Genomic DNA, 143,430 nt, shown 5'->3' on the forward strand with positions numbered 1-143,430 from the left:
GCCTTCTCCCAGGTGGTCACAAACCTCAAATTAAGTCAGAACTCATTCTTTTTCAACAGGAAAGCAGGAAATCCTGCAGTAAATAAGTCTGAATTCAACAATCCCCTCAGTCACACACTGGTTCAGGTTGGCAGTGACCTCTGGCCATCACCATGTGTGACTCCCTGCCTGACCAGGGTCAGGGCAGACTGCTCAGGACCATGTGCAGATGTGTGGGGATCCCCCAGCCCCTCTGGGAGTGCCCTGGGCACCACAGCTGGCTCCTGGCTCCACCCTCACTGCCTCCTTGCCAATATTTCAATATACCCCTGAGATCCCCCTGAGCCTTTCAGGCTGAGCACTCCCAGCTCTCTCAGCCTTCCCTGGCACTCTGCAGCTGCTCTGTGTCTCACACTGGGAAGGCAGAGCTGTTCAGGTTTCCTGTTGGCAGCCCAGGGTCAGGGCAGTGACCAGCAAGGCACACCACAAAATGCCCATTCTGCAGCAGCCCGGGAGGCAAAGGGGGTGGGGAAGCAACCCCAGCAAGGTGAAAATGTGCAGTGTCCATCAATTTATGCTTTTTTCCCCCTTAACTTCCCAAGTCCAAGAACAAGAAGTGGCCTTAGCAGTGCTGAGGGAGAGGAGAGATCCCCTCTTCCCTCCTGCAGGCAGCACTGCTCCCAGCTCAGCCAGGACAGCCTGCCCTGCTGGGAGGAGCAGCTCTGCCTCACAGTCCATTTGTTACCCTCCAGATTTCAGGGAGATCATTCTGTTCCTGGAAGCTAGAAAGGTGTGACCTGATAGTCAAGAAAAGCAGGATAATGGCTTCTAATTCAATTGCACAGATTTCTGTTTCATTAATCTATTTCATTAAGATTCCAGCACCAGCTGAAGAGTTGTCCCTGAGTCCTTTCCCAGAAAGCTGCTCAGCTCCCAGCCAGTGTCCAGCCCACACCCCTGGCTGCTCACCCTGCTTCCCTGCAAGAATTTCTAGGAAATTACTTATTTTAGTGCCAAGAATTTCTGAAATCAAGGCGGAAAACATCTCCTGCTCTCCCCTCTTAGAGAGATGAGGCTCTCTCTCTCTTCTGAACAGATTCCTGGAGAAGTCAAAGTCTGCTCATCAACTTCAGGGCTGTGATCTTGCTGTTATTATAACAATAAATAAAGTCAATACACTTTTTTATTATTGCAAGTGCATAAATACTGTAAACTTTAAAGTCAGCCCCACTTCCACACACACTGCACTCAGGAGCTGGCTGCAGCAATTCTGTTCTAGCTTAAAATGTTTGCTTCATGAAAAGCTGCTTTACTTTTTACTTGCCCTAAATGTGGTCTGTGCCTCTCCTTTGGCTTTTTAACCCCCCAAATGCCCAGAGCTGTTTGTGGAGATGCCAGAGCTGGTTTTTGGGGCAGTTCATGCCCTGCCTGTGAGCCCAGAGAGGACACAACCCAGGGATGATCTCAGGCAGTGCCCAACACTCAGAGTAGCACTGACACACCTAGAGATCCACACTCCCTCATTAATTAATGCTCATTATTAATGCCCCAGGCTCCTCACAAGCCTTTCCTCACACACAGTTACCCAAAAGGTTGGAGATCGATTTCCTCTCCTGTTCACCTCTAATAAATTGTTATTTTCAGGTGAGAACACAGGGTGCTCTCTCACCAAGCTGGCAGCTCTTTGAAGAGGCACTGAGAGGTGAAACTTCCAGAAATTCCCTCCTAAATGGCAAATCAACACAGACAGAGGGGAAAGTGAGTGTTTGGAAGGAACTTCTACATCTTTTTTCCTTTTTTTTTTTTTTTAATGAAACATCAGTGAGGAAATATTCTTTTGTGTAAAAAGCCGAGTATCAGCCAGGTTTGCAATTAAGAGAATCCTTGCACTTGCTTTTGCACTTTTGTCAGTTTTTCCTTTTTGTGAACATTAGCAGGGAAGCCTTTAAAGTTATTTCTTCAAAAGCTTTTCTCCAATGTTGAGCTCATGTGCACACTTGCAGAAAATGGGCTAAAACCTGGGAATATCTGTCATTTCCAGGATGAAATCCGTGCTGTCTCTAGATACTTCAACCCAGACACTTCCTATGCTCAGTTTTTCATTACCAACTTGTTGCAGGAACAGACTTTGTAGGAAAAAAAGGACTCAAGCAGCCACTCCATGCTGGGCTGGTCCTTCACTCACTGCCCATCTGCCCAAATAAACCTCACAGCAAACGAGGGAAAGACATTCCCCACAGGTTTCCAATTGCAGCTCTTTCCCAAGAACAAGTGCACTTGGAGGTTACAGAATTCAATGTATTCCAGTTCTGCAGGTTTCAGAGGAGTTCTTTATTTGACTCAAACCAGCAGTGGAAACCACAATTCTGGGTTTGTTGATATTGCTGACAGCCCATTATTTCCCTTTAATACCAAAACTCTGGTTTGTTTGCTTTAAAAACCAAACAGACCTGGGCTGTTTCTTCTGAACTTGAAATACAGTCTTCAGCCACTCTTCCTTTTGGATTTATCTCCTCATTGAAGCTGCTGGTTGCAGAGACTAATTATAATATGAGTAATATATTATTCTATTTCTATTTCTTGATGATTCCTGTAATTTCCTTTCATTCCATTCCCTCTGTTTTCCCAGAATTCTTCCTTCCTGTAATGTCTTCATTTCATTATGACAAGGCAAATGGAGAAGGAAAGAAATTAGGTTCGTTTAAAAAAAACAAAACTGCTTCCACACAGTCCTGACCAGGATGATGACATTATTTAAGCTCTTCCTGATTTATTCCATGATGTTGGTCCAAATCAATCCATTTGCACAGATATATTTATTATGTAAATCTTTCAAACAAATCATTTGCTTCTGTAAATTCCACATAGTCTTAATCCAGACAGAGCGTTACCAAACAATTCCTTCTCATGGAAAAAGTGAAAAATCCTCCTCTGACATGAAGTTGCTTCCTCAGTCCCAAGGAACCAGCTAAAAGGAAATGATACACCTTATTTAATTCTATTCTAAGATATTCACATGTGGTATTCCTTAGTTACAATTTAAAATGGCCAGTATTTTCTGGTGATGCCTGCATTACCCAGGGTAGGATATTTTAAAGAAGAAAGGAGAGCAGCATGCTGTGGGGCAGAGAGTGCTGCACTGTAATGGCATTTAATAGGGCCTGATGGAATTAGTGACTGTTGTTCAAAGGCACTTCCAGTGCACTCCTGGACAAATGAAAAGATTCTAAAATTAGTTACCTAAATTGATGCAGAGAATACATTTCCACATTTGCTGTGAGCTGCCATGTGTGAGGCACTGGAATGAGGAGATCACTTCTGACCAGAGGATCCCAATGATTTTCCTTGGTTTCCTGTCCCGTTTGGATTCCCAGCCCCAGGAACAGAATGGCACTGGGGAGATCCAAGGGAGGAAAGAGCTGAGCTTGATGGGGGAGCCTAAAGCTTTGTGGCTGGAAAAGTGAGGTGATTTATCCTGTTCATTTGCAGGGGGAAAGCAAGGACAACAGTCATCAACAGTTTTAGTTTATAAAAAGTCTGGATTGAGAGGGATAGCTGTGAAGTGGAATGGTGACACAAGTCCCAGGAGGGGCTGGGGGAGCTGGGAAAGAGCTCAGCCTGGAGAAAAGGGGATCAGGGGAACCTTGTGGCTCTGCACAACTCCCAGGGAACAGGGACAGCAGGAGAGGGAACAGCCTCAGGCTGGGCAGGGGAGGCTCAGGGTGGACAGCAGCAGGAATTTCTCCATGGAAAGGGTGCTCAGCCTTGGCAGGAGCTGCCCAGGGAGGTTTGCAGTCCCCATCCCTGTAGGTGTGCAAGGAATGCCTGGCTGTGGTACTGAGTGCTCTGGGCTGGGGACAAGGTGGGCATTGGGCACAGCTGGGACTCAGTGGCCTCAGAGGGCTTTTCCCACCTCAATAATTCTGTGTGGAGAAAAGCAGCTTTGGGGATGTTTCACCCTTCATTCCTCAGCACTCCTTAACCTGTCAGAGCACAAACCCACATCAAACAGATTCCCAATGTCACTGCAGCTCTTGGCTCACCTGGTTCCCACCAGGAGCTGCACAGAGGTTCCTGCCCTGCTCTGGAGTGAAGTCCCCAGGAAGCTCAGAGCAGCTAGGAGAGTTTGCTTGTGCATAAACCAAATCCCTTTGTTCTGCTCTTGTGAGGAACACTAACATCATATCAGCCCTTCCCTTCAAACACCCTTTACAACACAAAACATTTACACAAAACCAGTCCTGCTGCCACAAAACACACACATGAAGCTTCACAGGGAGGCAGAAGAGCTGAGGAATATTGGATTTTGCTCCCCACACCCCTTGGTGCTGGTTTTTACATTTTTCAAGAGTGTAAGGTGTTTGTCAGTGATGTTTTTCCCCTCCCAAGTACAGTTCATGTTGTTCAGCACAGATTCTCCTGGGTGGCCTGATTGCTCTTCTTCATAGCCCAGGAAAAGAAAATCAGGCTGATTAATGAGGAGAACAACTCCCACATGGAGTCAAGACACTCCATTTACATAATACATGGATTCTACCATACATTATCCTAGGTTATTTTACATTATCCTGAAGTTCATTCTTTACTGGAAAGAGCCCTAAATCACCTAGAAAAGTGAATTTCTGTGTCTGTAGCACAAAGACCTGTGAGAAATTTTCTGCCCAGCAGCAAACCTTTCAAGAAACTCTGTAAGAACCAGCAAGGATGTTAAACACAAACCATCACCAGCTTTTTAGTGTCACCTCTGGTCATATTCACCACAGCTGAGCTCAGATAATTTGGATAGGAACCACTTTGGAGTGTTTCAGCATTCATCACCTTTCATCCCTGAACAGCTGTTGAGGAGCAGCCACAAGGAGACTCTCCCTGATGTGAGGAGACTATTACCAGAGACAATCCTTGCACAAGAAATATGCAAAATGCTGCCAAAGCCAAGCCTTAAAGTGACTCATATTCCTTTCTAAGGCTGCTGCAAAAACAAAGGGGAAAACAATCTCTGCCTTCAAGGTTTCCAAAATAACCTTCATGGTGAGGACAGTTGGAACCAGGCTTCCCTTTGTAGTTTAATCCCATTAAAAAGGGATTTGGCATTTTTATGGGTTTTTGCCTCAGTATTCCATAATACATTTGCTAGAAAGGATACGGAAATTGCAAACAAAAGTATTTTCCAGCTCCACATCCCCTGAAGTGCTGGTGCAGCTCATGCCAACCTCACTGAGGTTCCTGAGCTGCTTTTTGCACCATCACCACCCTCCAGAAGCATTAAGGAACCATTTCAACCCCCACCAGGAGCACCCCTGGGTGGGTTTTCCTCTCTCCCTAGAGCATCTGTAAGACACAAATGTGTGATTATGGAATGATTCAGGTTGGAAAAGACCTCTCAGATCACCAAGTGCCACCCAGAAGTGCCAAGTCCACCACTAAATCATGTCCCTAAATGCACCTTTCCACTTTTTAAGTGGAAAAACACATTTATTCTTCTGTCACAAACTGCATAATGGAAAATGAAAAGACAAATATTTCATTCTGACTGCCAGGTTTGCTCCCTTTGCTTCTTCAGAGCCACGTTAAGAATTAGGGGAAAAAAAGAATTTTAAGGGGGGAAAGAAATCCCAAATGAAGTGGTTCGAGGTGTAGACCCTGCACTTGTGACAGTTCTGAAACTCCAGTGATGTGACAGGATCCACAGTGCTTCCTTTAATCCATCCTGTTCCTGCTGCAGCACCTTTTTCTGCAAGTGATCATCCTCAGAGGTTGTATAAAATAATCTTCCTCATAAAAATTGTTGGCTTGGTTGAGAACGCATCTTGGATTTAACCTTAATTCTTAGTGAGGACTAAGAATTTCACTTTCTCACTAAAAATATCTGCAAGCTCTTTGAACAAAACCAAGAAAAACAAAAAAATATTAAGTTGTTCTGATCAGTCCAGGCAAATTTGAATTTGAGTACTTTTGGAAGATAATCAGGTTGAATCAAGTCACGTGTTACAAATATTAAAGTTCCCATCAATTTGCAAACAAATCCAATTTATTTTTTTTTTTGTTATGAGGACAAAGATCTCATGCTCTTTCCTCTGTCAGATATAATTAATAAAATCATTTGCAAGGAAGGCAGCTTGATTTGAGCTGAGTCCCCTGGGTCACATATTTTTGAGGCTTGATTTACGGAAAACTAATTACCAATGTGAAAAAAATAATTCCCAGCACTAAAAACCTGACACAACAACACACATCCAGCAGGCAAAGAAAACTGCATTCAGACTCTTAATAATATTTTTGGAATAATATTCTCTGCACTTTCCAGATAAATTAAAACCAACTAAGGTTTCAATTCTTGTAAGTGCAGCATTTTCAGTGCATTTGCTACTTTGAAATTGATTCACCACTCAAAGAACAAATGTAGCTCTGGATAGCAATTAGTGCCGTTGAAGCTCATTAAGATACCTGAGATGTTCCACATTCAAGAGTGTGAAAAATGAGTGAAGTCAGTATGGGAAAATTACTAAATATTCTGTACATTATCTGTGATCACTGGCTAGCTACTGTAAGTTCATAGGTGCAATATTTGCTTCTTCCCCTGCATGCTGAGTTTAAAAGAAACTTAAATATGAAAATTTGGGTGCCCTGAGGGAAAAAAGTAATGGAAGAAGGAGTACATTTATTTATGTAGTGGGGAAAAAACCATGCTCATGTTCTTCTAACATATATAAAGCCACACTTAGGAATAGTCACAATAAAACATTTATAAATAAATACATTCACTGGGCATTATTTACCCAATGACAATTACATATTTCAACTTCACAGGGTGTTTGTCAGCATCAACAAAATGAGCATCACTAATTATTTTCCATCAGAGACCAGAGGAAGCCTTCACTGATCTCAGCACAACTTCTCCAGGTGCTCAGGTAAGAAATCCAGAGCACAGCTCAGGAGCAGCCCAATTAAGAATCACCTTAATTAAGTGACAAAACCAATCAAAGAAGCAGAAGCTGTGAACTCTTCCCTGCACTGCTCCTCCTGCAAGGCAATATTCCCATAAACACAGAGGAGAGTGGCACCTCAGCAAGTGAAACTTTCCCTGGTGGATTTCCCTTGGAACACTGAGCTCCAGAATTCCCTGAACTCGAGATTTGTGGCACAGGAAATGCAATCAGCCTCTGTTCCTTCCTGCTGAACCCATCTCAGAGCAGCCTGGAATGTGTCAGGAATAACTGAGCTCTCTCATAGCAGTCCCCAAGTGGTTATTTCTGAATAGATCATCCAGAAATCACCTGTATGTTTATATATATATATATATCTATATATATATATCTCCTGTATATTGCACACTTACACACACACATATATCCAGGATGAACTTCCTGAGGTAAAGATTATCTCACAATTTTCAGGATGAAAACTTTTTCCAAAACTTCTTGGTGAAGGAAAGCAGGGAGGGGGAAGAAGCAACTTTTTCATCCCTAAAACCTGAAACATGTTTGTGAAAACAGCTCAGTTTCTCCTTGCTGAATTCAGTCAAGACCAAATTCAGGTTTCAGCTCCTCCAAGTGTCCTCAGGATCTGCAATAATTTCCTTTCCCCTTGCCCCTGGCCCCCTGCCAGTGCAAACCAATTGAATTCCCTCATTTCCACCTCCTTCCTTCAACACAGAGAGGCAAAATGTAATTTTGTTTCCCTTATCTTGAAAATAAAAATCTTTCTTCTTCCTTTGCAAAACATGGTTACCAAGCATCAATAACTTCCCTAAGTATCTAAAACTTGGGATTTTTGACCAGGGAAAGTGAAGTTTCTCCAGATCACACATTCCCCGAGATTTTCAGGGCAACAAGTATTTTCTAGTACCAATAAGAAACAGATCGGAATTAATTTTTAAAAAGTGTAAGCACCAGATGGTGGCCTGTGAGCACTTTCCTGTGGTTTTGTGGGTGGATTGATGGCTAAAAAGAGCTCTGGGGTTCACTAAAAAAGCACTTGTGTGTTTTTTTTAAAAAAGCACTTCTGCCTCAGTGCCTGTTGTGGAATGAGCCTCACCTTGCAGCTCCAGCTAAAAACAGATCTGATGGGATTAGAAAAGAACAGAATCCTCTTCCTGGGCAGTTTATTTTCACCCACTGTGAATCAGCCACTATTGTTTAAAATTCACAGGGAATTACCCACCTGAGCAGTCCCAGTGTGGAGGAGAGAATAGAAATAATATTTATGGTGCCAATTACAGCAGAGTAAAGCCAACATTCACTGCTTTATCAGAAATAAAGAAATGCAGTGGGAAACAGCAAGCAAAGTCCAGCTCAGCATTTCTGGAATCTCCAGCAGATCCGAATCTTCAAAGCTCAAAAGAAGAGATGCTAGGATAACCCTCAGCAGAAATATTAATAAGAATAATCTATTTGGATGATGGCTGAACTCTAAAAAGCACAAACAAACCAAAGAAACCCCAAAAAAATTCCCCTCCAAGCTGCTCCCATTTTATACAAAAGCTAAAAAAAGAAAAAAATTGTGTAGTCACAGGTTTAAAAATAAAACAATGTTATTTTAGTCTTTTCCTTTCAGGAGTTTCCACAATGCTTCCACATTTCGGAAACTGATTTTTCTTGTCTCTTGGCTCAGTCTGAAAAAAACCTAAGCTCATCTCCATTGGAGAAAACTCTGCATGTCAACATTCATGCACGGAAAAATGGAAATATTTTCATTAGGAAATACTGGCTTTAATTGCATTAGAAAATTGAGTCTGGTTCATTTATTTGTCATTAATCAGGGATGTGAGTTTTTAGTTCTGAATTATGTTCTGTTCACAACAGAGAAGCTGGAGGGTCTGGAAGGAGGATTATTTGCTTTTTGCACCAGCAATTCAGTCTGTACCCTTTATATCTCTCAGCATTCCACGTGGGAAAGCTCAGACTGAACTGAAAGACAGCAAAGAAATGAATGAAAATGGAATTTTGTCCAACCTTCCCGAACTGGCTTGTTCTGTGACTCAACCCCAAGTCAAGGAAGCACCATGGTTTGTAAGCTGTTAGGATCCCCTGACCCACAGCTGCCCCACACCATGCACAGATTCAAACCCCAGCTGGAAACAGTGAGTTCACCATGAAAGGATGATTTCCCACACCAAAAATTCATCGTTTCCTATTCAAACTTAACAAATAAAATAACCTTTATAAATGGCATTTCTGATGGAATTTAGCCTTATTCACATGGTTAAAATGTGCAAGTTTTGCTAAGTGTGTACACTGTCAGAATATATTTATTGTATGGTATTTAAAAATGTTCAAACTATTCCTACCTCATTCCTGCCTCCACCTCCATTCCCAAAAAGGTTGATTAAAGAAGATCACAACCATTTTCATGTCTTACCCCACGGCTGCCTTTTGGCTGGTCTTACAATGATGAGGCAGACATGGCTAAAGGGATAAAAGGGTATTTTATAGGATTTTAATAGGATTTTAGGTGCAGTTTTTCAAGGTGGAGTACACTGAGATGTACCTTTTGTATAGTGCATAAAAAATTTTTATAGACCTTCTAAATTAGAATATCTGTTTAGAATCTTCTAATGAGAAACCTAATAAATGAAGTAATGCCTCTCCATTTTAAAGAGTTCTCTCCCCTGAATGAGGCTAGAGCCCAGTTTACCAAATATATTTTAGAGAAAAAGTTTCTACCTCAGTTGAAACCTCAGGTTTTGAGATAGCGTAGAGCTCTCTGGCTTTTTACTGTGAATATTTAGTTTTTCTGCCTAGCAGAACCCCAAAACTAAGCCAGAATATCAGGCTATAAAAATAACAAGCAATTAAGGGTGCAAAGAGTGTATAAAGGGTACATGAAATACAGAAAAGGGTATATGAAATATATAAAAGGGTGTTTAAAAAGGCAAAAATCACCGGGTATCTCAGCCAAGCACTCTGCTTCCTTCCCTATTCCAGAACCAAGGAGCTTTAAAGCAGCAACTCTCCTTTTTTATTCTATTTTCCCCCTGCTCATGGTGAATATCTGTTCAGCCCTCCTGAGCCAAGGGAGCCCTTTGAAGGAGTGCAAAGCTGTTTGTTATCTCAGCTGGTTTATCTTGACTGCGCAGTTGCTCTGACAGCAGTGTTTTATCCTGTTCCAGAATAAATCACCCTCTGCAAGCACAAAGCAACGCTGAACGTATTGATGAAACAGAGTAAATCTCCTTGTTTAGCAGGAGAAGCTTTGTCACCAGCTGTGGGACAAAATCAGGCCATTTCAGCCACAGAAGCCAAGTTCTCAAGTGTTTTCTGGAGATGACTATTTTAGGATTTCTGGGGAAATTTTCCCACATCACAGACCCCTCGGAGTGTCATTTGTGTTAAATTCTCAGCAACTTGGTGTTAACCTTCCCACGTGAATCTGCTTGACCTACAGCTGGAAAACTCCACCCAAATGGACAGGTAGGACACTCAGGCACACTGGAAAGATTTCCCAGAGGTATCTAGGATGTTGAAAGTGTAATGGGAATTTTATATGGCCATCCCAGGGCTCTGTTTCTCAAAACCTAGCATTGTCCAAAAAAACCCAAACAAACAGAAAAAATTGTTCAAGCCTGATCAGCAAAGATACTATAATATCCATATCTATCTATCTATCAAATAAATATAATTATAATAATTATGAAGAGAAACAACCAAAAGAGATAGAGAGGGATAAAGCCAATTCAATAAGCAGCTTTTCAATCAGAAAAAAAAAAATTGCTAAGTGACTTTAATGACATTAAGTGGTCTTCCAAAATGGCAAGTTATGCACAAAAACTTAATAGTTTGTGTGCATTGGAAGCAGCAAGTCATGGCATATCATTAAATTCATAAAACTTACAGTTATTTCAAATATGTGCTGCAACAGAAGATTGCTTGCATCCAAAAGAATAAAACTGGTAAGAAAACACAGAAAAACAAGCCCAGCACAAATCTTAGCTCTCCATCACGTACCACTTCTTTTGACATAATGGGCACCAAAAAGAACTCACAAAGATTCACTTATCTTCATGGATGGATTAGTTTATCACTTATTATAAAGATGAATCTGCAAATTAAGTTAAAAATCTGCTTTAATAATTGCTTGCAGTACTCTGAAGTCGAATATGCAGAATTAAAACCAAGAATAGTGGCCATGCAGACATTAATGAACATTTAAACCAAGTGAAAGAAACACTGACAAACACTTAGACTTTTACTATTATTAGCCTGTGGCTCAGTTTTCCCGAATAAGAAGTAATGGTGGTATAAATCAAGAGCGTTTCATGTCACAAACCATGAGCCACTGGCTTTGTTTGAAATTCCATCAGAGACTGTTTGAAAAAGAAGTTCTTCAGAATTCTCCAGCAAGAGTAATCTGGGTTGGAAGTTTTTAACAGGAGGCTTGAAAAGCCTGCTGGATTTGTAGAGTATTCTGTGAAAATCTTATTTATAGGCTCTGGGAACTTGTTGGCAGACACATGTTATGGCAACTTTTGTGACTTTGCCTGGCAATATAAATTCTAATTTCAAAATAGAGAGCTCTGAACAGAGGCCAGAGAGGGTGGGGTGTCCTCCCTGGGATATTCCAGAACTGCCTGGACACACTGCTGTGCCCTGAGCTCTGGATGGCCCTGCAGGAGCAGGGAGGTGACACCAGTGACCCTCTGTGGTCACTTCCAGCCTGAGCCACCCTGGGATTCTGGGATTTACTGGGATCTACATTCTGGAAGTGCCAGTTCTACCTTCAGCAGCACAAAGCCCCTGACATCCTAAAGGAGGTTCAATCCTGTTTGGAGAAAACATAGGTTTTTTGGGAGACAGGAACATCTCAGCAACACTTAGCATGGGTTTAAGGCTTCCAGCTTAAACTCACAGAAAACATTGTCTGGGTGGAAGAGGTCCAAAGGAGAATGAACACACAGAGCAGTTGCAAATTGATGTTCTGTGAAAAGTTATAAACATCCCTTTTTCACAGGGCTTTTGCAGAGAAGCCAACCTACAACCTGTTAGCACACAACACAAAGATCACACAGCAGCAAAGGAGACTGAGCAGGAAACTGCTGCAGAAGGGAAGCTACACATCACGGGGTGGGCTGTGGGCAGGAGGAACTGGGAGCACAGGAGCTGTTCTCCAAATTGCTGTGGATCAGACATGAGCAAGGAAAGACTTTCTCTTGCAGAATTTTCAAGAGCAAAGCCTCTCAGCACAGAATCACAGAGTGGTCAGGCTGGAAGGGACCACAGAGGGTCACTGATGTCGCCTCCCTGCTCATCTGGTGTCACCTCCCTGCTCATCTGGTGCCACTTCCCTGCCCCAGCAGGGCCATCCAGAGCTCAGGGCACAGCAATGTGTCCAGGCAGTTCTGGAATATCCCAGGGAGGACACTCCACCCCTCTCTGGTCTCTGTTCCAGCTCAGGCTCTGCCTAGGGCAGAACTTGTGCCTCCTGTGCAGGGGGAGCTCCCTGGACATCAATTCCTGCCATTCCTCTGGTGCCACTGCTGGGCAGCACCAAGAAGAGCCTGAGCCCTGCTCTGACACCCAGAGACAAGACCCAAGCAAATATCTGGTAAAAAATTGGTTTTATCATAATTGCAATGGGACAGGTAGCGATTCAAGAGCAGAAAGATTGCCTTAGCAACACCAAAAAATTAGTTAATTGCTATAACACAGACAGAGTTTCACTTTTTGGCAATGGATATCATCCTCTTAGACCGAGGGCAGGAACATGGCTAGTTCCTGTATTTTCCTGTTTGCTCACGGTGGAGAGGAATTGTGCAAAGCTAACGATTGCTCTTCACCAGTTTCAGAGACCATGAAGTTACTAAGTGCCCAACAATACTGTTTGCACAAACATCATTGCACAAATTCTTCATGACTTACTTCATCAAATGACCACTTTGGATCCACGGAGAGCTTTGTGCAACGCATTTCTAAACATTGTTAAAAGTGAGGGAAAAATAAGCATGATCTTAAAGAAAGGAACGAATACTGGTAAGTTAGTTGCAAAAAAAAACCAAACCCAAAAACCTGAATGTTGTGTGTATGTTTAACGCAGAGCAGATGTACTGGACCTACGTGAATCACAGAAACACCAGTTTAGCTAAGCTATGCAATAGTGTGTTACACACTAGGGATTTTCCAGGTCTGAGAGCAGTTGTGTATAGGCAGCTCCCCTGAAAGAAGCTCCCCTGAAAGAAACTCCACGAGCTGCTACTTCAGGGCTGGTGATCTGAGCAAAGTGCCAGTGCTGTGAGTGATGAGGTCGGGCTGATGCAGAGCGGGATGTGGTGTGTGATGCTCCGCAGCCCGCAGGGTCACCTCAGGTAAGCAGCACGTCACCCCGGCCCTGGGGCGGCTCCAGCTGCCATCGCCACAGGTCTGCAGCCACACCCGGCGCTCTCCGCCCGGGAGGAGGGAGGGCAGAGCGGCGGGGAGCGGAGCGGCACAGCCCGGCTCTTCTCCGGCACAGAGAGGGGTCTGTCCCGGAGCCACGGGGCGGCACGGGGCTGCCCATCCCATCCTATCCTATCCATCGCCTCCCATCCCATCTCACTCCATCCCATCAGATCCATCGCCTCCCATCGCATCCCACCCCATTCCGGAACATCCACAGCCTCCCATCGCATCCATCGCCTCCTATCGCATCCACCGCCTCCCATCGCACTGCACCCCATCCCACTGCATGCCACCCCACCCCATCCCATCTCATCCACTGCCTCCCATTCCATCGCATCCATCCCATTCCATCGCATCCATCCCATCCTATCCCACCCCATCCTATCCCATCCCACCCCACCGCATCCCTCGCCCCCCATCGCGCCCCGGGAGGAGCGGCTCTGCCCGAGCTGCCGGGGTCTCTCCGCGCTCTCCTGCTCTCCTCGGTGAGTGAAGAGCGGCGCGGGAAGGAGGAGGGAGCTGGCGAGGGGCGGCGGGAGGGATTGGATGGATTTGGGGCTGGAGGAGAGCTGAAGGCTCCTAGGAGCTCTCTCGTCCCGGCCGAGACTGCTGTGATAGAGGAGCATAGCGAGAGGGGGAAAGCAGGAGCAGAACTCCCCAATACCCTCGACTTTGGATAACTCTCCCTCGGCATTCACTCAAATCACTCAGCAGGAATTCCCCGCTGCTTACCGCCGCATCCCAGCACAGAGGTGCGCTGAGCTATCCCGTAGGGGCAAATAAATCTGAATAAAAACCCCCAAAATGCCCCAAAACACTGCGGGAAGCTCAGGCAGCTTTTCTCCCGAGGACACTAGTCCAAGCTGCAGATCAGCAGCACCGAAGGGAGCTCCAGGCTCAGGTTTTCCCTGCCCCAGGAGCAGAGAGGAGCGCTGAGGGTTAGCACAGCCAGGGGATGCTCCGATGGAAATGGGAAGGAAGGGAAACAGATGGAGAAAGTCCCGAGTCTGCATTGTACTTAATGGCCACACTTGAATTGAAATGGTTCGGGTGAGTTCCTGTCTGCCTGCAAAATATTGATTGTTTTCAGCATCTTGCTTGTGACTAATGTGAGTTTCCAGGGAAGGGTAGGGCTGGGAAAGCAGGCGGGGGGGGTTGGAGCCTTGGCTGAAGGAGAACAGCGGCTTGGCTGAAGAAAAGGGAAGATAATGCCTGAATTCAACCCTCATCCCCTTCTGGAGATGTGCTCTTCTGAGAAAAAAATCACAAATGCATTGTTTTCATGCAGATATTGTGGCGTTGCTCAGAGACAAGCCCAGCACATGCTGAGGGGACTGACCCTGCATTGGGACATAACCTATTCTGAACCTCACCCCATTCCTGGTGCAGCCTTCCCAGGCTTTCCTCCCAGACAGGAATGGTGGAGAGCAATCAGGGCTCCTGGATAAGCTGCTTTTAAACTGTTCCCAGCTGTAAGACACCCTGTGCTCCAGCAGTGCCCCTTTGCCTTCTGCTTAATTCAACAAGAAACACTAAAGCTGCCTGGAGAAAGACAGGAGCTTGTTTCAGTCAGATGTGCATTTCTAGAATGGAAAAACTTTGTATATTCAATGAGTTACTGCTAAAATATGAAGGGACTCATCATTTTACTACAGTAAATTCACCAGATGTTTGAAGAGACTGATAATATGTGTTCCAAATTAAAGATGAACAAAAAAATAAGTGAGCCAAAGCAAATCTTTCAGTAAGAGGGTTTACTTTTATTATACTTTTATTAGCAGTTCAAGGAGGCAGCAAGTCCTCACAGCCACTAGGATTTTAAAATCTATGCATTTTTGGGATGAAGATTTTCATAAAGCTTCAAAACACCAAAAGTTCACTTGAGGTAAATTCAAGTTTTGGTAAATTGCCAAAGAATTTTCATAGTGATCAACTTAAAGAACTAACAACTCTTATTTGCATATATTATTTTTTACTTTTGTGAGTAGTGATTTAGCAAGTCATCTGGAAATAATCAAATCTTGATGTTTGAATGACAGGCTCAGTGACATTTCTAAAAGTTAATCATATTTCTGCTGCAGAAGAATTAAACCCACCTAGTTTTACAGTTGTCGAGGCTTGGAGTCAGTACTAGCACAAGGTGGAATCCAAAAAACTTCCAAGATTTTTTGCTGTTCCTGTATGAAAGTTGGGACAGTATGAATCCCTGTTTTAGTGAGTTGGGATAATGGATTTCAAGGACTTCTCCAGCACAGCACTACTTTAAAGAAAATAATATTTAAATACTGTTTTGCTATGAGATCACATCGGTGACCAATTAGTTGATACTGATAATGTTCAGACTAGCAAGGAAAATTAATACCATATCTGGAAGCTTTAGGATTCCAGTAAAGATGAGGTTTTCCCCCAAACTCTGGGCAAAAATAATCCATATTTGGGATATACTATCCCAAGAGCAAGACTGGATTTTGTCATGGAAAAACTGACATTTAGCACAACTTAAACTAGAAAATTGAGTCACTGAAAGAGGAGTTTCATGGAAGTCTGAGCTTACATTTTGAAGGCCAAAACATTTTTGGAATGTGTCCACCTTCTGGTAGCTCTTTTTAACATTCCTGGAATACAGGTCAAGTGTTAGACAGTTGTTAAAAATTGCCAGCCAGAGTCAAAAAAGTAGATATCTATCTCCTGATAACTTATAGATACACCAGCTTGGGAGTGGCTGGAACTAAACAACTTTGTTGAGGATTCTCCAGATGGAGTTCATTTAAAATTTTTATATATAAAAGAGAACAAGTTTAGCTGCTTTCTTAGGGCGAGCAGATTGCAGCAATGACCTGGCTGCACACAGGTATTGACTGCTACCTGCTTCAAAGAGATTTTTAGGCTGTTTGTTGGATGTTGCTGAGGTTTACTCACTGATTCAGAGGACACGGATCTACAATGATCCACAAACTAGAAGAAATTCAAGTTGATGACAATATTCAATGTAACTTGATTGTTTTTATTTGTATGTTATGCTCCTGGAATTCACTCTGCCATTTGTGGGCTTCTGCCTTCTTTTCAGTTAAGCACCTGCAGTTTCCCTGGGTTTTTTTCCCCCTTTCCCAAGGTGTTTGTTTTCCCCTTTCCCAAGTTGTTCCCAATATTCCTGAACAACCAGCATGGAAGCTGCTGCATTCCCTGGCTCTGCTGAGAAGTTACTGCATTCTTGTAGATTAAGGCTTTCTGGATCTCTCTGCTTCCAGACTGTTTTTTTTCTTCTTCCTAAATAATAAGTGGTGTTTCCCCAGCCAAGATCCTGTCAGTAGTTGGATGTCAGGGCATGTTTAAGGACTTTTCCTGAGAATATTCCTGTGGTCTCCTATTAATCATGCAGCTCTGAAGTCATCCTGACCCACAGGAAAGGGAATATCAGGGAAATATCATGGCAAAGCTCAGAGGAGGTGAAGCAGAGGACTGAGAAAGGAGACACAAAGCAGAGATAAATACATTACTGGATTCATTACTGGAAAGCAGCTAAACTTGTTATCTTTTATATATAAAAACTTTAAATTAACTCCATCTGGAGAATCCTCTGCAAAATTGTTAATTCCAGCCCCTCCCAAGCTGTGTGGATGTATGGAAATGCACAGAAAATCCACTTGCTCACACCCTTCTTTGCCTCCCATGCTTCCCACTGCTGATTTATTCTCCAGGAGTTGCAGAGCAGTTGAACATCCACCAGCATGACAATTCAAAGGAGCAGAATGGCTTTTGGAGCACACAAACTCCAGCGCAGAGAAATCCAGGACACAGATGCTCTGTCCTTTGTTATGCATGGGAAATTAATGCTCTCAAAGAATCAATTTTCAGCCTGAAAAATCACAATAAAACCCACTTGCAATGGTATCACAAACAGAACTGCCTGCACAGTTGGCTTTTGGTTTGGTTTTTGGTTGGTTTTAATAGCAAAGTTTTACATTATTGCTGTTAGAGTCCTTTTCAGTGACCCCTAAGGAATGTGTCAGTGTTACAATGAGGTGGCTCCAGAAGCCACTGCTGTGATTCTCTAACAGCTAAAACCTGAAAATACTGACTGTAACCAAGTCAAGCATCAGCTAGACACCTGAAGCTGAAGTTCCTTCTATTTTCAAATTTTTCAGCCTGGTCAAATATTTTTTTTTCTCTTTGCATTATTTTTCACTCATGAAAACTGGATGCACTATTTCCTCATTTAACTAAAAGCAGAAGTATTTATCTGCAATTCTGACAGCCTTACCCTAATATCCAATATACCAATTTACAAAAATAGTGGTAGCACAGCAGAATCACTGAAAACATCCCTGCAGAAGACAGTTCAGTTTATCATACAGTCAGATTTCAGCACATCTGCTAGGTTAGTTCTGACCTCATTTTCCCCCAAAAGAGCATTTCCTTCCAAAGCCACCAAAAATTCACTGTCCCCAAATGAATGCAATGCAATTAATGCAAAACCAATGCAAAATTAATGCAGTCCAGAGCTGTCATTGAGGAGTTCATCCACACCAGGGAGAAGTCATAAGAAGCCAAGAAATGAAATTTTATCATATTTATCAGTCAGGCCAGGTTGTTTGCTCACACAGTAAAAGATTCATTTATAACTCTTAAAATAGCAACGTGAGGGGAAGAGGACAATCCAGTAGGATTGAGAAATTTGACTGGTTACACACTAAAGCTTCAGGTTATGAATCTTTTCCCTTCAGACTGCCCAGGAGACACAGCTTGAGGGCAGATGGAATTCAGTCTGTCCTCTGACAGTGGAAGACACTTTTCGGAAATAAAAAACCAAACCCTGGTCCCTGCTAGGCTGAGACATTGAGTGTTTGAGTGGGGCTGGCAGGCAGGTTTACCAAGTGTTTTCATTTGCTTTTTATCAAAAATATTCCTTTAATATTGGCAGGCATTGAATAGGGGTTGTTCCCTTACAGAGAAATAAATGAGCTTTCAAAAGGGCAATTAATCAAACCTCTGCCATGTTAGCACTTTCAACACCTAAAGAATAATTTAGGGGGTGGAAAAAATCACTAGAAATAAATAGGTTTCCTCAGTACAGCACAGTGAGTGCAGGTCATCTGAATTAAAATCTTGCCTTTTGCCTTGAACTCCGTCTGATGAACAAGAATTTTGGGTTTTGGAGCTGTGGGTTATTAAAAACCCATGAGCCAGAGCTGTGCCAGCAGCTGCTTCCAGAAACTCTCCCACTTAGTCAGGACTAATGTGTTGCACCTGCACTGACAGGGAGGCACCACTCAGCATCTCCCTGCAGATCCCAGCTCCTTGGAATGGTAATGCAATAACAACTCCTGATTGCTGACCCTCCTCGGAGAGAAAGCTCTTTACACACAGCAAAAATTAAAGAGGCATTCCATGGTTAGCTCAGGGGTTAGAGTTTCCAAAAAGCCATCCAAGGTTTTGGATTTTTTTGTTTTTTGTTGTTTTTTTTTAAATCTGTTCTGTATTAGTGAACTTTGTTTCAGTGTAATTAAACTGTGCAAACATTAAATCCCATTCATTCATTATTTTTACTTTCCTCTGCTGGCAACTGATCTCCAGATAAGGCATTAGCTCCTGAAAAGCTAATACCCCAAAGCAGCTTGAGGCAAAAGTGAGAGCAAGGAACTGCAATTTCAAATCCCAGTGTAGCCATGATGATGATTTTTGGTGCCACCACTGCTGACAGTGATGGGAGGAAGTTTAAGAAGGAGATTTGTGGACTGAAATCTTCCTCAGAGCACACAAGAGGTGCTCAGTGCATTTCATCATGATTTGGTGTGGCAAAATGTTCTAATTCCATCAACATGTTCAATGGGAGCTCAGAGGTCAAGAGGTGAAAACTGAGGGCAGAGTGGTTGGAGGTGACACTGAGCACTAAAATTTCTGCAAATCAATGCAGCTCCTCTGCAAGCAATTTTGGGTGCAAAATGGCTTCTCTGCAGGATATTTTTGTGTGTATTTTTGCTCCTGCTGGCAGTGTAGGACAGGGAGATTGAGGCTCAGCCCTAAGAGCACACACACTGACTGGGCCAAACCTCATCCCTGCACTGGGAGGTTTCCTTGGCCTCTGGAACATCCCAGCAAGCACCAGGCTGTTTTCCCTGCGCACACACACAGGTGTGGGACTGCCAAATGTGCTGTGAGAACTCATTGTCAAGGAGAATTTTGTCTGATGTGAGAAATCCTAAGGCAGAAGCAGCAGCAGCTCGTGGTGTCTTGTGCCAGGAATTCAGAGACAGCTGCAAGGATCTGATCATAAATTGCATTTCTGCTCTGCTCTCAGCATTTTGGGGCCAATTCAATGCCTTGGGACATCTTTTGAATGGATTCAGAGGTGTGGTTTGGATTCAAATTAAATTAGAGGGTTAGGATACAACTGCTGAGGATACAACATTCCCAACGAAGGTTTGGAGATCCTCTTCTAGCTTTGTTTTTAGGGGTTTCCTTTCTCTTCAACACACTCCAGAACATAAATCACCCAGAGCCTCAAAGGGCTGCCTCTGGTGGGAGAATCCTCCCAAAGCCAGGGCTGGAAAAGATCAGATGTAAAGTCCCCACATTCAATAGAGAATTCAATATTCCCGTCATTCCCACATTCAGTAGAGAATTCCCACGTTCAATAGAGAATTCAATAGAGAAAATGCAGTATTACCAGGAAGTTTTCACATCCTAATCCAGCTTCAGGAGCTACTCACTCTAGACTAAGGCAAATGCCTTAAAAAGAATAAATAAAAATAATAAAATATTAGGATATTTAATTTCTAAATCGACACTGCTTTCTAGGGTATCTGAAAGAATACAAACCAAAAGCCTAGACAGAAAACCCTGTAAGTAGTCAGGACATTGGAGAGAAAAGGAGTCCTAGCTGCTTTCAGCTCTAAGATTGCTCTGTGATGTTTGCCAGAACAGTTTTACTCCATTTCACTTTAAAATGCAACAGTACATGGCCAGCTTGCTAAAAAACAGAGGAGATAAGATCCATGAGACTATGAATCACCCAAATGACCTGGTGATGAAAATTACTGTATAAAACAGAACTATTATGAATCTGGAGTACCTTTTAGCATGTGTATTTTTTAAACAGCAAGTGCATTACCCTGAGTTTTTCATGTTCTTAACATTCTCAAATGATTTTAAATCTCATTGCATAATTCCTGGCTTGTTACATCTTCCATAAGCTCTTCCAAACTGGAAAAAGAATCAAGCTTTATCATTTAATAATAGACATTTCAATTAAGTGAGGAGTACATTGAAAAACTCCACCTTGGTGCCTTCCTTGGAGCAGAGCTCCAGCTCAAGATCTGCAAGTTGCTTCCTAAATCCTGCCCTATCCCACCACAGCAGATAAAGAGGAACTTTGGGAAGCGGTCACCAGTAGCATTGACTGTATTCTGCTGGGTTTTATTCCCAGAATCACAGAACTTTTGGGGTTGGAAGACACCTCTGGAGACGATCCAGGCCAACCCCAAACGCAGCTCACACATTCTGTGTGCAGTTCATGAACAACCCAGGAGGGCTGTCTAACCAGGCAGCTTTCTTTGCTCTTTTGGTGCTCTTTTCTTTTGTTTTGTTCTGTTTTGTTTTCCTGTGGAAGATTTCAATGAAAGTTGCCTTCTCTTCCTTTATTTTACCACACATTTAAATGGAAATTTGTGGGGGTGAAGATCAGTCATTCCAGGTTTTTGCATCAACTCCTTGCCTTGACCATGCCTGTCACCTAAATTGAACACACTGACAGAGGTGGAAAGAAAGACATGGCAGAGTAGGGTAGAACTATTTTCCAGACACTTTGGTTTCAAATCCATGGAGTAACTCCTGCCCTCATTCCCAGGAGATGCTCGGGGGCTCTGTGATCTCTGAGCAGAGGAATTACCCTGGAAGAAGCTGAAGGAATCCAGGATCCCAGCAGAGCCCAAGCTGCTCCTGACCCCTCTGCCCATGGATGCTGCTGCCAGCAGGATCCCAGCTCCTCTCCCAGCAGCACCACCTGGGAATAGAGCCCAGCAAGAAGGAATTTGACCTCTCATAAGGAAGCACAAATGGTTTCAGCCGCAGCCCTGGTTACTGGAATAAGAGAGATAAAGTTGCATGAAGTATTGCATCACTGAACTTCAATAGGGAGCCCTGACTGTTGAACAATTTATTGCATTGTGCTGCTTTGACCGAGTTTAGAGTTCTGAGGGTGAGAAATCCCACACATATCTCAGTGTTAGCTGGGTAAACACTTTGGGCAAATATATCTACAGTCTCAATTGCCTTCCTTATTGCTTTAAGAGATTTACCAGAACATAAACTCAGACAAGCTGTGAAATGGCACAAAATGTGTGTCACCCTCACAGACATTTTTCTTCTATGTCCTGGAGGTAGAATTAGGTAAATTTATCATATGTTCCAAGGTGTAAAATGTTATTGATCTGTTTTGGACTGTGGATCAATACAAGAAGTTAGCAGCTGGGAAGCAGAAGATGCTTATTAATCCTGAAAAATCCTATTATTTTGCATTTGATCTAAAATAAGCCTGGCATATTTAAATGTTTGAAATCTGTGTAAGCCTAAATTGTGTAGGAAGAGATTGCTCATTACCTATAATTTGAATGACTGTCTACTGCCTGCCAACTGCAGTATTCTCAAACTGTTCAATGTAGGTTGTAAATAAGCAATGGCTTGTTTCAACTATTTAGTAAAAAAAATATGTTCATATGCTTTTTACTAACACATTTTAAATCGGTTTGCCAATATGGAGTTTATGTTGTGGTTCGTGATCAGCTGTTTAATGAGATATAATGAATTAAAACACTGAGGACTGAAATTTCTTCTTCGGATTCTGGGGTCTGAAATATATGAAGCCCTGTGAAAACTGGTTTGGATTGGTTAGTGGGGTTTCATAAAACACAGCTTAAATTAATCACATGTAAAATGTAAAAACTGGTTATTTAGGAAAGCCCTAAAAGGGACAGCGCTAAGCTGAAGCACAAATTAGCTTTATTATCTTCTTACTACAGTGATTGAGCATGTTTATTTTCTTTCCTCTAGTTCTGGAAATAAAAATCCCCAAGCAACCCAACACATTTTCACCCAGGAGCTTAACCCAAGGCTGAACTTCCCAGGCCTGGACATCTGCTCTGATTCTCCTATTGTGTGCCCATGGAGAAGATGTCCAAAAACACAACGGAGAGCTCCAGCAACGCTCCCTCGGCTCTGCTCGGCCTGTTCCTGGGCAGCATCTCTCTGACCACCATCGTGATGAACATCCTGGTGCTGTGTGCCGTGAGAAGGGAGAGGAAGCTGCAGACGGTGGGCAATCTGTACATCGTCAGCCTCTCCATCGCTGACCTGATCGTGGGGGCAGCAGTGATGCCCCTCAACATCGTCTACCTGCTGAGCCCCGTGTGGCCCCTGGGGCTGGCAGCCTGTCTCTTCTGGCTCTCCATGGACTACGTGGCCAGCACGGCGTCCATCTTCAACCTCTTCATCCTGTGCATGGACCGCTACCGCTCGGTGCAGCAGCCGCTCCGGTACCGGCAGTACCGCACCAAGCTGAGGGCCTCGCTCATGATCCTGGGCGTCTGGCTGCTCTCCTTCACCTGGGTCATCCCCATCCTGGGCTGGCACGCCTTTGCCAACAACGGCCAGAGGAGGATGAAGGAGAGTAAGTGCGAGACGGAGTTCTCTGACGTCACCTGGTTCAAAGTGCTGATGGCTATTTTCAATTTCTACCTGCCCTCACTGCTCATGCTGTGGTTCTACCACAAAATCTTCAGGGCTGTTCGCAAACACTGCCAGCACCGAGAGCTAGCCAGGGGATCTCACTGGACCTCCTTGGAAAAAAACTCCCTGCATCACACTCAGATGAAGGACGAGAGAAATACTTGCCTCCAGAAGCAAATTTTGGATGAGAACAGCCCTGGCACAGACAAGCAGAGCTGCCCAGAGCCCCAGAAAGTGGAAGGACAGCTTCACGTCAGCAATCCTGACCAGTCTGCAAAGGCACTGAGTAGTGGGACAGTCCTGAAGTGGAGCTGTTGCTCTCTCACCAGGCCCAAGGCTGGCCTGGATAAAGCAGGGAAGCAGTGTGCCACAAAAAGCCCTGGGAATACAGGGGAGCCTGGCTGCCAGGACAGTGACTCCAGTGCAGAATCAGACAACCAAACCTTCACCGAGGGGGCACCCCATGCAAAGCCCTCCGATCCCAGCCCTACCAGAGCCTGCCATGCTCAGAGAAAGACTGAGAGCAGGGATTCCAGAGGCCTGGCGTTCCTGAGGAAAACCTGGCAGAGCCTGCACAGCCCTGCCAGGAGCAGCCAGCAGCTGCACGGGAACAGGGAGAGAAAAGCAGCCAAGCAGCTGGGGGTGATCATGGCAGCCTTCATGCTCTGCTGGATTCCCTACTTTGTGCTCTTCATGGTGATAACATTCCACAACAACCAGCAGCTGTCGACATTGCACAAGGTCACCATCTGGCTGGGCTACGTGAACTCCACCTTGAATCCCTTCCTCTATCCTCTGTGCAACCATAATTTCAAGAAGACTTTCAAAAAGATCCTTCACATTCACTGATACTGGTCTGGGGTTTTGGAGCTCAAATGCTCAACCAAACCAAATGTTCCACTTTCAAAGGATGGGTGAAGTAAAAGACTTTAACAAACTGTAGTTTATAAAGTGTTAGTAAAATTTAAGTACTAACTGTTACATTTAATAATCGTAACACATTTGAAGAGCTACTTCAGACCAAGAATCTGAAAAACTCAGGGTCAATCTATAAACTGTTACACTGTAGTAAACATCTTCCCATTTGAGATCACCTCTTTCATCACAAAAATGGACACACAAATAGACATCTTCAGTGATTATAAATTATTCAGCTACAGAAAAGGAAGAAACCACATTTCTGTGATGGGACAAAAATAGTTTTCCCTTTCAACTCACTCCATTAAACACAGGAACACACTGCCTGTGAAATGAGATTTGCAAGTGGAGGTACTTTGTACAGTCATAGAAAGAACTTTCAACTGTTTAAAAAAATCTACCCTATTTATTTCTAACTTCCTTCAAATCACAAACTTTTTATCACAGGTCAAGTTTTAGTGTACCCTGCTGTATCTCTTTGATATCATACCTGTATTAACTGTGTGTTAACTTTGCTGAAAAAAGTGGTATTTTTATGTTCTCAAGGGATTTCCATGCTCAGCATTCTGATCCCATCTCTCCAAGAAGGGTGTGCTGCTGTTCCAGACTTGCAGAATATAGCTGATTATCCATGCAGGATGTTTACCTTTTCTACCCTTTCTATTTAATTGCATTTCATAAATCTTGCGGCAGATGCTGTCAAATGTTTCAGGAGAAATACAAAACAATAGAATACTCTGAGCTGGAAAAGGTATCAAGAAGATATTGAAGCACAACCTAAAATTGAAAGCTGGGCTGGCTTTGAGGTGACAAAGAAAAAGGATATCCTCTGATTCATTTTGTTGCTCATGAATTCACCAAATTTTAAAGGCTTTTTTGCTTCTGAAATTGCTGAGTTAACAACAGAGTTCTGAAGTGGAACTCCTTCAGCTGAGAGCTGCCAAGGGCTCTGTGGGATGAGTTTAGGGGTGCCCTGTGCAATATCTTTATCACATCAGAAGCAAAAAGTGGGAGTTTAATGGTAGGAGGAGAAATTCTGGATTCTCTCTTTTTAAAGAACTCGAGCTCCTCAGAGTCCCTCTGTGCCACATGTGCCTATTTCATATGAAATGTGCCTATTTCATAAAGTAAATATGCCAAGATTCACAGTAACAGTGCAACACTGGGGTAATGTGGGAGAGATTGCTCATGAATTTTGGACAGAATACTCTAAATGCAAAGTGTTATTCCTCCGTCCGTGTCCTTTCTCTGAATTAAACACCTGAGTGTTTAATTGTATTTAAAGTATTCAATATTAAATGAAGCCCTAAGACGTCTGCATTGTAATAAATTCGGAAAATGTGCTAAAGGAATGAGCTTCAATTCAGTCATTTTTGGTATACCATACAAGGTTCGGAGATCCATTGACTCCATTTCAGGTTGTGTGCATGAAAAACTGCAACCAGGGAACTTAAATCTAGGAGAAACAAAGGCAAAATGCACAGAGAGAATACAAAAACAACAAAATTCATTGCAAAATTCAGGCAACTTTTTCACTGAAGAAGGAACACCTGCAAGTAGTAAAATCCACCTTTTTGGACTACAGAGCAGAACCTTTACAAACACATGCTCTAATCCATGGCCTCTCACAAACAATTGCTGAGGTTCACAGCTATTATGTTCTTTTTTTTTCCCCGTTGTGATTTGCGACAGCAATTCTGGCCAAAATGGATGGTGATTTAGATGATCCCTGAGGAAATAAAAGTCAGCCACAGTTATTGGTGTTGAAAACCAGATTTTCCCGAGGGCTGCTGAGAGCTGTCAAGAAGTCTGTCCTGTTGATCATGACAATTGCCTTTTCTGACTTTAAAATGTACTAATAACACACGACAAAACAACCTAAAGAAGGTCATTGAAAATTGGTCTAAAAATGGTGATGACTGTAACAACAAAAACTTCTGGGGAAAATTAAATAACATTCAAACAGCTAAACCCAGGAAAATAAAGCTGCTTGAATATTATCTCAAGTAATTTTTATGCATGGTCTGAGTGGACGTTAAATCACAAAGGCAGGGGAAGTCATGGTGAGCTTGTAAGAGACACATTTTATAGCTATTATGTAATGTAAAATAGGCAAATGAGATAGTGCTTATTTAAAATAGCAAGAGGATTTCTCAGCTTGATTTACTGAACACTGCAATTCCAGCGGCTCTGGATGTAAGAGAGGCAGAGGAATGCAGATTAGGGTAAGGAAGGGAGAAGCCTCCCACCACGTGGGGGCCAAGGCTCTAGAGAATATTTCAGGTGTGGTTTCCTGCCAAATATTTTCCGTGTTTTGCAATTAACAAACGAGGTCAGAGGACACAGAACTTCCGGAGAACACAACGAGAATCTGGGAATTCCTTGGACTGGAGCTGTGCAGTGATGAAGGTGTGGTAGAACCACCGAGGTGGCTTTGCAGAGGCACAAAATTCTGTTCCACAGCATTCCCTGTGCCAGTGGGGACATCTGGTGGGAAAGGAGCGAATCCCGGGAGGCTGCAGGCAGCCCTAGGCACGGCGGAGCTCTGCCATCCTGCTGTGCCCAGCGGTTTAGGGAAAGGGAAGGGAAGGGAAGGGAAGGGAAGGGAAGGGAAGGGAAGGGAAGGGAAGGGAAAGGGAAGGGAAGGGAAGGGAAAAGGAAGGGAAAGGGAAGGGAAGGGAAGGGAAGGGAAGGGAAGGGAAGGGAAGGGAAGGGAAGGGAAGGGAAGGGAAGGGAAGGGAAGGGAAGGGAAGGGAAGGGAAGGGAAGGGAAGGGAAAGGAAAAGGAAAAGGAAAAGTTCATGCAGGTGCACATTTTGGTCTCTTTCCATCCTCTAAAAGGACTGGGAGATCACTTTGTGAGGCACTTTGTGAAAGCAAAATAAATGAAAATGATGGAGCTTTCAAAATGTATTTCTAATCCTCAGATAGTAATACAGAAGCACTGTAAGCACTTCTGAATATCTCTAGAGGAGGCCCTGAATAGTGTAGATTTTCCACTGCTGTCAGGGAGGCTGAGGACTACTCTCCTAACTTGAGTTCCTACAGATGAGGTTTAAAAATTTAAAATTTAAAACTTAAAAGTTAAAACTTAAATGTTTCAGCACACAGATTCCTTCAACCAGAATGCCAATTACTTTCATTTGCAAATGCCAACCTAAATTTAAACACTATGCAAACATATTCACATTCACTTACTTAAGTACAATGACAAAATTATTAATTTTCATCAAATTATGTGTCTACTCTTCTGAAGAATTCTAAAATAAAGAGAACAATTAATGTTGACCCAGTGTGGAAATAGCTCCTGAAAATAGTTTACATTCTTGATAGTGAGTTCAAAATTATCTTAAAAACATGATGCACATCTGACATCAAAATAAATCCCTGAACTGAGTTGTTTGGGGGGAGAAAGCTTTTTCTCTGGATAATATCTGTGTGTCCATGGGAGAGGCACCTGCCTGTGCCAGAGAAATCAGTGATGCTGCTCACAGAATTCCATCAGGGTGGTAACTGCAAGAAAACACCTTTGTTGTTGGAGCAAATTCCTGCTTTTTTTCCTCTACTGACTCAAAAATTCACTGCTCCAACAGACTTTTAACTTTGCAGCAGTAACAGGGGTACAGCACAGCACTAGGTTGCTTTTGGCAGTAATTTTTGGAAATAAATTGTTAGCTCTGCCAGGTTCTGCTTGGATTTTGTGGTCACTGCAAAAGCTGTAAAAATTAATTTTAATCCTGTAATGGAAAGCACTATGTGAACCTAAACAAGTTTTATTTTTATTAAAATCTACAGGAGAATTTAATCTGAGTTCTGAAGAAGGATCTGAGCTCCTGTTCTGAGCAGCTCTCAAAAAACATGCTGAGTCCATAATTCCCAAGAATGGATGAGTTTAAATCTGCTTCTTCTTAATTCCCAGAGTTTGAATCCACTTCCTTTTAATTCCCACCTTCAATCCCAGGATGGGATTCAATCTTCTCCCTTGCTGCAAGATTTTCCTTGGGGAAATTGCAACTCCTACTTGTAGAAATATGTGCCAGAAACACCCAACATATTTTTTCCTTTGTTTTTAAAGAACCTCTTTTTAGAGATACTTGGTTCCTTTTCTCTTGTTTATTACACTTTTATTTGCATCTAGGAAGATGTAAGAAGAGCATACAAGGACCAAGAAGGGATAAAATAAAACCTTTCCAAGCCTTGGGGAAATAAAGTGCAGAACTGAGCTTGAAGTGTCCAACAGAACAAAGGCATTGCCAACACTAACGAAGCGAATAAAATGGAAAATGAGGAATTGCAGAATTTTAGTGACGTAATACAGCTGGATACAAGGATACAACCATCTGTAATAAAATTCCAAGTTTATTAAAATTTTATTTGTGAAATTCCTGGAAGGCCTATTCAGCCCATGCTGAATAGCAAGGTCCTCTATCCAAACACCAGTTCTACATTTGAAATGCAGAATTTGCTAAATTTCAGCACTGAAAACTCCCCTGATCAGTTGTCATTATGTGACAGTGCCCACACTCATCTGCTGGCTTTTCCTCCCAGGCTTACTCCCCATTTTGGGAGCAGCTTCTGCCAAATGGGTGCACTCCAAAATATAAGGCAGCTCTGGCAAATTTATTTTCCTGATAAAATGATGTGATATACAGAGGTTATGCTTGGTTTTTTTAGAAAACATAGCTTTTTTTTGTATTCTATAGATGAAAATTAAGGGGAAAAAAGGAAAGTTATCAATACAAACTCATGAAAAGCTTCAGGCTGGAAGGCACCTCTGGACGCCTTCTAGTCCCAGCTCGGGCTAGAGCAGAGCTAAGATCACAGTTAGATCGCTGTGCTCAGAGCTTGTGCAGTCAAGTCCCCAGTTACAAAAATCACAAAGTCTCTCTGGAAACCTATTCCAGCCACACCAGGCAATTCTTCTCTCTCTAATAATTCGGAATTTTCCTCGGTGTAACAAGAGCCCTTTTCCTCCCCGCTTTTTGCTGCGCACCTCTCAGAATTCGCCTCCCTTATCTCCATCACAGCAAACTCCCATCTAGCCCCCTGGAGCTTCTTCCTCCCGCTGAGCAAACCCAGCTCTCGCAGTCTGATGTTTTATAGCCGGGAGGGTCAGAGCCCGTCTGCGGCAGCTCAGGGTTCTGCTCGTGCTGGGTGCTGGGGCGGGATGGCACAGGGCTGCGGGTGACACGGGACAAGGGTGCTGCGGCGGGATGGCACAGGGCTGCGGGTGACACGGGACAAGGGTGCTGCGGCGGGATGGCACAGGGCTCTGGGTGACACGGGACAAGGGTGCTGCAGCAGGATGGCACAGGGCTGCGGGTGACACGGGACAAGGGTGCTGCAGCAGGATGGCACAGGGCTGCGGGTGACACGGGACAAGGGTGCTGGGGCGGGATGGCACAGGGCTCTGGGTGACACGGGACAAGGGTGCTGCGGCGGGATGGCACAGGGCTCTGGGTGACACGGGACAAGGGTGCTGCGGCGGGATGGCACAGGGCTGCGGGTGACACGGGACAAGGGTGCTGCGGCGGGATGGCTCAGAGCTGCGGGGAACGCGGGCGCTCCTGAGGCGGGCACTGCCCTCAGCGCGGAGTGCTGAAGGACGGGCGGGATCGCCGCATGCCGCTGGGACCGGGACCGAGATCGGGGCCGGCATCGGGATGAGCACCGGGGCCGGGATTGGGATCGGGGTCGGGACACCGATCAGCATCGGGAGCAGGAGCAGCCATGTTTGCCCTCAGCGCTTCGTGACGCCATCACCCCGCGATCGTCGCTCGTCCGGGCGCGCGACCGGGTGACGTCACTGGCGGGAGCCGGCCGGCGATGCGGGAAGTGCGGAGCGAGCGGCGCAGCCGGTGAGGGGAATGGGGATGGAGCGCGGCGGGTGCTCGGCACTGCCCCTGCCCCGGCCCCTGCCCCGGCCCCTGTCCCGGCACTGGCCTTGTCCCGGCACTGCCCCTGTCCCGGCACTGCCCCTGCCCCTGCCCTGCCCCGGCCGCTGCCCCTGCCCTGCCCCGGCACTGCTCCCACGGGGTCCCTGCGCTGTCCCCCGTGAGGGGGAATGGGATGGGGATGGGGATGAGGATGGAGCGCGGCGGGTTCTCGGCACTGCCCCTGTCCCTGCCGGGTCCCTGCGCTGTCCCCGTGAGGGGGAGCGGGGATGGAGTGATGTGTCCCCCGCGTTGTCACAGCCTCTGCAGCCGCCGCAGCCGGGCACTGTCCCCGCGGGGTGTCAGCACTGACACGGCCCCGCTCTGTCCCCTCAGCGCCCCTCGCAGGGTCCCACAGCCGCGGGCGGTGCGTTCGGCCTCAGGCGGCTCCCCGGGCGGCAGCGGGGCTGTGCTGCGAGTCACGCAGCGGCGGGCGGGGGCTGCTGTCCCGTGCGGGGCGGCCGGGCCGAGGCACTGTGCGGGGACAGTGCCGTGTCCATGGTCGGCTCCGGTCCCATGTCACTGTGCAGGGACAGTGCCGTGTCCGTGGTCGGCTCCGGTCCCTGTCCCGTGTCGCTGTGCGGGGACAATGCCATGTCCGTGGTCGGCTCCGGTCCCTGTCCCGTGTCGCTGTGCGGGGACAATGCCATGTCCGTGGTCGGCTCCGGTCCCTGTCCCATGTCGCTGTGCGGGGACAATGCCATGTCCGTGGTCGGCTCCGGTCCCTGTCCCGTGTCGCTGTGCGGGGACAGTGCCATGTCCACGGTCGGCTCCGGTCCCTGTCCCATGCTGGTCTTTGGTGTGTCCCGTGTCGCTGCGCGGGTCGGGTGACAGCGCTCGGGGCTGCCGGCACGGGTGGCTCCAAAGCGGCATTTCTGTGTGCCTGTTGTGGCTTTAGACACGGGGAAGAGTTTTTGGCACGGAAAATAGGCTTGATACTGGTCGTGAACCCTTCTCAGGAAGGGCAGGGAATGCTGGTTTCCTCTGCCGCCCCCATGCACAGATGCCTTCAGCACACCACCTCGGGGCCGTGGGATGGAAAGTTCGGTAAAAAAGCTGCAGATTTTAGGGTACGCTGGGAATTTCCATTAAAACCTGTAGTTTCTGGTACTTACAAGCACTGCCAAACTGCTAATTGTACTTTTACAACAAATTAATTAATTCTATCCTATCAACAAAAGGTATGAAAAGTGGGTTTGAGTAGTCATAATGTTGTCAATTGCATAGATACTTATCAGCTCTATCTGCTTTTACAGAATTGTGTTCGACAGTGATCAGCAGCCAAAAGCATGGCAACTGCCAGTGGGGAACCTGGCGATCCTGGGCTCTCCAAGCTGCAGTTTGCTCCCTTCAGCAGTGCCTTGGATGCAGGATTCTGGCATGAACTGACCCAGAAGAAGCTCAATGAGTACCGATTGGATGAGACCCCCAAAGTTATCAAGGGCTACTACTACAATGGTAGGGAAAAACTCAGCATCTTCTAGTAGGTCACGTTTCTCCTGGCACTCCTCTAAGGGTCTGTGTAACCTAGTTCAGGTGTTTTGATGAAACATTAGAAACATGACTGTGAATTCTGAATGTTTCCGTGGGTAACTTACATTTCAGAATGAGCTGTGAGTGTTGAGTGTTTCAATAGGTAACTTATATCAACAAAAAAAAGGGGGGGGGAAAATAATCGTATATTTCAGTTACAAATAAGCATTTTGCTGCTTTTTGTCCAGGTGATCCGTTGGGCTTGCCAGCTCGCTTGACACTGGAGTTTAGTGCCTTTGATATGTAAGTACATGTTGTGGTTTACCTTCATTTGTGTGTGAAGAACTTCCCTTACATAAAATTGATTTATCAGTTAGACAAGCTCTACATGAGAATAAATACATATTTTCATGCACTTCATAACAATGGAGAGACTGCTTTGAGTTCCAAACATGAACTCCTGTCTGAAGTAGTGTATTCATCTGAGGGCTGAATTTAAAATATTCTGAATTCTCAAATGCACTCACTATCTGCATGTATGTTTATATAAAATACCTTTTTTTTCCTATTTCCTCAGCTTTTTGCTTTAGGAAGGTTTTTTCAGTCATCTAACTCCTTCCCTTAAAGGTTTAATTAGGATTTCAAGTAGTTTTTGTAGTCCCTGGTTGTTACATTGTAACCTCTTCCAAAGTATTTAATTTTTATGACTGGAGAAATACCAGTTTTTGACAACAAAGCAGTCAATGAGCTCAATCAGACCTGTAAATTAAGGGACTATTGTAGGGTTTTTATCTAATTTATCTCAAAAATAAAACCCAAAAATAAAGCCTGGAGAGACAGCAGCCTCTCCAGCTGATGCTGTTACAAACTATAGAAGCTGCTGAATCTTTTGTCTGGTTTAGATTTCCTTTGAGGCATGTTTTAAACATCAATTTTTATCTGAGAAACTCTTTATGTGAGTACAATACTGACATCTAAGTTCAGCCTAAAATAGCTTTCCCTGTGAAAATCACATTTGTCGTGGGTAGCTTATATTTGAACAGAACTGAAAATCTTCAATCCATGATTTAGTGTCACCTTGCTTAGGGAAAATCCAGATGCCTGATCTGTTTTTGAGGTCGTGATGGAGATGTGTGTTTGCAGTGGTTATTATTATACCAATCCACATTGATAAAAATGTTTCCATTAGAGGTGGAGTTAATTTTGTTATTGTACCTCATCATTTGCTAATTCCAGGGCAAGGTCACACCATGGGATAGATGCTGCTGCTGCTGAGGGTTGTGTGAAAAGTGTTGGTGTCCAATTCCCATCAATTTCCTTCTTTTTTTCAGGAATGCTTCAATCCCAGCACGCTGCTGTCCTGCCTTTGGAACGCTGTATAACACCAACACTTTTGAGACTTTCAAATCCTGTGATAAGAAATCCCTTTTGGACAAAGAAGCAAGTGAGGTAAGATTTCAAATCAAGTCCCAGATTGTTTCCAAATCCTTTCTACCAGCTGAAGTGCTTTACACTCTGCCCCAGATATTGGAGATCTTCACTCATAGAGTAACTTCAGGATTCAGCTTATTCTGGAAGGAATAGCTTGGTGTTTGCTTTTTACTCTTCTCTACAAGAGGGTAGATCCTAATATAACTAATAATAATTAATTATCCATGGAAAACTCTGTCACATTTTAAGCTAAACAGTGCTACTGGAGCTGCCAGGGACTTGAATTCTGCAGAGCATATTTTTAGAATTTCTCTTGCCCCTCAGAAAGCAGCAATGCCTGGTTTAAACTCCAGCTTACTGCAATCTGTCTGTGACAAAGAGATGGGGAAGCTCCACAACAGCAAGAAGTCTGAGATAGAGCAAGAAATAGGTGGGTCAGATGGGCTGGACTGCACTGTAACCAGTTCATTTAATGTCATAGCTTGGGGAGAGGTGAAAGTAGACTTTTTACTTTGACCAGTCCTTGATTCCTTTAATTAATTCCCTTGAGTAACAAAGTTTCATGCATATCTTCACTCAAAACTGTGGATTTTTCACATTCCTGTGGCCTCCTAATTCCTTGTGTCTGACCTTTCAAATCCTTTTAACACAGATAATAATGGGTGAGATCAGTTAGCAAAGATCACAGTGAATGTTTACCTCCACACTTTAAAGGTAGCTGGAAGAATTACAGATGTTTGCAGCTGTTCTCATGTTTTCCTGTTGTTTCTCTGCCATTTCTCTTCCTTCTTGTCCCCTCAACCAATGACAGATCTGGGAATCAATCAAGTCTGGAGCAGCTCTGGAGAACCCCATGCTGTTGAACAGGTTCCTGCTGCTGACATTTGCAGTGAGTAGAGAGAATTTGAGTCTCTTACTCAGAGCACTGGAGTGGGAATGGTGAAGGAGAAATGCTGTATTAGTATATTTTTATGTTATTTTCTACGAATGTATCAGATTACCTGATGGCCTTACAGATAGCAGTGAAAATAAAGCAGTTGTTTCATGTTTAGGAAATGGAAAGTTTTACTAAATGCTTCACCTAATAAAAACTGAAGGACTGCACATGCATTGTCTGTTTAAATCTTAAACAAAAACATAGAAGTGCAGTCTTTTAGTATTTTTATGACCTTCAAAAATCATTGTGAGGTAAAGACTCCTGTGGTTCCTATGGTTAGCATCATAAACTATCAATTATAATTAGTATTATATAATTTACCTTGATATGTCTCTTTTTTATCTAATTTTACAATTTTTTTTCCTAGGACTTAAAAAAGTATCATTTCTATTACTGGTTTTGCTACCCTGCCCTGTGCTTCCCTGAGGGAATACATATAACTCAAAAACCTGTGTGTCTTGGGGACAGATTCTCCATAAATCAGGTATTCAAAATAACTAATGTGGTGAACTCTGTAGTATTAACAACTTTTCTGAGCTGTAAAAATATTTTTTGTTACCACATACTGAATTAATTTGAGACTCTAATGTCTTCTAAAATCTTCACTTTTTTTTATTTCCATGTGGGTTTTTTGTTTACCTTTTGTTTCGTGATTGTATCAACTGTCTCAGTTTAGATGCAGATACAGCAAGCAATTCTTGAAGAGGTGATTGTTAAGCTAAATATTATATTTCTGATATATGTATGTTAAGCTATATATAAAAATTAAAGTTAATATATAGTTATGTATATAGATGTGGTTTTGAAACTCATTTAAAAGAAACTTTTATAAGGGGGCAACCCCTGAGTGAGCCAAGTCATTAAAATTCCAAAATTATTAATAAAATGCATGACTGGGCAAGAAAAATAATTTAATTTTTTTAGGTAAAAAATTGAATTTTTTTCAGTTCATTACATATTACACTGCAAAATTGTCCCAGCTGTTGGTTCAGTTGTGTTTTCCCTTTCAGCTTCAAGGCCTGCAGAAAGCATACGATGACCTCTGCCAGAAGGAGGGGGTGACAGCCCTGCCTTACTTTTTAATCAAGTATCATGACAATTCTGTCGTGATATCCCTGCTGAAAAAGTGGGATAGCTTCTTTCAAGACCAAGGGGGAAAGGTAATGAGGATTTTATATCTTTTTATAAAATCATTTGTGAATAATTGTTTAATGTGTGGATGGTTTGATGTTCAATGTCCATGAAGAGGGGGAATAAATCTTATCAAATGACTAAATCTGAAAGCTGTGGCAAAAGCTTGGCTGAAATCTGATGTGACCATGGGTTAAATGTTTAGAAATATGCAAAATATGTGTGTAGGCCTTCCCTGTCCAGACTTTTCCCATTAAAAATGCCAGATAACATTTGCTGTGAACTGAATATAACTGTGGATAGATGACTTCTGATGCAGAGCAATTTTCTTTGCAGGTGACAGTTGGAGTTTATGACCCTTGTAATTTATCCCACTATCCAGGATGGCCACTGAGAAACTTCCTGATCCTGGCAGCCCACAAATGGTAGCTATCTTATTATTTCCCACCAAGATTATTAATTGGTTGATATCAAATGAGATCTTTTTCTCCCCATGGCATTTCACTCATATCACCCACTTGAGATTTGGTTTTTCACCTCAAGTGATTCTCATTTTGTACATTATTTTGGTTTTCACTTCTGTCAGTCTCAATTTCCTGTTAATCCTAATCTTCCCATGGATGATATACCTGGAAATACCTGCTTCACACCCTGCCAATACCCCCCAGCTGTTTCAATTCTTGTTTAAACTATTCTGTGAATTTATATCACTAATTAGTGTCAAGCAATAGTAGACTTACATTTTAGAAATCAGATATCCTCAGGTTTTTTTCTTGTACCATCTGGAATTGTTTTGTTGGGCAGAAGATGGGAAGGCAAGACAGAGTTTTACACCCTGGTTGAAAAAAAAATATAAAGTAACAAATAAATTCCGGTTGCTGTAACAAAGCTGTAATTAAGTTGCACTTTCATGGTTTTGAGTGTTACACTTTATTCCAAAGTTCTCAGGAAGGAGAAGTGCTGGGTTGGGTGAAGTGCTGGTTGTGCTGTACAGGGAGGGGAAAATGCCCAGAGAGCTTTGCACAGCCTTGGGGTTCAGAGGGGTTTAGGCACTGAAATTCTCATTGTTTGATTTGGGGGTTTGAATCATAAGGAGGAAAAATTATGTATGTTGAGAACTCAGAGGACCTTGGTGCCACAGCCAAATCCATCATGTCACCTGCTGTGTGCTCTGCTGCTTTTCTGCTTTTTATTCCTCTAAATTTGCAGTTTGTCCAGTATTGAATAAATGCAATAAAGGCTGACAGTGGCAATTGAATAAAGGCTGACAGTGGCATTGCTTTAAAGCTGTTTGACACCAAACCACTTATTTCTATCTACTTGAGAAATTGTTTTTATTTTTATACTTGATAAAGGCAGCAGTGTTCACTACTAAGAGCAAAACCTCATTCAGAACCTGCAAAGGACCAAACCTGTGTGAAATGCTGTTTAACAGAAGTCCCTTTTCTATTAAAGAAGTTGCATGTCTGTCTCTATTTATCTCTTTCTTTAATGGCAGGGGCAGTGTTGTGCAGAGGGTTGAAGTGCTCTGCTTCAGGGACAGGACCATGCAGGGGGTGAGAGACATCACACACAGCATTATCTTTGAAATCCAACTGCCACAGAGACCCCTGGGCCCAGGTAATCCATTTTCAAAAAATCCTTTCCATTTTTTATCTTCCCTCCTTCATCGCCGCAGAGATGGAAAAATAAATTGCTACTGCAAAATTATGACTTAAGCTAAGTTATTTCAAATGGATTTGAAATTGTTTGAATTTCTGTTAAATGTCTCTAAAGGAAATGGTTCCTTCTTGTGCAAAGAAAGAAGAGGGAATAATCTCTCTGAATTTTCAACTCCTGTAATTGTGCTTTTAATTTAAAAGCAAGGAAAAGCCTCGTGGTGTCGTATAAAATACAAAAAGCAAGCAATTAGACTCCTCTTTTTCTTTGTTAAATTTGTACTCAGTTCCTCAGGTAGGAAAAAAAGGATGTGATAGTGTATTTATGTGATGCAAACTTGCTAAATTCTCAAAATACTTCTAAAATGGTAAAAACCTACCCAAGAGTGGAACTGTTCCTTCAATCCCAGAATGACCAGGTGTCTTTTAAATCAAAAAATATCTAAAATCCAGGTGTATTTTAAATCAATATATTTGTAATGATAGAACATAATCTCATATTTGATTTCTGGGTACAGGACAGTATCACAGAATTACCTCATCCAAAAAGTTCTAAATGCTTTCCATATCATTGTTGCAGATTCTTTTATTCTGTCTAATTAGGATACATAATTCTGCACTGAATTTATAGATGGGGTCTAGGGAGCTTCAAGTGATGATGGAACTTGGCAGAATTTGCTGAGTTCTGAGTTCTGAATTTACTGAGCCTTAAAGCCTTAATTTACTGAACATTGAAGATCTGCTGGGGAGTGATGCCATCTCTGCCCTGGGTGTGAAGCTGAACAGGCAAAAGCAGCACCTGAGAGCACAGAAATTCTCCAGGAACTTCCAGTTGATGTATACAGCCCAATTTGTATAGCAGGTTGTTAAAATACAGGTTATTTACTGGCAGGTTTAGAATAATTTTTTTTCCAACAGGGTTAAATCCAACAAGATGTCTTTTTTCTATCCTGTGACATTAAGGTTTTCATTCTTTCCTTTTTTGTTCCTTTTTTTTTTCTGTTTTAATATGTCAAACAGATTGTCCAAAAGCTGTTGGATGGGAGAAAAACCAAAAGGGAGGCATGGGGCCAAGGATGGTGAATCTCAGTGAATGCATGGATCCCAAAAGGTTTGTTTATTGTCCTTTAAATTCCTACAATTTTCTTTACTTGGGCTGAATCCATAGCAAGTTGAAATGTGAAATAGGTAAAAATAGACAGTTACCCATATTTTGTATAGTTTGGAAATTCTTTTGGGAGGTCAGGACCTTAACAGAGCAGTGCACTGCCTGCAGCAGAAATCTTAGCCATTTTTGACTCCAGCTAAAATTTTCAAATGCATTTTACTTAAAACTGAGTGAAATGTAGGTCAGAGTGTTACAGGCCTGTGGTAGTTTCACTGAATTCTATACCCTGCAGGTTGTTAATGAAAAGAAGCATGGGGAGAAGTTCAGCCTTTGGGATTTGTCAGAGTGTGACAGGAAAGAGCTCAGGAAACGTGACCTTAGTCATTTTTATCCTTGTGCACATAAATGTCTGGGCAATGGACTGAAAAGGGTGGGGTTACAGTGTCTGCTCTCACTGACTGCACATGTCCTTGCCTCTTGGGAAAAACCTGTTGCTGTCATGATTCAGGTTCACATTTTGCCCATCAAACAAATCCATTTTTGTCTGGCAGTTGTGGCCATTCTCAGTGTCTTCACAGACATTCAGCAAAGTTCACATCAGGGCTCTGAAATCTTTAGGTAAATATAACTTGACCTTCTTTGCCTTCTGGGCTTCCCACAGAGGGTGTTGGTAAAAAGTCAGCCTTGACAACTGCCAGCTTAACTCCTTCTGGGACAAATAATTCACTGGATGCTGATCAGGTTTTTTTCTGATGTGTAAGGAAATGAAACTTGCAGAATCTGAGAGCTGTGTGACCTGACATGAGGAAAGTTTTTAACACCATGTCTTCTGATGAAGACAAAAATCTGCCATTTGCTTGAACATAGATTTCCTGCCTCATTTAAAACTTCCACAGAGAACTGCCCGCTTGTTTTAGGGCACAAGTGGAATATTTCCTGCTAAGGGCAGGTGTAACTGGATACAGGAAAGCAGTTAGTTTGAAAAAGAAATGAAAGTTTATCGACAAATGATCTGTTTCTTACCACTCAGCTTTGCAGGAATCTTGGCTGAGACACTATTTTTATTTTCATGCTTGCATCAATTTTATTACTAAAATTTTGGGTTGAATTGTTGCTTATATCAGAAACCCTTGTATGTCTGGGAGACTATTTTTCATATTACCTATGTGTTTAAGTGCTGAATTCTTTCTCTCCTTTAAAAACAATGAAATTAACTTATTCAGCTGAAATACCAGTAATTGCTTTACTGGAGAAACAGAAGAGGGTTCAGAAATGTGTTGTTCTTTATTCCATGGTGTAGGTTAGCAGAATCATCCGTGGATCTGAATTTGAAGTTGATGTGCTGGAGGTTGGTGCCTACTCTGGATTTGGAGAAGATTGTGTCTGCCAAGTGCCTGCTGCTGGGAGCTGGGACACTGGGCTGTAGTGTTGCAAGGACCTTGATGGTAAGTCTGGAGTTCATCTTACAAGTAATTTATGTTTCTCATAAATTCTATTTTTTTTTTTTTTTTTCTTATGTGTCAGCTGCCCTGACACATAAGAGAAAAATTGCATTCTCTGCATCAAAATACACCTATTTGCATGTTAGTTGCTATTATGAATTGCAGGGAAGAGGTAAGATCTGTAGCTGATGAAAATAACTGAAGTTCTGCTAATATTAGATAGTAAGGGAACCTTGGCAGAATAGTCCTTTATTTTGAATTTACATTAAAGATTAAACAAGAAATTCTGCAACAAATTAATGAGCTGTAAAGACCAAATTCACAGTGAAGCACTTGAAGTAACTGTGCTGATAATTCCTTTCAGGGATGTTCACCACATCCACTGAATTCAGCAGGATTTGAGGAATTTCTGTTCAATGCTGTATTTGGACCAACCGAATTTTCAGTTCCCTCATTTCAGTTGCTTTGAATAATTGCAGAAGCTTTCCTAGCTTGAAAAAGTGGACAAAACTCAATGCTGGATTTCTGGCACGACTCAAAACCATTTGTCTAAGGCTGTTGTAATACTCATGAATAAATCACCTTCCCCTTTAGGGCTGGGGGGTGAGGAAGATCACTTTTGTGGACAATGCCAAGATCTCCTACTCCAACCCCGTGCGGCAGCCGCTCTACGAGTTTGAGGACTGCCTGAGTGGGGGAAAGCCCAAGGCTCTGGCAGCAGCAGACAGGCTGCAGAAAATCTTCCCTGGAGTGGTAAGATCACTATTTACATGTTACTACAAACACTGGAAAAAACCCCAATGTCTTTAAATTGCTATTCCAAGTTCTGGTAATGAAACATTAATGGGGTAAAATGCTACACAGGTTTTTTGTTGGTTACCAAAATATTTTACTTCAAATCTCTGTACCTGGTAACTTTATTGAGGCAAATGTTTGTAGTAATGAAATATAATTAAGGATCATCTAAGTCATCTTGTAGCTCATTGATAGTTAAGTAAATTTTTTTCCTGTCTAGGCTATCCTAAGGCACTTTGAGTAATGCCAGGTCAGACATATTAATTGTCTACTGTGGGAGCAGGCCTTCATGGAGCTAGTAAATGTATTATTGAGATTTTCTATTACATTTTAGACCCAAAATTTGCAATCTTATCTAAATTGATTTTCTACATTAGAAGATAGTAGCTTAGCACTTAACTTCCAGCAAAGGGAAGTAATTCAAAGCAGCCCAGAGAAGAGATCAGTGTTGGCCTGTGACCAAAGTATTCCTGTTTTAGGAGCCTGGTGGTAATGAATTACTATCAAAATGAAGTAGTTGAAAGTGAACAAAAGACAAGAATGAGTTTTTGTGTTGTTTTAGAAGCTGTACAATGAAAGACAATGGCAGCCTTTATCCTTTTTGATGTGCAACAAAATGCATTATTCAGTGTACACATTCAGGCACAGCCAATTGCCAGTGCTGTTCAGTGATAATGTACACAATATGTGCTCTAAGGGGGGAATTTCTCCTCTACCATACACCTCAAATGTTCTGCATCTACCACTGCTTTCCTAGCACAATTCCTCCACCAGCATTTTGCATTCCCTGTTGTTTCCTCATGCCGTGGATGTGTCACCTGTGGATCAGCCTTCAGTGGACTCAAACCTGCTTTCAGAGCTTTGTGGCACAAATGAGGAGAAGGCAGTGGCACACATCCTGTGGACCCTTAGGAGAGAATGTTTCTAATGGATTTTTGTTCAGACTCCTTTCTGCAGTAGAATTCATGGAGAAATATCCTGCAATATCCAGAGGAAAATGTACCAGCAGCAGGAATTAACAGGGTTTAACAACAGGAAAACCTCTCGTTCAGACAGTTCACATCACCCTGACAGCCTGAGGCTCAAGAGCAGGCCAAGCACATGGATATAAAATAAGTCTTTAATGGCTGTGGGTAAATTCTTGGTGCTTTGGGCTGGTTTGGGCTGTTTGTACCCAGCTGAGCACAGGAGCTGCATCTGTTCTGCACACTGTGCTGCTGCTTCAGAGCAAAGCCCAGATTTATCAGCATAAATATCCTTGGATTAAAAGATTAGTTGGGCTGGGTTTTGAGCCTGCTCATTTCTCACGTACTGAAGGAGTAGCCAAAGCTGTCTCTTGCTGTTTGGAGACCCCCAGGGTCCTTTTTATCCCAGAGGAACCCAAACAGCAATGCCAGTTCTGAAGGCATTGCTGAAAACTTGGGGTTTCTTTTCTCTGCAATTCCCTGGCAGTCTAATTGATTTTGATTTCATTGTGAATGATATTTTGCACACAAAATACAGCTTCTCCTGGTTGCCTTTGAAATGCTCTGCTGCTCTCTGTGAATTCTGTTTTGTTTTTTTAATTTTACATCCTTTCTAGTTGGAAGAGTAATCACCTGGTCATTGCAAATGAAACAAAGAGTTGCAAGGAGCTTTGATTTGTTTCCTGCCACTTCTGAGCTTGTCATTAGCTGTAGCTTTGAGTTGTACTATAAAAAAGAAGGCAGGCCTTGGAAATGGCATTTATGGATTCTCAGCTTTTCATTCCAAGTAGGTAATGCACAGAGTGATCCATAGAGCTGCTGTGGAACTGAACTTTCTTCCCTCTCTCATTCAGTCATTTCCTGAGCTCTTCAGCCATGGAATTCCAGTGTATTTAGCATCTTGTCACCCTTTGCTCTGTACTGCATGGGGCCACTTTGTGTAGATCCTTCTAACAGAACAATTTCATGATGGCAGCACTTATTTCATAACATTCTCTGTACCTACACACTTCTGTAAAGGTTTCATATATTGAGCACAGTTATATTCCAAGTGATCTGAGCCATGGCTTAACCAAAAATGCAGAAAGGTAATAGAGATGCGAATAAGAATAAGAGAGGAGATTATGGTAGCACCACAAATTGCAATATAAGTATGTAATCATAATACTTTATGAGATAATAACCAAATATTTTGTCTTGGATAATTTGGAGGCATTTTAAAACTTCTGTTAGGTTCTGGTCTTAAAATCCAGGCCTTCTGTGAGCAGTCAAGCAAAATTCTTTTTATCATGTAGAGCCTCCTGAGCTTTTGGAATTCCATGGAATGGGTAAGATCTTTCTTTGGGGATATATCCATGTTTGCTCCTCCTTAAAATAATATCCATGTGCCCTTTGAGCTCTTTTTGCCAGCATTTGGCTACAAAAGTGCACCTCAGCCACTTTGGCTGGTGAGTGGTGCCTCTTATTTGAGGGGCAGTTATTCAAATAAAATTGTTGAAGCTGCCAGACTTGTCTGTATTCCTACAGCTACAGCCCCTGGATTGAGCTTTTTTCTGAATTCTGGTAAGATTTAGTATTTTACAAACCTCATTACCATTTTCTGTGCTGTTAATGTCCAGATTGTTTTAACTTATTGAACAAAAATTGCCCTTTTAAGTCACCAGCAGTGTCAGTTGAGCTTATCTACTAAATCAGCACTTGTGCAGCAAGGACTTGATGAGTTACCCATGAATACACTGCTCAGGTACAGCATGGATTAGGTTTTGTGTTCCTGCCACAACCTTTTGGAGGAGAGAATGACACTGAAAGGAAAACCACCTGCAAGAATTTCTGGAAGGCTGTGGTGATGGCACAGAGGGGGAGAAGGGGAAAAAAAAGGTGTATCCTTTGGTATGGTTAATGCAGAAATTAGCCATACTCATTTCTTCAAGCTGCTAACTGTGCCTGCTTCTGTTTATCCTCAGGGATATTTATGCTGTTCAGAATGTATATTCACCCTTCTGGCTGTCTGACTCACCTGGATTTATGAGTTGTGCAAATGCACATTCCACCAACCTTCCTTTCCTCTCTTCCCATGGAATTTTCTGCTTGGTTCATGCAGCTTTTACATTTTGCCTTTTAATTTGTTAGTTGCTTAGGGAGGCTTTGGCAAGGCTTTTGCCTCTGTAACATATATGAGGGATCCATTCTTCCTTGCAGCAGATGGCTGGCAGATTGTGCTAACATATTTCCAAAGGAGGGAGTTAATTGTTTGCATTGTCTGTGCATTGTGGATATGCTGATTTGGCTCAATATTTGCTCTCAGTATGTCTTGCCCAAATAAGGGGCTGGAAGAGGGAAATGTTTCTGCCACAGGAACAAACTCCTCCAGCATCTGCACAGTGCAAACCTCCAGACAGCCAAGCTCTGTGCTCAGAAGTGCTTTTCTGCTGTCTCAAGTTTGCACATGGCTGGGGGAATTACAGGGAAATCGTTTGGGGCTCTTGTTCCTCTCCTAAGGAACTGCAAATGAAGAGCAGAGTGTGTGATGCTGCACATGTGTCTGACTGTAACTGAGTCAAGGTTCAGCAGCAGAAACATCAACTGCAGCCTGTTCAAATCGAGTGGGAAAGGGCTGGAAAGAGAATCCTGGACAAGGTTTTAGATAAGTGTGACAGATCCTAATCATATGTAAATGTGGCTGCTTGGCTTTGGAGGGATGTTTGTAACCCCTGGGATTAGGAGGAGCAGTTCCACTGTGTTCTTGTAGGGATTTGCTAGGCCTGGGAAGCCTTTCCCAGAGGTTGGGCTGTTCTGGATAAATCCACAGAGAAACCTCAGCACTGCTTTAGTGCTCAGCACTGACACCCAGAGAGGTGGAAAGAGCAGAGCTGCCATTCTGACAAACAGGAGTTGGACTTGCACTCTGTGATTTGTATGGAATTCCACCAACAGGAATGGAATTTTACTCTATGGTTTGTGTTGAATTCTGTAATTCAGTCCCGAGGTTCCCTTTTTAACACCTGATGTTCTCTCTGCCTCCCCCTAGAGCTCAGAAGGTTACAACATGAGCATCCCCATGCCGGGCCACCCCGTGAATTTCTCGGAGGTGACAATGGCCCAGGCTCGCAAGGATGTGGCCAAACTTGAGGAGCTCATTGATGCCCACGATGTTGTTTTCCTGCTGATGGACACTCGGGAGAGTCGGTGGCTGCCTGCTGTCATTGCAGCCAGCAAGAGGAAGGTATTCTACTCATCCATTGATTTCTTGCATTCTTTCCTTGTTTTAAGTGCATTTCTGGCCCTGAGCAATGGGCTTTTATATGTCCTTATGGCTCAAATGAACTTCCCTTTGCCAGTGGAGAGATCAGTGTGGGCTTCACTGAATTAGAACCTCAGGTGTAAGTGTGTGTAACTTGATAACTTCATCAGTTCTTCCTTAATCCTCCTGCCCTTTCTGCAGTTTGCACATGTGGTCTTTCAGCAATCTTTTGGCTTTTAAAACAGCACAGCAATGACAAAAACAGTGAATTTGCAAAGCTGGCTATTGAGCTGGGAAGTGCCAGTGCCAGCCTGCTCTTCCATATGTATGATGGTTGATAATTTTCAGCAATATATTCAGTTTTATGTGCATATTTTATATGTGACCTGTTTGGTTCAATCAGGACAGAGTGGTTTTATGATCTCCAGAACTTCCCTCCCACATTTGCTTAGCCAGCAGAGCTCCTCTACATTTTCCTTGCAGCATTCAAATCATATTTTGAGGATAACTGTTGACATTTTTGGTGACATTTCTCTGTTGCTCAGTGGTGCAGTGTGTCTGCATCACAGTTGGCTGATTTGAAAGCATCAGTTTGATCTGAGGAGATGGAATTCTCTGTCACTGAACAAACACAGCAGGGAAATCTCAAGGTGTCCAAACAAATGCTCATATTTTATGTTGGTAAACATTTAGTGAGAGCTCTGCTTCAAATGGGATTTTGTATGGCACCTGGAGATCTCAAGCACTGCACAGTTTTTCCCCAAGGTCTCAGAACAGGCACAGAGGAAATAAAGAACATGGTGAGTGATAATTTGTGTAAAGTGCCCAAAAACAGCTCCATGGGTAGAAGTAAGAGTTGGTTTCCCCCCTTAATCACTCAGTTGTCTTCATGGTCTTTGCCATTCCTGCAATCTTTCCCCCAAAACAATCATCTTAGACAAACAAACCCCTCAAATGTTAAATCCTTGTGTCAGATGGTAAATCTCTGTTCCTGCTGAGCACTGGAACTTGTAAACATTTGCATGTGTTTAATTTTTTTAAATGCATGCCAAAAGATACACTTTTCCATTGTCTCTTTATCAAAACCAGGTGGGTTTTTTTCCATGAAGGATCAATCAGTTAGATTGAAATAGTTACCAGCCAGTAAACTGAGAAAAGAGAAACAGCTGATTGCAGTGGGAATTGTTTAGCAACATTATTAATTTCTGATAATATCAGCCATGGTTTCTTACTCATCTTTTGGAAGTGGGAACACCATATTCAGGTTTTAAAGGTAGATGCAGGGAGAAGATTCAGTCTTTTCATTGCTGCAGCCCTGCAGAGATTTAACAGTGTGGTTCCACTTCAGCACTGAGCAAAAATAAACTACTACAAGGTTGAAAGAGAATATCCAGAAAGTATTTGAAATACTGACAATGATGATGAGACTCACAGGCTTGCTAATTAAGATGACTAATTCTTGAGAGAGCTTTCCCTCAGAGTTTTCCTTTTAAATAATTCCTGCCTATAAGAATGGAAAATGAGAAACTGCTGCACTACAATTTCTGTCAAAAGTATCTGCGTGTAAAGCAATTTATCTTCCTTTCTATTTTACTGGCTGCAGTCATTATTATATTGATATTGTGCTCATCCCACAGAGCTTCAGATTGCTCTGTGCACTTGCCACAAAGTGGAGACAAAGGGGAAAATGAGGACAGAGGAATTGTGCAGCACAGCTGCTCCTGCTCCCCATGTGACTAAGCAGATGCAGATGAAGACCATAAGTAATCATTAATTGCTTTCCTTACTGAGCAGAAATTGTTTTGGATAACAGATGGGATTTCATTGCTTGAAGTTGCTGTTACTTTTTTTTTTGTCAGCAAGTGTGCATAGGTTTGTGTAACAACTAGAGGGAGTCATTCATTTGGATCAGATTTCCCTGAAAGGCACAGAAAAAGGCAAGGGCTTGTGGCTTGCTGAAACAGACTTTTATTTTGGTTTTGTTTTTTCTAAGTGCTTGACAACTGGAATTGTGCACCTTTCAGAAACTCTGTTGTTTATAGCTGAGGTGGTAAATATGCAGTTAATGGGTTGCTCATCCATCTACAGCGTGTGGGTTTTTTGGCATTTACGGTGAATAAAACCTTGAGGCTTTTTTTTCCCTCCTCCCCATTTGGCTCACTTAAAATCTGTTGTTCTGTCTTGATTGTTCACAGTTGGTCATCAATGCTGCCTTGGGATTTGACACTTTTGTTGTTATGAGACACGGCCTAAAGAAACCAAAACAGCAAGAATCTGGTGATTCATGTTTCAGCAATGCTTCTGCTCCTTCTGATCTTCTGGGATCCTCGCTCTTCTCAAATATCCCTGGCTATAAACTGGGCTGCTACTTCTGCAATGATGTTGTGGCACCAGGGGATGTGAGTAGAACCTTCTGCACATGGTGATTGTATCTCTCTTTTGTTGTGAATTGAATTTTTATTTGGCTTTGGTGGTGTTTCAGGAAGGGATCTGCTTTGTATTGATGTACACAGGGTGAAGAAACAGCTCATTTTGCTTAGTAAGATCACAGATACTAATTGCACAGTAGTAGATGTGTTTTGTACAGGGCAGGTGGTTACTTTGGAGATCCTTTTTTCTTTCTTTTGGCATTGTCTGTCTTTGTAGTCCACCAGGGATCGGACACTGGACCAGCAGTGCACGGTCAGCCGGCCTGGGCTGGCCATGGTGGCTGGAGCCCTGGCAGTGGAGCTGATGGTTTCTGTCCTGCAGCATCCAGAAGGGTGAGTCCCTGCTGCTCTTCAACAGCTATTCTCTGAGAAAAGGCAAATTTAATAGAATCTTTAGAGAGGGGGGAGGAGTTACACCTCATGTAGGACAATTCTGTAAGGTGTAATGTTGTCTGTAAATTGTTGTGATGTACAGTGTTTGAGGGAAGTGATTCATCAAGTCTTAAGTTTTTCTCTTCTTCTCTCTTCTCCTCTTCTCTCTCCTCTCTTCTCCTCTTCTCTCTCCTACCTTCTCCTCTTCTCTCTCCTCTCTTCTCCTCTTCTCTCTCCTCTCTTCTCCTCTTCTCTCTCCACTCTTCTCCTCTCAAGTTTAACAGTAGAAAAGAATTGAGAATATTTCAAAAGAAGAAAATGTTGCTGTTAGTGGATCTTGGCTTTCCTTTGCTGAACAATATTTGAGTGGAATGAGGAGCTGTTGTAACCACATATGGCACATTAGGGGCTTCCAGATAAGCCCTGTATTGCAAACCTTATTTGAAATGAAGTAGGTGTGATACAGAAATTCCTCTGAAATTCTGCACCTTGAAAGTGAGGCTTGTTTCCTGTCTTTAAATCCTGTGAAAGAAAGGGTGACTTAGCAGTTGAAGGTCTGTTAAAAGTCTCAGACTGAACCTTAGTTCCTATGAAACAGACTTTCCACACAGATTCCTTGCCACGTTCTGAGCTGCAGCAAAATGCCTGGGAGCTGACTGGAAATGTTGAGTGTGTAGTCTTGCTCTGATTTTCCCTGTTGGGTTTTTGGCAGTGGTTATGCTGTGGCCAGCAGCAGTGATGACAGAATGAATGAACCACCCACTTCTCTTGGACTTGTTCCTCACCAGGTATATGATTTGTGGGGAAATGCTTTTGTTTAGGAGCTGGGAGCTTATCAGCACAGCCTTTGTCTCCTGAAAATCTGATTCCATTCTCCAAAGGAGTGACTCTCAATGTTTGTTAAAAAAATAAATATAAATAATGCTAATCCATCACACAGGCCCAGGCAGTGTGTTCCTGGCATTGTGTTTGTGCTACTCATGGACACACAATTCCTGCTCCCTGCTTAGCTGAAATTTGTTTGGAGCAGGAATTATGTGAATAAAGCAATTCCTGACTTATCTATTCTCCATCAGAGCTGACAATATGAGCATCTCAAAGTTACCTTTGTTCGCTTTTAAAATCTCTTCAGAGTTTGAAAACAATTCAAATCAGCCAACTCAGAATTATTATAGTTCTCCAAAATATTCATGTAGTTTTAGATACAGATCAGCACAATTTTCTTCTATTCAACCCAAACTCTAGTTACAGATGTGTTAAAGATACAGTTTTGTAAAAAATTCAGTTTGAAATTTCAAAATTAAGGTATTATTATTTGTATTGCAGTTACTTAAGTTTTGGTCTTTGTGACATCTCTTCATTGTAATTGACCTGGAAAAGCACAGAATAAAAAGGAAGATCAATATTCCAAAGAGTTCAGAGTTGAAATAACCAAACCGTGCTACAAAGTGTTTTCAATGCTCCCTCTGCTAGCAGAAATAGTGGTCTGAAATTTTAAAATTATGTAATTACCCTCATATCATATTAACTTCATAATTGAGGAATGCGCAGCAGTGAAATTTTCAGATTATAGGTTATAGAAATCGGGAAAAATGTGTTTAAGTGATCATCAAAAGAAAAAGAAAAAAAAGAAAAAGGCCAACTGCAGATGGTGCTGTGCCTCTATTTCTGGTGAAATTGTGCTGCATTTAGAAAGTTGGGCTATTATTTGTATATAAAAAAGCAGTAATATGTGCTTAGCATAAATGTACTACAGGTGTTCCTGGGGGTGACTGTTAGAACATTATAGATATCCTTTTAATTGGATGTATGTATTCAGTTCGTGTTGAATTTTGGAAATGTTTAAAATAGCAAAGTAATTTTTTTTTTTTTTATCTTCTAGATCCGGGGATTTTTATCCAGATTTGATAATGTTCTTCCAGTCAGCCTGGCATTTGATAAGTGCACAGCCTGTTCAGCCAAGGTAAGGCTGAGTTCGTCTGGGCTTTATTTATATATTTGTAGGTCAATTTGGGGGTGCTTTTGGACATTTTCTCTGACTTTCTTAGGGATGGGAATCCTTACTTCAGCTAAAGTTCTTTTGCCCTCATACCCTTTTTTTGTAGTTGTTTTCCAAATTTCTTTGGCATCACCTCTTAGCATGCTGCACTATTTATTTCCACATAAATGCTGTCGTCAGCTGAAGAATCCAAGCAGAGTTTGACCGAGGCATTTCTGAAAAGTTTATCACAGAAATACTGTCAGCATCTTTCAGCTTTGGAGGAAGGAATGAGATTGGGATTGTTTAAGAAATCCTTTCTGATGTCTGATGAATAAACATCTCTTTAGCCTTAATGTCTTTACAAATAGGCAAAATGGTCTAAATTTCTGGTATGTGATACAAAACAGACAAATAATGAACAACTGAGGGGAAAAAACTGCTTCTTACCATTCCTTTACTGATGAGATTGTTCATTTTGCTGCTGGTGCTGCCAGTCCTGAGTCACCTCAGAGCTCCCAGCTGTTTTTTGGCTCTGTGTCCTGCCAGAGCACTGGGGCAGCTCTTGCATTGTTTCCCCCTCCTGTGGCCTTGAAAAGTTGCCTCTGGCAAGCTTTTTCTGGCCATGGAGTGCAAGTTGCAGAAGTTTTCCCTGGGATGTCTCAGTAGGAAGATTCAGAGGGTTTGACTCGTGGTTTGAACTGCTGGGCAGTGCCATTAATGTCATTCACTTTCCTGTACCTTGAGATTCCCTGCAAGAAGTTCTTTCTGTTCTTTCACTGCTCTTGTCCTCCTTTCAAACAGCCATCAAAAATAATGGGGCACTGTCATCTTCTGGAGAACTTGCACAATAGCTCCTTCTACAGTATTCCTTTTTCTCCTCTGGGCTATCTGGGTACATTTGACAAGTTTTGAAGGACTTTTAATGTGCTTTTTCCCTTCAAAAGTTGAAGCCCTAAACTTGGATGTTTCTAAAAATAACGGCAGTTTTATCTACGCTCTTGAAGAGCTGAAAGCTCAGCAGTAGCTAAAAAACCTTGATGGTGGAGCCTGAGAATTCCAATTGTTAGAATAAGTTTTTTTCTTTTTCTCTTATTTTCTTCTTATCTCCAATTCAGGAAACGCTGCAATGTAAAAACAATATCAAAATGTGCATCCAACAGATAAATTCAGTGTGGGTATCAATTTTTTGTTAGCAAATCATTTCCTCTTGGAGGTCATTTTAAGAGAGCCCCGTTTTACATAAACAGACTTGATGATTTAATAAAAACTGACTTGGATTTTAGCAGCTGTGCTATTCCCAGAGAGATCACTTTTCATGTGGTTTGGGTATTGAATTACTGGTGTGCTGAAAAGGTTGCTTCATTGGCTCACGTATTTCCTTACAGTAGAAACACAGCCTTTGTTTATTTTGCTAACTTTCTATTTATTAGCATAAGAATATGTCACCCTGCATTATGTGGAAATCTGATGCTAATACTTTGAAATGACAAATCCAATTACAGTTTAATTGCAGTCTGTATATTGGTTTGTTGTGTGAGGGTTTGTTTTGTTTTGGGGTTTTTTTTTTCAATACAGTAATTTAGCATAATTTCATCCTGCTCTGTGTCAGCTTTACTGTAGATTCAGATTTTCAGCACAGAAGTGGCTTTGCTGATATAATTGAATTTGCTGGCACTGTTTTGCTTTTGTCAGCATTCTCCTTCTTGAGCTCTTGTCACTCTGTAACTCCTAAAACAGAAAACTAATGAATTAGGAATTTTAGAAGAATTCTGGTACATTCTGAAGCCATCCAGTCCAGCTGGAGGACTTAGGAGAAGCTGCTAATGATCTGCATGTTTTGAGATTCGAGTCCTTTTCCTTTGGACTCAGTCATTCCTTCATTTCTCTGCTTTTGAAGCTGCAGAGTCCAGACAGCCAACTTCTCCTTACCCAGAACTGTCCTGAGCAGGCTGCATGCCAGAGAAGCTTCCCGCAGGCAATTGTTCAGGAATTTTGGGATGGTCGCAGCAGCAAACCAATCTATTTTTATTCTGGGCCAAACTTGCCTTGTATGATTCCCCCACTGCCTTATTCTGGTTGTGCAGAAGCTGGGCTGGAATGTCAAGTATCCCTGTCAGAGCTCAGGGCACTGCCCTGCCACTGGAGAGAGCAGGGAGAGCTGCTCTGCTGCCAAACTCATTCTGGCACTGACAGGGGAGACTCCAGAGTTCTTCAGGAGGAGATTTATTTGGAACAACTGCTTCACTTACAGGAGAGGATGTTTAGCTTATTACTGCCTGTGCTAATTGACCTGTTTACCCTGTTGGGAGCAAAATGAGGCTGTTTTCTCATGACATTATGGTGAGAAGCACTGCAATTCCTTGGAAGAGTGAAGTGCTCCTGATGCTGTGCTACCTGATCTTTGTGGATGACTGGTTAAAGCCTTGGAACAGGAATGTTAAAATATGGATGGATTTTAATGCAAAACTGCCAGTGTTTCTGTTTTAATGAGGGTAATGAAAATGTTCTTGTTATTGCTTCCCTGTGCTTCTTGTGCATTGTGGAGTGGACAAGGAGACCCCAGAGATGCAGAGTTCAATGTCACAAAACCCACCTGGATGTGGAGATGCTCCCTCTGGTTTTACAGACAGCTCACATTTCCTCCAGAGTCAGGATTTAGCATCCATGTGCTGGAGAGCCGACTTATTCTCCTTAAAGAGATTTTTCTCCTTCCCCTATTACAGTCATTCTCAGTGTAATTATGCCCATGATGAATTTATAAAAATCAGCATTGATATCTCTGCTAATTTTTGAGTTCTTTCCCAACTCTCTGCTTGGTGTGCTGGGAGCTTGAGCTGCCAAAGTGGCTTTTAAAGCTCTGAGTGATCTTTTTGAGTTAATGCTGAATGTTTTTCAGTTTCATTGCATGTCATGAAGGGGCATTTGCTGGGATCAGGAATGGGATTGCAGGCATTCTATTCCAATTTCTGTTTTCAGTCAGGATATTGCCCTGCCCTCGCAGATGTTTTCCCTTTTTGCCATCCCAGGAATACACGAAACACTTTTGCTGTGACATTTACTGAGTGCTTGGGTTGCGTAAGTTATTTATGAGTGTTTCAGTTTTGAAATCTATCATCGTGGAGCCTAACAATGCTTTCATTGTTCTCCTCTGCTAACTGCTGTGCATGCAATTTTATTTGAAATTGTTCTGATCACTCATGACAGCAACCTGAAAGATTCAGTCGCTTACTGATGTTTTTCCGTTGAGATAATTTTTATTTGGATTCCAGACCCTGCAGATTTGCCCTAACTGCACTAAGACACTCCTATTTGTTTTCTCCCAGTGGCAGGGTATGATCTGTCACTGAAACTCCTCTGAGTCTTTTTATATTGAGCATTTCTCAATTCAAGTATTGTGTTGGTGTAAAAGTCATGGGGGGAAAAAAGCCTTGGTCTTTCCTGTACTTAAAAACCCAAAAAAATCTCCTGCAGAGCTTGCAGAAATGATGAAGGAAATGAGGAGAAATGTTTGTCCTTCAGGAATGAACATTTCAAAAATTGAAGAGAATGTTTTAAAAGAGTTATTTCTGTAGCTGTGCTGTAACACGAAGTCAATGAAACATTTTGAATCCATTTTGAACTTCCCTTATTTCCTGGATTTCCATATGTGAACATTTGACAAGAGTCTGTACAGTGCAGTCTCTGTATTAATATTGGAGAGATTTCACTGAGACTTGAGGAATGCATCATTAATACACCTGGGCATATTTTCAGCCTTCTGAGTTCAATGTGGTACTTTTCTTACTCTTAAGGTGGCAGAGAAATGAATTTTCCCATTGTTACATTTCAGGGTTTAAGGGAAAGAAGAAACCTTCCATTGTTTAAAACAATGGAATCATATTTCTGACAGGTTGTATTTCTGTTGCATTTACACGAAATTTTATGGGTCTTAAAAGGTTTTTTGTTTGGATTTTTTTTCTCCAATATTTCTTCTTCCAATTCAATGACATTCTAACTGCAATTAGTACAAAGTAAAGGACTATCAATCAGGAAAAAGACAACATCACTGCAATTATCTGCTATTGACATGTTCAATATCTACCTGTGCCTAGAATGTCATTTTTAATTATCAATGGCAGCTGGGTGCTATCTTGTCATCTCTGTGAAGCTGTTACAGTTTCCTTTTCTGTCAGGTAAAACCAAACTGAGCTAAAACACTTTGGCTTGAAATATCTGCCTGCAAGAGCTGCAAAAACAAACCTGGAGAATACTGAACTGGATTAAAACTCAGGAATATTCAGTGTGTGGTGCTGGGATGATGATGGTGGAGTTCATCCCAGCACTGCTGAGTGTAGGAACAGTTCCAACCCTCATTCTCTAGGACTCCATCTGGAACTCAGATCAGTTGATTATTTTGCTGGATATGAGTAATTTGTAGTTCAACTTTTTAATTCTGTAAGATTTTTGCAAGTTTGCAGCCTAGTGCTTTCTATTCCCATGTTTATTGTTATTCCAAGGATTCAGTGCATATTCATGGACTTTTCTATTTTAATTATTATCATTGTTTCTCACGTTTTTCTGCATTCTCATTGCAGTCTTTGACAGGTGCCTGTCTACCCTGATGCCTGTTTTCTTAAACTTAACTAATCCCCAGCCTTGCTTTATTGGAAAACTGGTTTTGTTTGCAAATATATTTGAACAGTTTAAGTTAAGTTTGATTTTTATTCAATATTCCCACATATTTACAGTGCTGACATATTTGTCGTTATTGAATTACTTCTATTTTCTTTGAAACTGGAAAAGAGTGGAGATAATTTAATTTCAAAATCTGGTAAAATAGCAGAAACTGATGATATCCAGTAAATATGGCTTTGAAGAAAATGCTGTTGCTTCTCCAGTGCTGTTTTGCATAGAACTTTCAGCACACCCAGACAATAAAACCCTCTGCTCTGAAATAGTCTACAAAATATGGATTTTGAAGCTGGAGATGTAGGTTTGGGAAGTACTGAGCAGCAGCACTTTGTGCCTGAGGCAGTAGAGTTTAGGGTGCTCAGAGTCTGACAGATCTGCTCATGGCTGGAGTGCTGCTGGCAGGGGAGGCTGGATGGAATAAATGACTTTCCATGGGCACTACCCAGTCACTGCTGCCTCCTAGCTGCCTGCAATCAGCCCCGGGCCACTCCTGCCTTTGTAAAACCCATTTGTGCAGCAGCCAGAGCCTCTTTCAGCACCAGGCATTGCTTTTCTGGGAGAAGAATTATTTCCTTACACGCTGGGGTAGTATCCTTGCTGCCCTGCCAGCGTTAGGGGTGCTGCAGGCAGTGGTGCTGCTCCTGCAGGGCAGAGCTGAGGATGTGCTCCAGGTGCATGGATAAAACATTATCCAGCCCCAAATGGTCAAGGGTGGACTTCATGGGCAAGGATTAGATCCCATAACTGGCATTTCTCTCACCTGTGGAAATGATGAAGCAGTATGAGAATTCATGGTTTTTTCTCGCTAGGATTTCCTCTAGCAAAGGTGCCTTGTGATTTCAGGGCTTTGCTGAGGATGCCTTGCATTCCACTGATCTCATCCTCAAGTCCTGCTAAGGAGCTGTCAAACACCAGGCTGGAGGTGTCACTGGGAACCTCTGCTCTTCCCATCCCATGGAATTATGGAGCGTGGATCGAAATAACTTTGGTTCCTCATTTCCATCCACGAGTTTAATTCAGTGTTTCCACAAAACCCGTAGTAGCAACCATACAATGTATGCTGTATATGCTTGGGAATATTTCAGGTTTTTAAAGATGTGGTAAGAAGTGGTCTTAAAGGCAATTCTACACCTTGGGACTGTTTTGATAGGATATAAATGCTGCCTGGGCCTGGGAAGGAGCAGGGCTTTCTGCCTGCCTGCACAATAGAGGGTGACTGATGCCAGAAGGAGCTGCAGCCAAGCATGCTGGAACTGCTGATGAGCTCATCAGCAGCAATTCTGGACAGGAAGCAGAGTGGGGATAAATAGAGTTGTAAATATCCATCCGGGGGAAAACGTGCAGTGAGCAGGGGGTGGCTGGGAGCTGGCTGAAGGGTGTAGCCATGTGTTCACAGGGGTCAGGACTCAGCATCTCATGGGGTTGGCTCCAAGAAAAAACCCTTTTGTTCCTCTTTCTCAGTCTCTGGAATGGAGATGTTGATTTTCTTGGGCTCTCTCTTTGTCTTTTTCTTCCCTTTCACTTCTCTGTATTCCTGTTTGCAGGCAGAGAATGCCTTCAGCTTGTGTGCTGTGCAGTAAAACTTCCTTAGGCTGGCTGGGATCTGTGGATGCTGTTACATTTAAAATAATTTGGGGCAAATATTTAAGAAAGGCGAGAGCAGCTAAAATCGAAATCCTGCAGTTTTATCTGTCAGTTCATATCAGAGAAAACAGTTACTTGATGAAGGACATCAAGATTATTCCAAAAAAGAATGCATGCAGCTCCCCAGAACCAAACGTTGACAAGACCATGGTTAAACTGACATTTCTTAAATTTCTAAGATCTCCACTTTCTTCCTTTTCATTACTCAAAAGAAACTGAAAAATCCCAAGCTAAAACAATCCTGTTGAGAGCTTTCAGAACTGATTCTTCAGGAAGTTAATTCTCCATTTTCTGTCCATTGCAATTCAAAGTCAGGGTAGGAGATAGCAACAGGCAAAGCACATTTGTATCACTCCTTTCCTACCCTCAATTAAACCAGCAATCTCTTCCTTAAATGATTTTTCAGCACCTTTTACTTGGTTTAGTTAAGGTTTTATACTGATTTGCTTTCATTTTTCATACTGAGTATGGGAAGGAGAGACTTGTGTATATGCAGAGAGTGATTTAATGATTTGGACATGAGCCCAAAATGATGCCATTTTTGCCTTGTGCTTTATAAGTTCCCAGTATTTCCAGCATGGCCTTGTTCAGTGCACACCTGGAGCACAGCTTTCTGCACAACTTTGTTCTGGGGTCTTGTCCTTAAAACTTAATAGTGTGTGAATGCACACACATTTAAAGTCATTTTTGGAATATTATCTTTTCTCTGTTCGTGTAATAATGTCAGATTTTTCTGTTCCAAACCCTTGAGCTGAGTCCCTGAAAAATCATTACCTGATCCTCAGAAAAGTGCAATTTTATTGCATTCTTTTTCATAGCTGTGTTACAGCATCACCTTGTTAGACTTCTCTTTATGGCTTTTTAGGATCAAATGGCACTAAAAATGGAGAATTTCGTGAAAAGGCAAGAGTCTGGGAATGAGGATTTTTTAAAGGAAATCAGAATTATGGCTTGTGTGGTAAAATGTTGAACATTAGCAGCACCCAAGGTCCCAATGGCTCAGCTTATTCTCTTCTTATTTAGGAGGATTCTTCACAGCCTTTTTGTCTTTCATTAAATTTGCCATTTTAACAAATGTAAACTGATTTTGAAGAGTGCAACTGGCAAGACTTTTTCATGCCTGTCTTATTTTCCAAATGTTTCTTTCCAGCAAGTAAACAGTAATTTTCTGCCCTTTCTGTATGGTCTGTGAGAACCAGGGAGTTAACAGTGTGCAAAAAAGAAAAAAATATCCAAGCCTGTCAAATTTCTAAACAGAACCTTGAATATTGTGATTTTTGGGGACTGTGAAACGTTTAGTGAAGGATTTGCCCCCTTTGTGGGAGGGAAGGGTTTAAATCCAGGAAGAGTGTAAAACACAGCACTCTCCTTTTTGGGGGATGAGTTACCCAGAGATCTTCTTTAGTGTCAATAATCCAGCTGGTAGCATTCATTCCTCATTTTATTTTTTCCTGGAGAGTGAACAGCACTGTTTCAAGCCCTACAGATGAAAACTACTTTGAGAAGGAAAAAAAAAGCCAAACCAAATGTAAATAATGGTAAAAAAGTTTTACATTTCTGTGACAGAACTAAAACAAGAGCCAATTTTGCATCAGTAGCCAATTTCTTTGGGTTAGGAGCTTGTTTTCTGTATTTTTGCTTCACCAGATATTAACTTTTGTGCTCTAAAGCAATCCTGGAGCCAGATTTCTCTTTCTGAATGTCTTCCTACCCAGCAATTGAGACTTCTTTGTGCAGAACACTGTTAAAAAGAATATAACACCAAGGCTGCACATCTGTTTCTCATTTCAAAGCAAGCTCTTTTACTCTCAGCCTGTATTTTCTTTTCCTCCTGCCATGAGATTTGGGGCTTTTTTAACTTCAGTAAACAGGCCAGGATAACAAGATTGCTCATGAAATGGGTTAGTGGGTATCATTTACTCAGAAATCTTTGGCAGGGCCTGAATTTGGGGCTGTTGTGAGGATGTGCACCCACAGCTCGATGTGTGAAATGAAGACTGGGACAAGACTGGAGAGATTTGCTTGTGTCAGGAGAGGGTGGTGTGAAAATGTGGGTTCTCCTGGCAGTGCTTGGGGCAGCCATGGAACACAGAAGGAATTGGTGCTTTCCAGCTCTCCAAAGCTCTGAAAATCGACCTGCAAGTGAGGAAAAGATAAGTGTTCCTCAAAAATCTTTCCTGCTCCAGCTTGCCACGCTGGGTGCAAGAATTGTATGTTTCTGGTTCTTTTTGTTGTGCTTTTACAGTTTTTTTCCTGCTTCAGAAAAGGAATTGCTGCTTAGTGCCATGTCACTGAACGACTGTTTATTTATTTATTGGACATATTTATTCCCTGAAAAATTCAGGTGGGATTTTTTACAGCTGTGGTCAGACAGTAACAGCTTTGAGATCAATAATAATAAAAATGATAGTATCTCTCAAGTGTTTTCCTCCTGTAAAGCTGTTCCTCAGGAGGATCCCAGTGGGACCAAGGGTGGTGTTTAGCAGTAAAGGGAATTCTTCAGAAGGGCAAAAGCAAATTCATGCCAGCCATGGGCCTTTGGGCTCTGCTGGACATGATTAAATAGGAGAAAATTTCCTTTCCATGCAACAGCAAATTGGTCACTTATTAAATCTGGAAACATTTTTTAGAATTATTCTGTGTCTATTTGTTGTCCAGACTGGCTCTATTCCTGTGTGATTATTCCCTGTGTGGTCTCCTGGCACAGGAATCTGAGATGAACTTTATTTTGCCTCATTCTTTTTTCCCTTTCTGAGGTCCATTCACTGGCTGCAGAACAAATCTGGGCCCTGTTACCTTTATCAGGGAAAAACTGCTACTGAATTGGTGTAGGAAAGGGTAGATGTGGGCAGCTTAATGGTGTTCCTCCCTTTTGTGGTGCTGGAAAGTTTTAATCATCTCAATTGGGAAATGAAGTCCCTGAGGGTGACAAAATGTTCTCCCAGTCAGTGCCTATATTAAAAGGATTTCATTCTAGTGTGTATCTTCTTTAATGGCACCACCACTGCTCAGGGAGCAAATGTGGTGCTGCAGGTGATCCTTGGGCTCCCTGATAGGATGTTTGTTGGCTCCTGTGGCAGAATTTTGGATTTAAGACAAGTTAACAAATACTTCTACTCAGCAGGCTGTTCCCATTGTAAAAAAATAAGTCATTATAATCAGCAAGTACACTTTTTAATGCAGCTTTTCAGGCTTCTGTAGTTGCTGTTAGAAGAAAAAATGTTCTTTATTGTTGTGCTTTAGGTTTTTAAGATAGTATGTGTATAGTCAGATTTGGTATCCAAGCCTGAATTTGCCATTGTGGCACCATGGAAAGTCACTGCTGCACAGTGGTGTTGCTACAGGGGGGAAATAAGTGTTAAATCCTTCCATAGCAGTAGATTTGGTCATATTGATATGTTCTACCACTTGTACCCAACAAAATAATCTACAGCTCACAAGGTCTAAAATCAGTGTACCTGCAACTCATGGATCTGTGATCTTATTAATATTTTATTAATGTTAATACTTGCAAAGGCACTCAGTGGGAGACTTGCTGGTGATGACAGCACAACGGGCCCTTGGGTTTAATGTCAGCTCTTGCAGGTGCTCCATGCCCAGCCAGGGCTGCCCAGGGTGGGTGTCTGTGGCTCTGGGGGAGCTCAGCAATTCCTGGGGGAGCTCAGCAATCCTCCAGGCCCTGGCAGGGGCCGTGGGCAGGCCGTGCCCAGCGCTGAGATAAACCAGGGCACGTCACACTCAGCACCCTGGCATCTGGGGCTGTGCCCTCCCTGGGGAAGCAGCACCTGGAAATTCTCACTGCAGCCTCCAGCCCCGGTTTTTGGGAGTGAGGATCAAAGCAGAGCTCGCTGAGTAACAACCCAGGCAGGGTTGAGGGCTGCTTGATGGACGAGCTGTGTACAGAAAGCTGCTCTCAGTCCCTGCCCTGCTCATAATATTTGCATAGCCCAAGGTGGTTTACAGCTTTGAACGAGCTTTACCTCTGGGCAGAGACCAGAATATCTGCCTGGTGTTGTCGCTGCGTTTCTCTGAGGTGCTGTAATACTTTAAATTAAGGCTGGGGATGGTTTCAGTGGGCCATGAGCTCTAATCTGTCCTGCATCACCAAAAATCTGCCAGCTGAGCTCTGGGTTGTGCTTCCACCCAATTACAGGAAAAGGAGGGTGTTGGATAACCTTGCCAGCCTGAGGAATTCCCACAGGAAAGTTAGAATTTGGTGTCTGTAGAATGCTCCACAAAGAGCCAGATGCAAGGGGCTGCTGCACTGGGGTTGTTTCAGGAGAATTTTGAAACCCAGAATAGTCATTAATGTAGCAATCCACAGTGAAATAATACCATATTTCGTGAATAATACTGATTATTTTTTTAAAATATGGTATAATTACAAAATTGATTCAGTCATCTGAAATGAAATGCTGAAGTTGTCCAGCTCTCTGCATCACATTGTGAACATTCATGTTACTTTGTTTATCTCAGGAATAAAAAAAAAACCCAAGAAAAATACCAAGAAATGCTCCCAGTAGTTTTTTTTAAATCCTTTTTTCTTTTTTAATTTCTGACTATGATAGACCACTAAGCATTGTTAAACTAGGAAGGAATAAGATTGTTGAGAGTAAGGTTTGTTGAATTCTAATGGAACTATTTCCACTCTTAGGAAAATCCTGCTTCTTCTGGACCCAGGCTGACCCTGGTGATCCTTTCCTGCCTCTCCATCACCAGTGTCATCCATTCTGCTCCTTTGTGTTTAAATCTGGTGTGGCTTTGAGCTCCCTGCATCCATCCTGCTCTGCTCCATGAGGTTCTGGAGGAAAAGCTCTTTGGAATGCATCAGCTGGGAGAGCAGAGTATTAAATGATCAGAACTTGGAACAAAGATACAAAAACAATGGATACTGGGATTGCTCAGTGCAAAGTTCCTTCCAGTTTCTGACTGCCTGCTGTCACCAAACGTGGAGAATTGTGTTCATGTTTGATATTTATTGTCTCTTCCCTCAATCCCCATTGCACTGGGTTGAAATCAGCCTGGCAAATACTTACCTAAAACTGCACAAAATCACATTCTTCATGGCCAGGGACTGAGAGGAACATAAGCTAAAAGCTCACTGTTCTTGTAGGAGTGTGTAAGGTTGTCCAAATAAAAAATAACCTGGGAACATTAGAGCAGGCAAATAGAGAGTGCTTTGAGATCCAGTGGGCTCAGAACCATGGATCTCTGGGGACTGGGAGGATGTTGGGCTTGGACACCTACTGGGGGAATTTTCCAGGCTGGCCCAGCATGGTTCTTCCCCTGAGCTGATCCACTGGAACTGAACACAGCCTTTTACTGTGTTTTGTGCAACTCAAATGCTCCTTTCATGGCTTTGCAGCCAAGTTTTCCTCCTTGCCCTATCATCTGTCTTCTTATAAGCTTAAAAATGTATTTAAACCAGGAAATCTTAAACCTCACTTCTCTTCCCTCTTGCTCCCACCTTTCTTCACTTCACAAATGGAGTTGGGAAAAATGATTGTTCTGTTCTCTGTAATTTGTACCTTAAAAATCATACCTCTACCAAAAAGCTGTATATTTGCAATATACACTCATTTTCTGAGTGTTCAGGAAGATTGTGCCTTTATTTTGTGACCCAAATCCCATAATGAATCCTGATTTGGATATTAGATTTGAACCTCTTTTCTGTTTGTTTATTTGGCAGGTCCTCGAGCAGTACGAACGAGAAGGGTTCAATTTCCTAGCTAAAGTTTTTAATTCTTCACATTCCTTCTTGGAAGACTTGACAGGTCTAACTTTATTACACCAGGAGACACAGGCTGCTGAGGTAAGCAAATCAGATTTGGATGTTAAGAATTAACCTTGTGATCAAATGAATCCCTGAGAGAATGGAGCAGTGGCATTTGATTTACAGATTGATTGACACAATGATTTAGACGCTCTCTTCAATTAATTGGAATTCTCTGTATCTAGGTTTTTAAAGTTGCTTTTAAAGGAAGCAAGCGACTTGTGTGGCATAAGGAAATCAATTGCAATTTTAGGTCAGTTAAAATGTAATTATGCTGCTTGATGGATAATAATATGGGGGAAACAATGCTGTTTATTTGCCCAGTGACAAAAAGGGGAACGTGGGAGGAAATTGGGCTGCAGCACTGTTATAACTCAATACTGAGTTGTGATACTGAATGTGCTCCATGAAAAATGTAGCAGGTAAGTGCCCTAATATTGTATTTAACCATGATTTGTATTCCATCCTCCCTCTGCCAATATCTCTGCCCTTCTAGATCATAATTTAACTGTGGCATAGCTGTATGCCAGGGATGTTTCTGGAGCTGAGCAGTGGTTATTCAGCCACTGCAGCCTGTGCCAGTGCTGGAGCTGTTTTCTCAGCTGCAAAGGGCAGCACAGTGTTGCTTAATAAGGTTTTGAGGGGATAATGATGACTTGGCTCTCTGTTTCATGTTTTAACCTTTTAAAATAACAGATGCTGGAAACATGAACAGTAAAATACCTAATGCATTCTTAAATCAGCCTGCTCATACTAGAAACATTTGAAATACATACCTGAGAGAGATCTAAGAAAGGAAAACAAGCATCTTTCAACCCATTAACAGTAAGAATAATTCTAGTCTGATTGCCAGGCCTGACTTTCAGTGTCTAGGCTGCTAATATAAAATGTAGAAGCAATTACAATTAGTCATGTATTATTTTGCAGATCTTAATCAATTAATCCCTTTTGCAGCTCCACAATGTGTAGAGGTGTTTGTTAATGAAGTTTTAGATATCCTACCAAATGTAGAGTCTGCTGTGAGTTTATTGCAACTTCCTCAAGTTCCAAGTTTTGCTTAAACCCCAGAATTAGGGTCCTTGCAAAAATCCTGGGGTTCTTCAGTGAGGTTTCTGCAGTGAAATCAGTGCTCAGAGGTGGAAAATCTGACACACAAAGTATGTGCAGAGCTAATGCTTTCGAATTAGGTTAACTACCAGAAAACCAGAGAGTTTACTTGATTGAGTCCCTGTAGTATTGCTATATTTTGGGGGAAATTCCTCTCTTTTAGCAGGATTAAGTGGTCTAATAGTTGATGAATCTGTGGTTGTGAATGGCAAGGGCTGACAGGCAGATTATTTGGAGATTCTGGAGCACTCTTGCTTGCTTTGGATTAAAAACCTATTCTTTATTCCATGTTGCCACTGTTGGCTCTGAAAAACAAGGAGGTTGTTTTGTGCTCCTCCACAAGTCTCAGTTCATTATCTGGGTTGTAAGTCCCAGAAAGAGAAATTTAAAAACTTTTAAATTAAAAAAAATTAATTTTGTTAGGTGCACGAGAGAGTGTTTTTAAGATCTTTTCTGTGGAATTATTCTACTATCTTGAGCTCATTATTTTCTTGTATTCTGAGCTCCTTTTTCTCACGCTGCAGCTGAGGAGTGTGAGGTCTGCAAAAATGCTTTTTCAGGTTTCTGGCTGCTCTGGAGCTGCTCTTGGCAGAAATTGTCCCCTAAAATGGAGCCATTCGATTTGCTAAGATTGCTGCTCCTTTGATTGGAGATATTCTGGTTCCATTCTAAAGCCTGCAGCAGAAGCAGGGAGAGGTTTCATAAGGTGTGGATGGGCTGTTTCGTGATGGGAATATTTCATTTTTCTCTTGTGAAGTTCTGTGCCTTTCTCCACTCCAACTCTTCAGAGAGATTTTGTGGATTATTGGTGCGTTTGGAGACCATAAAAATGGCTCTGGTAACTGCAGATTTTCCTTTCCTCCTGTCTATTAAAATTTGTCCAGTGCTGTTCCAGAACTATAAAGAAAATAGACTTGTAAAGTTAGATGTCATCCAACCTTATATTTACTCTGTAACATCATAATTGGGTTGTAATTCCATATATAAAATCCCTGATATTTTACTAATAAACCTGCATCTGACAGGGAAACTACTCAATCTGGTGCTTTTTCTTAAAAGGTTCACTGTTAAAATTCATTAAGAGCATTTAATTGAACTTTTTGCTAAAAGTATTTTGTTGTGGTCAGAAAAACTGTCATGCTGCTCTTAAAGGAACCTTTTTAATTATTATTCTGTACTTGTCATTCACCTAAATGCTTAGCTGCTCTCATGATGTGTGTGTAAAACTGCTTTAATGAGAAATTGCTTCTAAGTTTTGAGTTTCCCTGAAAGCAAATCTGGGTAAGTTGTGCCTGTTCCGTGGGAGTGACTATTAAATACACAATTTTTGGAATGGCCTGAATTTCCATGAAAACTCCCCCAAATTATTAGCACAGAGTGTGTTTGCCCAGGTTTAAGGAATACAATTTGCATTGAGATATGGGAGACTTTTCACTTCCTGAAAATCTTTTGTTTAATTCTGTTTAATTCCTCTTCCAGGGCTGTGCTGTTGAGCAAAATATTATAATACAGATTTAGTGTGGTTTAAATTTGATACTACTTGCAGCATTTTTAGATGTGGTTTAAATTTGATACTAATTGCAGCGTTTTTAGTCAATAGAACACCTATTTCTTTAACATAAGCTGCATCAGGAAATTAAAAATATTCTACATGACAATTAATAAATAATAACACCAGCAAGCATTTCTACCCTATCTCAAAATGACACTGCATTGCAGGCATCTGCTCTTTCTACATCTGGCTTTAATTTGGGGTCTGTGGAACATTTTTGGGGGTTTTTTATTTGAATCCCAGTTGGCTCTTTCAGTGCAGCCTGGGCAGGAGCCCCTGATGACACTCCTGGCTCCGAAGGCCACTGGAAGCTGTGGGAAACTCCCCTGTCAGCACTCAGCCTGTTTCCACTGGATGCAGTTCATCTGGGGAGCTGCCCGAGCTGATGGAAGCTGGGAGTTTCTGCTTTCCACATCACTGTGCTTCCTTTCAAACCGAAACCTTTAAACTTGACCCTTGCTCGCCGTGCAGTCAGGTTTAATGGCTGGGATTAAAATAGGGACAGCCTGAGCATCCTTGGGTTGTTACCCACAGGCTGGAGGTGCAATTGCAGTTGGAACTGGAGTTGGAATTGGAGGCAGAACTAGGGAATGATTTGCAGGTCAGAACTTGGCTGGGCTGCCCAGGGCTTTCCATACCAGTGCATCCCTAAAACCAGGTTTGCTCCCCAGGTTAACTCCAGATCAACCCCAGATTAAGGGGGTTCCATTATTCCATTCGATGATTTTCCATTGAAAATTTCTCCTTCAATTTAAAGTTTTTTGATCTAAAATGACAGCTTTCCTGATATCACTCATTTCTCTCTGTGGTTAATAAGACATGAGTGTAAATCTAGTTTCCTCACTTTGGATTTCAATTCCTTGGATGCTTCACTGCCCTGCTTTCAACAGGATGGAAGATGATTATAAAACACACGCAAGAAATAAAGTTTTCACTTGGTTTCATGACTGATTAAAACACAAGAAGGAGTAAAAGTTTCACAATCTGTGATGATCATAAGGAGCTTTGGAAAACAATCAGATGTGGAGCAGAGTTCCTATTTTTGAATGTGACTGTAAAGGTCAGATATTGGTGCCAGCAGGTCACTATGGCTGTGTTATTTCACTCCAGTCATGCTGCAGTTCAAGTTTTTGTCTCTTACAAACAGTGTGGTGTCTGCAGTTCCTATGACAAGTTCTTGTGGTCACTGAATGAGGCCTGCTTGGTATTTCCAAAATCCCTTTTCTGTGCTGCTTTACTGTATCCCAGACAATCCTTCTTACCCTTATTAATGAAGGAAAAAAGGTATTCAAGCTGGTAAAATACTTGGAGCTCTTTGACCAGGAGAAAATACAGAAAACCTCATTTTATCATGTTTCTGCACTTCTTTGAGGTTTTTGCTTGACCATTTTTTACTCATTTCTTGAGGAATAAGGCTTAGCTGTGGAAATGAGCAGCTGGTATTAAAAAGGAACTTTGTGCTTATCCTAATTTGGAAGAAAATTCAGAATTTCCAGTGTGCTTCGCTATTAAAAATATCCTGCTTGTTTCTGACTCTGCATTATATTATGCAGTGTATTTGATGCTGAAACAATAACATATGACTAGCCAAAAAAAACCCCAAGCAAAACAGAAAAACCCAACTACAACAATATTATAACAGTAAGTTCTGTAACGTGACAATTTTTATCTGTTAGCCAAGTATTATTCAGGGTTTAATTTTATTTGGTGTTATGAAAACTTCCTAAAGAAATCGCTACTGATGGGTAGCCCAAAATTAATATTTGAGATTTTTATGTGTCCATGAGCTTTTTTTGTTTTCCTTCGTGTTTTTAATCTGGTGCATTTCAGGAGAAATTCATTTTGACAGATTCAGGCCTGCCCTGGAATTTCTTTCTTGAGAGATTAAGAGATTAATTTGTTTTCTTTCAGGAGGTGGCTTGTTTTTTTCTTTTGGAGTTTTCTCATGATGTCAATTAGTGTCATCATTTTTCTTCGTTCATCAAGCAGTGTTCCCCAGATCTTTGAATAATGGTAATTTATTTTGTTCTGTTGAGCACAGCCCAAGTGAGAAATGAGCACTGCTTATGGCAGATTTTCAATCTATGCAGATTTGCAGTGCTCTGAGGTGATTTTGCTGTGCTGTGAAATGCCAAAAATAGATGTAGTGAGGTTGTCCCTCACTCAGGGCTGTGCTGAACATGGGATTTCACTGCTGACATTGGGCCAGGAGGGGTAATTGTTCCATCAACACACAGCACTTCAAACAGAGTTTTCCAGCCTTTGAACAAACCCCACAATGGCCTTTCTGCTGAGACCTTCTGCTGCTTTTGGAGGTTGGAGAAATACCTGTGAAGTGGTGCCTCTGTTTGGTACCAAAACATGATCTCCTTGTCTTTCCCCTGATATCTTTACTGATAACTTCAATTATTATCATTAATTATATTCAGATTCCCTTCCTGGGACTTACGTCAGCAACTGATGTGAGCAAATACTCCTGTTTCCTGATTTATCTGAATAAATGTATGTTTGTCCCTTCAGGGCAGGGAGGGCCTTGTGCAGACCTTTATTTTGTTGGAGCCAAGGGAAGGAAGGGGAAGGACTGTTGGTTGGTATCCAGTTATCATTTCTGTTTGAAATGTTAAATATATGGAGAAAAATAACCCAAACCATTGAAAGAAACTGAATAATGGCACCTGGGTTAGCAACAGATTTTGTTGTTTTATATGTTTTTTTTTAATGTATTTAACTGAATTGCTGTCCTAGTGCCACAACGTGGACTTTAAGTATCTATATAAAATTTCCCAGTAAATCCTGTGTGACTCTAAAATAAAAAGTGCTACTGTGAATAGATGTATTATCTGATCAGTTTTTATGTGAGGGGGAGAGGCTATGCAACAAACACCTGGACAAAACCTCCGTGAAACTGCAGCAGCACTAGTGTGAATTCTGTGCTCTTCAGGAGGCTTCTGCAGGCAGGAATTCCTGCTTGTTTTCTCTAGTTCAGTGTTGCTCAGGGGAGGTGAGCAGAGCTCAATATCTGACATTCTCTCCCAAGGGAGCTCTGTGCTCTCTGGGGTTTCCTCTTTTAACAAGAACACCACCTGCAGCACAATGGCAAAGGTGCTCTGGGTTTCTTTATGACTCATTTTAATTGCCCTCCTTAGATCAGGATCTAAACAAGGAGGATTTGAGCTGATGAAGTAATGTTTTGATTTGTGCTGTGGTAGTAAATGATATTCAATTGTACTTTATTGAAGACTTTAGAGTCATTTTATCTAATGAGGAACAAACACCCCCAAAGTTTGAAGTGGATTGCTATGATGAAGCAGTAAAATCTTAATTTTGGGGGGCAGGGGAAGCAATTCTCTTCTAGAAAGCTTTTCAAACTCTGTTGACTCCTTTTCCTTTGAAGGAAAAATCTCCAGTAAAGAAAAGAGAAGTAAAATAACTTAGGAATTAAATCTCTTCCATTCCAATATAGTTTGTCACAAAGAAGAATGAATAGACTGTTCAAGATGCATTCTATTATTCTCATGTGAAGAATAAGAAATTACACAACACAGCCAAACACACTGATGAATTCTTTTTTTTCCTAATTAAGAACATAAATTCTACAATGTGCATCTCAGTCCAAGTGAGCGTTTGCAGAGTATATGAGCCCTTGTAGATCATTCAAATAAAAAAAAAAGAGAAAAATTTGCTGCTGGCCAAACCAGTGCCAGCTGCAGCTTTCAATAAACACCAATTGTTGCAGCCTTACCCAAAGGTGCTGTGAATGCTCAGCATTCCCTCAAGTGCTGAATGCTGAGTGTTCATTGAGTTCCTGGACTGGGGATCAATGCTCTGCTCATCCTGGAGCCTGGGAAATGCTGCCCACCAGAGGAGTTCATTGTTTGCCTCCTCCTGACAATCCACATTTCCTCTGGAGACATCTCCCAGACTTCTCTGAGGGTCTTCATGTCAGAGAGAACCCATGCAGGCAATTCTCACATCCACCAAGCGCATTGCTGCTTTATTCTCTCATTGAGACCACAAAGCCTTTCTGCACAAACAGCACTGCCTTCTTTTCAACTTTGGAATGGGTTTGCCTGTAAATATAGGTGGTGATAAATGGTCATAAATGAAGTTGACTGCAGTGGGAAGAGTTGCTGCAAAACCCTGTGCATTTGGCACAGCCTCTCTTTAATGCCAGCAGTTGCTAATTCACACAGGAAATTAAGCACCACAAATTTGAATAACAGAACATCAGTTTGAAGCCATACTCCTATGTGGAAAACGGTTTGTGAACTGCTTCTCAGCTTAAATTTTCACAGTCTCAGGGTTTCTTCCTTTGTGAACTATGAAATAAATTTTACCAGTGTGTTTGTTTAAAGATTTGCATCCATATTGCTGCTGTAACACAGATAATATTGGCTGAATTTTGGTTGGCACTAATTTATAAAACCAGGCAGATTTGAGTAGCCTTTAAAATTAATCCTAACCTACCTCTTACTGGCCTGAGTTCTCTTTCTCTTTGAACATTTTCCTGGTGTTTGCACCTTATTGAACATCACTGCAAAGTGCTGGTGTTTCCTTTCCCTTCCTGTGGTTCAGGTTTTCCCAAAGTTTCCTTTTTCCAACGCTTTTTTTCGAACGCATTATAACTTGGCTTCCAGCTGAAATCTGCCATGCAACACAGTTGTTTTTATGGAATTGGCTGGAGTCCTGGAGAAACCACCTGATAGCTTATGAGTGAGGAAAATTAATGACCAATTCTGTCGTTCAAACCCAGATCTGATTCCACGAAGAGCCACTTTGTGCCTGAGAAGATAAGGATTGGTTCTCTCTTACCACTTCAGGGATCATTTGTCCTCAGCAGTGACTTCTCTTAGTTGATTTAAGGTCAGACTGAGTGGAAAGTTATGTCTTGTAAATTGGAAATGCAAGTTGTACCTGAACTCATGAAGAGACATCCAAAAAGTCTGCATTGTTGTGCACACAGTAAAAAATTTGCCAAGAGAAAAGTGTCTCACTTGTAAGTATGGAGAGCATAACATTAACAAAATAGGTTTTAGGATGAGTTTCTGTTTTCTTGGTCTCCCAACCTTTAAAAACCCCGATCTAGGTGTTAAATAGTTAATGTGCTTCAAATTAGCAATGAGTTGTTGCATTCTCTGGTATTGAGTCTGGGACACCAAAGCTACTCTTACATGAAGCAAAAGCTGCTGGGGAGTTCCTGAGTTTGTTGTTATTTTCATATACAGGAAAACTTTCTGTTATTCTGCAGGTGTGCTGATGATTTTTAGTTGTTTTGTCACACAGCAACCTTTAAAAATGCAGTTTTACTGGATAAATAGGAGTGGTTTTGGTGAGGGGAAAATGCTAGAGCTGGAAATCTAACAACAGAACTTTTAAAAAGCTCGGCTGAGCTGCAAGCCCTGGTAGGAAGGAAATTGATGGCTGAAATGTGATAAGGATCAACTCACAGAGCTGATTTAAGGTCTGTGTGTAGCAGTTCTGCTGCCATCTCTGTGTAGGAAGGTGTACATGCAGATGTTGTCTGATTATTGAAGTGTAAAATATTGCAAAAAGGCCATTTAATGGCACAGGACTCTCTAAGAGACGTGAACTGACTCAATTCCAGTTAAAACAGAAAAGTCAACATAATAAAACTGGTCTAGTTGGAATGAATTTAAAGCTGTGAGATTATGGAAATAAACTTGGAGAAATACTCTGCGTGTGCAAATACATCAGTACTTTGTCATCTTAAAATAAGGGTTCAGTTTAGGCACTTATTATCTGCCAAATAAATTTCTGTAATTGTAAAGTACTGGCTCAAGCCCACCAGACAATGGATTTGATCCCCTGCAAATCAAGTGTGAAATCAAATCAGTTAATCAAGAAATACAAAAAATACATGGTTAAGAAATAGATACAAACGGTGATTTAGGTGGAGATAACTGCTAAATGCTTATTTATTTATTGCAAACTAAAGAAAGTCACAGAAATGGAGAAGGGAGGCACAAGAAAACCTGTAAAGAATTAAGCAATCACTTTGCAGCCTCTCAAGGGGGTAGGGGTTAAGAGATACAGTTTTAAAAGTCTTTATGTTGCTGAAAAGTTTATTTGTCTAATGTCTACTGGGACAGTGTGCCAACAACAGCAAACCCAAATGCAAGTTAAAAAGAGAAAGAGAAAACTACTACTGGAAGAGAATACGAAGGCATAACAAAGCTATTTAGAAGTATGACAGTGCAGCAGCTGGTTTTGCTAATGCTTCTTGGTTATTTAAAAAAAAATAATCATCTAAGTCCTAATTCCCTTTGTCTCCTCGCTCTGAGTAGCTGCAGTGTATGAAGCTTGCTGGCCCATGACTCATTCTTCCCACTAATGCTATTTCTTTGAATAGCCCTTGTGAAAACATGCATTTTGTGTTAGCTGTCTTAGCTGGCAACTGGGGAGAGGTTTTTTTCTCCCTGGGTGAGTGATTTATGTGTGCTAATCTCTGGATCTGCCTTTGCCACACACAGTGCCTATGAAAACTCTGGTGATGCTGTACCTGGCATTGCTGTGCTCACCTTCCTGCAAGAGCAGCTCAAGCACTAAAACTCATTTAATCTCTTCCTCCACAGGCAATAGGCTCATATCTAATGAATTCTGATACCTTGGGCTTGTTTTCAGGGCCAGGCAGTCCTGAAATTGAGGCTGCATTTTAATTCTTGCTAGGTTTGAAAAGGGTGATGGGCAGAGAAGATGCAACTGCAAAATAAGATGTTATTTCCAACCTCTAAAACAAAGCCCTTTGCATGAGTTTGGTTCACTGTAAGAAATATGGAAGTAAATGACTGAGGCTCATTCAGAGGAAGCATTAAAGAGCCTCTGTTGCAGCTTTTGTGTGTGAGGGAGTGCTGGTGTGCTGTCTGAGCTGTCCCACTGTGGGCAGCAGCCCTGGCAGTGCTAAAAGGCCAGGCTGGGGCTGCTTTCCCAGCGCTGCCCATTGTCCCTGCTGCTCCTGGGAGAGAATCCTCCCCGGAATTCTGGCTGCTGCCCCAGTGTGCCCAGCTGTGCCAGCACACATCCATCACTGGGATAGGGATATGGATAGGGGCAGCATCCTCTCCAGCTCTCCTGGGCTCCCTGCATGAACTGGGACAGCCTTTGGAACGAGTCCAAACTGTAAACCACAAGCTCACATCCTGAGGTGGGTAATGAAATACCTCCAACCCTGCCTTTCTTGGAATTGCAGGTTCAGCATTGGCTGGGGCTGCTTATTTGATACTTGTGCTCTCTGGATTTAATCTAGACTTTAGTGTTTGGATCGAATTGTTGAATGCATTTAATATGCAATTTAATATTGTTTAATGTGTGTTGAATTGGTAGATTTATGCCTGCAGATTATATTTGGATTGCTCAACCAAGTAAAATCTTGATTATAGCCAAACATTGATAAAGTTCAAGGAGCTGACTGTGACTTTTTATGCAGTAGAAATTAGAGATGGTTATGGGAGATTTGGAAAAGGAAGTAGTGCTGTTAAATGTAATTTTAGTTAAATTGCAGTGTAAAGGTCACAAAGTTTTCTGTTAATTGAGGTTAAATTCAAGCAAGGTTGGTCACTAGTAACATCCTTGTAAGTGGAGGATGCTACAGGAGTTTTCTGGACCATGCTAGTAAAAAAAATGATTTGGAAAACTGCTAGGGTTTAAGCTCACTTATGAAATAGAAGAATGTTGTTTTCATTGAGGAATTTCTAAACTGAAAAATAAATATTTGGCTCGTTGTATCCTTTGCATTCAAAGCAGAATGATGTTCCTAGCTCTAGCATGGAGTCTGCAATCCTTCACTCTGGTGGGATTTTTCTTTGCTCTCTGCTGTTTAAAAGCAGAAGAAAAGAGCTAATGGCTGAGCAAAGTGCCTATAGAATAGAGTGCGTGATCAGAATTGTGATTTTGGTGTGAAGGGCTGAGGTAACAGAGCACAGCAATAACCAGCAAGCTGGACTGCAGTATCAACACCGCCACAGGCCTGATCTTTATTGGACATCTTGGAAATTTTGGGAGGAAGGGGAGGGGGGGCTCTGATTAGCATATCTGTTTCAGGAAGAGTATCAAGAGTGCTCCAATTTCACATTTAAATCTGGGATCTGATTAATACTTGTGGCATGCAAGAGAGCTCTAACATTGAAGGCTGCTGTTACTATAGTGAGATGCTATTACAGACATCACAAGACTTGTTATACAAGGAAACATGATTACTCTGGATTAAAGGAGTTGCCAAAGGCTTGAAGGATTTATTGGTGCTGCTGCTTTGGGTTATATATAACTTCATTATTTGGTTGAAAACATTTAGATCTAGAATTAATGAAGCACCAGTAAATGCTGATGAAATGAATCAGCAGGTTTGACAGCTTTGAACTGACACTGAGCAACGGCTGGATTTTATGGGAACGTCCTTTAGGTCTCCAAATTGCTGGATAATGTACAGAAAGTAATAAATCCAGCTTTTGCACGGAGAAATGAAGCTTAATGAGTGCAGTGAGGTGCATCAAGGTTGATGTGATCAAGATCATATTTCTTAACTGACTTGTCATTCCCATGCTGGTAGGGGAGGCAATGGCCTGAGCTGCTGGGGATGGTGTGGGGATGCTCTGGTCTCTGGGATAAAACCTTCTGGGGGCAGTGGGGACCTGCAGAGATGGGAGCAGGAGGCACAGGATGGGTGACAGCAATGAGCATGTGGCTCTGAGCAAGGCGAGGGGAAGTGGGGAGTTGTGGCTTTAGGAACAAAGCACTGAAATTGGCTTTTTTTCCCTGCAAAACTTAGTCATGGGTAGTGTAATTAGAGGGGAGATGCAAATGTGTACCAGCTCTGTGGTGTGCTGGGCTGCTGCAAGGCCCCTTTTCTATGGGAATGAGGAGTTCAGTGCAGATCACAGCCATTTGATCATTTCATTAATCTCAGCTGTATAAAACTGGCAGCATTTTGACATTGCTTCACTAACCCAGCTCAGAGAGCAGTGTGACATCCAGAAATGTTTTCTAGACAACTGCATTCCATCCCATTCTGTGAAATCTGCAGTGCTGCAGAGATGTTTCAAAATGATTATTGTTTTAACAGATGATTAATTGCAATTTTTTTATTGCCTTCTTAATGTTAGCTCAGCAGTCATCATTTGCTCCTGATACCGTGATGCAGAATGAGTGCTGTGGGTATTCATGGGAGTCTGCATGAGAAATGAGCCATAATCAATGATGAAAGGTTTTCAAGTTTTGAAATCCTCTTACAACATTCATTTCTTACAAGCAAATATGTAATGGCAGAAATTGCTCTTGAGTTGCCTTTGACTCTCCCTCTGTAATGTGACTCAGGAATTTAGGTTTGTAAAAATATGACTAAGTCCCTTCTGCCTTTGAGGTATAGACCTGGGTGAAATCCAGTGTGGGATTGGATTTCAGTGAAATGGATAAGTTCTTTCCCAGTCTTTTTAACTTTGAATTTGGGACAAAGCTACATCAAAAGCTGGAATAGGTTCCTCATCTGACTGTTCCATGACTGAGTGGTTTTTTTTTTCTCTTCAGACAGTGTCTGATTACTAAATGAAGCTCTCAGCATCAATAAATCATTTCCCTGCAGAGTAAAACCTGCAATTTTTCAGACATGTTGTCTTTTGTACCCTTTGAAATATCCCTCCTGGGGCTGTGGAGGAACTCCCTGGGCAGGTACAGCAAAGAGAGAGTGAGAATGAATCCAGGTGTCTGTGGGGGTGACAAGCTGAACACATTCCAGAGGATCTGCAGGAGCTCTGTGAACTCCTGGGAGCATCTTGGGGTTATGGGGTTATAGAATGAGGAGCCAAGCAGGGCTCCTGTGCAGCCCAAATGGGGTTTTCCAGCAAAAAACTGTGGTGTGATCCATGTAGGGCTCAGCAGGGCACACCCAGGAAATGGGGGTGGGAAGCACAGAGGAGGATCACTGCTGATCCTGCAGGAGCATTGGGGTTGGAATTTGTGTTCTTACCACCTGGAGGGGAAAACAGAGCCTGCAGAGCAGAACCAACTGTGTGGGAAGAAGGTCCTGGCTGGAAGTGTTGGCCTGCAAAACCCACATTCCAAAGGGAATATATTAGCACAGGATTCCTCATTCCATGCTCTGAGGGGCATCACAGAATGGAAATCTGCAAATGCAAAAGTGTTCTGGATGTCAAAGAGATGGAGGGCAAGGAGGGAAGGATGGAAATAATCTCTTGCCCAGATTATATGTTAGTAGCAATTAGGAGAGCTCTGTTAGTCCACAAAAGCCAGCAGCTGGGATTTCTCCTGCCTCACAAGCTCTCAGCTCATTTTTCTCCCTGTGTCCCACCCCAAGGTATTTTTAAAGCTGGATGAAGACAGCTCTCATTCTCTTCTTGTGCTTATATTGACACAGCCCCAGATGTTATTGCTATGCAAACCACTGCTATTATTTTTTTCTCTTAAGTACTTTCCTGGTTTCCCTTTTGCTGTGACAATTTTGTCATTGTTGCTGGGAGATGGAACTATTTCATTCATGGGCCACAAATGTTTTCTGTTAGGCATTCAAAACCTCCCATCCTCCTATTGTGCTTTTCCAGTTTACTATAAAATGCTCCAGCCCCATCCCATAGAGTTTGGTTTCAACCTTCCCTTCCTGTTATTTTTAACATTTTCTCAGTTTTTCTTTAGTTCTCCAAGATGTATCACTGCTGTGAGTTTAGTGATGAAATTCTTCTGTCTCATTCACTTACTTCAATCCCATCCATTGCTTCCTTTGTATTTCCCTGTATCCCAGCACTTCTCTCATCTCCTCTGTCATCCATAACTTCTCTTTTTGATTCACACCTGCTTGCCTTGGCTTTGAATGTCTACTTTGCATCCTCTGTATGTTGGATTTTAAGGGGGAATCTGCGTGGCTTGAAATAAAAACGTTCAGCTTTTCATCCTCCAGATTTACAAACTGATTTTGAGTTATTTGTTGGTAAACTCTCCAAATAAACAGTTGTAGATTCCTATTACTTTGCTATTCTTCTGTTCTGACAGTAGTTGTAAACTGATGTAGGAATGCTTCTAAACAATTTACTTTTGAATAACGGACTTGGTTTCCTGTCAGAATGTTATTAAAAAATGTTGCTCATTAATGGTCTTTTCTTGCACTTTTTCTGAGTATATTGCCATGTTAAAAAAAAAAATCAGACTTTTTCTACGTTTTTTTTGTTTGTTTACAATAATCTGGGTAAGGCAGCACTTATTCTATTTATGCTTGCAAACACTTCCATTGTAAACAACTAGTGGACAAATGAATTGCATCAGTAATACTGTGGTGCTGTTAACTGGATTACAATTTTTTTTTTTTTTAATTTAAAAATTTAAATTTGCTCTTCACAAAAACTGGACTTAAGGTTAGGATCAGGTGCTGTGTTTTATTCCATTTGCTTCTACAGTGATTTGCTGGCCTCAAGCACCATTGCCTTGCCCAGCATTTGTCCTCTTTTCCCTATAAAGTCAATTTAGTGTTCTGGTGGATTTTCCATTCTTCCTGTACAAACATGCACCTTCCAATACCTGCATCGCCGTTGAGCAAGAAGAAATTGTCAGTACCTGTTTTTCCTGCCTGTTGAGTATCAGGTGTAATTTAACAGCCGTTTTTGGGAAATATTCCTTCAGCCCATTGCCCCTTGTCAGCAGCCTGGGGAGTTATTCTAAGCCACAGCTCTTGCCAAGGCCTGTTACCTCCAAATTTGACAATTAAACATCAAAAGTTACGCTTGAAACACTAACATTTATATTAAAAAAGCTTTTTTTTTTTAAATCTTGTTTTTTCTCTATCTTTTTCATGCCTGAAACTAAAGTAATTTCTTGGAAATTGAAGGCTGTCCATGGGATACTGATGGCCTCAGATACCTTTTTTTTAAAAAATATTATATTTGCATTGTGAGAAATCGATGTGTGCCCTCATTCAGATGTGACTCCATCTGCTTCTGCCCCTATTTTCCTGTCAGGATTTTGTCCAGCCCTTTCTGTACTTTTCCCTGGAGGTTTTGCTGTTATTCCACCCCAATTCCATGGAATTGTGGAGCACAGGGAGAAGCTGAGCTAAATTGCAATTCTGGAGCCTTTTGTCCTAAAGCTGCTCTTGGGTTTTGTGTGTTTTTGTTACAAAGCAGAGCATGTTGACATCACTGACAATTCCCCAATTTGTTCTCACGCCCCTCACACAACCAAAAAGGAGAAGGAACCCCTTCTATTCCCATTTTTTGTCCAGCTCAGGTCTGTCCATAGCTGTTTCCTGAGCAGAAGAGCCAAGGAAGTGAAATACCAGAGAGAAGTTTGTTGTCCTTGTTTTCACTATTGACTCCAGCACATTTAAAATCGAGTTTTTATCTCTGGCAATTGAGTATCTCTTCAGAGGAAAATACTGGAAGTTCTTGGAATTACAAACATATCAGGCCACGAGCCAAGCTTTCCCTGGCTAAGCAGTGACAAAAGCTGCCAGTGGAGCTGAGTTTTATGGGGTGTTTTTTTCTGCTGAGAAACTACTGTTCTCTCTGAGATCATCGAAACTTATTGCAGCTAGGATTCAATATTGGATTTTAATCACAGTTCCAGAGTTAAAATGGGAATTCTCACTTATGGAACACCGAGCAGATCGTGGCTGAAGTGGTTCATCTGGAAATTTTAAATTAAATTTTATCCCAGCGTATTAGTAATTTTAGCAGAATGTTCTAATCCAAAATGAAAAGCAGATGTGCTTCATGGAAGTAGGGAAGTCCAGACAATGGGTATTGTGTTTAGGTTACAAGACTTGTGGTCTTCCTTTTTTTAATTTTATTTTCATTGTTTACATTGCAGGCAAGTCTTTGTTCATTTTAAGGAATAAAGCTATTAGCTTTAAAACATTTTTTTTTTAAAGTTTGTATCCAAAAATATTTCTCTTGAGTTGTATAAAAAATCGGGTTTTCTGGAAATTCATTGCCCTCATGAATGGACTCCTGGCGAGTGAGGAATTTTTATGACTCCCTTAAAAAACAATTGCAGGCATTCCACAAATAAACAATACATTGATTGGGGGGGCATTTTAATGACTATTTTATAACTATTTGTTCTCCAGTGTTTATTTCAGTATGGTATGTTGTAATTTTTAACTGAGTTATCCTAAGAATTCCCTTGTACGGCACAGTTTGGAGTGTAAGCCAATGCTGCTCCAATCCCAGGTGACTGAGATTTCCCTGATTTCCATCAGTGCTGGGAGAAGAGCTGGAATAGTTCAGTGGCACAGCCAGCTCCTTCTTTTTGCACCTTGCTTTGGCCATTTTGACCTCTTCTCCTCAATCAGATTTTATTAATGGAAAATTTATTTCTCTATCTTCCATTAATAAATTCCACACATGATTTTCTTAGGTTTTATTCTCCTCCTTTCAGGGCTGCTTGTGCTGAATAGTTGACCACAGTCAGAGCTCCCTCGGATTTGGCTTTTCCTGTTTAAACTGCTGTGAGTGACAGCTCTGATTTTCCTGGCACAATAACACCCTGTTTGTGTACACAGCAGCAGAGCTCCTGATACTGCACAAGAGGCTTGTTGGAAAGATTGGGGCTGAGGGGGGCTGAACATCCCTGGATTGCTCCTTGGCCCACAGGGAGCAGCAGTTAAATGCCCATGGAAGCTCTCCTTGTTGCTTTTGGACAGGATTGACTTTCTGCTGCTCCATCTGCAAATAATCCAGGAGGTGCTGTTATCACCAGAAGTGCAGTTTGTGATTCAGCTCACGCTCAGTTGCTGCAGTCATTCTGCAGATTTTGAGTCACGTCAAGAATATTTTGTTCACCCTGAGAGAGCTCAGAGGGAAAATGATAGCATTTGGAATCTGAATTGTGCAGCCAAGGATGAACCTGTTGCCTGGCATTTCACACGTTTGGGTCTTCATTTCCCCTCTGTCAAACCTGTCTGTGTGTCACTTTGTCCTCAGCAAGTTTTCCCTCAAGTCCTTTAATCCATGAGGTAGAATTGCTGCAGTTTCTTACAGAAAAAACCACCCCATCAAACTCAGATCAGCTGTGAGTGTTTGGGAGCAGGAGGGGCTGAGCAGAGGGAACTGAAGTTGCCTTCTGTGTCTGCACATGAGTAACAATAGAAATGTGGACAGCACTGCCATCAGTGCAGAGATTCTGATCACATTTTGTCACTCCTTCCTCATTGAAGGGAGCCTGGCTGACTTTCAAAGCTTGCTGCTGTCAGAAAATTATGAAACAGAAAAAAACCCAAATCAAAGATGCCGTGATCTCCTTCCAACTCTGGGAGAGCAGAAAGTCACTGTGTCAGAAACCAGATCACTTCTGCATTTTCCAGAGCAGCACAGGGACAGCATCAGACAGCAGAGCTGACAGGGCTGCTCTCATGTTCAGGGGGCTCAGGAAGGGAGCAGAATGCTGTGGAACAACATTATTCCCTGGGATTTGTAACTCTCTATTCCAAACATGCTCATGAGGGTTCCTTATTTTCCTGTCTGAATCAGTATTTCTGACTGTGACAGAGTGATTTATATCCCAGTTTAGTTCTGGCTGGGCCTCAGCAGAAAGATCAAAGCAATGGATGTAAACATCAGAGCAAGAATAAGTAGGTGTCCAAAATGGGTCCTGTTGGGTGTTTTTAGAAGGTGGAATGAAGCTGGGTTTGTGTAAGTTCAGACTTGTCAGGACTCGATGATTTCTTATTAATTGATGAATTTTACAGAGGGTTTATTTCATCAACATAAAAACCCTTTGCGAAAGAGAAATATTTTCATTGCAGAGGAGCTGAGAAATCAACTTCTTTGTGTACCTCTCCCCACTGGGGTTTCTACAAAACTCCCAGCAGCAGAGAGAGAGTCATTGAAAAGCAGAGTCTCTTGCTGCTTTATTGCTCTACTAAAAATTGGTATTTGCACTTTTGAGTGACTAAAGAATGGTTGGAGGGATTTCGATGCACTCAGCCCTTGCAATCAGATGGTGCTCATGGAGTGGGTGGGATGCTGCAGGAACCACAGGCCTGTTCCCACACATCAAGGACAAGCCCAGAAAGTTTATGGGAGCTGGGAAATCTCCCATCCTCTCTGCTGACTGGGAGATGACTGGGGAAGCCACTGGGAAGGAGCAGTGTGTCAGCACTTCCAAGGAATTAAAGGAGAGGGGAGCAGAGTTGGGTGAAACTTGGGTGTCATCTATTAATAATATAATCCTGAAACTCAGGACCTTTTCAAATTCCAGTTGCAACAGCTTCAGTTTTACTCAGCTGTGTGCTAAAGCCACATTCACACTGATCTGAAAGAATTTGTCATTGCTTTTGCAAACTCCTTGAAAATTGTATTTTTTAACTCCCCAAACAGTTCCCCAAATGAATGCCTGCAAAGAGATTTCTGACTGCTTTGTTTCATGATAGAAAAGCGAATGGGTAAGGGAATTATCATAGAGAAAGCAACTTATTCACGTTGTGTTTCCCTCTGAGTTCTTCCCAATAGAAAATGAACGTGCAGCCTCTGTTTGAAATAATTAGCCGTGGTTTACTGGGGGAATTTTGAGACTTTCATGTTGCACTAGCTTTTGATCAAAATTTCCCTGCACTGCCTTGTTTAATTCTGGCCATCTGGATTAAAAGGCTCTCTTAATCTTAAATACAGATTGCAACTCTTTCTTTTGGAGTGCACTGCCATAAAATTCGGGCAAGGTTCCAGCTTTCTTCATTAAAGCTTTTCTTTATTATGGTTTGTCGGCCATTAAATGATTGTTATGCACAATGGGCACTTGATTATAATTTGCTGGAGCTGGGAATCAGTTCCAGCAGTAATCCAGTTCTGTAATTAAAAGGAAGCATGTTTGTACCTGCTAGGATCTTCTGAGAGCTGCTGAGGGTGAGGAGAAAACAGAGTTGAAAGGCAACAATTTCTGCTAATAAGACATCGAAAGGCTCTAATCTGCCAGCGTTCTGCGCTGGGTTGGGGAAGTGTGGCTTTCTGCATAATAACTGGGTTTCAGCCCAAAGCTGGGGTTTGTGACAGGGATAAAAGGGCATTTGATTTGTCAGAAATCTCCCATCTTTCAGTTTTGTTTGGGGTTTGGGAAGGAGTGTGCATTTCTCACAGAAAAGGAGCAATTGGGGATCCTCGAATCCTCTCCGAGTTTTGTTTCTGCTCTTGTCGGTTTTTTGTCAGGGAGCTCAATCTCACTTCTAGTGTTTTTTCACCTGGAAGGTTTTGAAAAATTGTGAGAAAATTGCTACCTTTAAAATTATTTTAAAAGGGAGTTTTTCACAGGTGTTTGTGCCATTTACTTTTATATTTTGGCTGTTGTGGAGCTGAAGGAAATCTAAGTTTGTCTAGCTGATGGTGTAACTGTGTCTGATTTTAGCAGTGTGTCATGGATAACCTAAAGCACATATAGGAATATTTAATAACCAGGAGAAAAGATTTCTTTATAACATTGAAGTTATGTAGCAGCTTTGTAATACTTCTTTCCCCCTACCTCCTCAAACTCCATCTCTGAGATTCCTTTTAGAAAATGTGCACCTGGGAAACTTTTCTGACAGCTCAATCTGTGCACATTGGGTGAGATGAAGCTGCTAAATGAAATCATTTCACTTCAAATTTTACAAGCATCTGTTTGGCTGAAAACAATTTTCTGCCCCAGCTGAGAAGTCAAGAGATGCAAACACTGAGTGTGCAACAAATTCTTGCAGTTAAGTATTGGAGTGCAGGAATAGTGGATGCAGTAGGTCAGAAATTGCCTTTCTAACATCTCTCAAATTGGAGCTGTTTAATTAGCAATTAAAACATTCCCAGTGGACTGAAATAGATGACGATGCAGGTTGTGGATTTAGCAAGATGGTGCAGAAATCAAGGAAACCTGCAGAGTTGAAGTGCTCTCTGCCACAATTCTAATCAGAATTCTAGCAACAACAATCAACAAAACCAATTCTGATCAGAGTTGTCGATGATGTAATCAGGAGTTTTCAGCCTTGCTAAAGAAGTGAGGAACACAGACTTGAATAAAAAGCCTTTATAACTCTGTCTTTGCTCGCCATGGGAACCCTGATGTTCTGCTGGACACACAATTGAGACGTGCAAGTCTTCTGAGGAAAACTGTAATAACTTGGAAATTCAGATTTACCTGAAAAATCCCTTCTTTTCCTTTTTATGAGGGTTTATTTTTTTTAATACCTTTGTTGCTTTTGGAAAAAGTAGAAGGCTTTTCTTGTGAATCTCATCTTCCCCATGGCAAGCCCTTGCACTGCCTGTGCCAATAGTTTATTTCACATGTATTCAGTCCAGTTTTCTTCTCACATATGTCAAATAACATTTTGGCAAGTGGTAAACAAAAGATATACAGTGAAGAAAAAGAGACTTGTGATTTTTTTTTAAGTGAAAAGATACATTTTATGAAATAATCCTCTCATTGAAGTGAATAATTAAAGCTAAAATAAATAAGATCTTACAAGAGATTGCACGGTAATTATGTAACTTTTGAGAAAAAAGAGTTGATGGTAATGAAGTCTTTTCCCTTTACGGGGTTTTTCTTGGAAAAGTGCAGCATCATGTGATGATGTACCACAGAGTGTGAGAGCAGCTTGCTGCTGCACAATCCAAACATCACAAAGGGATTTCCAGAGAACAGATATTGATCAGTTCTGTCTTCTGCGAGGGAGCAGAAAGGTTTTCATTTAATTTAATTTAATTTAATTTTACTTTATTTTATTTTGTTTTACTTTACTTTATTTTATTTTATTTTATTTTAATTTTTGCTGAGTGCTTCTCTGATGGAACTCCCCAGTGGGAATTGGAGCTCCCTTGGGATTTGGCCAAACCCTCCTCTCCTCTTAGCCATGTCCTGAGAGGACTGAGGGCCATCCCTCTCATTAAGGCAGCAGTTAAAATACAAAATACACTGAGTTTTTAGGAGTTTGAACCTCTGTGAGGATTTGACCCATGTGTGAAAATTCATGAATTTTTCCTGTTGTGTTGAATACAAACTGAGTCAAATCAGGAGTGTCCCCAGAGCGTTTATGTGACCCCCAGGGACATTGTGAGGTGATTTGGTTTAGAATTAGCTCAGCTGGTCAGAGATGGTGCTAAAAACACCAAAGCTGGGGGTTTAGTCCCACAGTTTGGGATCCCAAAACTTGGTCCTTTATGGGCCATTCACTTAACAGTTGGACTTATATTATTATAATTAAAAGATACACTGAAAGATACTTTAATCACATATCTACTGGTCTGCTTCCACAGAATAACTAAGATTAATTAACTCAAGTTGACTTAGATACCTAATCCTTACAGATAACATCATCATTTCAGGGTGAAAGGGAAAAGCTGGAAAGCAAGCAAAACCTAGTTTAAAATATATATTAAAAAAAAAAGATGGCAAAATGAAACCAAATGTTGTTTTTTATTTGCTGTGTGATAGTTCTTGTTCCAAACCAAAAAAGTAATGGCATTGAAACTGCATGTTCTGAGCTGGGCATGCATTCTTTTACCATTTATTTCTACAGCCCAGCAAGAAGAGATGTATTTTTCCAAAAATCTTCTTTACAATCTGTTTCAGCATGGCTGTGTTTTCTGTGCTTGGGTAGAAATGCAGCTGCACTCGATTGGACATGGGCAGGCACAGTCTGACAGCAGCACAACAAAAATTCCTGGGCAATGAAATGGTATTTTGGTTCCTTTTTATTCTGAAATTTACATGTCGATCTACAATTTTGGCAAATAATGGAATGTTTTTATAGGAATGTGCAGGATCTTGGTGCTGATCAAATGTGTTAAGGTCCCTCCTGTGCAAATCTTGTGGGGTTTTGGAAGGTTTTTGCACAAAACCTTTTACATTGAGCCCTTTGCTGAAAGGGATTTCTTTCAAAAATCAAGATCCAAGAGCTCCTGAGGGCTGCAGCTCCCAAAAATGCTCCTTCAAGCTTTCCTGTTGTGGTGTATTGCTAATCAAGTCAGGGTTTAAGGCAAGGTCTTTTTATTACTATAAAGCTGATTTATTCCTGCAGTTCTTTCCAAAATGCAGGCAGATCCTGTTGTTTGTATTTAATGGAGGGATCTGTAGTAACAACCAATTGCTGAAATTACCATTTAAAATATATTTAGTGGTATTTCTCTTTAATGCCATCAGGTGCAGTTCCTTTGCAGCCACTCTCCCATTCCAAGGGCTGTGATTCTCTCTAACAATTCCAAACCATTTACATATTTCCAGATAACTTTACAAACTCCAGCTCTGTTTGATTTGTTCTGTTGAAGGGAATTACTGCTGATAACATCTGAAGTATTTCTGTGATGCTTTACAGTACAATTGTGTCTTTTTGAAGGATTAATTGGAGAAGTGAAGCCTCTGGGGTATTTCTCAATATCTATCAGAATTTTCACACGTTAATCTTGAACTCCTTGAAGTTACTCAATGCCAGTCAATATCTTGGGGTTATAAATTAGTTCCTAATTAACGTAATGGAATTTTGACAGAAATTAATGAAGTCTTGAGAGCTCTTGCTTGTGTAGCAGACTTTTCCCAGCTGTCCTCCGTGACTTCTCTTGGGAAAAGAAATCCAAACTTAGTAAGCAAGAGTGCAGGTATTACAAAATTGGATTCCTAATTGCATTCTCTCACTTCAGCTCAGTTATCATGTCTCAGGTGTCATTGCTTTTACAGCATTTTCACATTCCCCTCTCCAAGAAGAAAGAAATACAAAAAAAGGGTACCAAAAAATGGTATCTTCAGCAGCTGGGGCCCCAATATTGTCACTTCTCCTCCAGCTTACTGATAAATGCTGTTCTTTAGGGACATCTGTCACATTTTGCTGCCCAGGAGAGAAAAGAAGACACTCTAGCAGTGATGACATAGGTGACAAATTCACTTTGGTATTTATCTTTGTTGTGCTTTGCCACTAAGGAAAGGATTTGAAAAACCAAAATATAAAAACTCTGTTGGTTTTCAGTCGATTTTGGTTAGCATCTTACATAACCCAGCGCCAGAGAAGTGTCTGTAGAAAACAAAAACAAGCCCTCCAACAAAGAATTCCATCTTTATCCCACATTCCCAAGGCAGTGCCCCAGCTCCAGGCTGGATTCACAGGTAGCTGGTCAATTCACCAAAAAGCCAAATCAAAGCCTTGATCAGCTCCTGGATTTGCAAATTGCAAAATTGGACTGAAAATCTATTTTTCTCCATTCAACAGTCAAATGTATCACAATTCCCTTGAGTTAAAATATTCACCTTCAGATCTTTGGGTGTTTTTGTGGGAGATAAATGACACTAAGTGCAGATTTGGACAGTGCCTCTTGTATGCACTCAGCTCCTGAGCTGCTGCCACTGCCAGGGACAGTTCTGCTGCTTTTCCTGTTCATCCTTCAGCCAAACCCATGGAGTTCCACATCTGTAGAGTCTCAAATCAGCATTTAAGCAGAGCACTGGGAGAAATGTCAGCTCAACCAAGCGAACCTGGCAGCAGCAGGTTGTCCTCCCTCTGTGGGGACTCAGCATTTTCCAAGGGCTGCTGCTGTTATCCAGCAAATGTTTGAGGAAGGGCAGGAGAGGAGGGCTTTGGCTGAGCTCCTCAGAGCTTTTCTGCACAGAACAGTAGCTCTGTGAAGTCCTTGTTTCCAGGGAGAGTCACAGCAAAGCAATTTGACAAAATCAACCCAGCGAGGACACCCAGCTGGGAAATCAACTCAGGACAAGGCTAGGGATTGGATTGTGAAAGCTTTTTGTGGATTCATCTGCCTGGTGCTCCCTGAGCAGCAAATGTGCAGCTAATCCTTCCCTCCTCCTCATCCTCCTCCTCCTCTTTCCTCAGCCCCAACGTGTTTGGGGTTCCTGGTGCAATTCCAGGAGCTGATCAAGGCTTTGATTTGGCTTTTTGGTGAATTGGCCAACTAGCTGTGAATCCAACCTGGAGCTGGGGCAGCGTGGGCCTTGGGAATGTGGGATAAAGATGGAATTCTTGGTTGGAGAACAATTCTTTGTTCTTGGTTTTATTTCCTACAGACACTTCTCTGGCTCTGGGTTATGTAAGATGCTGAGCAAAATCGAGCATGTTAGAATATATTTGGACATGGAAACTCAAGCTTCTGCTGTATGTGGTGGTTTGAGAATTAACAGGGAAAACCTTCTTTGAAAAGGCTCAGTCAGTGCTGGATTTTGAAAGTTTTTATGCTGTCATCCTGTCTTCGGTTTAATTGTCTTAAATAGAAAAATATATAGCAATCAGGGAGTTGTTCTTTATTGTATCCAAGTTGTCTTTCAAGGGATTTTCATAATTAAATGTGTGGAATATTTTAATATTTAAAGCAAAAAAAAAAAAAAAAGCCATAAAATGTCATTTGAATATAAAAATATTCCCTTTCTTTCTGCTAGGAGAAAAATAATCCTAAATTGAGAGGTGTCTTTAGCTCATTTGGACTTGTTAATCTTAACTAAATAAAACAACCTCTTAACTGTTTGTATTAAGTGAATTTTTCCTCCTGGTGAAAAAAGTAAGATTATACCTGTCCACTGTTTCCTTTACTATAGGGTTTGTTATTATATCGTTTAGGGGGAAGTCACATCTTGAATGGCTATTGAACCCTGGTTTCTGACTGAGGTTAAACTTAAAGAAAAGACTTCATTTGTGTGAGGCTGATCAAAAATCATTCTGCTCTTAGGGGAAAAAAAACACCTTTAGTCTTAAACATTTGGGATTTACAAAGCAAAAGTGGGGAGTGTTGGTTTTGGTGTTAAATTGCCAATGCAAGCAGAGGGGTCTTCATTCCGAGGGAGCTTTCCAGAGGATTCTGAGGAGGGGCATTGGTTCAGAAGTGATTTCATTCCACACTTCCACACTTGGATCTAATTTTTTTGTTTTTAATAATCCCACAGTGAGGGCACTGCACTTGGAACTCAACATTTCTGTCCTTCTAAGCTGTCAAAGGTGGGGAAGCAAAAGTGATCTTATCCCAGAAGAAGAAGGTTTGAATGGGATGAGTTTCTCATACAGTAAATGACCTCCAGGTGTCATAACTTAATTTTTTCTCTAATTCTAAACAAAACTACAATAATTTTTGAAGAAGGACACAGATCTGTCACTGCATTCTATTCTTGCATTTCACAAGCCTGCACTTGTGAAAGCTTTAATGAGTTCAGCGTTTGAACTACACTGAAGTCCCACATGGAGCTGAAGTGTTCAGCCATGCTCTGAGTTCACCTGGATTCTATTGCTTCATGAAGTTTTTCATAGCACTTTCCTAAAAATTATGTAAAACTTTTGAATTCACAGATTTGGCATTGATGGCTTAGGGGAGTAAATGGTTTTTCTGCAGTGGAAATGGGCTGATTCTGTGGATGGTTGAACATTCAGACACAATTCCAAAGGGGTTGTTTTTAAGCACAGCACATGGTATAGAGGATAAATATTCTTGTCCACATCAACTATTCATGAATATCCTATTCTGACATTGGGGCTGTGTTGACACATGCAAAAAAACCCCAAAAAGCTCTACTTTTTTGCTAAACCTCAGCTTTATAATTATCAGAGCTATCTCTGGTCTACCAGACCTCCTGTCTTGCCCTGTAGCAAAGCTGCTGTTTCTGTTTTGTCAGGATGAGCAGTTTTGGAAAAGAATTACTGTTCTAAATTAAAAAGAGAAAAAGGAAAAACTCCTACTGGACAGTGTTGTTCCCATCTCTGGCTTCCTTTTTGGAGAAGTGATTTGTGCTCACAGTTCTGGTGGTTTCTGCTGCTAGGAACAACCCAACAATTTCTGTAATTTGCATTCTCCTCATTAATGGAATATATTGTGCATCAGAGGAGCTTGGTTTGGGCCTGGCAGGAGTGCCCAGTGCCCAGATCTCTGCTTGGAGAGCTCACCACATTGTTTTTGGGCTCAGACCATGTTTTACTGCTTTCTGTCCATGGACAAAAGGAGCTTGGAGCTGAGCTGAACAAGTCCAAACTGTGTTGAAACCACACTTAGGAACAAACACACAAAACCAGTTTGGAACACTTGGCCAATTTTACGAGAGAGCCAGAGGAAGTTTTGCTATTGAGTTTCACACAGGTTAATGAGGTTCAAGCCCTCCTTCATCTGTGTGAAAACTGACTCAGCTTGTGGGGGTTTTGAGATAAACTAAGGGAAGGATCATGAGTGAATGGCAGCAATTTTGGTGAACTTGGGAGCTGCAGAATTTTTTTGTGATCTCCACAACCTGTTTTCCATAAAAATCATGGGCAAAGAAACTCATGCACTTCGAAACAAATAAATATTAAGGTGGGTTGAGAAACTGATAAAAGATTCATCAGTTCATGTTTACAGCTACAGAAAAAGCTGTAGCAATTTAGAATGTACACTTCAGGCTTGAGGATGTGGAAGTGGAATGTTGTGATAGATGGTATTTCAGAGGAAATTCCAAGCTGTGCACTCAGGAATTAATGGTGCTAATTGATGCACTGGTCAGACATGTGGCCATTAATCACTTTAAGAACATGTAAATGTACAGCTTTGTTTGAAAGTTTAGTGGGATGCTATCTGGTGTTGAACAGTCAATTCAATATGTGGATGATTTAGGAACATTTTTGACTTTCCCTTTCAGTCTCACTACATGAATAATTGAAAATTGGTTCTAAGCTGTTCCTGCTGGAAATAGGTTATGAACTAGATTACTTTTTCTAGATTAACTGGCAGTGAAGCTTTTGAAAATACAATTGGGTGAAAATAATGCAAGACTTGTTTAAATTCTAGTTTAAGCCACACACAAAACAGTAAAAAACCATGGCTAATGTGTCCTAGCCCTTAAGTTTTTTAGGTCTCAGCAAGAAAAGGCTTTCAGTTTCCTTGGAAAACTTGTATTTCATACTCAGAGCCTGTATCTAAAAACAATACATATCATATAGTAATTCAAGTCCTGGAATCTTTTTATAACCAAGAAAATGGTGACAGCCTGATCATTTTCTGAGCTGATTTTCAGCACGTGTTTCACTATTGGGTGGAGCACTGCTGAAATCTGGAACTCTCAAAGCCACTGTTCAAATGCTCCATGTTTTCTGTGGCTTTGCTTAACCTGGGAACAGATTTGTACAGCCAAATCTCATTGATTTCAGCCCCTCTTAACTCTTTGCCTCGTGCTGCTAAATTAACTTTTCCTTTCTCTGCATGGTTCCCCTGACAAGAATCTCCATTTGCTGCTCTCAGTTCTTGTGTGAAGTGGAAAATGAGGTTCTGTGGGTTCATTCTCAGTCAGCATTCATATCTCCCCATTCCAGGAAAAGCACCACCCACTATTGTTTGCCAGGCTTTGCAGCTCTGATGTGCATTAGGTAGTTTAACTGGGATAAAAAGTCATTAAAACCAGGAGTTCTTTTGCTCCCCACAGAAACACTGTGTTATGGTTTTTGTAATATGTATGCAAATTTAAAAACCAAGTCAAACAGTCATATGGTTAGCATTGTTAGAAGTAGACACAAAGATTGATTTCAAAATGATATTGGAATTTTATCATGGCTGTGTTGTTGCTGTGGAATATATGGAATATTTGGTGGTTCTTGCCATGTTACTGGCTGTTAACACTAAGTACTCTTAGGTGAGATAAACACAATTGGTGTTTGAATTTATCAATTACATATGAACAGAGCCATCCTTGCAGTGTTTGAATATTATTCCCTGATTTCTTATTAACCCTCAATTTACAGATGCTAAGGTTTGGTTGGGTTTTTTTGGTTTTTGGGGGTTTTTTTTCAGATCAGTTCACACCTCTGGCAACTGGTTTTAAATTTTGCATTTTAAAGGAAAAACTGGGTCGGGTTGGTTCTCCAATAAAACCCCTTAACGTAATGGAAAGATTTTAAGGTGGATTAAGAACAAAGAATGGAGAATATCTGCTGGTCTTTGTGCCTATAGCAGAGACAGCAAGATGGGGCAACTGATATTTATAGAAATCTTACAGCTTTCAAAAGTCTGTAGAAATTGAAATTCTGGAGAATTCATGCTTGTAAATAATGCAGCAAGGAAAAAGCAAGAATACAAGGAATGCTGGAGGTCAATGTTTTATAAATATGTTCATGCAAGGCTTCTCAGAGCTCTGGAGTGGTGCTGCTGAGGATTTGCTTTCATTTGATCTTTTCACCTGTGCACTCTGCAAATGCATAGATTGTGCAGATATGGCAAATGGTTGCTTTCCCTTTCCCCTGGAAGCCTTCAGCTCTCCTTCCTGCTCCATCAAATCCTAGCTGTGATTCTAAACGAACCTGGACAACAGCAAATTATTCTACTGTGTTGAGTACTGAAAATAAATGGACATGGTGGTAACAAACTGCCATGGAAAAAAGTCTTATTTTCCACTCTGATTATTACTTAATACTTTTAGAAAGTAGTGGTAATAATACCCTCAGCATTTTGTTTTCTTCTTGTTTTTCATTGAAGCAATAGAATTAATTTTTGAACAATAAATATCATAGCTTATCTTGAAAAGGATCCTTTCTTAAGGGGAAAACCTGGGTAAGTTCATGAACTTCTTCCAGCAGTAGGATTAAGATCTTGCTGGGCCAGATTTATCAAAGCCATTATTCCATTAATGAAGATGAGAAACTGAGCAGTATTTCAGTGCTGCTGAGTCTTTACAAGCTTCTGATTGGGATGCTTGCAGGAACAGGAATGAAATGAAATTAAATATGAGGAACATGTTGGAGCCCTGCAGTGCCTCTGCCAAGCAGCACCACTCTGCATTTCAGCTGGGAAAGATTTGCCAAATACTGGGATGAGCCTGGGAGCCTGCAAATAAATATTTTGATTGGCTGTGTCTTTAAAATGCATTTCAATTGATTTTATTAAGACTGGCATCCTTCCAGAACTGCTGAACAAACACTTTGGGATCTGATCCTTCATCATTTAGATAAATGCCGAAATTCCGATTGACTTCAAAGGGAGCACAATTAAGATCTTAGTCCCCAAAAGACACAGACTGACTTTTATCTCCTGAACAGGAGGCTCACGTGTGATTGTTTGTTTGGCAGGTAGAAATCAGGACCTGCAGGGAGGTGGCAGTGAGTCCTCTGTGTTCAAATCACCACTGAAGGCTTGGGGCAGGCTGGGCTGAGCCTGATTTTAAAGATGTTGGCTCTCATTATTTAGATTTATTGTTAAGCAGTCAGGATGGAACAGCTTGCTCTTCCCAAGAAAACTCCTTCAGTGATCCAACTGTCCAAATTCTTGGTTGCTTCAATCTTTTTAAATCTGCTTCTCCACCTTGACTTGGTGATGTGGATCAATTAATGTCATGCAGCAGTGGCAGGCTAGGGAATAAGCCCAGCAAGGTTGGCAGAGTGGGAAATACCTTGTTTTGGGGGTACTGAGGAGTTGGAAAAGGAAAATAGAGACTGGGATGGGATAGGATAGGATAGGATAGGATAGAATAGAATAGAATAGAATAGAATAGAATAGAACAGAACATTAATGTGTCAAGGAAAAGTGGCAAGATTTGGGATGGCTGGAGCTCCATCATTTACTCTGAGACTGACTGAGCTCAGCACAACTCCTCATCTCCATGCTCAGTCAGCCATTCCCCTTTCCCTTTTCCTGTCAGGACTGGCACTGGGTTCTGTCTGGGTTGTGTTCCTCCCAGGGAGCTTCCCTCTCCATTTGGCAGTGGCAGTGGCAGGCAGGATGTGCAGTGGGAAGGCAGGTGTGGTGCTGAGCACAGCAGTGACTGCAGAGCATGGAGTGCTCAGGTGAGCAGTGAGAGCTCAGAGCTCTTTGCTTTCTGGGCACAGGGGGATGATCTGATGGGAGCTGTGCTGCTGTTGATAGCTGGATGCTGATTTTATTCCAGGCAGCTTTGGCTGCTTTTCATTCATCTCGAGACTCTTGGCTGTAACACATCTGCTGGAAAATTTTAGATAAAAAGCCTAAATATAGCTCTTTGTTAACTTCCTCCTTCCAAACTCTCCACATCTCCTCTCCCTTCCTGTGTCTCACTTTCTCTTCTGAGTCAATGATGGCAGCCATGCCCATTTATCATTTTCTAGTTTAAACAAAATTTTCTTGCATTATGCCAAGCCAGGCACCAGTATTTGAAGCTGCACTGATTGAAAAAATTATTATTTTTTCTTCTGCATGTGGCTGTTCACAACTCAGTTAATACATGACTTATGCAAGAAATGATCCATTTAAGAATCATGAACTGAAGAGAAAATTTCCACTAATTACCTCTTTCTATTATAAAACATTTAGGAGCAGCCCTAACATTAGTAACAATAGTTCAGTCTCCCACACTCAATAATGTGCTTATTTTCTTGCATTTCAAAGTCAGATCATACAGATATTTGTGGGGAGAATGTGTGCAGCATCCCAAGACCCAACTCATAGGTAAAAGTTTCTCCTTTTGATGGGTGACTTCTTTCTAGTTAAACAAACAAACAAAAAATAAGAAGTTTTCCTTTGAGCCAGAGATGGGAATTTCATTCAGCTGTGAAGACAGCTGATGTGCCTTGGGGCAAAATATGGGAAGAAACAGATGGCCATAAAAGGAGAAGCACTGGGGAATCAAATAATTGAAAATTTCAAACAAGAGTTTATAAATAAAATCTGCCAAAGCTTACTGTACATAAACAAAAATCTGAGTTAAGAATCCTGCATGCTATGGGGTGTCTTAAAGGTAACTTTAAGGTAGGTTACCCAGGTAACTTACTGGCTTTGCATTCATAACTGTATTTTGGGCTTTGTGCTCTATGGAAAAGTTTTGCCATGTTCCACGGGGATTTGCACATCGTGTGAATAACAAATGTATTATTTTAAATTGAATCTTACCTGCATTTGTCTGCAGGATATTTTGACTGTGTTTGTTAGAGTGTTTTCTGCTCATAAAAATTAATGACAGCGTGAGTCAAAACATTTAAAAATTCAAATTGGCATTGCAGTGTTGTGAACTCCCTTTGAATTTTGCAAATTCCTCAAACACATTCTCTTTGGACCTTATAATATTATAAATATTTCTTGTTGGGTAGGGGGATAATTCTTCAGGATGAAATAAGTGACTGTTCAGGCTTTCTGTGCTGGCTCTTGGTGAACACTTAGGTGCATCCAGCCCAGGCCATTTTATGATTCTATGATCTTAGTCATGATTTTAATGATTCTATTTGAAAAGTCTTATTTGGGTGTAATTTGGACATTGCTGTGGGTATTCACAGAATATTCTGTGATTCTTGGGTTCTGTGATAAGCTGTTGGGGTTGTGTGTCTGTCTGTCCCTAATTCTGATTTATGTGCTGTCAAAGGTATTCTCCTCCTGAAACTGAACTTTTGTTCACTCATTGAGGGGAAAAAACCCCAAACTCTTTACCTGATATGTGTAGGTCAGCGTAAAACACTGCATTTTGGCTTTCTCTCAAGAAATCCTCTTTATCCCTCCCTGGTTGTTCCTTCCAGTGTTTCTGAAGGAGGCAAACACTGATTAACCAGCCCTGCACACCTATCAAAGGTGCAGAATTGTTTCCAGGGACGTCCCTTCATCTCTACGGCGTAAGGATAATTACAACGAGCTTGATTTCTAATTGCTGCCAGAGCAACCATTCCAGTCTAGTCAACTTGGAGAAGGTTAAAAATACGATGGGATCAGCCTGGGCTTCAGCCAGAGAGAGCAGTGCTGTTGCTACTTGCCCAGAGTTCCCTCCTGCCCCTCTGCTCCTCCCATAGCCACGAGCACTGCTCATGTTGACACTGGCGCTGCAACTGCCTCGCTGCGAGTTTGAAAGGAGCACTTTTATCATTGCTAACACGCAGCCTGGGGCCAAAACAGACCGAGAATTTGGGAAGGACGAGGTTCAGCAGGAGGCTGGAATTGCCATTGTGCAGCCCTTTGGGAAGAGGGGTTGGGAGCAGCTTTTTGTCACAGTCCTGAGGGTTGCTGTCCCTGCTTGGTCAGCTCAGCTCCACCGAGATGCAGTCCTTGAGCACTGCAATGTTTGTTAGAGCTGGCAGGATTCACCTGCCTTCTTTAATCCAGTTCCTAAACTTCAAAAGTCGTAATATTCCTATATATCACAATAGTTAGGATTCCCTTATGTTGTTTAATCCAGTTCCTAAACTACAAAAATCGTAATATTCCCATATGTCTCAATAGTTAGGATTCCCTTATGTTCTTTAATCTTTAATTCAAAAATCATAATATTCCCATATATCACAATATTAGGATTCACTTACGTTGTTTAACCCAGTTCTTAAACTTCAAAAATGATAATATTCCCATATATCACAATATTTAGGATTTCCTTACATTGTTCAATCTGATTCTTCAGCTTCAAAAATCATATTCCAATGTCTCACAATATTTCTGAAAGACGTTGGTGCAGATCATTGTTGTGTCACTTCCTGATTCTCCACCCACACTGAGGATGACTTTGCTGGCACCCAGGATGATCTTTGTGTGGCACTGATATTTTCTCCTCTCCAGGATTTTCTCTTTTATTAAGCCCCATATGGCACTGTCCCCACAGTTTTTGTCTCCCATGGTTTACCCTTGTTTTGCATGAAGGAATTTTTTAATTCTAGCACTTCTTTGTCCTTTATATTGTCAATCACCATAACTTGTGCCATATTTTGATCTGAGCATCTTGTGACCAAACTCTCAGCTTGTCTTAAAAATCATTTTATTTTCTATCAATGTCCTTTTGATCTCTCCTCATGCCCACTGCTGTTAGCTTTCTGACACCTTCCTTCTGCAGGATGCTCCTAGTCTGGGGTGATTTTACAGCCCAATTACTCTGTTTTTCATCTCAGTTTCCATGAAATACTAATAAATCTCGAACTCATTTTCAGAGAGAGCTGTAATCAATAATCAGACAACCTAAATGTGTTTATCCTTCAGTCTCACTGCTGCATGATTTCATCAGTTTAGGTGCTGCACTTTCTGGGGATCTTTCTGATTTCCTTTTTTTATGGATTGTAAGTCAAGGTGACACCACCATTTTCTCAAAGTAACAAAAAATCCCTTTATTAATGCAATTGTGCCATAGTGTCTACATGGAGGAACCCAATTGTATCCCGTTGTCCTTCTGCTCTGATGCTCTCTGAGTCCAGTTGCAAACACGAAGAAATGCAATAATTATCCCATTCCCCATTGCCTTTTAGTAACCCTTACCTCACTGCATAATTTTCCATAAGTTTTTATGGCACTTTTCATCTTTGCATGAACTTTTATAATTATCATAACTTGGAACTTGTTCTGCCTTTGGAATGATTTGTTGGGTTTTGACTTCTTTCTTCTTGTTAGCAGCAATGGCATAATTTCAAAAACAAATTCCCCCCAATGAAATAATGGGATGTGCCTGCCCAGCTCTGCACTTGGGCTCCATATGAATTTCATTTCTCCTCGGTGTGGGAAAAGTTCTACTCTAGAGATAAATCCCTTTTTGATTGGCTGCTCTAAAGAAAGCAAACAGCAATTGTCTCTAAACTAATGTCACTGATGTTATCACTGCCCCAGATTAGAACTTGGAGACATTGATGGAGATAAATAATTTCTTTTATTGAAGCTGATCTTTTAGGGTTTTTTTGCTTGTGAAAAATGAATCCTACTCAGTCATTTAATGAGGCATGAAGCCTAGGCATAGTTTTTTTGTTCAGAAAGGATGAAATTTAAAGTAAGTTAAAACTATCTATTAAATGTATTTTATATATTCATTAAGAATTTGGTAAAACACTTATAAATTATTTCTGTCGGTATCACCGGTATGCAAGGCTGAAAATTCTCCAGAATGCAAAAAGGAAGCTGAAGGGAAGATGCTTCCTTCAGGAATGAAGAGGGTTTGGGTTGGGATGGAGATCCCACTGGCAGAGCAGGAAATCACTGTTTGGCTGTTGCAGATCCCAAACCCACCCTTGCTCCTTGCCCAGCTGATCTCCACCAGATCCCTGCTTGCTGCTTTTCTCTCTTTTTTACATCATGCAATACGTGGGGGAATAGCTTTTGGCTGGTTTGGAACGTGGATGAATATATTGCTGGAATATATTTTAGAAAGAATCCTGTTCTAGCTTGGAAAGAATCCTTTGAGCAATGAAGAAAGCAGTTTGAATTCATCTCCCAGTCTGATCTGCAGTTCCTGGGGTGCAATAGTTGCAATATAAAAATGTAGCTCTGCCAGGTGTGTGGCCAACCTGGGTGACGGTGACCATGGAACCAGGGGGGATTCTTGGATGGAAAAAAGGGCTGGAAAAACAGCTTTGGAGAAGGGACTGAGCAGTGTGGAAAGAGGCAGTGCAGATGTGTTGTAATATCCTCCCCTGAGCAGACATGACTAAACAGACTTTGTCTGCTCCCAACAATTAGGGAGTTTGCCAGGCTGTGCAGGGCCCCATGCGAGTTCCAGCTTGTTCCCAACGGGGAGAGGAGTTGTTCAGTTTGTGCACAAATGCTTCAGCTCTTCATGGCCTCTTCAGTTTGGGGTTTACTGAAGAACTTTAATTTTTCAAGGAACACCTTAATCTCTGACACTTGTAGCCTCTGGATTTTTCAATTTCCTGGAAGCAGTGCTTAGTACAGCCCAAAAGCAGGCCTTGCTTTATTTGAGAACAAAGTCAGAAAAGCCAGTGATGTTTGTTCATGACCACAGCAGCTTTCCTGTCATCGTGACTCACAGAGAGACCCTGAGAATCTCTGCTCAGCCTTGCTTTCATGTGGAGACTCCTGAGTGTGAGCTGAGAGCTCTGCACTGACATCCCCAGGATGCACATGGAGGCCTGACGCTCTGCAGGGGCAGCTTCTTGCCTAATTAATGAGAGAAGGAGCAGCGATGTCACTAATTAGAGCTCAGACAGAAATGAAAGAGGTTTTTGGTGCTGGCTAGGGTGATCAGCTGGCTCCTGGCCCAGGGAGAGGCTGCTGTGGAGGCTGAAGGACTCACTGCCACTGCAGGTGTGGCTGCCAGTGGGAGAAATCTGTGCTGGGAGCAGCTGGAGAGGCTTTTCTTCCCTGCTGGGGAAGGCTGACAACCTGGATTTGTGACAAGGGCTCCATGCTCTGCTGTCCCTCATTCCCTCTGGGAGCTGGAGAAGTTTTCTGAAGTGAGGCTGAAGTCTTGACTGCTCTTCAAAGGAACCATGGCAGAGCACGAAGCGTGCAGATGCAAACCTCAGATAGGGTTGTGGATAGCTGGATGGGTTTTGGTCCCTCAGTCATGCTGCTTAATGTTATGGAACTTGGTTGGTGTGGGTGAGGTTTTAATGGGGCTGCACAAAGACAAAGGGATAGGAAAGTTTCCATGAGCAGTTCCTTCCTGCCACCCCAACGTCACTCTGAACAACCTCTGGGTCTCACATCAGTAGGAAATGAGTGCATCACACTCAGCACTGAGTCCTTCAGGAGCCTTTGGAATTAGGAAACAGTTCCATGACTTCCAAAACTTTCATTATTATTAGAATTATAATATAAAGAACTATAAAAGACATAGAACTCTTACATGCCAGTTTCCCTCGTGATTAATCCTGTCACTTTTCCTGTCACATAAAATACGTGTTTGTAGCATGTATAGATTATTTGTTTGGTAATAAAATAATGAGACAGTATTTGGTTACATATTTAAATTTGCTATTTAGGTTTCTGAGCTGGAAATGGAAGTTCACTAGGAGCAGCATGTGAAAAAGAGATGCCATCCCCTCTTTCCCGTAGCAATCCCTTCTCTGCCACCAATAAATAAGCCTTAAAATAAAATTCAGTAAAGATACTAACCCCACTGGAGGATTAAATTGTTCATAGCAAATATGACCAAGTCATCTGAGTAACAGAATAATGTCAGTACAACTCAATTTATTTAACAAGTTCTTAAACTGGCTGTGTTAGAGAAGGAAGAAATTGGTTTTTAAAAGGAAGTTATTTATTTAGGTGAATTATATGTGGCTAGGAAGATTGTTAAAGCTTGTCTTGTCCCACAGAGCGCACTGATAGAGCTCTGATTTGTAAAAATCACCATTGCAAACAAGTTTATTCTCTCCACTAGAACTGTGTTTGTCTGGAATAATTTATCAAGGTTGCCTGTGCCAGGTTTTGGTGACTTCAAACTTTTATCTGAGAAGAAACAGCTCATGACTTTAAAGATGAAGGAAAACTTTGCTTAATCTTTACAATGAAACCAGACCCTGGGTCATGATATTAAATGTGGTGCAGAGGGGCAGAGAAGAATGTCTCTAATTCAGATTTAGCTCGTTAGAAAATATCCTCTGTTACCCATAATACAAAATAAAATGGGGAAAACCAGCCATCCTGATGTGGAGGAAATCAAATCCTCGGGTTTTAGTTACAATATAATAATTTTATACAGTTATGAGGACAAAGAACTCCTTCAGTAGAATAGTGATGCATTTATTTATCACACCAGGAGAGAAATATCAGAGCTACAAAGGAGTTCTTAGATAAATTGTGTGCTAAAGCAGCAGCACTTGAAAGGTTAATACAGGAGAAGGGGTCTGAAAATAGAAAATTCACTTTTGTGAGCTCCCAGTGAAGATGTTTGGGTGGAATATTGCTCCTGGGAAAGCTGTACTTTGTGTTACATGTCTTTCGTGGGGTTGTTTGGGTTTGGGTTTGGGTTTTTTTGAAGTCTCTGCGTTACACAATAGTTGAATGCAGCACTGGCGTTTTGCAAGAATATTCCATTGAGGCAAGAAAAGGGAATGAAGGTTTGCTGTGGAATCAGAGAGGCTGAGATGATCCCATGTGGAGCTGGAGTTGGGATGCAGCTCAGCACTGAGCACTGCAGCTAAAGGCTTGCTCAGGGAAAAATCTGTATTTCAGGGGTGGGATCATAAAAATCGTCAGAGTAAAGAGATGATCAAAATATTGCTTGTAAGGTGTTTATTGGGAATAAAATCCTTTGCCTGCCTGAGTCTCACAGTGTAGCCATTCAGATGATACACTCTGAGTTTCTCAGATTTAGACCCAAAGATTTCACAGAGTCATGGAATGGTTGGGGTTGGAAGGACCCTAAAGATCGTGGTTCTGACAGTGCTCCTCAGATTTATTTTTCCGTTTAAAAAGAGTTGTAATGAATAGTGCAATGTTTTCATTATTTATAAAGTACCTTTTGTGCTTTGGTTTCCATGGCAACTTCAATTTTCCCCTATCCAACATCCATAATCACCTGTTCCTACTAATTTTGGTTAATTATCAGCTCTGTGAGGAATTGAAAAGCTTTATGAACTGAATAAAATGAATTGTTTTACTCAGTACTGATGGAGCCACTCTGCTCTGGAGCCAGGATGGGTCAGGTGTTCAGAATTGTGCACAACAACCTCACAAGTGTATTCCAGGTCTTTCTTTGCAGGGGAAGAAGAGGTGAAGTGGGAAAAAAAAAAAAAAAAAAAGATAGTCAAAATAATGGAGATTTAGTGAAGAAGTATGGTATGTTCTCACAGTGCAGGAGATCTGCTGCTTGTTTTGAGATGAATTTTATGGAAAATTCATTTCCCATCTAGGTCTGCAGTCCCATTTTGAAAACATACTAACTCTGTTTGCTGCGGCAATCCAACTTTGCAAAGTAGCTTCTCACTCTGTGGCTCCCAGCTGGACTGCCATGCTCTCTGTGCAGCCTGTGGATCCCATCAGCTCATGGAATTGCACTCATGGAACAGGCAAAGACATCAAACATCCCAGATGGGGGGAAAGGGGCTGCTGAGCCAAAACAAGCTGTTTGCCTTGTAAGCAACTGGGAGCTCTGCTGGAGCACATCTGTGCCATCCTGGCTTCCCAGAGCTGCTCTGGGGCTCCATGGCAGGAAGGGCTGCAGCTGGGCTCTGCTAAGCCTGGCTTGGTTAAACAGGCCTGCAGTAACAGGCTGAATTTGTTATTGGATGGGTCAGATGGCAGGGGGTGTTCCTCTGCTTCTTCAAAGCTCTGGGGTACAAACAAGGAAGTGCAACACCTTGGGGTTAATTTGGACAATTTGCTGCCCTCAGAAACAGCAATTGGTTGGGCTGGTCATGTCCTCATCCAGCAGCTTTGGAATAAAGTTCCCACAACCAGGAGCTTGATAAAACCTTGCTTTGTTCCTGGGAATGAGAAACCAGCAGCAGAGCAAGTGGGCACTCACTTTGTCCCAGCAGGTCCAGCAGGGTGGATAAAAAATTGAGAATTAAATCAGGAGATTTGATAGCTAGGACACAGCTCCGTGCAGGCAATCTGTTAGGCCAGCAGATGTTGCAATTCTGTGGTCAGAAAATCAAAAGCAGTTTTGAAATGGCTTGAATAATCCAGAGTCCTGCAAGACCCTCGGGGCTCAAAATCTCTGCACGGTCTCATCAGAATTCTTGTTTGTTCAGTTGTTTCTGTATTAATGGAAGAGTTATAGGAATAAATCTGCCCCTTGGACAAGTTTCCAGCTCAGTCTGGGTTGGACATATGGTTTCAGAGCTGTTATTTAGCCAGTACATAAGTTCTGCAGTGAAGTTAGGCTGCCTCTATTATTTATTGTTAATGTATGGACATAGCAAATATGCTGGGAAATATTTATTTTTTTCCTTTTTGATAAACATGATGGGAAAAGTGACAGGATTAACCCTGAGGGAGACTAGCATGTAAAATTTTCATACAAATGTATTTATTTTCCCTAAGTTTCTGAACTATATGACATGAAATAAATCTGCCAGTCCAGTATTCTTTGAGCATTTAATACTGCTCAATACTTTGAGCATTTAAACCATGTTCCTTTATTCACTCAACTTGTATCTCCAGAAATTACTTTAGTTTCTCACTACATGAAGAGCATTCCTTCTGTAAAAGAGGAGAGAGGAGAAAGTTTTCCATAACTTCTTGCTGCCTCCTCCACAAGATAGAAATGTTGTGTATACACCACATGTATCTCCATGGAAGCAATGATGAGATTAGTGAGGTCACTGGATAAATCACAGTTTTAATGAATTAATATTTTGATTGCATTTCAAGTTTTCTATTACTTATGTGTTACAGACAGTGCATGAGAGGAAGTCTGGTTATACTAAAGCTGTGCACAAACTACACATGTGAGATGACATAACTGCACGTGGGAAATGTGTTAATTTTTTCTGCCAAATGTTATTTTCTCAGAATGGGAACTCAGCTGAAAAGGATCCCTGTTGTTGGTTTTGGAATTCTTTAGAATAATGCATTTTTTGCTTGTGTTTGCCAGCTACCCTTTGGGAAGGGGGAGCATGGTTGGTCAAATGTGAAAATGCTGGAGGTGTAGGATTGGAACTTGACTCATATCTGGCTAGCTGACCTCCCAGTAATGCTTCCTATTGTTATGGGAATCTCTGTCTCAGCTGAAAATGATCTGTGTTCTTTAATCAGTCAGTAAAGCCTCAAGGATTTTCTATGGAGAATTTGGGAGTGTTTTGAAAAGAAGAGGAAGATTTTCCCAGTTCTCAAGGATCCCCATCACATCTGGCAGTGTCTCTTCATGATCTGGTTTGCAAATGTCAATCTTAGTCCCTTCTCTCTCCCCAAAATCTCTGATTCCACAAAGAGTGGTGGGGATGATTGATCCAACAGCAAGTGCTTATGGCTGCAATTCCTTTGGAATATCTTTCTTTGGATTATCAGGTTTTTAAGTGGGCAGATCTGTGTCATTCAGCATCTTGAAGCTGTTGGAAAGACATCTTAAAGATGATGATAACAGCTTAAACATCATGGTGATGATGATAGAAGCCATATTGATGGCTGTGTGGTAGATATTGGCTCATTTAACCAAGATGATCCTTGTTTCAAGACAGGATTTAATCTCAAATTTGTAAAAATATTAGAGGAGGGTTCTTGGAGAAGCCTGAGAAATATTGCAAGCTCAGCTGGACAGAGCATTCTGCAATTCTGTGGTGATTCTCTGGACAGAGCCCTGAACAAGCTGATGCAGCCCTGCTGTGGGGGAAGGATGGACAAAATGTGTTCCAGAGGAATCTCCAGCTGAGCTCAGTGATTCTCCCTGCCCTGTCAGAGCACTGGGTGTACCTGAAGCACCATGGTTTGTAATCTCTTCATTGTTTCAGGGCTGTTTATTGCTGCAGTTCAGCCGTGGAGTTAATCTGCTGCTGGTTTTTAATCAGTAACTTTCAACTGTTGGATTGTTCTGACCTGAAAGCTCATTGACAGGCCTTTGACAGCAGTTCTGCATCACCTGTGGCTTAAAAAGATGCAGTGGAACATGGCAAATGATGGATTTACAGCAAAACAAATACAGTCTGGGCCCTTGGAAAGGCACAGACTCAGGTGTAGAAATGGGTTAATTCTTCTGAGAGCCATTTCTGTACCCAATCCACATTTCCTGCACAAGACTGAGATACCCTTGAAAGTAAACTTGCTTTTATATCTGTTATCAATTTTTGCAGGATTTATAAACGTGATGAATGTAGACTTACCCACATTTTTATTTTTAATGTAAAACCTGGGCACATCAAAGGGGGAAGGTGATAAAGAATTCAAACATACACTTTTATACTCTACAATGTTTTATTTCCATTTCAGCCAAAGGCTTTATACCAGATCTAATCATTCCTGTGACAGAATTTACATTAATTGTGGCTTCCTTCAAACACACATTCTCCTTGGCTGGCTGCCTTTTGGTGGTAGGAAAATGAAGCTGCAAATCCCACACAGAACAGAATAATGGCAATCATCAGACGTGCTTGGGGGTGTGTTTATTTGTTGTCACTCTTGTTTGTTTGCAGTTTTTAAGAGCCTGAAGAAAAGGCTGAGTAGTAGAAACTCTCCTCTTAAATATAATCATTGCAACAGCTCAGTGCTGTGCCCTGAAAAATGCCCTTTTCAGCTCAAAGCACTTCTAGACAGGAGAGAAATTGGTTTTGTGTTTGCTGCTTCTGTGCTTTGGGTTTGTTTGGTTTTTTTTTTCCTTGTAAAACAAGAAACAATGGAAGGAAATCTGTCTGAGGCATTTTTATACCAGAAAAACCCTAGTGTGCATTTTTTGTTTTTTCTTTCTTGGTATTGTTTCATTAATTGTTAGTCGTGACCAGAAAAAATCCTTTTTATGAATGTTTTAATATAATTCTCTGATGAATACCTGGGAAAACTGCTGTAAACCCAGAAGGGACTAATTACTGTTGGTGCTACTATTTACATATCTGCTTGGAACTGGAGATATTAAAAAGAATTTCTAGCTGAAAGTTTATTGGTAAACAAATATTTTCTGTGCTGTTTACTTGCCTCTTTCTGTCTTGTTCTTAAAAATAGCTTTCAAAGTCCTTCAGATACCAGTTCTACAAGATATTTAGGCTTTAAGGTCCCTTCCAACCCAAACCATTCTGTGCTTCTAAGTATTGTACATCTATTTTTTAAAAAATTGCATACAAGAGGACCTCATAGAATAGTTGCTGTTGAGATGAAAATGAGAATGCCCCATCCCTATGACCTTTCAAGCTATGGCTCTGGGCTGAAAATACAGAATTTTGGAAAGGCTATAAGGGCAAAACAGGCATCAGTCAGGGCCACCATCACTGAAAACAAAAAGGTACAAGGGTGATGGACTTGATTTTATTGCTAGACATTAAAACATTCAGACAGGGAAGGCTGTGGAGGCAGACACAGAAAAACTGAATTTGTGGAGGAATTTGTCAGCCAGGTCAACTAGCTGGGATAGGGGCATTGTCTGCAGGGATCTGGAGAAATTATCCTCTCTTTTCTCGACCTGCTGCTTAAATAAAGCAGCTTGAAGAAAGAAATGCAGTTTTTCTAAACCTTGGGTTTAATTTGTTTTAGGTTAATTTGCTCATGTTTAAGTTTGTAATTTGTGTGTCAGCTGAAGGGAGACATATCTGCTAGTTAATAATTTAGATTCAGCCAGAGCTGATTCTAGCTAGAGTTTTAGAAAGTTAGAAGATAGTTTTGAAAACAAATTGGGGAGAATTACTGTAGCTCTTGCCCTGGGAGCACAAGTGATCCCTGTTGGAGTTCATCCCTTGGAGCCTGGGCAGAGCAAAATGCTCCTGTTGGTTCTTCATTTCTGGCTGTTCTCCCTGCGGGAAAAGGGGATGGAGAGGGAATTGTTGGATTTACAAAAGGCTTGCAGTTTGCTGGGTTTCGGGGAGATGGAGGGAATGCTCACCGTGCAGAGGGAGCCGAGATGAAAGGAGAGTGCTGAACTTTCTCATTCTCCCCCTCGCTGGGTGCCAGAAAGGCTGCAAAAGCTGCAGGTTGGAACCTGCAGGAGTTGCATGACTTTCAAGGTGCAGTTTGATTTTTGTTGCTGTGCCTGAGCTGCAGCCAGTGGAGCCAGAACACGGAGCAGATCTCACAAAGTGTGCTCATGCTCTGCCCAGGGCACCTCAGCACCTTTAGCCACAGATCCACATGGATGTTCAGCCAGATATTCACATTGGAAAGGGATTTAGGCTGCCCAGAATTCTCATCTGCTGTCTCTGTCCTTGAGCACAGAACAAGAACATGATTAACTTCATATCTATCCAAAAACTCACATTTTATTGCTGCAAAATAGCAAAAAGTTGATTAAGTGTGTTCTCTTTTCATTAAAAATCCTGATTGTTTCTAAATCATGGACTAAAGTTTGACAGTTGCTCTGGGAAATTGTGTTCTCATGTGATCCTCAGCTGTGCTGCTTGATTGATGCAACATTTCATTTTCAGCCCTTAGAAATTTACTCTTTACTCCTCACCATATGTGAAGCATTTATAACATAGTAAACACTGTGGTTTGCATAATAAAACTACTCCAGGTTGTTCTGAGCAGGGAATTTTGGTCCATGTGTCTGCAAATCCATCTCAGTTGTGTGCAGAAAACAGCATGTGTGGGGTTTGTTTGTTTGGCAGCTTGGAGACAAGAAACTTCTCAGAACCCCCTAAAGGTATATTTCTATTCTTGCAAGATTATTTATAAGAAAAGCAGTGATTATCTGTTGGAATCATATATGGTGATTGGAAGATGCAAAGCCACTGCCTGGGTAGGTGAGCACCAGTTTTGGAGCTGCTGTTGTGGAAGTTCAGCTGCAGATACCAGGTGTTACTGGGGCAGGGAGGAAATGCAAAACTCTCTATTCCATTGGATTTATTCAATGTGCAATCTGTGGCAAATCAGTCAGTGGGAATTCGTGGGCTTTCTCCCTCCCCCCCCCCCCCATTTTTCCTATTATTTACGAAAATAGTGGTTAGACTTGGAAGAAAACAAGGAATCCTTCTCTTCTCCTGAACAGCCATAATTTGCATGTGAAATTGAAGAAGCTCTGCGGAGCAGTTGGACTCCAACAGCAGGTATTTGAAGGAACAGGTGCACTCAGGTGATGTGCCCAGATCTGTGCAGGCTGGGTGGGGCTGACAGCTGCTGCATTATCTCCCATTTTATGGCTTCTCCTGCCGTTGCCTGTAGCTGTGTTTGGGTTTGCCTCACCCAGGTGTGCTGCAGCACAGAGGAGACGTGAAAAAATCCCAATTCACGGCTTGCTTTGGAGATCAGATTCTTTTGACAGTCGTTTTACACATTGTCTTTCTTGGCTTGGTGTGTTTTGTGATTTCCTCTCTTGAAAGGTTCACTCGTTTGAAGTAATCTGCAGAGTTTGCATAGTCATCGTCCATTAAAGTTTCAATGTCTTTCCATGAAAACATGTATTGCTCTTAGTTAGGAGCCTGTGATAATTGAGCTGTCAGCATTTCACACAACTTCCTTTGCACAATCCCACCGAGTTTGTTTTCTTTAAGGTAATTTGCAATTGTAAACGTCTGCATTGAATTTTTCCCTTTTGTTTTGTGTTTTCCTCTTCCCTCTGCATCTACTTTGTTAAGGTACCACTGTTCTTTACAGACCTTTGTAAACTGGACACAAAATGCTCTTCCCCATCCCTGGAAGGGTTCAAGGCCAGGCTGGGTTTGGGTTGGAGCAGCCTGGGATAGAGGAAGGTGTCCCTGAACATGGAAGGGGCTGGAATGAGATGAGCTCTAAGGTCCTCCCAGCCCAAACCATTCTAGGGTTTAATGCTTCTGACTTGAAGTGTAAACCGTCTTATAAAACTGCCTGTTCTTCTGGAGGGAAAATACTTTTCAAACATTTCAAAATTGTCCCACTCAGTCTAGGATGTTTGAGTATGGATTAAATACCTGGGAACCTCAGTTTCAGTGTTTCTGTGGCTATTTTTTGTGCAAAGCCTCCTAAAAAAGAGCTGCTTTAGCTAGAGGAGAATTTCCTTGTCAGGGCTGCAGTCTGTGGGCTTTGTTTTCACAAACTGGGCTAGGGGGACTGTCTGAAACTTGGGATTTCTGCTTCTCTCTGGCTTGAATCATACCATAAACTCTATTTAAAGATTTGGGTTTTTATATTTATTTTCCACATCCCTGACCCTGACTGGCGAGCTGGACGTTTGTGTTTGCCTTGGCAAGCTCCAGGCTGCTCATCTAGGGCAGGATGAAAACTCTTTTTTCCTTTTGTAAACAAACTGTTCCTTCAGTATTTTCCATAAGGATTTACACCACCATTTTGTGACGCTTCTAGGAATGGAGAAAATCTTGCCATTCAGAGTTTTCATTTTACACAGCTTGCACACTGCAGAGAACTGTTTGATTCTGTGTGTTTGGATTTGCAGAGCTTTTTTTTTTTTATTTTTTAGAACATTTTCAAATCCCAGAAATATTCCATTTTTTTCCTGTAAGGGTTTATTAAAGCTATAGGTCAATAGGCATTGTTGCCTGTGTAGAAAGGAGGTTATTTGTATTTTTTATTTGTCTGCCCAGCGCAGTGAGAACAGTGCCCCATTGTCACAGGCACTGCCTGCATGTAAAACACTGCTTTGTGCCCTGAAATTTACAGCCTAAATAACTGTTCCTGCTCTGCTCTGGGGTGGGGTTTGATATATTTCAGTGGTCAGGATGTAAAATGAGAGAATAACTCAGCTGGCCGCTGTGTGCCAACACACGAGTTGTGTTTGGGAACAGAGGAACTGAATTTCATTTCCCCAGGGCCACAGAAGTGCTGCTGCTCCTTTGCTCAGGTCATGGCCAGCGAGGGATTTCTGGGAGCTGTGTGCTCTGGAAATGGCATTTTTTGTGCTTGTAATCAAAACCACTTGTCATGTGTCATCTGCAGCACTGCAGAAGGGTTTTTTCTGCATTGAATCGAGGCAAGTTCAAAATGCTCCCGGTAAAATGCAGTTTAATGGATTCTAAACTCGGCATTATTGTGTTATTAAACCCAGCTCAAAGCTGAGTATCCATGTTAGCCCTAAGCCTAAGATAGAAAGAGGGTATTTGCCATCAGCTAAAATTCTAAAATATCATCAAAAGGTTTTCAAGAGCACCTCTGTTTCTCTGGAAGAAGAAGGTTGGAGGATATCTTGAGAGTGTGTTCTCCTCCTCAAACAGCTCTGCAAGTCCCTGGTCTGAATTTCTACCACTCCACCTCAGTGTGTCCACAAGGACACCTTGATATCCTGGGGAAATATTCACTCTTTTTCCCCACTCTATAAGCACTTACTGGCCAAGGGCAAGCTGGAAAGTAAAAGCACAATTATGTTGTGCTGCAGAAAAAATTGTGTAGTTTTATTTCTTCTTTAAACCATAGAAAAATACAAATTTCCATATAACTTCTTGTCTTTAAGGTGCTGTTTATGAGATCTAATATTTGTGTGTAAAGTGAACAATTAGTTCTTCATGAATGTCTAGAAATTTTTCTGCAGTGCTTAGTAAAATATGCTGTTTATTAGAAGTTATTACTCACATTAAGCGTGTGCCAATGAGTCAGCAAAGCAAACCAGAATGTCTGGGGTTTGATCTGAGTCTTACTGTAAATGATAATAAATAGCAAACAGCCAAAGTGACAAATGCTCAAAAGTGTATGGTAAAAAACACCCCCAGGATGACAAGTAAGTATTGGTGTGTAGGTTGTTAACAGAAGCAAAAAACACTGAATTTTCTGTAAAGCTCCATTGGTGCTAGTCAACAGTCCATAAAATGCTATTTATTATTCCTTTTAAACAGCAATGTGAATTTATAAGAGCGTATTAAGAGCATATTTCAACTCCACAACTAAAATTTCCCTTTTTGTTGCAGATCTGGGACATGAGTGATGACGAAACAGTGTGACCTCAGGTGGCTGAGCAGGAGGAGAAGGAGGAGGAGGAGAAGGAGGAGGAGAGGAGGAGAGGAGGATGCCCTGCTCAGGACTGCAGCCTGCCTTTTATCTCTCCTTTGACAAGTTAATGATTGCTTACCCCTCCTGGCTGCTGGAAATGCAAACAAATAGAACCCACGTTCTGACATGAATAACTTCACTTTCAAAGCAGTCAGTTATGGACAGAACTCGCCATGTTTTCCTTTTTATTGTGTAAATAACTGGAGCAATGTGGTTATGTTTAAACCTGGTCTCTTTTTTCTTTTTTTTTTTTTAATTTCTAAATATGGCTTCCATATAAAATATGCTGCTTAAGTAAACTTGGGTGGTTTATTTGTGCCAGGTTTTATTTTGCTTGTCAATGGCCATGTCCAAGCAGCATTTCTGAATGTCTTTTTTCATCTCGCTCAGATTTGGGCCCCTTCAGTTGGAATTTGTTAAGATTGAAGCATTTTCTGCTGTTGGGAGTTAAATTTCACGTTTAAAGGTGGGCAGGAGTGGGTAAAGCCCTAAACCTAAACCTTAGGGTAAAACCCTAAACCATGGCTTCTGTTTGCAAACGTGGATTTAGGGTTCAGTTGTTCTGGATGTGTCCATGGAGTTGTTATTCCCTGTAAAAATCTCATCCTTTCATGCTATGGAAACAATGTGGTATGACTGATTTTTGCCCAGGAAAGACCAAAATGCATTTATATCATGATTAGGCATCCCTGAGTTCAGAGAAGGCTTTGTTATATGGTAAAAAATTGCTTTAGGGGGTGGTGAGCCATTGATTCAGTCAAAACCTGTGGGGAAATGCTTCACTGAAATAAGAAATTTGTTCTCTGCCTTTGCTGTTCTTGGGTGTGGTCATGCAGAACTTTTCAGGTCCTCAGAAGAGCAATGCTGTTTTCCTATTTAGTTCATTGGAGTTTTTTTGATTCAGAGATTATGGCTGAGCACAAAGGGGAGTTTGGGAATCCTTGAGTTTAAAAGATAGCTTGAGGAAAAAAAGGAGTTCTTTTAAAATATGAGAGTACATTACTGCAAAATTGAATCTATTGATTTTAACTTGCAATAGGTTTTAGGAGGACATTTGAAATCCCTTTCCTAGCTTTATCTTGTGGGGGTTATGAGCTAACTCACTTAGAAAACATGCAAATCACTTTGTCTGCCAAGCAGCCTCTATTTCCCATATATATTATGAAAATCAGTTGGTCAATCCAATTATTTTACTTCCTTCCTTACCATAAGCCCTGAATATTTTTTAAAGAGAATTTCCCAGCTTCTCTCCTATGCCACATCAGAAGTTCAGTCAGGTCAAGGATCTCTGCAACTCCCATATTCTGATCAGAAAAGAAAATTTATTGAAACATAGTGAGGTTTGCACCAACTATCTAAAATAGCCATTATTGTCTAAAATAGCCATTATTGTCTAAAATAGCCACTATTTCTATTTATTTGTTATCACATTCATTATATTTACATTATTTCTTATGTCTAGTTTAGGTAACTCCATTGTAATATAAAAATATATATGAATGCAATATATTTTGGAACTCAAAGCTGGTAAGCAGAGCAAGTCATCTTTTGGTGTTTAGGCACTGAACACTGAGAATTTACATTTTTAAAGTACAGAATGACTTTGGAGCTATGTTTTTAGCCATGCCATAGTCCAGCTGGAGCCATGGGTTGGTGCCAGGGGAGTTTAAAGGGAATAATCTGCTTTTTTTATCTTTGGGAGTTGCTGACCATGGAGTGTGAATGGCTCTGCAGTTTGGGGTTATCTAAAACTTGAAAGCTGCACATCTCTCAACCTGGCAAACATGAATAATTGTTTGAAATCCCTGAAACTTGGCTTGGCTTGGTGAAGCTCCATCCTAGCTTTCCTTGGGAAGTATCTAAGTGCAGGAGAAGAGGAGGCAGAAAGGCTCAGAGCTCAGGGTTAATGCAATGTTTCCTTACCTCTGGAATTCCAGTACCATCCAGCTCTCCCAGGCTGGGCTGTTTCCTGTCCATATGCTTCCCAGATGTCCCTGATGTGCAGAAACCCTTCACTTGGACTTGCAATAACTTCCCTTGTCTGACTAGAATGTTGTTTTCTTTCTCCTTGCGGACCAGAATTGTTCTTCTTTGCCTTTACTCAATTTCTGGGCATTTACTGAGTGAGAAATGCTGAGAATCCATCCCAGTGAATGAATGAATGTACATTCAAATACTAATAGCAGACACACACATGTATTTGCTGCCCTGGATGCACTTATCACAGGATTTCTGCACAATCCCCAGCTGCAGTGTTTGCTGATAGTGGGACAAGCTCAACTTTCCCTTTCTGCATGGAGGAGATGGATTTTAATGTTATTTGTGCTGCCAGGAGCTCTTCCACCATGGCACCACTGAAGAACCTGAACTTGGACTTTCTGTGTAGAACCAACCCAAGGCTTAACCAAACGTGTTGGGAAGAGAGAATGAGCAGCCTCAGAGGATCCTACTCATGTTCTCATATTCCTAAATATCTAATAGAGATACACTGGCACTATATGGCAACCTGCAGCTGTGACAGCCACATGCCTCACCTGGGGACATTCAGTACTGTCAGGAGACCACAGCTCTCAGCGGAGAGCTCTGTCACCACTTTTGTCCTTGAGCATAAACTCATGGAATGACAGCCTGTGTTGTGATTTCCCACTGCAACCAGCTGGAGCTTTCCCTCAGGGTCAGCCCTGCAGTGTGTTGTGCTGGCTGAGGTTTAGAATTTGTGACATGAATGTCCCACATCCATCAGTGACGAACTGGAGATTCTCTGGGAGAGTTTTCTTCCCTGCAGCTCTCACTTGCTCTCATCCTTGCTGCCACAGTCTGCTGTGTCCTGCTGTGTCCATGAGGAGAGGATTTCCCTCAGGGACACCTGTGAGCTGTCCTGGTGCCAGCAGAGCCAGCAGAACCACGGCCAGAGCCCTTCCCAAAGTGGGGCTTGGAGTCTGAAGCCTTCAGCTTTGGGCGCTGGAAGAGAGAAGGGCACAAATCTGAAAACCACACTTAGATCCATGAAGAAAGGTTGGTGATGGCCCAGACAGCTTGGCTGAGCTCATCAGGAGTGGAAGCACAGGAGTTCTGTTCCCAGGAAGCTGATGGCTCCCAAGAACTAAAGAGATTCTGCTTCAGTAGAAATTGACAGCACTGTGGGTATTTTGGCAAAGCAAAGGAAACTGCAGTGACTCTTCCAGGCCTTAAAATCATTGATCTTGAGTTTGGAAAATGCTTTCCCTTCCCTGTGTTCTGTATGGCTGTGGTGCTGTGTCCTCAGAGAAGCCCAGTGAGGAAAACTAAAACTCCCATTTTGTCATCTTTGGTATTCTTATCCCACTTTCTGCATGTCCCTGCCCATGGCAGAGGGTGGGACTGGATCATCCTAAAGGTCCATTCCAACCTCTTAACATTCTATGACTCCAATTCTGTTTCTTTGTATAAATTTTGGCTGCTCACCTTAAATAGAGACAGCAGAAGTACTTGCAAGATTGAGTAGTTCTGCCGTCTAGGAGCACTTCATTTCAATGTCTCACTTGTGCTCTTGTTTAGAAAACTCTCACTGAAATGCGTTTTGTTCCTGAACTTTGCACTGTGGTATCAAATGATAGCACTTCTTTCCCTCTTACTGAGGAAATTCTTCCTAAATGTGTATTAGCTTTCATAGCTGGAATTGCTGATGGAATCAGAGCAGCATTTGGTTGGAAAAGACCCTTTAGATCATCGAGACCAAGAGCCATGAAGAATTCACCCAGCTTGCCATTGAGTTTCTTCCCCCTTTGATGGGGTTGCCACCCCATAAAACCAGTGAGATTCTGAGGTGTTTTTTGGGAACAGCCTTTGCCATGCAGGGTTTTCATCGAGGCCAGGGATGGCTGAGGTCACTGAGCTGCTGGAGATCAAGGACACTCTGCCTCTCACAGGATCCTTGGGAGCTGGGACAGAATCCATGAGGGTATTTTTATATCGTTCCTCTTCAAAGCAGAACCAAATTTGAAGAGTTCAAGAAGAGTCCTAGCTCTCCATTCCTATGGGAATAGGGAGGATTGCTCACATTCCTGCAACAGTAAATACATTTCAAGCTGGCTCATACCCAGCCTGCCTGCTCTTCCACGTGCTCCAGGCCATTCCATATTTCCATATTTCCCCTGGCTCAGGGATTGCTGCGCTGTGACTTTGCATTCACAGTGCACACAGGAAGAAGAGAGCAGGAGCAGCTCAGTTATGGGATTTTCATGCCAAATTTTTCATTTCTTTTTTAAATAACAATGCAAGGCTTTCCTTAGAAACAAATACTCATTTATACTCCAAAGAGAGCCATTAAAGAAATATTTGCAACATGGGAAATTTTAGCTGACTTCATAAGAACCAGAGTCTGGAAGATGTCTCCAGCCTGTTACCATTTGGCTTCATTAATTCCTTTCTTTTTTTTTTTTATTTCATTTTCAGTGCAGCTGATGTGCTCATGCATATCCTGCCAGAATGAAACTTTCCTTCCAGAGGGTGTTGTGCACCTTTGCTCTTGCAGAGCACCAGGATTAACTGTTTCAAAAGGCAGAAATACTACACTGGGAGGACTTTGGACTGTGCCAGGCTGTAAATTCCTAACCTATGAAAACCCTGCCCACCTGTCCCATTTGCAGCTCTCCTTCCCTTGTGGCTGCCTGGGCCTTCTGCAGACCTAGCAGTGCTTAAAAACACCACACAGGTAACGCTTGAGGCTTGAAATTTATTTAGTCTTGCCCTCTCTATTGCCACTTCAGCTTTCCAGTATAAGTTCATTTCCTTAAGTTCTTTTTTTGTAAGTTCATTTTTCTGGAAAGTTCATTTTGAGCAACACTTGGCAGGTTTGGAAACAGAAAACCCTAACAGTTTGTTGTCTTTTTTTTTTTTTTCTCATTTTACTTTTATTCATAACCTATCAAGAATATCTGTGGGCTTTATTCTCAGTTATCCTGGGCCAAACCCATGTTTTGTTGCAATATGAAGCCTTGATAACCAGGCTGTGGCTTGTGCTCACCTGGAGTCTCCTTTCTCTCCTGGATCCTCATCCTTGCACCATCCAGGCTGCAGAGGAGTCCTGCAATGAAATCACTTGAGGATTATTTCCACCTGGCCCAGGGAAGGGAGGCTGCAGCTCCTCCCAGGAGAATGAACAGCACCAAGCTGGAGTAGCAGGGATGTACTTCAAGTACCTTCAGGTATTCCATGTCTCAGGGCAGCAGTTTTTTCCCCTCCTTTCCCAGTGCAGATGATCTCACCGCAGGATAAGGATGCACATGACTGCTCCAGCCATATGTAATTGCAGCCTCACTAATTATATTATCTGCCTGTTGTAACTTAAGCACAGCACTTTCTCAAACCCAGTGGGGTGATGTAGGACATCCTCTGAACAGATTTTCAGAAGCCACCAGTTATTTGTCAGAACTTTGCAGCTGGAACAGCACAGTTCTTTCTGTTAAATCAGGCCAGTGCTGCCTTGATGTTGGAGCTCCTTGGGCTCAGGGAGAAAAGGGGCAATCAGGAGGCCTGAAAACAGCAGTGTGGGGTTTCCTGGCTGCAGGGAGCACACACTCTTTCCATCTCCTGTGGCTCTCTAAATGCCTGTTTCCTCCTGTTCTTCGAGTGGATGTTTATGTAGGACATTGATAGAAAGTACAATGGGCTTTGTCTCTGCAGTGAAGGTCACATGCAACACGTGTGTTTCATTTGAAATGCTGAAAAACTTCAAATTGCTTCTGAACAAAATATTTTAGTGAGCTAACAGGAAAGGACAGGAGCAATGCACTGCTCCAAATCAAAAGCATGATTTTTAAAAAATTATTCCTTGTAATTTCCCTCCTCTCCCATCCAGTTACTTTCTGTTCTTACATTCCTTGGCTGTGGCTTGCTGCTTCAGTAGTCTGAGCATGCAAAAATTCAGGCTTGTGTGTAACTTCAGTTCTTGGCACTGGAACCACTTGACTTTTGCAAGATCTCAGCAGAATGATTCATTGTTTGATTTGTTAGTGAAATACTATTCTGCACTACGGAAGTAAGAAAGGGGAGAGTAACATTGAACTGGAGATATGTCGTTATTTCCTTAATTTCTCTTTTGATCTAATGGTCTTAATGGTCTTCTAATGGTCTTTATTCATCTCAGAAGCTGCAGTTGATGCATCCTACACTGCAGGGTGTGAGGCATGAAAAATGCAAGCTGGAGTCTCATTGCTGGAATGCTTTTGCTTCCCAAATCAGCCCAGTGCAGGCTAAAGCTGCCTGGAGAACTGCTGGAATTGTTCCTGCCCAGGTCAGGCTGGGAAGGAAGGAAGAAAGGAAGGAAGGTTCCATGTCTGCTGCTCTGAAAGCATTTGAACCCTGGGTTTTGACACTTTTTGGAGTCCTTTTTCTCCCCTTCCTTTTTATTTTTCCTTTCTGAGGGAGCTCTCAGTGGAACTCACCTTCATTTCTAGTGACAAACTCTAGTTATGGCAGAGAGAGATTCTCTAAAGCAGGCACGATTTTCCTTGAGCTTTTTGCTTTGTCTGTGAGTGTCTTTATTTTCGTCCCGTGCTTCCAAGTCTGACTTTCATCCAGTAACTCCGTAGGTGTTGCCACTTCCTCAGGAACCTGTGACTCAGGCGACGTTTAAATGCCATGACATCACCGGCAGCTCCCCCTGGAATTGCTGCTTTCCTGAATAGGCTCTTGGCTTTGCTTTTAGTACTCCAGCTTCACTTGGAGGGTTTTTGTGGGTGAGGGGGGAGGGAGGAGGGGGTTGCGTTACTTAAGGCAGCTTTGCCATTCTGAGGAAGCACGTTTTAGCCTTTTGACTTGCTGAAATTGCCAATATTCATTAGAATGGGAGATCCGTATTTATCCACCAGCTATTTATGAATGGAATCATTGTAATTAGGCCTTTGGAGAGGTTCTGTTGTAAATTGGGCTTAATTCACTCCTGGTCTGGAGAGGGGAGCAGAGCAGGGGAGGAAAAGATCTGAATGTAATTTCTCATTATTATTTTGGAAGCAACGCAAATAAAAGGTGTCTTTTCACACTGCTGGGCAGTTTAGCTGCTCCCCCAGCAGAGTTTACCTGCAGCCCTGCAGCTCCAGGCTGGATTGCAGAGCTCTCTTTGCAGGGCTTGGCTGGCTCAGAGGAGCTGCAGCAGCTCTGGGCTCTGCAGGGTGTCCCCAAAGGCTGTGCAGGGTGTCCCCAAAGGGCTGTGCAGGTTGTCCCCAAAGGCTGCTCTGGGCTGTGCAGGTTGTCCCCAAAGGCTGCTCTAGGCTGTGCAGGGTGTTCCCAAAGGGCTGTGCAGGGTGTCCCCAAAGGCTGTGCAGGGTGTCCCCAAAGGCTGTGCAGGTTGTCCCCAAAGGCTGCTCTAGGCTGTGCAGGGTGTCCCCAAAGGGCTGTGCAGGGTGTCCCCAAAGGCTGTGCAGGGTGTCCCCAAAGGCTGCTCTAGGCTCTGCAGGGTGTCCCCAAAGGGCTCTGCAGGGTGTCCCCAAAGGGCTGTGCAGGGTGTCCCCACGGTCTGCTCTGGGCTGTGCAGGGTGTCCCCAAGGCAGCGGTGGCAGCAGGAAGGCCTGGGGGGACAGGCAGCTGCTGCAGCTGTTTCCCCTTGGCCACCAGCCCTGGCCACGTCACTGCAGGCAGGACTGGCTGGGAGTGCTGCGAGCAGTCATGTCAGGAATGCTGGCCATGGCAGGAATGTGAGGAGTGCTTGTCTGGCGAGGTCATGGATTCAGGGTGTTCTGGGCAGCTCTGGATGGCTTGCTTTGTTTGTTGTTGTGCACAGTGAAGGATCGCTGGCCTTTAGTTCGAGCTGCAGCAGGTTTGGAGCTCTGCAGAAACTCTGCAGCACAGCCTTGAGGTGTGGCCTGGCCTCGTGCTGGGCTCGGTGAGCAGGCTGAGCCTTCCTGGGGACATTGAAAGGACAACTCAAAGGCAAGTTGCAGCAGTGGCTGCTCTAGGTGATGATCTTTCTTCCAGTGATGCCAGTCCTTGTGAAAATGTGACACTATTATGAATTAAAGTTATTTTTCATGTGACACATGAAACCAAAGTTCTAAAGGGTTCTGTATCTCTTCTGTATCTCTTTCTACTTTTTCTGATTTTTTTGAAATTCATCTGACCTTCCTAAAGTTGCTGTTGAGTTTCTGTTGGGTCCTTAATTTCCTAAATTACCTGTTAAATTACTTTTAATGAAAAGCTCTCACTCAAGTTCCACCCAGTAGCTATTGGATATATCCTACTGATACATCCTGTTGCTATATCCTAGGCATTTATCATCATTGACACCAAGCTGGGGACACTGAGATGTAGGTGGTGTGAATGTGATAGCATCACAATTATTTGGTTACACAAAGACAATTTTCCTCTAATAAAAACACTTGCTATTGCATGTCTCTTGGATGCATTTAGCCACTATTTGTGATTTTTTTCTGGGGCAGTATTTGGGATGAGGGAGCTGTAACTCCTGCCCTATGAACTCAGTCGAGTTTAGCTGTCAAACACTACAAACTGAAGCCAGGCTAGTTTTAGCCCTGGTTTGCCAGGGAGGGATGGAGCAGATCAGTGGTGCTTGGCCAGCTTTGCCCTGTGGCTGCACACGTTCTGCTTTCATTTCCAGCCACCATGCTATCTGTTCATTTATTCCCCTGTGGATAATATTTGGAAATGTCATTAAGAGATTCAGAGAGATAACTTCAAGATTGCAATTCTTCAAAGTCCTCTGGGAGCAGAGAATAACAAAATACCTGTTGATGGGAGATACTGGGAAAGAATGAGACTGAAATGTCAGGAGGGGCTGCCATCAGGACATGGGGACATGCAGCCCAACACGTTTCAGAATGTGACCAAAGCACTGCTTTCAATTATTCTGTTGCTATCATTGTAGGTGATTATGGCTTCAGAAATTTTCTAAGCCAAGGTGTTCTGCTCCAGCTCTCACAGTTTGGAGTTTAATGTCACTAATTACTGGACTGTTTAAAAGCACTGCTTCTTTCAAGCCCCTTTGTCCTGTCTGTAACTGCCCTAGCCATGGAAGGTGGATTGAGGCAGAATTCCCTGGCTTGTACCCCAGTGAGGCCAAAGAAGACCCTGAGTTATTCCAGAGGAGACTCTTGCAGAGCAAGGCCAACCTCAGTGGAGCCAGCTGGGCAAGAGCATTAATAATGCAGATTCTAGAGGTGCTGCAGGAGTGTCTCACCTCCAGCACTGTCTGTTGATGCCTTTCAGCTGAATTTGGACATTTATCCAAGACTGCTCACTGGGAATTCCTTTGCCTCAATCTTTGGATGCCCAGCTTGGGATGCCCTGAGCCAGATTTTGATAGTGTCTTAAACTGGATTTCAAAGTTCTGGTAGAAGTCTGATGTCAAATGTAAAGACAATCTTACACTTAGCATGTATTTTTAAAACTTATGTGTGTAAAAGAGGATTAAATAAATCTGTTCTTAACTTTTAACTGCTCTGTTTCAGTTTGGCTCTTTCTTGCCAGGTGTGTTCTGGGCAATCTCCAGGATGGGCACTGGAGATTTTTGTGTAAAAAATCAGTCCAAATAGAGAGGAGTCGCCAGAAAGCTTTGCTATTCCTGAGGAAAAGAAACAGCAGGAAAGGCAATGTAAGTTGAGTGCACTTTTTGAATGGTTTTGAGGCTTGTGCTGTTTGTTACCAACCTCAGTGCCAGAAGGTTGACTTTGTCTCGCAGTGAGTGATCCCAAAAGGATTCAGCTCCACACTCAGCCTGGGTCAGCACAGCTGGAACTGGGCTAACAGAGCTCAGCAGCCCAGCCTGAGAGTGGCAGGAAATGGTGGCTGTGTCCTCCCAGCCTGCAGTGACATTTAAAGTTCCTGTCCCCAGGAACCGAAGCTCTGGATTCATTGGAAAAAGGAAGGTGTGCCTTGACTTTGGTAATGGAACAGAATTAAGAAGCAAGTAAAAACTTGGCTTGGGTTTTTTAAAATTTTCCTAATTAACCAGCGTTTCTTGATTAATTCTGTTCATATATTATAAATATACTCCAGAGGAGAAAAGAAAAGGGGTTTTTGTCCACTTCCTGAGTGAACTACAGAGCAGTGTTCATGAACTAAGTACAAAGTGTAAATAAGTTGCCCTGACCTGTAATTTGTTGAGCTATATAGTGGTGTTAGTGATATTTTTGTGTTTTACAAACCTTCCCCAGTGTTGTCATTGGCTCTTTTCCTCAGTTCAACTTTTCACTAAAAAAAAAGTACAAAACTTCCATTATGAGAGAAGAGCCAATAAACTGAAAAAATCCTTTGAAAGCCTCACCCACTGCCCCAAATCTCTGTTGTAATGAGATAAAAAAAATCTCTTTTGTCCTACCACGTTAATGTTTTCCTCCCTTCTTCCAGTTCTAGATAGGAGATAGAGAAGGGGCAGAAGAAGGGGAATGTGGAGGAGAGGCAGGGGAAGCAGCTGGATGGAGCCTGGCTGCTGTGAGAGGCTTTAGGAGCAGCAGAGCAGGGCTGCCCCACTTGGGGAGCTTTCCCAGCAGAGCTGTTGGCACTGCTTGGAGCTGCCACTCCTGCTCACAGCTCCTCTTCATCTCCCTGCCTGCTGACAGGCCTTGGCACGTCCCTTTTGCTGCCCAGAGAGTCTCTGGGGAGTTCTGCTGAGGTTCAGCATAGATTTTCTTCTTTTGGGGCTCCCACACTGCTGTGGGGCTCCCACACTTCTGTGGAGCCACAGGGAGCTGCAGCTGTAAGGATTCCAAGGGTCACAGGCAGCACAGGTCACCCAGCCAGCTTCCACCTTCTCCCTTTCACTCTGGCAGGGATGAAGTGCTATTTCTCTCTTGTCACCCAACTTCTCTGGTGCTCTCAGGAAGGGCAGGAATGTTGTTCTGAGTTTGTACCTACAAAGCAAGTCAGATTTGCTGAAGCAGACTCCTCACCCACGAGCTAAATAAATAAATGCAAACCTGGCAGCTCCATGGTGTGATGTTGTACCTCAGTGAGCAATGCCTGTGCTCCTGAGCACCATCCTGTGTGGAAGTTGTTGCAGTGTTTGGCTTTGAGGTTGTAGGGCAGCTGATTCCCACTTTGGGGATGCAGAGCTAAGCAGTGGAGGTTTCCTGAGAGAGGAAGCTTTGCTTTTCACCAGTTTGCCTCTCTGGGTAAATTGCAGCTTTCTCAACTCTCAAAATGTTGCTGCTCTCCCAGCGCTGGGGTTTTGTTGTTTTGTGTTCCTCCAATTCCCAAGGATCTGTTTTCTTTTTTCTTTCATTTAAAAACGAACCCATCTGGTTTGTGGTGGTGTTAAAAAAGACTTGAAAATGTGAAGCTAAATGGCTCAAGAGCAGAATTAATTCCAAATGTCGTCATTTAGACTAACCTGATTTTAATTTTGCTCCTGAAAAATCCGAGTGAAATATTTTCTGAGTTTTGGGAGTGCATAACACAGTTGTGAGATATCAATGTTACGATTCATCACATGAGTTATAACCAAAATAACTGATGGCAAGAAAGCTTTCCAGGCACTGCAGCACTTTGATGTTGTTCTGTTTGCTGTCCCTGGGTGTCTGTGCAGGGCAAACAGCCACTCAGCAGTGGAGATTTGTGCAAGTAATATAAAAGCAATGGTCTGTATCTGTTCTTTAGCATTATAAAGGCAGAAAACCAATTGTTGGATGGCTGGGGAGTAAAGAAGCCTCAAAGCCCAGGGTGATGTGTGAGCTAATTTAGCTGTGCTGGTAAAATGGATTTTCTCTTTGGGGAAAATTCGTATCATTTGCTTTGGGGATGTGTCCCAGAAGGACAGAATGGAGAGAAGGTGGGATCTGTCATGGGGCAATGTCAAAAGAAACAAACTTTTCACCTAAATAGAGAGTATTTCCTGCCTTCACTGGTTTCTCTTTAATGATCTCCTGTGGGTGGATCTGTACTGACTTTAATCCTCAGCCTTTGCCCAGGCATTTTTCACATTTCCTATGAGAATTGGTAGGACCAAAACTGCACACAGAGTTCAGCTGCACCAGGGCAGAGCAGGAGGAGAATCCCACACTGCTCTTCGCTGTATTTCCAGGCAGAAATTGTTTATTTGTTGGGTTAATCACTCCAAGTTACAGACATGTCAGCAAAGTCATGATTTGATTTAGTGCTGCTGATTTTGCATCATCCTGAAAGGTCAGAGCTTGACTCACAGCCTGCATTTGTAAGCCTGGCAGCAACCAAAGCATTATTTTCTGGTGTAGGGAAATCTGTTGAAAATCTTTAAAACAAGCCCTAGAATCCCAGCATGCTCTGTGGGTGGTGGCTTTGCAATTCTTGGTTTTTTCTTCATTTCCACACCTGAAAACTCCTCGTTTGAGTTAATGACATTAATTACATCACCCAGACCAGGGGAGCTGGGGCTGAGTTAGCAATGCTTGGGCTGACAGAGGAGGGAAGCAAAACAAAGAGGTCTGAAAGAAAGTAATTTAGACAACATCTTTAAAAGCTTTAGTGTATTTTACCTTTATATGGTTGATCATTCTGAACCCCGTTCTGAGCCTGTATTTGGCCAGTCACATCTTTATTGCAACAAAGAAAACCTCTTCTGTGCTTTTAGATGTTATTTTTCTTGGACACTTTCCTGATGTATCCTTGGGGCTTTCTCACAGCAAAAGGTGAATTCTGTACCTATGTGTGGCTGTGATTTAGGGGGAAACATGAGAATATTGCTTACTTTTTAAGAACTTAGGCCTGCTGGTCTCTGCTGTTGCTTTATTGATTGGACTTGCAGGTTAATAAATGACTTTTCAATCTTGATTCTCCAATTCCTGAGGGGAAGGAGAGACAAGTGACAAAATGTTGCTATTAAGGGACAAACCTTCACAGCAGAGAGTGACTTTCTTTTCAGCAGTTCTGATTTCAGGTGTGCTTTCTGCACAGGTGTGTTTGTGTCAGGGTAAGGAACAGGACACTCTGGAGCAGCCAGAACAGTGGCAGGGACTCCTCACGGCCTGTGTGGAATAAAAGTTACATCAGCTTCACTCCAGGTATGGCAGGGAAAGGCAGAGAGAAGCCTTTGTTACCTGTGGTGCTGTTTGAACACAAACACACTTTCTTCTGGGGAAGTTGATAAGCTGAGATTTTCTGCAGTCTTAGCAGGAGCCCAAGAACTTGTCCCTTGGAAGGAAAAAGGAAAAGGAAAAGCCCTTGCTTTGATCTGTAAGTATTGTTACTTCTTTCCACTGTTTTCATCCCCCCTTCCCCCCTCAAAAAAAGGTAACTGAATAGCGAATAGTGAATAGTGTGGTGTGGTAGTCAAGAGCAAAGGTTTAGGCTTAGGCTGAGAAATATTATTTTTTAAATTAGTTGAATCATATTTTTCCTCTGAAAGAAAAAAAAATCCTGTATTGGTTATGCTTCCTTTTAACTACCTAGAACTACTCTAACCTCAGTTGTATATTGTGTATATATTAACACACCAGCCAGATGTCATTAACACAGCTCGACCCACAGTATTTCACTGTTGCAGGAAGCAGGAGATCAGAGCTTTGTGTTTTCCTGGATCACAAAAGTAACCTTGATTCCCCACGATAGCAGAGGCTCTCAGAAGGGCTCTGTGTGCAGAGTATTTCCCTGATCTGAGTAAACAGTTTTAAGATAAGCAGCTTTTTGACTATTAAATGTAGCAGGCATTTGGCTGACACAGCTTCGTGTTGACAGATGCCTTTGTGTCTCTCTGTGATGGAGAGAAGACAGATGTTCTCCTTGGCATTTAAGAAAGCTGCTGCTTAGCAAAATAAAATGTAAAATTAGCCCGAACAGTGCAGCAGTGAGCAGTGAAACTGGCTGGGCTGCAAGCAAGCAGAGATTGAAAGGGCCTCATGTGACTGCACTGAAATGTGCTCTTGTGGAAGTCAGTAACTGCTTTGTCATTATGTGACATTAGCCTGTGGAAAAAGAAATTGTTTTTTCCAGCTCTGCTACAATATAAATGCATGCCAGTGTGAATATCCATGTATAACTAATCCCATGCCAACCATTCCCAGCAGACAGGAATGTCCCTGGCTATCGATGCCCGAGTGAGACAGCAATTAGCAGCTCTAAACCCCTGAGCCCGCCCATTGTTTGCTGAATTGGGTTCCTGATCCTTCACAAGGGAGAATAGGAGAATTTCCTATTTCCCGTTCCTTGGGGATGGGTGCTGCTGTTGGATGGGGATTGGAGCCTTCAGCAGGACACTGCCCACAAGGAAGGGACAGCTCAGGAGGAGCCTGTACTGGGAATGCTCTGCTGGTTGGCACTGCTCCCACTGTGTGTAACTGCAGCTTAAAAATAAGCAATTAAATTATCTTGGCTGTCTTATAGCCAGGAAAGCACTTGAGGTAGCTGTTCCAGAGAGAGGCAGAATGTTCCCATTAAAAGAGAGGTTAAAAAAGTATCAAATCGATGTCATTTCTATCCATCAAGAGCCCTTCAGGGATCAAATGTGCTTCATCACCCCATGGAATCCAGCTGTGGAATCAGCCAGCTAAGGGAAGAGAGCTCCAGACATGGAACATCCCTGGGGCTGTGTCCATGCCAGAGGACAGGAGCTGCTGCACATCGGGAGGATGCAGAGGGGTTTCTCATTTCAAGAAGGATCTAAGGATAGCGTGAACATGCCCTGGGCCAAGGCTGAGTGTGCCAGCTCTGGGGAGTGCACAAATAGCACTGGAAATGCTTCTGCTGGGCCTTGCCCATGTGTCACATTAGGAACAGGAGCTGGTGGACACTGGAGAAGTGTCCATTCACAGGGAGCAGCCTGAGCAGTGCCCCTGCCAGGCTGCTGAGCGAGGTCAGCCCAGCTGGGCGGGCAGTGGTCACTGTCCAGTGCCACCCTCAGTGAGGACACAGCACTGTGCCCAGCTACCACACGTGGTCATGGCTGGACTGCTGTACCACTGCTGGTCCCACCAGCACTGCCCAGCTCTCTGGGCTCTGGGCAGATTTGTCTGCAAAGGCAGTTTTCACAGCCAGTGCAGTCTGGAATGCCCCAAACTGCAGTTAGCAGAGAGCACTCCCTGGGCTGTGCACAGAGCCCTGAGCTGTGCACAGAGTCCAGCTCGGGCCTGGAGACATTGTCATGGCAGGTGCTCTCTGAAATTATGGCTGGATTGAAATTATTTAAACTAATGGTTGTGTGTAAGGGTGCGATTACAAAAGCACAGCTGGGATTTGCCTCTCATTTAGCTCACAGCAGAAGATGCCACAACAAACACTGGGGGCTTCATGCAATGTGTGTCTGGGCTGGTTTCTCCAGGCCATGGTGCCACCCCGCTGTGCAGTTAGAAAAACTCATTCACCGTGCAGAAAATGGAGTTTGCTGTAAGTTACTGACCTGGAAGACAGCACTGGTGTTGTGGAGCCCCCAAAATGTTGGTGCAGGGACACCTTTCCCTGAAGGGACAGCAGGTCCCCTCGGAGCACGGCCTGGGAGGGCTGTAGGCCATGTTGGCCTTGGCCTCCCTCCCAACATGGATTTGGGCCTCTTTCCACAGGTATTTCAGGAGGGATGTGTTTCAGATGTGTTAAACCAATCCTCCTCAGATTGTTTGTTCTTTGGAAGTGTTCTCATGGAATCTCCCTCACCCCAGGCCCAGCCATGCCAGGCCTGCTGTGTTTTCAAACCCTTCAGGCCCTGTCTTGTTGCTTTTAGAGGCTCCTTTTTCTCATTCTGGAGCCCCTGTAATGCCTTCAGTGTTGAAAGCCCTCTGCAGGTTCTTGCCTGGTTCACTGAGCTCTCTCAAACAGAGGTAATTACAACCACTTTTTAAGGATTAACCATCTCTGGGGCCACTGGAATGCTGCTCACCCAGAACAGAGGACAGTGGACATTGACATTTGGAATACAGCTGCTATCTCCCTGGAGGGACTCCTGCTCTCTAGGTGACACTTGGAGAAGTTGAGGGACAAAATGCCTGAAAATTGGTATTTTCATGAAGAGAAATGCAGGGCCAGCTGTTGTTTTCCACACCAGTCCATGTCCAGGTGAGCTCCTCAAGGCCCAGCACAGCTGCTGGGGCAGCAATAGGGTTTTTTATTGCTGTAATGGGTTTCTTGATAAACTCTGGTAGGGAAAATGCCCCTGAACCCCAGACTGAGGCTGTAGCAGCCCCCCCAGTGGGGTTATGGTCCTAAAAAAGGGAAGGATCCTTGGAGGGAAAGCAGGACATGGCCAGAGGTTTGTTTCTGCCTCCAGCTCACAAAGTACAGACACCAATTCCTCTCTCACCAAACACAGAGGCTTAGGAACACACCTGTGATTTAAGAGCACTTTATTGTTCTTTAAGGCTACTTTTAAGTACAAAAAAAAAAGATGGCCTGCCAAACCTTTTTTTTTTTTTTCCAGGTGAAACAAGGCCACAAAAGAATGGTATATTACAGATTTACAAACACAGAGAGAATCTTTCAAACTGAACTGTAGATAACCTGGCTCTGTGAAGAAACTTCACCACGTCTCGTGATGGTGAGTTCAGTTTAGTGTCCTTCCACCTCCCCCCAACCCTTTGGCTTTCGTGACATTGTTGTGTCCAATATCTGTTTTACTGGACATAGCACATTAAATCTTTATTGCCCTCAAATCCATTTACCTATCTCAGATAAGTAAATGTAACCTTGTAAAACAGCTATTATTGAAAATATTAGCTTTAAAAACATTATCTTATTTGTGTTTACAAAGAAATAGAGGAGTCACATTTTCCACAGAGTCCATCTACAGTATTAGTATTGACTGTTATACTGCTCAGTAGCCTGTAGCAATAACAAACGAGTGGCTATTAATGCTAATGCAGTGTCCTCATAGAATAACTGTGTTCCTGCACTTTTACTGTATTACAGACAAATCTACAACAAAAAAAAAAGATCAACTTTTTTCTCCAAACAAACAAAAGAAAAAAAAAGAATGATTACAATAAAGGAAAGGGAAAAATTAAATAGCTACATATCATTAACAAATTAATTGTTCCTCAAAAAATACCTACAAATTTCTCTGTACATTCTTTACGCACAGCGTAACGATGGTCTTAAAGTTACCTATATAAAAAAGTGTTCTTTTAACAATCTTCCTACAGAGAGTAGGGTACTGAATGCCAAAGCAAGGAAGCGTTGACTACCCAGTAAGATGGTAGTGAAATGTGTAAAACTGGGGGGCTTAGGTGTTGGGTTGTTTTTTTGTGGATTTTTTTTTCATTTTTTTAAAGAAAACTGAGCAGCCACCTTCTCACCAAGAGTAAGAGCCAATCTCCCGATCTCTTTCTACCCTGCACCTTTTCCAAATTAAATAGCTTAACTTTAAAAAAAAAAAAAAAAAAAAGAAGCATAAAATAAAAGCCACAATGGACCCAATACTGTAACATAGTCCATAATACATCACGTGGAGTTCATCTTCCAACCAGTTCTCACTTCCTACACTGAGCCCATCGTTTCAGGGTACCCAGTATAAAAACCAAGCCCTGGCTGCAACTGTCCTGGGAAGATGGAATGTATGGGGGAGAGTAGTTACACTTAACAAGAAGAAGAGAAGCTCTTAGCACTAGCACAGCTGTGGTTTTATGCCTGCCTCTACTGCCTAATTTCTAGTTAGTAGCTATTAATATAGCAAATGATAATAAATGCAGTAATACCTGTATAAAGTCTCTACTGGAGGAATGTATGCTGCGACTTGGCATAGGCTGATGGATAGGCTTAAAAAAAAATAAAAATAAACAAGCTGAAAGATCATCTTTCACAAACTGTAACAATCTGTTGTCCAGCCAAGATCCGTAGGGGTAGCAGTTCCTGCAGCTAGTTGGGGGTGGATTACACAGACTGGGGTTTGGGAAGCAGATCCCTGTGAAGCAGCAGCACTGCACGAGGCCTGTCCTGAGCTGCCCTCGCTGCTGCTGCTAAAGTGAATAGCAAATACAAATATCATAGAGTACAACTGTACCAGCAGTAAGTATATCTAGGGTTGTTACTGACAAAAATAAACTAATTCTGAAGAGAAGCTAGTAAGTATTATGATTCTTACTGTCTATACATTAATAGATACCAGCTATTTTTCATAAAACATGCATCGTTAAGCACTATGGAACCCTCCAACCTCAGCTCTAGTCTAACAAACTGCAGTGTTTAGGAAAAAAATGCCCGTGTTCTGTAAATTATGCAGTCCAGTTGCAAGCACTAAGCACCTGAAATCTAAAGAGAGAAAGACCTATAACCTGTATGAGACTTCCCCTTCCAAAGCTGTTTTGCTTTAAGAAAAATCAAACTGATAGAAATGTCATCCTTAAACCCTTTTTTCAGCAGTTTGCCCTCAAAATATTAGCCTCTTCCAGAAAGTTGCTGTGCAACTTCAGTCCTCCTCCAATAGTGCAAATCATACATGACAGTTCTTTTCAAGTATATACATACAAAATTACTTCACAGAGGGAAAAAAAAAAAGCAATGTGAGCAAACCAGACAAATTCTAGTCTTGAGAAGCTAAGAAAAGCAAAAAAGCACTTGGGTCAACCAACTAAGTGTAATGGCTTTTGTGGATAAGCGTGCATTCTTTTTTTAAGGGGCAGCAGATTTGCATCAGAGGTTTCTTTGGTAATTGAGGCAGGAAAAAAAAAGGATGCTACATCGTCTGAATCTTTATGAAATAGTTCCTGCTATTGTCTTTAAGGGCACCCTTTTACAAAACAAAACAAAACCAAAGTGAGTACACAAAATCCTGTGTCGAAAAAACTAACCTCCCCTCCCCCACCACTATTTAAGCACTGTTCCAAGCTCAGTCAAACCATGCAAATTCCCAAGGGGAAGGGCGCTGTCCTCAGGAGACCACGGAGGGCGAGTGATTATGATTGACCATGTGGGAGGAAGGGGACGCCTGGCCCCGCCGCGACGCCGACTCGGGGCTGCCGGCCACGCCGTCCTTGGCAGCCTTGATCTGCAGCCACGTGTCCCCCAGTGCTTTGGCAAAGTGGTCATCCACTGACCCCGTGATGGACACCGAGTTTGCCACCGGCTCGGGCTCCTTGTAGTTCTTGCCGAGGCTCCTGCGGAAGTGCTCCTCCACCACCGGGTCACACGCAGTGGTGGCTGTGGGGACAGGAGGCACAGGGAGTTAGAGCTCTGCCACTGAGTGCTGCACTCACAGCCTGCACTGCAGCTGTGCTCTGTCATGGAGACTTGGAATGGATTGGGTGGGGAGGACCTTAAAGCCCATCCAGTGCCACCCCAGCCATGGCAGGGACAGCTTCCACCATCCCAGGCTGCTCAAAGCTCTCTGTCCAACCTGGCCTTGGACACTGCCAGGGATCCAGGGGCACCACAGCTTCTCTGGGAATTCCATCCCAGCCCCTCCCTACCCTCCCAGGGAGGAATTCCTTCCCAATATCTCACCCTAACCCTGCCTGGACTCAGTTCAAGGATTCAGTTTAAGGCCACTTGTCCTGTCAGCACAAGTCCCTGTCACAAAGCTGGCCTTCCCTACACCATTATAGACCTGGGAGTGAAAGGGGTGGGGAAGAAGGAGTTAAAATGAAAGAAAGTAAAACTGGAGTTAAGTATTTTTGCATTTCTGTGACCTGCAACAGGTGAGCATTTATATATAATTGTATTTTTCCCTCAGGCTACTAACAGCTCCAGCTCCAATTCTATGGAAACCTTCTCCCAAAACAATCACATGGAACTTATATTTAGGCTTAAATGGAATTAATGATGTAAACAGTTGTTTCAAATCAGCTCCCAAGCCTGCTGATAGCAGTCAGGTGTGAGGAGGCCTCATCCTAAATCACAGCATGCCAAAAGCTGAGCTCAGGGTTTCATCTTACTCCACACACTTGTGCTGGGAGCAGTCACAACTAAGTGAATCATGACCACTGCAGTCAAGTGCTGTAAGACTATTACCAGAGCCTTAAAAGACAGGTTTAGAACAAGAATAATACTAATTCCTCAGACTAAATATAAGAGCACTGTAGTTTTAAAATTTAGAAACAGCATTTGTGTGTCAATGAAAATTATCTTTCCAAAAACACTTGGAACTGTTGGGATCCATGGCACTGCCTCCGTGCTCCAGCAAGGCTGGATTGATCCTAAAATAAACATGAGTGTCATGCACAGACACCTCTTCACCTGACAGGAGACAAATCTCTTCTGGAAACATCCAGCCCTGTTCCAAGCCCATGGAAATGCAGCCAGGGTCCCACTGGAGCAGCTCTCCTCGGACCAGCAGCACCAGTTTTTGAGAAAACTTGTGACATCTGAGATCCCCAAGGACTGATTTCTCCAAGAGTCTAAGGGTCTCCTTCAGCTCCCAATTCTAGTTATCAACAGCACTGATCTTTATAAAATAAAATACTGCTAACAATAAAAATACTAATAATTACCCTACTATGGACTTTAGGCTCTGCCTACATCATACTGGGATTGTTCCATGGACACATCCTGGTTGCTGGAGCCCCACTGCCATGAGCTTCTGGCAATGCTGCACATTAGAGCTCTGCCTCAGCAGGTAAAGGACTTGCCAGGAAAGGGCTGTGCTTGCCCTGTGCTTTCTGTGCAGTGAGTGAACAGAAACAGCCCCAGGTTTCCCAGCAAGCACTGCCTGAACAGATTTTGTGAAAAGTACTAATTGCATGGAAGGCAGAAAGCTAAAGCTCCCTGCTTGGGTTGCTGTAGCAACTGCCCTGCAAAGCTTTTTGTGTTATCCACGCAGAGCAGGGTGGAGGGTAGGGGCTTTGGAAGAGATTTTGTGGCTGCAGGAAAGGTTTTTGTGACTGCAGCTGAATCCCAAGAGTCTCCTGGCTATTGAAAGAGCAGGGAAACTACAGCTCCTAAAATAAGAGCGTGGTGGGATCTGCTGGCCCTGGCTGCTATCTGTCAGCTGGACTAAAATAAACATAATGACTTATTTGTCTGTGTGGGGTGTTAGTTTTGTTTTTTTTTTTTAAAGCAGCTTTTCAAAACAAGAAGAAAGAACACCTCTGTCCCCCTAATTCAGCATGGGTACTTTGTGCTGTGGCACAGGATGGACGCTCAGAAAGCGGCAGACAGAGAGGTGCCCATTGTTGCACCTCCTGCTCTCCCTGCTCAGAGGGGCACAGCTGAGAGCTCGCTGCTCCCCTGCAGTGCCAAGGAGGGCAGCTGGCAGGTGGCACTTACAGCTGGAAGGTCTCCTGTAGGCAGCCCCGGAGCAGGCGCTGTGGGCGATGGGGCAGTGCGACAGGTTGCAGTTGCGGTTGTTGGCAGAAGCACAGGTGATCACAGAGGGACGGTTCTGGGGGGACACAACCAGAGGGTCACTCAGGCCAGCAGCAGCAGCAATTCAACACAGAAACTAGCCCATTTCTTATTAAACCCCCAGATATTCTGTTATTTCTTTGATTAAAAATAAAAATCCGCATTGCATTTCCACAGTACTTGCTATTTAAGTGAACAGAAAAAGGGCACTGTGAAAGTAAATCTTAGAAATTATTTTACATTGATTGTTGCAACTTCACAGCCACAGCAATTAAATCCACGAAGTACCCCATTCATAATAACACCCCAAATATTCTGTTATTTCTTTGATTAAAAACAAAAATCCGCATTGCATTTCCACAGTGGTTCTTGCTATTTACATGAACAGAAAAAGGGCACTGTGAAAGAAAACCTTAGAAATTATTTTACATTGATTGTTGCAACCTCACAGCCACAGTAATTAAAGCCATAAAATTTCCAATTCATATTAAACCCCCAAATATTCAATTATTTCTTTGATTAAAAATAAAATCCACACTGCATTTCCATAGATGTTCTGGCTATTTAAGTGAACAGAAAAAGGGCACTGTGAAAGCAAATCTTAAAAGTGATTTTACAGTGATTGTTGCAACCTCACAGCCACAGCAATTCAACACAGAAACTATCACATTCATATTAACCCACCAAATATTCTGTTATTTCTTTGATTAAAAACAAAAATCCACATTGCATTTCCACAGCGGTTCTTGATATTTAAGTGAACAGAAAAAGGGCACTGTGAAAGCAAACCTTAGAAGTGATTTTACAGAGATTGTTGCAACCTCACAGCCACAGTAATTAAAGCCATAAAATATCCAATTGATATTAAACTTCCAAATATTCAATTATTTCTTTGATTAAAAATAAAATCCACAATGCATTTCCATAGATGTTCTGGCTATTTAAGTGAACAGAAAAAGGGCACTGTGAAAGCAAATCTTAAAAGTGATTTTACAGCAATTGTTGCAACTTCACAGACATTCCACATGCAGCACTAAATGCCTACAAATTAAATGTTGCTTTCATTCTGTGGCCACACATCTTTGTCTCTCCAGGACTCAGCAGGGTTTTGCAGATTTTACAGATATTTGTTGTCTTGGTGTTTCTCAAGTTTTAGTGTTACCATTTGTCGTGCAGAGGTTGGGTTTTCCTAGCCCTACCTCTGCATTCCATAGTGCATCCTAATCCCATAGGATGTACAATATGAAGAACTCTTGACCACAAGTCCTTTCCTGCTGTAATTCATCTGCCTTTCCAGCACTGCTTAATTAACATCATTACATGAATGGCAATTGAACACTTGACAATTAATTTGCATTGAGTATAATGGGCTCCTTGCATCATCAAATATATGAAATTTATTCCAAGAAATAAGAATTGGAATAAGAATGTGTATCATTCTGAGCACATGCAAATTCCCCAAAATATCCATTCACAGCTACATTACAACATCAGAACTCACCACCTATACTTTGTACAAAGTGTAAACATAAAATACTCTTTCATAGCTGTTTACTATGGAAATGTTACACTGAAACAAGGCCCTAGGAAATCAAATGTCCCAGTTTCTCCAGGTGGCTGAAGTAACACAGGTATTGGAATAAACTTCATACATTTGATGATGCAAGGAGCCCATTATACTCAATGCAAATTAATTATCAAGTGTTCCAAAGATTAACAGAATTGATGTAATTTAATTTCTTGTCCATTTTACAAAATTTTGCGCACAAAAAAAATCACCTACCCCCCTACAAGGTCAGTGAGGAAGGAGGGAATTTTAGGGAATTTTCCTTCTTTGGTGGTACTTTAGGCAGAGTAAGAACAAGACCAGTAAAGCTGAGCTTTCCAGGGAGGTTTAACACTATTTGCCAGAACACAAAATGAATGAGGTTATTTACTGCACTGACAGCACAGTAAAAAAAAAAGTAAATAGAGTAAAAAAAAAAAAGATTTGATTTTTCTGTAAGCAGTGCACATGTGGGAGTATTTCTTTTCTATATTGGCCAAGATTTTGTGCCTCTCTGAAGTGGTTTTTGAGACAGGAATATATTTTAATCTCTTCAGAAGAGTATTTTGGACATGCAAAAGGTGGGAGGTAGAGAGAGAAAGGTAATAATGTCTCAGGTGCCAACACCTCAAAGGACCCAAGGGACATAATGAGGCACCTTGTAGAATCCTCTGCTATGGTTGTGTGTGTACAGAATATAGAAACCTACACAAAAATATTGAGATAAACTGAGAATTTAGTAACAATGACTAACAGCAGCAGCTGAATAACTCTGCCCTGCTGAAAATAAGTTACTTTTCTCCCACCTTTTTATAGAAACAGAGTAAGATGAAATCTCATTCAACATTTTAAGGTTTAAAAAAATTAAACCCAAAGCAAGGAATTATCAAACTAGGATTTTTTTAGTACACTTTTAGTTTTGTATAATTTCTACCCTTGTGCTCTTACCAAGATCTTCCCTCAATACCCTATTTCCCCAAGAAAAATTACTGTAATCTAGTCGAAAATGTCAAAGGTAACAGAAGAGAGGGATGCAGGGAAGGAAGAGCTTGGGCACATGGGCCAGCTGAATTTCTCAGTGCTGCAGAACTCAGTTCTCTTGTTTCGCCTCTCCCTTTGCAGGAGAGATAAAACAAGTCTGACACACAAGAAAACTGTTTTTGCCTAACCTGCACAGAGGTGGCTCATCCTCAGCACTTCTGAAGCAAAACTAATGCAGTGTGCAGGAGGGCAAACCAAAGAATAACCAACCAACAAAAAAACCTTAACAACCACTCCAGCAAATGGAAATAAAGTATAAAATAATCCAAAGTAAGGAGCTAGCTTTAGGAGAAGTGAATTAGTGATACAGCATTGCTCTGAGCAATGCAGCAAATGCTTCTGCCTGGCTAAAACATCATTCAGGATCAACTTTTCCTTTGTGTGTTGTTCTTGTTCAGGGTGGAGAGAGCTGGGACAGAGGGGAGAGGAGCACACAGGGATCACCAGGAGGGGCACAGATGATGCCCCCAGCCATGGCCTGGCAGGTGCTGGAGCCTCCCTGAACCACACTCTGAATTCCCAGTTCAAACATGTGCGTTTTAATTACAACAGATGCACTCCTGAGCTTAGGGAGCATCAGGAAAAGCAGAGAGGGCGAGAACTCTGTGACAGATACTGAACACAAGCACCTGTGCCATCCAGTGTGGATTTTCCCAGCACTGCACCTGAGCAGCATCCTCTCCCCCTGCTGCAGCCACCAGCAGGCTGTGGCTGCCCTGGCTGCCCTCCCCGTGCCCCGGTGGCACCAGTGCCCAGGCCGTACCTGCTGCCGCTCCACGCTGCTCAGCGGGGGGGAGATGCCCACCGTCCTGGCTGCATCCATGCTGTTTTTGGTCAGGGCTAGGGGCTGCTCCATGCTCAGGCTGGGGATGGAGGCGTACATGTGGTTGGCGTGGAGGCTCATGGTGGGGGCAGCCGCCCTCTCGATGGGGCTGCGGCTTCGCTCGCGGTGCTCCTTGCGGTAATCCCCGTTGGCCGTCTTGCTTCTGCAGGGCACAAAACAGGGACAGGGCTTCAGTGGGGATCCAGGCTGGCCTGAGACAGGCAGCATTCCATCAGCCCTGTCAGGAATATCACTTTGCTAGGGGGAATCTCCCCATGGGATATCCCAAAGAGAAGCCAAACCCCACATCTGCAAGCTCTGCCCACCAGCGCATCTCCTCAGACTAGAATTTCTTCAGACACTCACCAAACGCACCAAGAAACAACTTATTTTTAAGATCAGACCCCTCCTCATTTACCATACTATTAATCCCTCTCCATTTAACACTGCAATATTCTCTAGGCATTGCTGAAGCCCAAGGAAAGTCTATTTTACTGTATCAGTAAAAATGCAGGGAGTCAAGGCAGGAAACAAAATTTTCCAAGCAGAAAATGAAAGAAAAGCAAACTACGCTGCACTTATCTCAGAATGATTTAATTACAACTGCTCTATCAAAAGAGTAATTTCCAGCTACTCCTGAACAGTAAATCCCTGTAGATGTGCTCACATAATGAGCCCATCATTCACTGCAATGGAAATAAAGCTGGGTTTGTGCCTGAGGGATTCCAGTTCCCATACAGCAACAGATTTGTCATTAAAGGCAAACCTCAAAACTCAAGGGAAAAGCACTTCACTCATCACCAGGTAAAGGTGGGCATCACCAGCAGCCTGGAGTCACCAGTGCTGGAAGAGCTCACACACCAGAGATTGGAACTGCAAATCCATCTGCCCTTCCCAGAGGAGAAACCTGCATCTAGGGGAATTCAAAATAACAACCTGTCTTTGGAACATTCTTGAAGTACTACTGAAGTGCCTTACATGTCCTGCCTATAAGTGTGTGAAATTTAAGGTGTTTTTCCTCCTGCTTTTTAAAGCTTATCAAATCAAATTAATATGCAGGAACAATCTTTCAAAATGCTCTGATGAAAGGCAGAGACAGAAAAGGAACCAATATTCAATGCTGAAGTTACAAGTCCAAAAAGCTACTGCTTATTCCAATGTCCGAGAAAGCCTCTCTGAAAGCAAGACTGAGGGAAAAAAAGCCCTGCAAATAGAGGGAGATAAGGAGCCCCTAAAACACCCTCATGGGGTGTGGGGATGTCCCATGGTGATCCTGACCTGGATCCTGCCCAGCCCTAAATCCTTTAGCCTCAACAGCATCGTGGCCACCGATTCCAGCGTTTAAACTACATACTTTGTTAAGTACCTTTTATTTGTAAGCTCTTTTTGTATCTTTTTGACCTTAAAATCCAGTGGCCTGGACGGCTTTTGCCCTAACTTTTGGATTAGGAGAGAGAAAAGGCCATCGCTCCCCTCTCACAATCTTGCAGCCACTCCCAAGTTCATCTCTTCAACAACCTTTTATTCCAGCAATACTTTCTTCAAATAAAACCTGTACCCTGCACTTTGTCATCTTTGTGGCCCCTGTCAGGTAAGAGCTCAAAAAGTGACCTCCATTCAGGAGATGAGGGTCCAGATCTCTGCTGTGCTCAGGAGCAGCACCTTGGCTCAGCTGCTCACAATTCCTCAGTGCTATTCCCCCTACTTGCTCAAAACCCACTTGGCTGTACAGAAATTATTGCTGCTGAATGAAATCTCAGCTCATTTCTCGTGGTACAAGTTGGGGTTAATACAATGCCAGGCAACCAGTGACTTGGGAAGCTCAGGACACAGGGACTCAGTGCCAAATTCCTTCTCCTGGCAGGCTGGGGAGGGAAGAGCCAGCAGCATAACAATCCAATCAGTAACCCTTTGCATCCCCTGCTTGCCCCCCATCTAAGGCTTGGCCCTCTCCGCTAATTACCAATTAGGAGCTGCAGATTAGCAGAATGCACCGTAAAATCCACCCCCGAGGGTTTCACAGCTGCTCCTGAGCACTGAGTGCTGCCCAGGCCCATTTTCCAGGCTGGATTGGACCAGCAGCTCCCAGTTCCCCAGCAATCACAGTCCCAGTGGCACCTCCAGCTCTCCCAGCTTTGGGCCCAGCTCAGCTCCAGGATTTCCCTGCAGGAGCAGCCTGGGCAGGAAGGTTTGGGATGGCAGCGCTCTGAGCTAATGCCTGATGCAAATGGAGTTAACGGCAGCACAAGGGGCTCTATATTTAACGTACAGTAGCTCCTCTTGGATTGCAGCACGGAAACAGCTCCTGGACACCAGCAGGATCCCAGCCCAGCCCACAAGCAGCACTGCCTCCTGTGTGTCTGCACAGAGCCTGGGAAACAGCAACACCAGGGCTGAAATCCCTGCCCAGCCAATGCTCCTTCTGGCTGCTGCAATCCACAACCTGCGGTGGCTGCAAGCCACATTCTCACTTCTCAACCAAATATTAGCTGGTCTGCTACCATTTAAATTACCATTTGGAGGCTGAAAAACCACCTACAGCTCCAGTATATTCCTACTTTTCACTGTCTAAAAGAAAAAAAAAGAATCTCTGCTCGGAATTATTCTGTTTTGTTTTAGTAAGCACAAGGAAAAATTTTGTTTACTGCCCAAAAAATGCTTATGAAATGAAACAAAACATGTACCTACAGCAGTGGTTTGGGGGTTTTTTGTCTTACAACTCCCTTTTCAACAACTCAGTGCTGTATTTACTGCGGGGGTGGGGCTGTCAAGTGACCACTGATGAACAAACTTACTGAAATTCCCAAGCAAAATAAATTTTCCATTTTACACAACAGCACTTATTTCACTCATCCTCGCTTTAAATGAAAAGTCACAGCTCCAAATATTGTTGAGCTGGTAGTTTTTCTGCCAAAAATAACAGCAAGCCAACAACAAAAACCAAACAAAAAACCAATCCTAACAGAAATTATAATGCAGAAAAACCCAACAGAGATTCTCCCTAAGGACTTTTGGAAGAAGGTACCAAGAAACTGGGCAATGGGATCAACTTGTCTCCAGAACAAGCACAGCAGGCAGACCTTCCCTAAAGACACCTAAAATTATGGAGTTATCTCAGCCATCTCAGCAGACCACACCCCAGGCCCTTCTGTAGGCAAATAATTCCCTCTTCCTAAATTAGAACAACTCCTCTTCCGGGCAGGGAACTGCTTATACTCCACTCCCTAAAAATCCTCTCCTCAATTCATCCACCTTCAGCTCATACACTCTCTGGAAAAAATGAAAAATACCTGAAGCTTCTACTTTCCACATCACATATTGTTTCTTCTGAGCCCAAGTGGAAACATTCCATCATGGTGTAACATGAAAGCTCTGCCCTCGTGAAAACACTTGCAGGTCCCTCCTATTCACACATAAATAGCAAATCCTACAGACACCTGACTCCACTTGTCAGACAATTGGGTGTAAGGTTATTTATAGGGTACTCATCAATTTCACATTATTAAGTAATTACTGAAATTCCCAAGCAAAATAAATTTTCCATTTTACACAACGGCGCTTATTTCACTCATCCTCGCTTTAAATGAAAAGTCACAGCTCTAAATATTGCCAAAGTAGTAGTTTGGGCAATTGGGCATAAGATTATTTATAGGGTATTCATCAATTTCACATTATTAAGTCATTTAGTTTAGAGTGTCACTTTAAAATAGTTTTCTATGGAACTTGTTGTCATTATTATTATTACAGTGATGATGATTCTTGTTTTGCTATTAGAGAAGGGGCAATGCTATTATCTGAAGGGGCAATCAAAACTTCATATGTGTGAATATAAATCATATTTCACTGAAGTCCATGAGCTCAGACATTCCACACACTCTGAACAAGTTCAAAGATGCATCTCTCAGGTCAAACAAAAGGGTGGAAAATCACAAAGAAAGATTTCTGACCCAGCTTGGAAAAGAACTTAAAAATATATCCTACAAACAAACCCAGCTGTCCAAACAGCTTTGCCATCCCCGGGGTCCACTTTTATAAAATCAGTGTATTTTACCAACCCTGAGTCCATGTGCAGTGGGGGAGATGCCAGGGCAATTGCAGTGTTTAAACCCCAGTAACTGCCATGGGTGAGTCCAGAGCAGAGCCAGTTTGCCTGGGATCCATGGCCTCCCTGCTAGTACAGGTATCCCAGTTATCCCAGGTATCCCAGGTATCCAGTTATGCCAGGTATCCCAGGTATCCAGGTAACCAGGTATCCAGGTATCCCAGCTACCTCAGGGCTCATTTGAACAAAATCAGACACCATCCCAACCTCCAGTGAGCTCCTCCAAGCCCTGAGAAGCAGCCCCAGTGTTCCTGCTGCTCCCCAGTGCATCAGCCCGCTCCCAGCACTCACCGAGCATCATGTGCTGGGCTGGCTGTCCCCGCAAAGCCAGCCCATGTCCCTGCAGTGTCGCAGCCCCGGGCAGGCAGAGCTGGGTCAGTTAGCGGCGCTTGGTGCTGCAGAGCTGCAGCGCTGTAGTGCTGGCTGGCACCGGGCGGGGGGAATTCACAGCCAGCCTCGGCAACAGGCAGCTCTGCCAGCTGCTGAGGGAAAGGGAAAATGGGGCCCAGCAAGGGGACAGCTCTGCTCTGCCGAGCTGCTGCCAAAGCACTGCTGTAGCTCCGAGGGAAGGGAGCACAGCCGCCCCGCACTCCCCTGGGCACAGCCAGAGCTCTGCCCTGCAATGGCTGATCAGCGTGGTTCACTCTCACACAACAGCCACCCCCTGTTCTTCACACAGAAACAAGGCAGAACACTGCTGAAGAGCTAACTTGCATTTATTTCTGCACCCAAATTCCGACAGGACTCGAATACTCTCACCATCTTTTTGCTGTCTGTTTTCTAACATCTTTTACTGCCCTTACTCACTGAGTCTGAAAGGGCAGCTGCTTTTCTTAAAGGCTGCTCAAGGATTTATAATCAACTTCCATGAGCATCACTTCCTGCAAAAGGATCTACTTGCACACAGTAATTCTGTTACTGGGAGGTGGGAAAACTAGAACTTAAGGTGGTATTTCAAAATACAATTATATATGTCCAGAGGGAAAAAATCCCAAGTGTTCCTTGCTCAGAATTTTTTAAGCAATCCAAATTCACTACTAAAAAAAAACCAAACAAAAAAAACTAAAACAAAACCTGAAAGTGCCAGCAATTTGCTGTGAATATCAGCCAATTATCTGAAGTATTCATAGCATGAGAAAATAATCCAAGCAGCCCAATGCCCTCTTGAATGACATCTAAATAAATAACCCTTTCCCATCCCACTTTATCAGCTTTATGCTTCCCAGCTCCTTTGATTAGCCTTTTCCTTTCCTGGCTCAGTACTCCATCCCGAACAGCCAACTTGCAGAGATCCCTGGTTTTGCAGGAATCACTCCTGCCACAGAACCTGGGCACCAGAGATGGTTCCCTGAGAAAGAGAATGAACACCTCCCTCAAAGGAAAGACCTTTAAAGTCTAAACCATTGAAAACACACTAAAAAGGAAAGAGGATAATCTTACATACAAACAAAGAGAAGTCAGACTTTCTATATTTATCCTCGCCAAAACAGGATTGTCAGAGATGAACTTTGGACCAGATAGTTCCTTGCAAATGGAATCAACCAGGAGAACAGATTTCACAGTAAACCAAAGAAATGAATAATAACCTGTGAAATGGAAGCAGTAATGTCCCATTACAGCCTGCACCAAGCACAAATATTCAGATACAGATGAATTTCCCTTCCTGAAGCCTTAATATTCACAAGAATGAAAGAATGCAAGAGAACCACATGATGTAAGACCTCAGTCCAAAGCCAAACCCACAAAACTGAAATCGAAATCTAATGTACAGTAAAATCAATTAACACAATCTCAGATCCTACTCACTTTTTCTCACAGGATTTTTTTTTTCAAATGTTTGGCAATCTTTGCTCCAACACTCCTAGAATTATTTTAAAAGACTTTAAAAGCACTGGTTGCTTTTTAACAGCAAAACTCAAGATTTATGAAATTAAAAGTTCTGTCACTGCTGGAACAAGTGCACAAATGCAATGCAGAAACAATGATAAAGTTATGTCACTGCAACAGGTACAGACTGCAGGTTACCTGCAACTTAATTTTTAAAAACAAGGGGGGAAAAAATGACCCAGTAATCTCTTTGATCTGTACTGCTGCTGCCTTGCTCAGCTCCAAACCGACTCCAAATCCCATCTTTAGGTTCTCCTTTTGCCTGGCACACCGGACAGTTCATTCTAAAGTTCCATCATTTTCTGAAGAGCCTTTAGGTGAGGCCATACCTGAGATGCAAACAACAAAATTTTAACATATAATAAATGCCCAGGAAAATTCTGAACTGGTAAGTGATGTGATTAATTCTGCTGAGGTAGCTGTAAATATGAATTAGCCTGTTAGGAAAATTTTAAAAAATGATGAATGGCTCAAAAAGCAGAGCTTGAGCAAGAGAAAGCTCGAGCATTTCAGTATTACCACAATAACAAATGTCTAACTATAACTCAATATTGCAGTAATCATAGAAAGTTTCCTCAAATGCACAATGATTTCTGGAGAATAAACATAACCCCTTTGCACGTTTTCTACGTTTTGTTCAACTCTTTCTAGGTGGGAACCAGGAGCTGAGCTCCCATCGGATCTGACTTTGTTTTCAAGGATTGAGGACTAAAAGTTTTCAACCTCCCACCAATCCCATTAGTTATAGAGGAGAAACTTTCTGTCCCAACTCCTGCCTAGGAACAGAGCAGTTCTTGGAAAGAAAACAGAGCAAGGAACCAACCCTTGGAGATTTATCTGATTCAGGAACCTCTCCATAATTCTCCCTTCAAAGAACAACAGTAGCTCCAATTGCCTCTGGAAAATCCTGCGCCACACACTAGAAAAATGTTTCATGGAAGAGCTATTTCTGCCAGCTGTGAAGAGCAAATGACAGGAGATGTGAGCCTCTGGGAAGCTGAGAAAGGCCCTGCAGAGGATGTGGTCTGTCTTGGGGAGCTGCTGCTACTGCACTTTGCAGAGCACTTTTTTGGACAGCAGTTTCAGCACAACTGCAAAACTCAGACATACCAAAATGTGCCAGAACCTCCATCCTAGAGCTGCCAGTCCAGCCCAGGATGAAGGTTTCCTTTCCAGCTGAAAAGGAAAGTCTGCAGAAGGCACCTGAGGCAGTGCAAGCAAGCTGGTGAAGCACAGGGAGCATTCCATGCTCAGCCTGGGGAGCAAGGCAGGATCCTGCAGGCACTGGGATGGGCAGGGTGGGATCTAGAGCACCAATCACCATAAGGGAAATTACAACTATCCCTGCAGAAGGCTGAGCTGCTGCAAGTCCTTAAGGCACTCTGGATGCTTGGAGGGGACAACTTCCACAGGAGCAAATGATAAAAACAGGAGGTGAAAGAGACACTCCAGATTTCTAACAAGCAGGAAGGAAAAGCTGAGTGTAGGGAAAGAGCGAAGAGGCTTCCATGGGATCAGCTCCAAGGTCAGAGGGGTCACAGGATAAGATTCTCTAAAGGGATTTGTTCCTACCCACTGCAGTGCCCACCCAAACACCTCTGGCACCCATCTTTTCCAGCATTCTGCCCACCCAGCACAGGGGTCACGTGCAGCTTTCATAACTCCTTTTGAAGTCCAGCTTGGCACATGCAGAAGCCTTTTATACCCAGTCACTGGAAAATACCATAAAAACTATTTATGATCGCCCAGAGAACTCCACGGGCCAATGTCAGGGGAAAGGCTGCACATCAAATGCAGCACTGGGTCACATCACAGAGCTCTGAGATCAGCCTGCCAGGCCACTTCAGGCTGCCCTGCAGGCTCTGGGAAAACTTGGTGCTGTTCAAACTCAACAGTGAAACCTGGTAAAAGTGTTAAAAGAAATAACGAAATGCCAATTGTGTTCTCTTAGAGGATTCACTGGGTTGCTCCCTGCAGTATTTTCTGCTTTTTTTTATTTGGAAAAAAATGATTTTTGATCATCACCCAATGCCTGTCGTGGAACTGTTTTTGTAAAAGTGGTTACCACCTTAAACCAATCAGTGAACCCCAAATTCTCACAAGTTTGTGGGATTTTCCTTAGTTCTACCACCTAAAAACTGCATCAGGTTGAATCATACAGCAGAGGAGCAGATTAATAATTTTCCTCAAAGAGATGACAGGGGAAGTAAAAGACATCAACAGCATGAGCCTGGCCAGTTTATTTAGTAAGAGCTTTAACAACACCAGCCAGCCTCTGAAAATAAGGTCACAGTGCTGGAATTAACTGTGCCAAATTGCCAGGAGAAAATGGGACTGCACAGCCTTCTCTGCCAGCTTCAGAGGGTCTAAAGAGAAAGAGGGGAAAGTGTCTGGAATCCTTAAAACTTACAAATTATGGGCTCTACCCACTGGATACACACTGCAACGTTAGCTGATGTGAACCAGGAAAAGCTGAGAAACTACAATAATTCACTTCCAGACATTTCAAAAATTCTCAAAAAACCCCAGGCTCTTTAGGCCCTTACACCAGGAGCAGTGTTTAAACAACTGGTTTTAAGAAATTAGACTTTTTTTCATAGGCTGTTTTACAGAAGGAATAAACATTTCATTAAAAGTTTATTGAAACGGTTTGTAATTGCTAATAAAATTGGAATTACCGAAAACTCTAGAAGCACTATAAATACAGTAACAGCTCCATTGTAACTGTTCAGACCATTATAGTCAAATATTCCCTTGAAAAGCTGGTAGTCAAATGGACCCCAGCAGCAGCAGAGTGTTTAGAGGCATTTCTGCAGCTCAGGCACCCCAGTTACCCACCAGACCCTGCAATCAACAGTCTCCTCTCAAAGCAGCTTCTGCTTAAAGGGAGACTTAATCAGAAGAGCAAATCACAAGCAAAAATCTTTGGGGATTCCACTCCCTTTTGAAGGTATTTCTGAATTAGGAAAGTTAGTGATGAAAAATGTGATAAAGGTTTATGAAACATCATTTGGGCAGCAGAACATCAGTCATGTCTGTGGTGTCAGAAATGTCCACATGGCTCACTGGGATCCATGCCATGGGATCCAATCACCCAGGTGTCACCCACACTGATCCATCCCATGGGATCCAATCACCCACACTGGGATCTGCTCTCCACAGCATTCCCTCTGGAGCAGGTGACCCCATCACTGGGATCAAACCCTCCAGACCCCAATGGCAGCAAAGCCCTTTTACTCTCCTCCTCTTTCTTTTGGGATAAACCTTAAACCAACCCAGCCCTGGCACTGCCCAGACTCAGGGCATCCCACAACCCCCAGCCAGCACCACTGCTCTGTCACTCAAGGATTCCCTGGGAGCAGCCATGGGATCTGCCAGGAGATCCCTCAGCTTCCTCCCCCAGGTCACTGTTTGGGAATCCCATTAGCTGCAGGAAGGAGTTAAACCTGCCAGGCTGTGCCTGCCATCCTACAGCACCAGCCTGGGGAACAAAACCACTGCTTCAACCAGAAATTAATGTAAGGTTTTATTCCAAACCTTACCCTCACAGAGTCATTGTCTATAGCAACCGTGTCCATAACATTCTAACTCTCAAGAGCACAACTTTCTAGTAAAAGGCACATCTGTCAAACTGCAGGAAACATCTGGGAAAATGGTTAAATAGAAAGAAGTGAGATTAAACCTTTGTTTCCATGGGGTTGGATATACATCCAGGGTATGTTTGCAAAGGTTACTGGTTCTTTCCTTGCCTCTTGCTGAGACACCAGGCTTTAGGATTGGTGCTGAATTTCACCCCATGTAGATATAGGATGATTCACACGATGTAAAATTTCCCTTTTACCCTTGGGTAAAAAATCCAACACCTTGAGGGATTCCCCATTCACTTAAGAGTTGGACTCCATGATCCTTGTGCTCCTTTCCAGCTCGGAATATTCTGTGATCCTGCGGTTCCCATTGTGTCCCTGGGTGCACAAGACTGTGGCTGCCTTCCCAGAGTGGGTGATCAAACCCCTCTGTGCAACACTGACATGGCTTTTCCCCTAAAGAGGCAACCTGGAGCCTTGCCACCTCATGGAAGGGTTATGCTCCTCCACAAAAGATGGGAAATCAAAGTGGAAAACGTGGTATCAAAGCAGAAATCTGGAGCAGCCTAACAAACCCCTTCTGTTTGCAAGTGGAGGAGACACCTGAGCTAACATTGCCTGGTTTTTCAAGTACTTCAACATATACCCCAATTTTGACAGATAGGTCTTTTTGAGAAGTACTGATAAGCTATCAATCAAATTGCTTTTAGCCCTGAAACTGTTCCTAACAAGCCTTTCACATGTGCTTCAACTGAAAGGGACTGGAGTGCTTTCTGAAATTCCCCCTTGGCTAAGAACTGCAAAACCCTGTGTTAAATATTAACTCAGATATGGTAGCTCTTTCAAGTCTGTCTCTGAAGGTTCAACTTCATGTACATTTCTTGAAAACAATTTAAGAATCATTTTGTGCAGTGTGTGATCTCCATTAATAAGTAAGAAGATAGATCTGATTCACTCCATCATTCAAGCAGTACATACAAGAAAAGAAATAAAAATTAAGAAACACAGTTTGAAAACTGCTCTGTGATCCTTTGTCCACTTAATCAATGAGAACCACATTGCATCAGCTCCACTGAGGAGTTCAGCTTCAACAGGACTGCTCTGACAGCCCCAGGTGAACTCTAAAATCCTTCCAGGGCACATTTGTGCTGAGGATGGAGTGAAGATGCTTCCCTCAGCAAATGAGAGACACTTTGGGTGTTCTGAACTGTGTGCTGGGGTTTTTCTCCAGCTCCAATTTGTCACAATCAAATGACAGTGAAAACATGTTTCCTAATACCACATGAAGTTTGGAACCCAAAGAGCAGCAGTTGCAGCAAAGAGCTTCTCTGACAACTCCCACGCTACCTCAGAGCCAGTTCTGCATCTCGTCAAGCCCTGCTGGAGCTGGAGCCAGGTTCCTCCACAATGGGGATTTTCTGATTTTCTGCAGGGCATTTCCACCCTGTGTTCTCAGCCAGGTGGGAACTCAGGGTTCTCAGGGGGGTGGCAGGGCCCTCCTCTCATGAGGAGCCTTGTTTATTGAGTACTTCAGATTTTACTCAAAACTGCTCCCTCTGAGTGACTCTAAGCATGATGAAGATGCAGCTGAGACTCCTCTGAGCAGGAGGTTGAGTGAAATGGTCTGTTCTAATCTGAATTATTCCACAGTCTTTGAATACAGGTAACTTTTAGGGTGCATTTTTTTAGAGGATATCCCACTAATTTGTATCACAGTGCCATTAAAGCAAGCAAACACCCTCGGACATTCATGGTAAAAAACCTGTGGTGTAGGACAACTTCAGGAGTGTTTAGGGTGGAATTGACATTATTCTTCAGTGTAACAAAAATGAAGTTAGCCCAGAACTTGAAGAGTCTGAAACTACACATCATTTTACATGACACACATTAAATACCTTATTCATATGCAGACCTTGTATTAAAAGAAAAAGCCGAATTATATATCACCCAAACCAAGAGATGATTATTCCCCACACTTAACAGCTGCAAACATTTTGCTGTAGGAAGATTTTTACACAGAAATGAATTGTCGTGGCAATCCTAATGCCACCAAACCGAATGGGAACGAGAGGAAAATCCTCCATGCACCAGCCTGCTCCTCCCAAACCCCAAACACCAACTCGCAGGCTGATGTGCTCCACAGAAGGGAACAAAAATAATGGTCCCCGCAGGAATTCAAAGGGACATTTCTTCGGAAAGGCCGGGAGGAGAGCGCTGTGCCCGCTCTGAGGGGACTCTTAGGGTGGAGGGGGGACCGGGACAAGGCGGCCTTTGTGTGCTGGGGCTGCGGAATGGGGGAGAGCGAGAGGAGGGGAGAGGGAGCCAGGGAACCAACCCGGCAGGGGAAGAGGGAGCCCTGCAGGGAGGCAAAGAACCCGGGAGGAGAGAGGGAGAGAGGAAGGAGAGAACAAGGAAGAGAGGGAGTGAGCCCGGGAGGGAGAAGAGCAGGAGTGAGACAGAAAGGAAGAGGGAAGGAGGGAGAAGAGCAGGAGTGAGACAGAGAAGGAGAGGCAGAGGGAACCCAGGAAGGAGGGAGAGAGAGGGAAGGAGAGAGGGAAGGAGGGAAAGGAGAGAGAGAAGAAGAGAGGGAAG

General features: G+C 42.4%; 3 protein-coding genes and 2 long non-coding RNA genes across 9 annotated transcripts in view; 4 read left to right on the plus strand and 1 right to left on the minus strand.

The window, feature by feature from the left end:
* The first annotated feature begins 13,711 nt into the window (after window positions 1-13,711).
* On the plus strand, window positions 13,712-25,342 carry HRH1 (histamine receptor H1). Of its 2 annotated transcripts, XM_085073062.1 has the most exons (3): window positions 13,712-13,834; window positions 21,196-21,546; window positions 22,398-25,342. In XM_085073062.1, the coding sequence occupies exon 3, from the start codon at window positions 22,509-22,511 to the stop codon at window positions 23,919-23,921; it is 1,413 nt and encodes a 470-aa protein (XP_084929188.1). In that variant the 5' UTR covers window positions 13,712-13,834; window positions 21,196-21,546; window positions 22,398-22,508; the 3' UTR covers window positions 23,922-25,342. The 2 variants fall into 2 exon arrangements, with proteins under 2 accessions (XP_084929188.1, XP_084929187.1); XM_085073061.1 differs by lacking the exon at window positions 21,196-21,546.
* Window positions 25,343-29,761: 4,419 nt separating this feature from the next.
* On the plus strand, window positions 29,762-108,870 carry ATG7 (autophagy related 7). Of its 3 annotated transcripts, none has more exons than XM_085073066.1 (19): window positions 29,762-29,847; window positions 31,179-31,380; window positions 31,644-31,698; window positions 32,727-32,844; window positions 33,638-33,715; window positions 34,131-34,247; window positions 34,774-34,923; window positions 35,231-35,319; window positions 36,393-36,514; window positions 37,573-37,663; window positions 38,961-39,105; window positions 39,697-39,855; window positions 43,891-44,085; window positions 46,299-46,502; window positions 46,750-46,865; window positions 47,617-47,692; window positions 48,787-48,867; window positions 60,890-61,012; window positions 106,609-108,870. In XM_085073066.1, exons 2-19 carry the CDS (start codon window positions 31,212-31,214, stop codon window positions 106,639-106,641), a joined length of 2,121 nt encoding a protein of 706 aa, XP_084929192.1. In that variant the 5' UTR covers window positions 29,762-29,847; window positions 31,179-31,211; the 3' UTR covers window positions 106,642-108,870. The 3 variants fall into 3 exon arrangements, with proteins under 3 accessions (XP_084929192.1, XP_084929195.1, XP_084929194.1); XM_085073069.1 differs by lacking the exon at window positions 106,609-108,870 and adding an exon at window positions 89,238-89,264; XM_085073068.1 differs by lacking the exon at window positions 106,609-108,870 and adding an exon at window positions 64,523-66,509.
* Window positions 108,871-111,390: 2,520 nt separating this feature from the next.
* LOC146431883 (uncharacterized) lies at window positions 111,391-116,119 on the plus strand. Its single transcript, XR_014854796.1, has 2 exons — window positions 111,391-113,885; window positions 113,950-116,119. It is a non-coding gene; the product is annotated as an uncharacterized LOC146431883 (long non-coding RNA).
* Window positions 116,120-119,690: 3,571 nt separating this feature from the next.
* LOC146431884 (uncharacterized) lies at window positions 119,691-123,552 on the plus strand. Its single transcript, XR_014854797.1, has 2 exons — window positions 119,691-119,830; window positions 123,000-123,552. It is a non-coding gene; the product is annotated as an uncharacterized LOC146431884 (long non-coding RNA).
* The window catches only part of VGLL4 (vestigial like family member 4), a 75,853-nt gene continuing 55,331 nt past the window's right edge, over window positions 122,909-143,430 (minus strand). For both annotated transcript variants that reach the window (XM_085073070.1, XM_085073071.1), the window contains 3 exons: window positions 131,206-131,428; window positions 127,778-127,892; window positions 122,909-125,713 (listed from right to left, as the gene is read on the minus strand). In XM_085073070.1, coding sequence (XP_084929196.1) covers window positions 125,445-125,713; window positions 127,778-127,892; window positions 131,206-131,428 — 607 coding nt within the window. In that variant the 3' untranslated portion in view covers window positions 122,909-125,444. The remainder of the gene's footprint in view (window positions 125,714-127,777; window positions 127,893-131,205; window positions 131,429-143,430) is intronic.

Source organism: Lichenostomus cassidix, chromosome 12 (assembly GCF_008360975.1).
Source record: "Lichenostomus cassidix isolate B80296 chromosome 12, HeHo_3.0, whole genome shotgun sequence".
NCBI lineage: Eukaryota > Metazoa > Chordata > Aves > Passeriformes > Meliphagidae > Lichenostomus > Lichenostomus cassidix.

Excerpts from the sequence above, each read along its gene's own strand:
- HRH1 (XM_085073062.1), top strand. The coding sequence starts at position 22,509 with ATGGAGAAGATGTCCAAAAACACAACGGAGAGCTCCAGCAACGCTCCC.
- ATG7 (XM_085073066.1), top strand. The coding sequence starts at position 31,212 with ATGGCAACTGCCAGTGGGGAACCTGGCGATCCTGGGCTCTCCAAGCTG. Across the intron at positions 31,381-31,643 it reads CAAGGGCTACTACTACAATG|GTGATCCGTTGGGCTTGCCA; the intron begins GTAGGGAAAAAC and ends CTTTTTGTCCAG. Across the intron at positions 35,320-36,392 it reads ATCCTGGCAGCCCACAAATG|GGGCAGTGTTGTGCAGAGGG; the intron begins GTAGCTATCTTA and ends CTTTAATGGCAG.